The following is a 135,282-nucleotide window of genomic DNA, read 5'->3' as shown; positions in this document are numbered from 1 at the left end:
AGTCTTTCTGTGTAAATGGACCCTAAGCCTTTACCACAGAGGGGTCTGGTTACTGAACTTATAGGGGTTACCTAATGGGCGGTTGTGGTGCTGGGGGCATTAAAACTTGCATGACAATCACTCTAGGTATATTTACATTGCTTGCCCTGTTCTCTATATAGTGCTGGCGGCAGGTTTGGAGAAGACAAAACTGCTGACAGGCTCTTTTAAGCACCTGCACATACTGTATAACAAAATAGACAGGCGTGTCGGGTTTTTTCAGGACTCGAAAAGGGAATTTGTCAGCACCCGACCCCAGTGGGCTTTAGGTGGCGGGGCACTAGTGAATATGTCGCGCTTGGCTAATCTGTCCGTGGAGGCGATGCAGCACAGAATATTCATAGAGTGGTGAGTTGTGCCATTGGAATATTGTGGAAATTACAGCAAGGTACTACAGGGACCAAGCAGACTCCACTTACTGATGCCCATACTAATGGCCCATGGCTCCTATTCCAGTTTTCTCTTGCACAGTGCACGGCTGACTTAGTCAAATTGCTTTACTGCAGCTCGGTTTGCAGTCCTTCCACCTTATGTTGCTCGGAACAGATGTATGACTCTCCTCCCAGGCTCCTCTACCCTTTGTCATTAACATTTTACATATCAAAAAAGGCACTATAATAGCTAAAGCTGTGGTTTTGGGGTTGTGAAGGAAATCTGTCAGCTATGTAATACTGTCTTATTGACAAGAGCTGCTTATAACGTTTTAAAATCATGTTTTCCTTCTAAGGTTGTGTCATAGAGGTGGGTCAAGCTGCAGCATGCATTCCTCTCCCCTTCCTTGCGAGACTGATGTATACAACTTGTATATCAATCATGCGGGTTGGGGGAGGGAGGAGGCATGCATGAAACAGTACAGCACCACAGCCTCTGACTCTTGAGCTTGAAAGCAGAACACTATTTTATACTAGCCATATAGCCATCTGCTAATAGGTAGGTAGCTAGGGAAATAAAACAGATGAACCTTTCTATTAGCAGATGGCTATACGGCTAGTATAAAATCATGTTTTCCTTCCAAGCTCAGAGTCTGTACTGTATCGTGCATGCCTCTTTCCTCTCTCAACCCTCATGATTGATATACAACTTGTATACATCAGTCATGCAGGGAAGAAGAGAGGAGGCACGCTGCACCTCTATGACACGACCTTAGAAGGAAAACATGATTTTATACTAGTCATATAGCCATCTGCTAATAGAAAGGTTCATCTGTTTTATCTCCCTAGCTATCTGCTCATGTCTGCAGCACTGACCATGATAGAGGGCTGACGGATTCACAGGGATTATATAGGGGCAAAAAATTTTAAATAAATAAAATTTATATATATTATATATATATATATATATATATCCCTCTTTTATTATTTTGGTAATTGTATCCCAAACCACAAGTGGGTCTATAGAACTCTTATAAATGTTAAGGGAGTTGAGTTTATTTACAGCCTGATTTAGGCCAAGCCTGGAGAGGGGGAGATTTATCAAGCATGGTATAAAGTGAAACTGGCTCAGTTGCCCCTTTCGAATAGCACCTATCTCTACATCTTTTGTGCACCCGCTTGAATTACACTCCATGAGTGGGTCTATACATATTGTGGGACATTTACGAAGGTCCTGCCAGAGGCGTACGTCAGATTCGCCACTTCTTTCTTGGTGTATGCCTGCTGTATCCCCTGCTCGCATGATGGGTGGGAAGGGGGGCAAGGCAGGGCAGGGAGAAAGTGTGGCCCTCTCCCGTGCCTTATTTATCATGATCCAAATATACACCTGCTGGAAGCGTGCGCCTCTTAGGGTCCATTTAAACAAAAAGGTTATTTGACAGATGATCTGTCAAAGATTTGAAGCCAAAGTCAGGAACAGCCAGGTCATAACGGAAAGCCTGAGATTTCTCCTCTATTCAAATCCATTCCTGGCTTTGGCTTCAAATCTTTGGCAGATAATCTTTCTGTGTAAATGGACCCTTAGTGAATCTGGACGGGGAAAAAGAGGTCGGCCTAATTTAAGACCGGTGTATAAGTATGCTTGATAAATCCCCCCCATTGTGTTTTAGGGCTTTCTCTTGCATCACTTTTCTCCTTTTCCAATAGACTATACCCAGCTATCTACTCATCCTCCTTCCTCTCATTTTGTACCTAACTTCTAATTTTAGCATGACCTTCTTCATCTTGGAGAGAAACTTGAGATCCCTTGGCCTAGTTTACTGCTTCTTGGATAACCCTTTTAAGTGGGCAGTGGTTAATACCATGTTTACTGCAAATAGGAGGGGGGGGGGGGGGGAAGACCTGCTCACGATATCTTGTTGATCTACTGTCCAACATGTCTAGTTTCAATTATAATAAAAGAATACCAAATTATAAAATATGATTTTTTTAATCGAAATGATAAAAGGCAATGTTGGAAGGAAGCCCACCTTCCTGAAAGTAGAGAGAGGCAAACTTTCTGAAAGTTTAAGTACCCATGAGCCCACACAATCACCATTTGAATATCGGTGCCTGAAGAAGGTATATGCAGCCCGAGGACTGCCTGAAAAACATATAGGCCTAAGGGTACGTTCATACTTACCAGATTTCATTTAAATAACTGAACACAGCATCAAATCTGCTGCGGATCCTGTAGGTGTGAACGCACCCTTAAAGTACCCTATTCAGACCCTTCTGGGGGGCCCATGGCTACCCAAACAGACTTATAGTTTCAATGGGGTATTACTCCTGGCTATAGTTCTACCATGATTTGCAATCACTTATTTTTTACCTCGATTTTGTACAATTCAGGGCATCACAATATTATCTATCCTGTACAATGAACACCAGGCTAGTGCTGCCATACTAAAGGCCCTATTCCACCAACAGATCTGACGACAGATTATCTGCCAAAGATTTGAAGCCAAACCCAGGAACAGACTATAATCAGAGAACAGGTCATAAAGGAAAGCCTGAGAGCTCTACTCTTTTCAAATCCACTCCTGGGTTTGGCTTCAAATCTTTGGCAGATAATCTGTTGTCAGATCTGTTGGTGGAATAGGGCCTTTACAGTGGGGTGGGGGGCCCAGGCTTGGTGAACAGCCCAGTGCCTACGGTAAAGTAAATCCACCCCTGAGTGTGTACGTTCTATTACAGCTCCGACGTTTCTCTCCTCCCTCATTCTGGGTCGGGTGTTTGAAAACTCAGATCCTGACCAATCAAAACTTTTTGACATGTCCTTCAGCAATGATTTTATAGTAAATTGACACTGTTGAAAGCAGCAAGGTGCCAGCATCTACCTCCCAAGTCATACATTTATGGCAACTCAGTTCATTACTTCAGCTTAAGGCTTTGTTCACACACAGTACTGTGATCAGTATCGTATTTTAATCAGTATTTTTTTTAACCAAAACCAGGAGTAGGTTGAAAACACAGAAATGGTGCAAATCTTTCCATTATAATTTTTATATGTCAGCCCCACTCCTGATTTTGGCGACAAATACCCAAGAGCTGTTGCCTCCAAAATACTGACAGAAATACTGACCAAAATACTGTGTGTGAACGTAGCCTAATACAGCACAAAGAAGAGAAAACTAAATCTCAATAGAAAAAAACAAAAACAAAACAATCTTGTATGTGCTTAACATTAGTTAGGTATCATGTACAATTATGTCATTGAGAGTTTTGTTAGCTACTTTGATTGATCTACAGTATAGCTATTATGTTATTACCACAACCTCGGTGCAGCCAGCATGACATGTTCCTTAACCTGAGAAACATGAGGCACTATAATTACACAAGTATAGTACTGACAGTATTATTACACTAGAATAGTACTGACAGTATTATTACACAAGTATAGTACTGACAGTATTATTACACAAGTATAGTACTGACAGTATTATTACACTAGAATAGTACTGACAGTATTATTACACAAGTATAGTACTGACAGTATTATTACACAAGTATAGTACTGACAGTATTATTACTCCAGAATAGTACAGTATTACACTAGTATAGTACTCACAGTATAATAGTACATAGAAGTATTACACTACAATAGTAGGTGTTCACAAATAGGATTATTATTAAAAAGCTCACACACATACAATGGGGGACATTTATTAACCCCTTAAGTTCAAAGCCAATTTTTCGTTTTTGCGCTTTTGCTTTTTCGACTTTATGTTTAAAAGGCCATAGCCCTTATTTTTTTGTACTTTACCAATTGTACTTTGCAGTGACAGACTTTATTTTCCCATAAAATATGCTGTGAAACAGGAAAAAAGTCATTTGCACTGTCAAATTGAAAAAAAAGGAATTTGTTTTCATTTCAGGGAGTTTCGTGTTTACGCCATTCGCCCTGGGGTAAAACTGACTTGTTATATATGTTCCTCAAGTCGTTATGATTACAACGATATATAACATGTATAACTTTTATATTATCTGATGGCCTGTAAAAAATTCAAACCATTGTTAACAAATATATGTTCCTTAAAATCGCTCCATTCCCAGGCTTATAGCGCTTTTATCCTTTGGTCTATGGGGCTGTGTGAACTCCCCCAGATACGTCATGGGACGCTAAGGGATTAAGGAGTTTAATGTCTGTGACTATTCTAATGGGGATTGGTGTGTATTTTGTTCCAATAGCTTGTGACTGATTCATTAGAATGTAGCACTGCCATAGTGAATGCATCTAAGTGAAAAGTCACAAAAATTGCGCAATTATATTCACTTGGTACTGACCATACATAAGCCTGCACCTGTTTGTGCGATTTTTTAAAAAGTCGCATATGATAAATTGGACGCTAAAATTTATTTGAATTTTTGGGTGAATACTCAAAACAGGCAGATTAAAAAAAGTTGCATCTAAAAAATATTTGCCTGTCAAATACTGGTACAGAAATAGAATTTAGACCAAACATAGGCAAAAATCCAATTATTCACCTAAAATAGGCGCAAAACCCAATGTTATGTGGACATTTTCTACACTGGCTTATGGTGCTTGTTGGGCAAATGAGGGGATAGATTCTATTGGGTCTACCTTTCATCCGTAGACACAGAACATGTCCATTTTTTACATTTAAAACTCAGTTGTATTGTGCTCATATAAATGATAACATCAGATTGGGTATTTTCAAATCAACTTATGTTGTGGGGGGGGGGGGAATATTGTGTTATTGTGGGCCTACTGGAGAACAATGCCCCCATTCAAAACAATTTCACCCACATTAACTTGTACAGCATAATCAGATGTCTAAGAACCCTTTTAAATTCAGGAAGTGGTGTATTTTTTTCAGTCTGACACAGCGCTCTCTGCTGCCACCTCTGTCCATGTCAGGAACTGTCCAGAGCAGGAGAGGTTTCTATGGGAATTTGCTACTGCTCTGGGCAGTTCCTGTCATGGTAGAACTTTGGAGAACTGCACTGGTATGTTCTATTGTAAATGACAATAGTTGTACTGAAAGGGGTTATCCAGCGCTACAAAAACATGGCCACTTTTCCCCCTACTGTTGTCTCCAGTTCAGGTGCGGTTTGCAATTAAGCTCCATTTACTTCAATGGAACTGAGTTTCAAAACTCCACCCAAACTGGAGACAACAGTAGGGGGAAAGTGGCCATGTTTTTGTAGCGCTGGATAACCCCTTGAAGTAAACGTGAACTAGAGGTGCAGCCGTCCTCTCGTGCAGTGAATAGCAGGGCAAATTTGGATGTAGCAGAACCTGGACAACTTCACGACAAGTAAGGAGTCAATGAAATCAGAGATGTTGTAGAAATGTTGGCTGTTGTGCCCATCTTTAAAGAGTAAAAGAATAATAACCCCGGAACAAAACAAAATGACTACCCTTAGAGGATAGCCACAAATCAGAGACAATAGCTGAACATTCTTGTTTCATGAAACATCCCATCAAACGAATGAAAGGAAATTACTTTAATTAATGGTGTATGTATTTCCAGAATAAGTGGAGGAGACAATTATAGAACCACCTTACAATTTGCATAAATACAAGTCTAAAAATGTAAATTAGGGCGCTCCTGCAAGGTGTGGCTGAGCCGCAGTAGCCACATACAGTCTACTACTTCTCAATGTGCTTCACCTATACTTGTTATTAAATCAGGGCCACTAAAGATAAACTGTGTGCAGGTAAGGGTCCATTTACACGGAAAGATTATCTGCCAAAGATTTGAAGCCAAAGCCAGAAACCGACTATAAACAGAGATCAGGTCATAAAGGAAAGCCTGAGACTTCTCCTTTTTTTCCCCAATCCATTCCTGGCTTTGGCTTCAATTCTTTGGCAGATAATCTGTCAGATAATCTTCCCTTAGTCAGCACCTTTGGTCTGTACTGAAAGGGGTACTCTAGCAACAACAAAAAACATATTTCAAATCAACTTGCGTCAGTAAGTTTATATAGATTTTTAGTTTTCTTCTATTTGAAAATCTCAAGTCTTCCAGTACCTATCAGCTGCTGTATGTCCTGCAGGGAGTGGTGTATTCTTTCCAGCATAACACAGTGCTCTCTGCTGCCACCTCCATGTCAAGAACTGGCCAGAGCAGGAGCAAATGCCCATAGAAAACCTCTCCTGCTGTGGACAGTTCCTGACATAGACAGAGGTGGCAGTAGAGAGCACTGTGTCAGACTGGAAAGAATACACCACTTGCTGCAGGACATACAGCGGCTGATAAGTACTTGAAGACTGGAGATTTCTGAATAGAAGTAATTTACAAATCTATTAGCGGGCACGGTCTGATCGGCGTGCCCGCTAAATCAGTAATCGGATGCAGCTGTCAAAGTTGACAGCTGCATCTGATCACTGTATGCAGCACTTCCCTGGTGTCTAGTGGGGTGGATCGTGGACATTGTCCCGGAGGAGCGATCCATACTTCCTGCTCCAGCCGGGGTCTCCACCAAAATAGCACTGTTCCCTGCTCGGCACTTGGATGCTTTCGGCTGCAGCAGCCAAAAGCATCCGAGTCCCGATCTCATTGATCTTTGCTGTATATATATAGTATACAGCAAAGATCTCAATGAGAGATCAGTAAACTTATACTAGAAGTCCCCCAGGGGAATAACCCTAACCCCAGGGGGGCTTCTAGTATAAATGTAAAAAAAAAAGAAAAAAGTTTTCAATAAAAAGCCCCCTCCCCTAATAAAAGTCTGAATAACCCCCCTTTTCCCAGGTTTTAAATAAAAGTAAATAAATAAATAAACAAACATGTTTGGTATTGCCGCATGCGTAATCGCCCGAACTATTAATTAATCACATTCCTGATCTCGCACGGTAAATGGCGTAAGCGCAAAAAAATCCCAAAAATGACACCTGACACAGCCCCATAGACCAAAGGATAAAAGCGCTATAAGCCTGGGAATGGAGCGATTTTAAGGAACATATATTTGTTAACAATGGTTTGAATTTTTTACCGGCCATCAGATAAAAGAAAAGTTATACATGTTACATATCGTTGTAATCGTAACGACTTGAGGAACATTTTTACCCCAGGATGAATGGCGTAATAACAAATAGCCCCCAAATAAAAGAAATGCATTTTTTTTGTTCAATTTTACCACACTTTGAATTTTTTTCTGGTTTCGCAGTGTACTTTATGCAAAAAGTCAGCCTGTCATTGCAAAGTACAATTAGTGACGCAAAAAATAAGGGCTCATGTGGGTTTCTAGGTGGAAAAATGCAAGTGCTATGGCCTTATATACACAAGGAGTTGAGAACGAAAATGCAAAAACAAATAGTGGCTCTGTCCTTAAGAGGTTAAAGGGGTTATCCAGCCTTAGAAATACATGTCTGTTTTTTTTTCCAGAAACAGCACCACTTCTGTACTCAGGTTGGATGTGGGTTTTGCAGCTCAGTTCCTTTGAAGGGAATAGAGATAAATTGTAATGCCACACACACACCCCCAAGGACAGAGGTGGTGCCGTTTTTGCTAGAAAGTAGCTGTGATTACTCTAATCCTGGATAACCCATTTGAAAAAAAAGTGCCTACTGAGCTATTAGAAATGGCTACTAGAAAGAACACTTATGCTGCGTTTACGCGGATCGATTATCGTTCGAATTTGCACGTTAACGAATGAATTTGAACGATAATCGTATGTGTAAACGCAGCAAACGATCAAACGACGAGCGAGAAATCGTTCATTTTGATCTTACAACATGTTCTTAAATCGTCGCTCGTCGTTCGCAAAAAATTCGCAGATCGTTCCGTGTAAACAGTCGTTCACCGATTTAACCTATATGCGAGATAGGCTTAAGCGATTGCAAAATGATCGCAAAACGATATTTCCGTACAATAAATCGTTCCATCTAAACGCTGATCATTATAAAAAGAAATCGTTACTTCGAAATCGTTAATCGTACAATCGGGCCAATTATCGCTCTGTGTAAACGCAGCATTAGCCCCAATATTGATATTGTCAATTGAAACCATAGAAAGATTATTGGAAATCTAACATGGAATGTGGCAAAAGATGTTGGTTGTTCCCAGGCAGCTGTGTGTACAAATAAAATATGAAGGTTGTGAAAGCAAGAAAACCGTACAAGTAGACCAAGGAGGGCATCAAAGCAACAGGATAGAAAAATCAAAGCAATGTGCCTGTAAATAAAAAGAAAAGTACAAGGAAAAAAATAGAGATGAGCGAATCTTGAGCACACTAATCAGTTCGGTCTGAACCCCAGTGTGCGGCATTTGATTACTGAGGCTGCAGAGGTTGGAATTAGCCCTAAGGCTACCTGGAAAACATGCCTATGGGTGGTCCAAAAATAGGTGGACAGTATGTGTAATAGGGTTATGAAGGGGGAGATTTTATTAAACATGGTGTAAAGTGAAACTGGCTCAGTTGCCCCTAGCAACCAATCAGATTCCACCTTTCATTTTCCAAAGAGTCTGTGAGGAATGAAAGGTGGAATCTGATTGGTTGCTAGGGGCAACTGAGCAAGTTTCACAGATCCACCTATTTTCTGTCCACCCTGTATGTCTATCTGGCAACCTTAGGGACAGTTCACATGGAGTAAAACCGGCGGAATCCGGCCAGCCTCCATGTCATACTGGCAGTCTCTGGGAGGGCTTGACCGCCTCCTCTCTCCGCGTCTCTCCACTCAGAATAATTGTCGTGTCAATTCTTCCACGTGGAGACAGGAGGCACGAGCCCTCCCATAGACAGCAAGTATGACACGGAGGCTGGCGGGATTCCGTGTCGGAGAGTTCCGCCGCGGAATTTCACCAGTTTTACTCCGTGTGAACTGGCCCTTAGGGCTACATCCATAATTAATCAAATACCAAGTGTTTGGGTTTGGATAAACCTGCGCCTGCTCGATATTTGCTCATTCCTATCCAGCACCATTGTTAGGAAACGTATAAAGACGTAGACAATCCCAATCCCATTGTTCATGGTATAAGGTTATATGTAGACAGGTAGACAGAGAGTTTCTGGACGTGTCTCATTCCTTCAATAAAAAAAATAGATTAGGTAATCATGAAGTCATGATAATGGAATGGTAATGCATCTAGCCACAAAGCAAATAGATAAAAGCCTTTCTTCAGGGAAGCTATATCATCTACGTCACTTGGTTAGCATCTGTATTTTAATCCTACCGTTATGGCTGGAGAAGTTGGATGCAGCCCTAGGCCGGGTCACAGAATGGCCGGTACTGCAGTACCAGACGGATAATCTTCATTTGTGCTGAATTTAGATGTGAGCGCATCCGTGTGCGCCCGCATCCCAATTCACCATAGCCGACAATGGAGAGTGTGGCTGAAGCTGCACTCTCCATTGTGTGACCTGTAAGGCTTGTGCGGCTGCTATTTAATGAATAGCAGCCACACAAAACTGACCTGTCAGTTTTCCGTGCAGCAGCTAGGGATCCCGACAAGAGTGTATATTATGTGATTCCCACTGACTGCAGTACAGCATAAGTTTTAATACAAAACTTGCGTTGTGTGAACATGGCCTATGACTGTATCCATATTTCCAGGACTTCCTAGTGCTGCATCCAACTTCTGCAGCCACCAATAATCAAACGCTGAACAATCAGATTTGAGCATGCTCATGTCTAGTAATAATCCAATAGCTGCCCTTGCATTTACCTAACTCCACATCCGTAGGGCGCTCCATCATCCTGACTGTGTTGATGAGATACATGTTATGCATTAAATTGTGGATTATGAGGGTTGAATCTACTTGTCCTTAATTCACTTGCATCCTCTGAGCCACTGACCCTTTAATACTGGAGGCATTCGGAGAATTAAACTGAGGTAATACTAGTCTGTGGCCACCTGTCACTGCCCATCACCTGCTGGCTGTTAGAACAATCCATTTATGTGCTGTCCTCCTAGGGAAGTATGTACAAATGTCCCTTTGGCGTCATCGGGAGTGTGTCCCCCTCACGCTTGATTATGTAAGACCTGTTAAATATAGATCAGCACTGAGCGAAAGCAGATGGTGGAGGGGGTTGGGTAACCCCTTTCAGGAGATAGAAATGTTAAGGAAGAGTGAAAGGTTTAATCCTTTGCTCCAGCTGTCCCTCTCATCCCCTCCTCTCCATTATCCTTCAGCTTCCAGGCCTCGGAGACACAACAGCAGGGAAAAGTTAATAGGAAGGATGATGCTAAAAATACCCTGGATATATACCGTGAGTTACAGCGGCAAAAGGTATAAAGAAAGAAGGGGTATGAGTGGGACTAGGACTCCGCTATCTCTTCTATATAAGGGGACGAGCTAAACAGCTGACTTTGTTGTGACGGCACAATGTGACATGATCGCTCAATAATTTTTTTTATAGACATGGGCTAGACAGGTGCAATGTGTCTAACAGATGGGGTACAGATGCAGCCACACGTCCCCTAATAATTATATTAGACTGAATTCGGAGATGTCACATGCCACTTTATTCCCTAGACAAGGGAAAACGATCGCATTGGCCGCAATGAAATCGCATAAAGTTGTACATTTAGCAGCGTGACCCTATGTGGGAAATATAATCTCATATAGTCTGCTGTTTGGGTTTGCACTAACGGAGAGGAGACTTTCCTGATGCAAGATGCCTGATAGTGTAAGGATGAAGGTTGGTAGATGTGTTAGGCCCCATGCACATCTTAGGGTCTGAGCGCACAATGGGATCATATTGTGGACCATCCCGCTGGGGTAAGGTGACCTCATAGAGATGGACCATATTACTATAAAATAATAATAATAATAATAATAATAAATAAGTACTATGCAAGGACGACACAACAACTTCTTCCAACTGCAACTCAACTCTACAGAGTATGACGTCCTTACTGATATTGTCCCAACTGTGCCCTCCCCCCATTCACTAATAATACCTCCTGTGCTCCTACACAGTTATGTGTGCCCCCAAAGAATAATGTCCTCTGTTTCTTCATGAATTAATAATGTCCCCCTGTGCCCCCATATAGGAATAATATCCTAAATGCTCACATATAATAATAATCGCCCCTGTGGCACGTTTTCTAATAAAGCCCCCTGTGCCCCCATATAGTAATAATGTCCCCTGCTGTGCCCTCCATATAGTAGTAATGTCCTGCTGTGTCCTCCATATAGTTATAATGTCCCCTGTGCCCCCATATAGTAATAATGTCCCCTGTGCCTCCATATAGTAATAATGTCCCCTGTACCCCCAAATAGTAATAATGTCCCCTGTGCCTCCATATAGCAATAATGTCCCCTGTGTCTCCATATAGTAATAATGTCATCTGTGCCCCCATATAGTAATAATGTCCCCTGTGCCTCCATATAGCAATAATGTCCCCTGTGTCTTCATATAGTAATAATGTCATCTGTGCCCCCATATAGTAATAATGTCCACTGTGCCCCCATATAGTAATAATGTCCCCTGTGCCCTTCATATAGTAATAATGTCCCTTGCTGTGTCCCCATATAGTAATAATGTCCCCTGCTGTTCCCCCATATAGTACTAATGTCCCCTCCTGTGCCTCCATATAGTAATAAAATCCCCTGTGCCTCCAAATAGTAATAATGCCCCTCTGTGTCTCCATATAGTAGTAATGTCCCCTGTGCCTCCAAATAGTAATAATGTCCCCTGTGCCCTATATAGTAATAAGGCCCCCAGTGCCTTCATATAGTAATAAGCCCCCCCTGTGCCTCCATATAGTAATAAAGCCCCCTGTGCCTCCATATAGTAATAAAGCCCCCTGTGCCTCCATATAGTAATAAAGCCCCCTGTGCCTCCAAATAGTAATAATACCCTTTGTGTCTCCATATAGTAATAATGTCCCCTGTGCCACTATATAGTAATAATGTGCCTTGTGCCTACATAATACTGCCTCTATATAGTAAGGCAAGATTTTTTTTTTAATTTTTTTTTTTTACAATGATACTTACCCAGCCTGACTAGAGCTGCTGGTCGCTCAGAGGTGCAGGAGGCAACTAGTTGTCTGGAGATCCAGGGCTAAAAATCCCAGTGCTAGTGATGCCCCTGATGTGTTTGCGTTCCCTGGCAGCGTGCACCTGCGTGTTTGTGACGGTTGTTCTCAATGTGCTTATCAATTTTTTTTTCTTGCATCATATCTTTGTGTATGACCCAAATCCGTCATCTACTCGCATCACAAACAGCGTTCTGCTATCCAATCCATGTGGGAGAATAGAGTCAGATTCAAGAGGTACAAATGTGGCAGAGGTAAGGTAGTACTACTGCAAAAAAACACATGATATATTATAATAGACCAATAAAAAAAATAAAAATAAGTAATATATATCTTCACATAAAAAAATAACAAGTAATGTAATGAACTCATTTATTTTTCCCTTGCAGCCAACGTGCTGTTATTTTTGTACTATTGGCTGAATGTTTCACTGAAATATCACCTACAGCATATGTGAAATAATATCTTGTAAAAAAAAAAAAAAAAAGAAATCCTGTTCACATGACACTGAATTGCACCTTCCATATTTTCAGCCCATAGCATAAATAAGGATGGCATATAGGCAGCAGATTTACACATTGTGCTGCCCTAAGTGTCTACAAATAGACCTGTTCTATATTAGTAACCACAAGTCTTGCTGCTCTCATTTGTATCTAAAGCATATGTATCACACCTCCTCATATGGATTCATTAAAAATGTGGGGGGAAAATACATGTCTAGGTGGTGATACAGTTGTGCTGCGGTTTATGGCTATGTTTTTTTTTCCCCCAAATATTTTTATTAGATTTTTCAAATTTTATCTATAACAATACAGTTACATATCAAAGGAAGACATAAATATATGGCTATGTTTTTATTGGACGGCCGTCACTGTACAAATGACGGATGCTATTATAAAATAACAGACATTATTTGCTGTTGAATGATGGCTGGCCGATAAAAACTGTGTGAACATAGCCTATAACTTCAAAGCAATAGACAGAAACAAGAAAAGAGGCACTCACCAACTTGCAAGAAGTCTTTTCCTTTATTCCATATATCAATTCAGAATATAAAACGCTGTCAGGAGAGGTTTTCTATGGGGATTTGCTACTCCTCTGGACAGTTCCTGACATGGACAGAGGTGGCAGCAGAGAGCACTGTGTCACACTGGAAAGAATACACCACTTCCTGCAGGACATACAGCAGCTGATAAGTACTGGAAGACTGGAGATTTTTAAATAGAAGTAATTTACAAAACTAGATAATTTCCTGAACCCATTCGATTTGAAAGAAAAAAAGATTTGTGCAGGGGTACCCCTTTAAGTCTATAGTCAGGGGGGCGGAACTGTAAATAAATCCATTATAACTGTGTGACAGGAGCTGTATAATCATCAACAGTAATGGGAGCTTCCTACACCCTGGGGACATCTTGTGTTGATCATATAGGAACTTCTGGCAGAGATGTTGAACCTCATTGAGAGCACAGATACACATGACATATCCAGGGGGTCACCATGAGATCACATGACCCAACTGAAGGTAAGGATTCCAGGAAATTTCACATAGAAAGGAAGAATTAAATAAGGTCATACTAGCTGAAAAAGATATATATTAGCTTATTAGCTACATAATACGTAATAGAAAAAAAGAATTCAGCAGTGCTTCTTTAAGGCGGTAACAATAATTCTTCCTTCTTGACTGTCAGACAGGCAGCTCACTTCACATCCTCTTCCACACAGTGACATCCTCGATAATGCACCTCTGCCCCCGACTCCTAATTTAGACACATTTCTTTGTACGTCATCGATATATGAGGCACTAGGTCATGTTCTCCAGATACAGCTGCTGTAACTCAGCACCAGCTATGAAATGGAGCTTAGTCGCAAGGGAGAACCTTTCTAAAGTTACTGTGCTGCTTAACTCCTGACCTACCAGAAGAAATATGAACTGCACAAAAACAAGTCACTTGTTCCCGAGCTCCTGCACATTGATATCATGCGGTGACATATTTATGTATGGAGATTAATCGGCTGCATATTATGGAAAGTTATTGGAACCATTGCTATGTATGAAATGTACATGATACAACAAAAAAGTAGTCCCATAATAATAGTGGGCTACTGGATTGTTCCTCCCTCAATAGCATTGACAATTTATGAGTTGGATAAGTGGCCCTTAAAGGGATACTCCAGTGGGGAAAAAAAAGTTAAAAAAATAAAAATAAACTGGTGTCAGAAAGAAATTTGTAAATTACTTCTATTAAAAAGACTTTCAGTACTTATCAGCTGCTGTATGCCCTGCAAGAAATAGTGTTTTTTTTTCCAGTCTTTTTTTTCACAATGCTCTCTGCTGCCACCTCTGTCAATATCAGAAACTGTCCAGAGCAGTAGCAAATCCCCACAGAAAACCTCTCCTTCTCTGGACAGAGGTGGCAGCAGAGAGCAGCGTCAGACTGGAAAGAATACACCACTTCCTGCAGGGCGTCCAGCAGCGGATAAGTACTGGAAGGCTTGATTTTTCTAAATAGAAGTAAATTTTATAATATATATATATATATATATATATATATATATATATATATATATATATATATCTTAGTTATATAACTAAACCAGTTAATTTAAAATATTTTTTGCTTGATGCACAACTAATACTGCTCAGTACTGATGTATATTGTCCTCTATGCTGCTGTTACTTATGAGGGTGTTCTATAGAGATACAGTGAAGTGTTTGCTTGCTCATAAAGGAGAAGTCCTGCAAAAACCATCTCTCTAACAGCTGCCGGGCTCTAGTTACTCCCAGGTTCTGGTGTCATCACAACCCGGCAGCAAGTGCCTGCTCAGCTAGTGAGTGACTGCAGTGGTGTCCTGTCATTAGCTGAGGGGACATTTGTGAGCCAGGTCGCAGGAGTGGGAGCTAGAGGAGGCTGGCAGTAATCTGTAAAAGGGGAAGCGTCACTGCGGGGCTAAGGGGATGGTTGTGTTCCCACATTTCCTGCTTGTTTGCTTTTGCTGGAGTTCTCCTTTAAGAGTTAACAAGGAGAGTTTTTGTAGCATAAATGGTGTGAAGAAAAAGGTTCACAAAGTACAAAGCACATGAGGATCTAAGATCACTGAGGAGTTTTATTTTTTACTGTAAACAAGCTCCCCTATATCTCTATAGAACACCCTCAGAAGTAGCAGCAACATGGAGGACAATATACATCAGAGCTTCAAGTAACTTCTCATTCTATAGTTGACATCACCACCTTCTCCTCCTCATTCATAGACTTCTATGTGCAGCAAAGAACCTGATACTTCAGTAAGATGATCCATTTCCAGAGTGATTGATTAGTTTGCTTGGGAGCGGGAGGAGGAACTAACACTTTTAGTTAGTTATATTTATTACTAAATATATGCAATGAGGATTTCTATTAAAAATAGGATTTCAGTAAGATTTCACACCACAAATATTTTTTTATTTTTTCAATTTTGCAACTTCATGTATTCTAAGTAGATACGAGTGAAACTACAGTAAGTACAGGTTCGTGAAATCCCAAACACTCATCATTTGACTCCTGGTGGCTGCAGAAGATGGATGCAGCCCTAGGGAGTCCTGGAAAAACATGGATACAGCCATAGTCTATATGTATTAACTTATATATAATAGGCATTATAGTTTATGCAAGCATTTTATTATTCCTCATTGACTGTATACCCCCAACATAGTACATCACCATCTCCATGGATTCATAGGGTCAATGACCCAACTCACCATAGGAGTCAGGTGGATACTGGCAAGTGGCTGTATACCAAGTGACCTCCTATAGTGGTATACAGTGTAAAGACATCAGATCTTGTTAGTCACTGCGACATATCTAGCAGCTTTGACTAAAAGAGTGCCAGCTATAATAGTGATTTTATTTCAGTCAAGGCCATGAGTTGTCATGAAAACTAGCAGGATCTTGTATGTGAGTTCTATGTATTTATTTGTGACTGCCTAACACAGGGTAGGGAACCTTGGCTCTCCAGCTGTTGCAAAACTACAACTCCCATCATGCATGGACAGCCAAAGCTTTAGCTGATTAGAGTTGTAGCATGATGGGGGTTGTAGTTTTGCAACAGCTGGAGGGCCAAGCTTCCCTACCCCTGGCCTTAAACGCCTAATATGCATCTGTATTACAGCCATAAATCTAGGCCTGAAAGCAAACACCAACATAGGGATTTGCACTTGTACTATGCTGGTCTTAAATCTGTTGTATATTGCCTACAGGATTAGAGGACTCACAGAATTTATTAGGAGACCCTATGGTGCCATTTCACATAGTAACTGCAGTAATGCATCCAAAAACTGCCTGGATTTGCTGTCCAGAACAGTTTTCTAATAGGTTGTTAATGGCTATGTGGCTTTCCCAAGAAAAACTGCTGCATACCTGTAAAACGGCGCGGCATGACTTTGCAGGTATACAGCAGTTTTACTTGCAGAAGCACATTGCTGTTAGCAATAAATTAGAAAACTGCTCCAAACAGCATATCCGGACATTTTTAACCTTATCGCAGCCACTATAATAGACTGTATTCCAACTATGGAGCAGTAGGTGCATGAACATGGTGCACAAAGCATATGCAATGCACTAGGCGCAGTGAAAGCCATAGGAAAATTCTTGCACACAGTCCGTGTCCCGTTAGCTGCGTCCTCAAGGGGTTAAACTATTTTTTTCTTTTTTTTTTTTTGCCTGGCTCACCAGTATTCACTGTAGGCTTCTGAATGTTTCCTAAAGGTGAAGCAAAGTTTACAATTCAATATTGAAAACTCTTGAGAATTTCAGGCGATGCTTGACTGTCACCTAGTGGCCTTTTGAAGTTACTGCATGCTAAAGTCACTTTAATGGTGCGTTCACACCTAAAGGATCTGCAGCTGATTTTCTGCAGCAGATTTCAGTTAAATAACTGAACACAGCATCAGATTTGATGCTGTGTTCAGTTATTTAACTGAAATCTGCTGCAGAAAATCAGCTGCAGATCCTGTAGGTGTGAACGCACCCTAAAGGGGTATTCCAGTAAAAAAAATCTTTTTCTTTCAGATCAACTATTTTCAGAGCGTTATATAGATTTGTAATTTACTTCTATTTAAAAATCTTAAGTCTTCCCATACTTATCAGCTGCTGTATGTCTTGCAGGAAATGTTGTTTCCTTTCCAGTCTGACACAGCGCTCTCTGCTGACATCTCTGTCCGAGACAGGAACTGTCCAGAACAGGAGAGGTTTTCTATGTGGATTTGCTACTGCTCTGGACAGTTCCTGTTTCAGACAGAGATGTCAGCAGAGAGCACTGTGTCAGACTGAAAATGACATTTCCTGCAGGACATACAGCAGCTGATAAGTCTGGGAGGACTTGAGATTTATAAATCAAAGAAAATTACAAATCTATATAACTTTCTGAAACCCGTTGAATCTATATTACTTTCTGAAACCCCCTTCACCTGCACTGAGGCAGGGGCCTGATTGTTGTATGAGCTGTCAGTGTAACACTGACAGCTCATACACTATAATGCACTACAGCACAGATCATGTGCACATACCTGAAAAAGTTAAAGTTAAATAGACAAATTCATAAATAAATAAGGTAAATAAATAAATGAAAAATAAATAAATATAAATGTATGAACTGGGCCGTGGGGAGTTAAAGGAGACAGCCCCACTCTTGTCTCCAGCTTGGGCGGGGTTTTGCTGCTCAGTCCCATTGAAGTGAATGGAGCTTAATTGCAAACCGCACCTGAACTGGAGACAAGAGTCGTGTTGTCTCTGAAAGAAAGTGGCCATGTTTTTCTGACACTGGATAACCCCTTTAAGGGAGCTGCCGCTTACATACTCACAATGGGATGACAATTCTGCTATGAGTATGTAATCCTATTGAAACTGACAGGAGGGGAATCGCAGTGGATTTTGCCGCAGTTTCGTTATATGTAAACCCACCCTTAAAGTGTTCAGGAGCTCTCAGCATCGTAATGATACATGATGCCGGGAACTCCGAACTCCGGAACGTGTAAATAAGGCCTAAGGTGTCCATCACAGACCTCACCACTCTCTTCAGGACACTGCTTTGTGGCTGAACTATTGATTTTTCCTTCCTCTTCACAAACAAAGCATTTACAGATAACCGAGCCAGATCAGAAGTCAGAATCACAGACTTGTGCAGCGGTGGCATCCCATGATGGTGCCGCATTTAGCATCAATGAGGTCTTCGATACAACCCATCCAGGTACTTATATTTGTCTATGGCGTTTACACGACTGTGTGCTTGATTTTATGCAACTGTCTGCAATAGCTGTGGAGGTAACTCCGGACCTCATTACTAGGAGGACGTCCACATCGGCCACTGCTAGAGAGCAGTAAAGGCCGTATTCCACGGCCTGACTCTGAGGAGCAAACGAGCAATGTCAGCGCTCGTTTGCTCCTTGTTTCCCGCTCGTTGCCGCCGGTATTGCACGTGGCAGCAGTGAGCGGGTGAGTCAGGGCAGGGCTGGGGGAGCTGCGGGGGGCTGCCTGGGGATCGCTGATGGTCCGGGCAGCCCATGGGATATAGCTGCGGTCAAGGCTGTATTAACAGCTGCTGCTGCCCTAGGCACTAGACCTGAAGACGCCCCATCTACACGTACCTTTTGGCGATACCAGACCTGACCAATACCACCATACCCCCCACCCCCCTGGAAAAGTCTGAACTGGAGGAGGGAAACTAAAAAAATAAAAACAAAAAAATTAATTTTTTTCTGTCCCCCTGCTCCCTGGTGCTGCCCCCCTGCAAGGTGCTGCCCTAGGCACCGGACCACGGGTGCCTAGTGGTAAATACGGCCCTGGCTGCGGTGTGCTGCCGCCGCTCCTATTCCACAGAACGACGGCAGCAGATCGCTGCTATATAAGTCGTTTGTCATTCAACACGTTGAAAGACAAACGACTTCAACAATCAGCCGACATGATTGATGGCGACTGATCGTTGCCTCCTATTCCACGAGACGATTATTGGCCGTAACGGCTGATAATAGCTCCGTGGAATAGGGCCTTTAGTTTGCTGCAGGATGAACACTCCATGTTCCTTTCTTTCTTATGGTGGTTTTACACGGAGCGATAATTCACACGATTAACGATTTTGAATGAACAATGTTTTTTTTATAACGATCAGCGTTTAGACGGAACGATACATCGTACGGAAAAATCGTTTTGCGATCGCTTAAGCCTATCTCACACATAGGTGAAATTGTTGAAAGAATGTTTACACGGAACGATCTGCGAATTTTTTGCAAACGATCAACAACGATTTGAGAACATGTTGAAAGATCAAAATGAACAATTTCTCTCTCGTCGCTTGATCGTTCGCTGCGTTTACACGTACGATTATCGTTCGAATTCGATCGTTATCGTGCAAATTCGAACGATAAATCGTTCCGTGTAAAACCACCATTAGCTTTGTGTTTTTGGCATCAGTCGGAGAAGTTATTACGCGGTAACACTAAGAAGGACTTTTCTTACCGACAGCGCAGGTTACTGTGGCAACGGCTTAAACAAGAGCAGCAGCAACGTCCGGTCGCCATGTTTGAGTGCTGTCAAGAAAAACAAAAAGTTACATTGTTGGGGTAAGTTCCAGTTTGCAGGGCCCTAGAAACAACCAACAACCCAATGGTTGTCAGATAATGTCAGGGCCATGGCTCTGTTTGTCAGCTAAGTCTGAAAGCAAGAGCTGGAAAAGAATCCTTTAAAGGTGTTATCCAGGATTAGATAAAACACAGCTGCTTCATTGCAAAAACAGTGCCACCCCTGTCGCCAGGTTGTGTGTAGTACTGCAGTTCAACTCCATTAACTTTAATAGAACTGAGCTGCAAAACCCAATTCAAACGAGGATGAGTGGTGCTGTTTCTTGAATAAAGCGGACATGTTTATTTAAAGGGGTTATCCGGCACTAGCACATTTCTAACGTGTTGCTGCCATATAAGAAAACATAACAAACATGTTATGCTTACCTCTCCACACTCTCCCAGTGTCCCCACTATCTGTAGCCGCCGTTACTTACCAGATGAGTTTGTCTCAGGAGTGATAGCCCACTCAGCCATCTACTGACTGACACAGTACAGTACCGCAGCCAGTGATTGGCTGAGTATACTGTCACTCCCAGGGCAAGTTCATCTCATAAATAACAATAGTTACAGACAGCGGGGACACCAGTATATTTAGGTATATTTTTCCTCTCAATAATACACTGCTAATTTCATTATAGAAACTCTGAGGGCAGACTTGGATTTCTGCTGTGTATTGTGACACTTTTGATGACTTTGTTTAAGCGCTGCGGAACCTATTGGCGCTATACAAATAATTATTATTGTTCTCCTGGACACCGATTAACCTCATTTAATGGGTCTAATCTGGTTCTACTTCTCTGATATACACTCAGAATAAATGACACAGATACGGGAGTAATATTTACGGTATGTCAGACATGTCTGTAAAGTGTTGGTAAGGCCCCATTCACATTATGCTTATAGTCTCTGTTTTCAGTACATATCAAAATGTGTATAAAAGTCATCATAAAAGCTTGAGGAAAGTTACTGATTGCTCCAGGCTTTACTCCTATACAATCTGCTCCATAGACTATAATGAAGCGAAGGAGTCGGATTTGATTGACAATCCAGGAGGGACATGCACAGTTCCCCCTTGCTGCCAATCAAATCAGACTCCTTTGGTTCAGTATAGTCAAATGTCCTGCTGGCTTGTGAGTGGAGCACACCCTGGTTGTATCTCAGGATTGCAGCAGGTCTCAGCAGTGAGACCCATTGCTATTGTCAAAAGCTACTGCAAATAAAAGAAAGGTCTTTTTACATGGCCGTACAAGAACAGGTAGATTGCCTATAAATGTTACAATTGATCATGCGGCCAATTAAACATCTTGCTATCAGCCACACAAGGGGGAGATTTATCAAACTGGTATAAGGTAGAATTGTCTCAGTTGCCACTAGCAACCAATCAGATTCCACCTTTCATTTTTCAAAGAATCTGTGAGAAATAAAAGGTGGAATCTGATTGGTTGCTAGGGGCAACTGAGCCAGTAATACTTAGCACCAATTTGATAAATCTCCCCCTAAGGGTATGTTTCAACTACGGAATATGCACGGAAATTTTGCACGGCCTCAGCTTGAAATTTCTACGCCTAGCCCGTAGTGGGAACATAGCCAAAGTGTATAATGCTCTGCGCGCCCAAGTGACCATTATCGTTGAAAGGTATAAGTTTTGTTTGTGGGATAGAAAACTGCATAATGTATAGTGATGACAATTGTTTATGTAGAGTAACCTGGTGTCTCATTCGAGTCCAAGTGTTACGTACAATAAGTAGAAGTTTTAGTGGGAGCCAAACATCCCCCCCCCCCCGTAGTTGGCGAACCTTGCGAATCTTACTAGGAGGCGATGTCCCTCTGACAATTTATCCTGCACCCATATACAGTGCTGCTGCAGATAGATAGAGGACCTGCTCTTCGTATGGAGAGGGGACATCGCTGTTGTGATGCCGCTTGTGGAGCATTTTAGTAGGAAAGATTTCAATTTCACTTATGTGTCGAAAATTATTTACTTGAATTCATCATTGCAGTAATAAAAGAAACTGCAGTAAAGTCAGCTAGCTGTCTCTGCACTGTAATGCCGGGAGGATTTATCACAGTGAGGTCACCAGCAACTTGACCTTAGATTAGCCCTCATTACAGAATGCGGAAACAGCGGCCAGGGACACTGTTTATATGAGCTGTCTCGGAAGTGATGGAAGAGGAGGGTGGATCAGAGTGAAAATGGTGTTAACAGCTCACACACAGTTTTCTGTGTCTTCAGCTGAAAGTAGCAACTCACAACTGGGGGAAAGAGACTGAAAAGATAAATAACAAGTATGGAAGTAATTGTCTCCAGGAGGGGGAATGAGCACACACACTTGCCTATTTTGTATTATGGCAGTGAACTGGAAAGGATTCTAGCAGAAGGCAAAGGAATTTAATGATGGTCATAATAAAAGGGTTCATGCCATAATGCATGGGTCTCCAAACTGCGGACCTCCAGCTGTTGCAATATTTCATTTCCCATCATGCCTGGACAGCCAAATCCAAAGTTTTAGCTGTCAAGGCATGATGGGAATTGTGGTTTTGCAACAGCTGGAGGTCCGCAGTTTGGAGACCCATAATACATAGTACCTGTAATTCCAGTAATGTGGTTTATATCATGGAATGTGTAATTTGTCAACTAAAAGTACAAGGGCAGGGCCTGTTCCCAGCTCAAAATCACAGTCAGTAGACTACATCTGGTCCATTAAAGGGGTACTCCAGCAGGGGGGCTATTTTGGGATCTGGCCGGGGAGAAAAGACGTCCACTCACCTCCCCGGATCCAGCGGCGGGTCCCGTATCGCGGCGCTCCAGTCCCCGGCTGCTTCCTGGTGTCAAACGCGGGCTCGAGACGTGATGTCTCAAGTCCGCTCAGCCAGTCAGTGACAGAGGCGGGATCTGAGCGGACTTGAAACGGATCCCGCCTCTGTTACGGACAGGCTGAGCGGACTTGAGACGTTACGTCTCGAGCCCACGTCAAACACCAGAAAGCGGCCAGGAACCAGAGCGCTGCAATACGGGACCCGCCGCTGGATCCGGGGAGGTGAGTGGACGTCTTTTCTCTCAGCCATCTCCTCCCCGGCCAGATCCCAAAACAGCCCCCCCGCTGGAGTACCCCTTTAAAGCCTATGGCTATGCCTGCATACTCACCACTGCGTCTCTATAAGAGTAATCCAATGTATACCTACAGCAGAGCTCATAAACGTGATGTGAATAGGGCCTAAGACCCGCACGTGTCCCCGGAACGGGAGAATGAATACAGATTAATTTCTATGTCATAGTTGCCTAGCGACGTCTCTCACTAGACCCATCTACTAGCCAAGCAATAGCTATTGTAAATGTCATTATGAGCTGCATTTACATTTGCAGATCATGCTCCCAGTAAATCAATAGTGATAGATCTGCAGCCTGCCCTATTGGTTTCGGATATATCTCTCATGCAGCAATGTAGTAGGTGCAACACATGCAGATTTTCAGGTTGATTCGACTGCATAAAATTTAATTGTTGCCAAGAATAATGTTGTGAATTGTAGTGTCATCGTAGTGTACACTTATACGTACAACAACTATAAACAGCGGGAAGCCTTCAATTTTTTTTTAAAGGCATACCTGTCTCTTAAAGTGACTTACAATATGCCCCTCCCACCCAAACCACCTAATCCAAGATCTGCCCTGGGGTCTTCTCCAAAAAAAAACAATAACTTTTAAACTTGCAGCCCTGTGTCAAATTGATGTAGCCTTGAGTTGCACCTCCTCTCCATTCCTCCTCCCTGCCCTCTATAACATTAGGAATGTCCCAGGCAGGATTTCTCCTATTCATCACTTGACTGAACACTTCACATGTGCAGTGTTCAGACAAGTGATGATGAGGAGAAATTCTTCTAGGGGCATTCCTAATGATGAAGAGGGCGGGGAGGAGGGACAGAGGGCTGGTGCAAGCTTTGGGCACAGACACTCTAGGCCATGCCAATTCGGCAAAGGGCTGAAAATTTTAAAGTTGTTTTTTTTTGGACAATAACATCACCTACTGAACGGACCCCAGGACAGATGTTAAATTGAAAGCTTAAAAGCAGCTATCCGAGGGTACAAGCGATTTGGGGGGGGGGGGGGGAGGGGAGATTATGGGTACAGAGTCCCTTTAAACTCTTGACAAGTCATAGAGAAATGTCAAAAGTTTTGATTGGTCAGGGTCTGGGTGTTCAGATCCCAGATGATAGACAGGAGGAAGAAGAGTGTGTGGCTGACCGCTTCTCTCCCTCTTTTTCAGAAAGTCCCATAGCCTTACCCTGGAAGTCAGTCATAACAAAGCTGGGAAACAATCTCCTTAGAATGCCCTTTTTTTGGCTTGATCTGGGCATGAGCACCCAAGCATCCAACAATCAAAACTTTTGACATGTCCAAGACATGCCAAAGTGTTTTTTTTTTTTGTGTGTTCCTTTTTTTCTTGGTCTTTTTCTGCCGACAAAATAATCTTCTATGATTTTAGGTACACTATTTAAACATGCCAATAATTCTTCCAGCAAGACAACACAACATCTCACAGCTAGAAATGCTCAATGTTGGTTTGGAGTGCATGGTCAAGAATTCCAAAATCTACCCCCTCAACCGAAATCTAGAGATGAAAGAACAATGAGCGCATCCGAACCAAAGCGTATGACATTTGAATACCAGTGGCTGAAGTAGCTGGATGCAGGCCTGGGAAAAGATAGATGGTTCGCTCTACCAAATACGCAACTGAGCATCAGTGGGACCTCCTCGACCATTGTGATTGCTCAATATACCCTCCCGCAGCTGTGGGATGCATTGCAATCAGCATGGCTCCCACTACCTGTGACAACCTACCAGAACCTTATCGAGTCACTCCCAGATAGTCTAGCTTTAAAAGGTTTTAAATTTCCAGGGTATCCCTTTAAATATTGGAAGGTGGTCATATAATTGTGACAACCTATAAAGCACAGGAAATCAGTTTAAAGATCATTTCCTGTTGGTACAGAGTCCCAGAAATTCTCCATAAATAGTACCCTGCTATGTGGGGGAGAAGGAGAGACCTTGACTCACATTTGGTGGGACGTGCCCTCTGGAAGGCTGTTTTAGGTGTTTTAAAAGAAATCACAGGAACGACAATACCAGAAACTCCTGAGGTAGGACTTCTGCTCGTATGGCCCCCACCTTGTTTGCCATTCTTTATATTCTAGTGGTGGACACCAGCCCTTTAGTTCCCATACCCTATTTTACAGGAACCCGAGAACATTCTATTCATAGACATCTATTCTTTTTCTATTTTCATTACAATTGAGCCCTCTACATTACCTCACTATGAAGTAGGTAATTATTCTTTGCTTATTTAATGCACACTGTCATCATCTGAGTGTGCTTGTCAAGACAAGAAAGTATTTCGAGATGATTTCTGTTTAGTTAACCTTCTCTGGGCTTCAAGATACAGGTCGGACAATCCCCTTTTATCCGGTCCTGGTCTCCAAGAAGAGTATTGAAGCTGTAGGTAATTACAATATACCACGTATTTGTCTATGGATCACCTGTGCAAAGGTTGCATTGATTTTGTATTCTATTGAAAACCGATAACATTAATGTGAAAAAATGTGGGAAGCCTTGATTTACCTACGATAACATTAATGTGAAAAAATGTGGGAAGCCTTGATTTACCTACGATAACATTAATGTGAAAAATGTGGGAAGCCTTGATTTACCTACAGTATAAGGGATTGTAAGGATATTCTGTAGGCAAACAGGTTTATAGATTGCAGTAACACAGCCTAGACTTGCCCATACACTCTAAACCAGTGTTTCTCAATTCCAGTCCTCACCAACAGATCATGTTTTGAGGATATCCCATAGAAAGACACCTGTGATAACACCTGATGCACTAAGTATAATTATATCACTTGTGAAATACTAAGGAAATCCTCAAAACATGACCTGTTGGTGAGGCCTGAGGACTGGAATTGAGAAGCACTGCTCTAAACTATAGCAATGGAAAGTGTAGTTTTGTAATAGCTGGAAACCTGCAGATTTTCCTTCCCCAATTTAAAGGGATATTCCAACAAAATAATGTTTTCTTTCAAATCAACTTTTGTCAGAAAGTTATAGAAATTTATTTACTTCTATTTAAAAATCTCTAGTCTTCCAGTACTTATCAGCCTCTGTATGTCCTACAGGTAGTGGTGTATTCTTTCCAGTCTGTTATGTCCACGACAAGAACCGTCCAGGCACTGGAGCACGCCCTTTAAGGAAAGGATTGATACACATAGCTGCCTAATACCATGTAGCTGTGAAACTATGATAAGATGAATGGGGTGAAGCAGAACTAGCAACTTTGTCAGCTACATGTCAAATCTCAGAAGCCTGTAGATGTTCAAGATAAATACATGTGTATCCCGGCTGATATGATATAATTGCCTTTCATTTTATAAGCAGTCAGCATATAATAGACAAGCAAGTGGACGACAAAAAACAAACTTTGTTTTTTATTTCTCAATATTCCATGCTGTTAAAACAGTCTGCTAGAAATGTGAGGACATCCCCAGCCTTCTGCCTACCATAATCATAAGAAGGTGCAGCACGTTTAGATGATGGTCCACAGGCACTGTATCAGTGCTGCACATCTACATGACATATTATGGCACATAAAACCACAGAATTACAGATGGAAACACAATGGGAGATAATGGTGGTATTGTCCGATATCAGATAATGGTCAAATGGAAGAGAACAATGCAGGAGAACCTGGGTTTAAAACCCAATATGAAAAACACAAATGTAAAAAAGGGTTGTAAAGTTTCATCAACATTAGAGATGAGTGAACCTCCAGCATACTCTGGTTCATCCAAACCCGGACCCTCTGCATTTGATTACTGGCGGCCAAAGAAGTAGTTGCCCTGTGGTTTCCATCCATCACTACAATGCGGAATACATCAGCCACCAACCACACCTGCCAACCTCACTGACCAATAACAGGTCCTGTGAAGTTCTGCTGATGGGTAGAGTATGTTGATGGGGAGCAGAATGCACTATAAGAATAGCCGACAGAATCTGCAATGGTTCAAACAGGCATGCCTGAAGTATATAAAGAAAAATTTTTTACATGGAGGACCTGGTCAGTCATGAGTCTTCAGAAACAGATTTAATGATTACAAGAGTTTAAAGCATTTTTTGATAAATTATTCTTTTCAGTATAGAACACGTTCAATGAAAGATGGACTATAAAAATGGCTGCCAAAAATAATTTTTGTAATTGAATAGAACTAACATTAGTTTGGTAAAACAGGAGAAAACTTTACCTCATTACTAGAGATGTCTGAATCCGAGCATGCAGCATTTGATTACTAATGGCTGAAGTAGTTGGATGCAATCCTAAGGCTGCCAGGAAAACATTGATAGAGACGTAGGCCATAGGCTGTATCAGTGCTTTCTAATGCAGCCTACGGCTGCATCAAAGTTCAGCCACCAGTAACCCAATGCCGCACGCTTGGGTTTACTCATCTCTACTCCTTACCACAGAATGAAATAGCTTACATGGTTACAACAACAATTTTTATGTTAAAGGGGTTGTCCAGGCTCCGGCTCCCCCTTCAGTCATCAGTATACCTTCCGAGACTAGAAGGGGTAGATGCCAGTTGCAGTCATGGTGTATGGATAAAACCATGTCCACACATTATGTCCAATAGTGGCTACATTGTGCAGCTATTGGTCATTGTATGCATGGTTTCACCAAAATATGAGGATTGGGGCTGGTAGCCTTGGAAGGTATGGTTTCTAGACACGTCAAAGACAGAAGAGACAGTGACAGACACATTCCTGTGGACACATGTTCGAAAGGGAGGGAGATGGGGGGGGGGGGGGGGGTGAAGGATCACGTACTTTAATTCTGGAAAACCCTTTAAGGAACCCATACCAGCCACAGATAGTGAAAGTCCAGTTGAAAACACCTTGCATGAATTGTGAGTTTTCCGTCAAGGTCAAACATTGAAAAGAGGGAAAACTCATTACTATAAAATGGCTATAGGAAAGAGTTCAAGGATACGGTCTCGGGTAGCGCCCACCATGAGGTTTACAATCAAGCAAACATGTTGTTCGGCACAGTTTACACATTGATTATTAGTGGCTGTGCAATTTGGAGAGTAGTCTACCTGCAAAGTCAGGGCCCATAGAGGGAGATTTATCAAACATGGTGTAAAGTGAAACTGGCTCAGTTGCCCCTAGCAACCAATCAGCTTCCATCTTTCATTTTCCAAAGAGTCTGTGAGGAATGAACGGTGGAATCTGATTGGTTGCTAGGGGCAACAGCCAGTTCTACTTTACACCATGTTTGATAAACCCCCCCATAATGTCTATCCAATAACTGCGTATGATTCAGCAGGTAAATGGTTTATACTCACAAGATTGCACAGCAATATCAATATGGAAACTGTGCCGAACAGAACCAGTGTGGTTGTCGGCTGCTACACGAGATGGCACCTTAATGCTGGACACCAGATTATAAATGTTACCAGCTACTCCCTAAAGACTATAAGATCCTAGGTCTTACACAGCACATCGTAAGTCTTGGGATCAAGCTACAGAGACCCACAGGGACAGAACTCTAGTGCAAACAGAGCTATATACAAATTTATTAGACGGTTCCCCCCGCTTAACAATGAGCTGCTTCAAACACAAAAGGCCCTTACAATTAGCTTAACATGTGGACCATGGACAACAGATGGATTGTATTAAAATCTAGAAGCATATTTGGCTGATTATTTCAAGGGTTGACTCTAGGTCATCAGTGCCATGTTATATATGGCCAGGAGAGGGTTTAAAGGGGTTATCCAGCGCTACAAAAATCATGGCTACTTTCTCGTAGAGACAGCCCCACTCTTGTCTCCAGTGGAACTGAGTTACAAAACCTGCAGCCAAACTGAAGTGAATGGAGCCTAACTTTAAACCACACCAAACTGGAAGCAAGAGTCAGACTATCTTTGGGAGAAAGTGGCCATTTGCTGGATAACCCTTTCAAATGGGTTGTTTAAGATGAGAAAAACCATGGCTGCTTTTTTCCAAAAATAGCGCTACACCTGCCCACAGGTACTATGTGCTATTGCAGCTAAGCACCATTCACTTTAGTGAAGTTGAGCTACAATACCAGAGAACCCATGGACAGGTGTGACACTTTTTTTTTTTTAATAATCCTTTACAACCTCTTTAATAAGAAAGAATTAAACAAGAAGCGGTATTTGTACTTACAGCAATGTGGACGCAGTTTCATGTACAGAAAACTAAAAATCGGTAAAAGTTTTACATCAAATTCGGTTGTTGTCAAAGATGTTCCATATTCCAGCTGACCACATTGACAGACTAATACAACGCAAGTGGCTTTACTGAAAATTGAGACTTTTTCCAAAATCTCCACTACCCAGTAAATAATGCCTCACTGCAAATAGGAATTGTGAAAAAAATTTATACTAAGGCTTGTGTGCTTTGGACATTCTCCATTTGTTAGAAGGGTTCTCCTTATGATTCCGGAGTGAGAACTGTTTAGGTCACACTAGGCTCTAGCGAATGTGTAAATTACTCTTAAAAGGGAACACAATCATGTTCTCGCTGCCTTAACCACTAGGCATTAGGGCGGTCTTTGGCATCTTCTCCCAGCCCTACCAATCTTGATTGGCAAATCTCTTCCTGTTTGGGTATAAGGAGAGATCTATCAATCAAGGCAGTCGGGACAGACAGAAACGATTGCTGACCCAATGACTTGGGTGAGGCAGCATGAAAGTGATGACAGTAGATAGGTCCACTCAACACTACTTACGAGAAGTGCTGTCAAACTGTTTGGGCTCGACAACGATCTCCCAATCAAAACACTCGGCCACAGGTGGTATCCGTATTTTGCAGAACTCCCTAAAGCAGCATCCAACTTCTGCAGCCATGGGGAACCAAATGGTGAGCATTCAAGTTCGGAGAATGTTGCTGACCCCGAAGAGTTCGCTCAGCACTACTCATAAGGAAATTCTGGGTTAGTAGGGGTCGGTTTCTCTATTCAGGATGCTTGTCTTTTGGCCAGGGTAGAAAATAACTACAAAGATCACCTCTCTAGTGGACGTGTCTTGCACTACACACATCCCATTGCTTTCAAGAGTTTTGTGCAAGGTGCTGCAGCAAAATCTAACACTTACTGTAAGGATAAGGGGTCCCAGCCAGCGAACACTTTACAATCCGCTTCTTGTCAATGGCTTCCTCTAACAAACAGACTGTCCAATGCACACCAAACCTTTTAACTAGTGTTGTGCTCCCTTCAAGCTATGGATCAGAAAGGATCTTGCAGTCTACTATATCACACACGTGGTTGTGGTTTCTGCCAACACAACACTTAAAAATACTGCAGGGTTACAACACTCGCCTCCCATCTAGAACAATGCAACAGATTAAAAACAAAAAACATAGTTTAACTGACTGAGCCTTCAGATCTATTGGTTTTTTACAGTTTAGTCATTTGTGTACCAGGATCCTGCCATTTTTCCAGGCTAGGAGTTACATAAGCTGCCAAGGTACGACATGCCACGAACGGACGCTAAAAACTTAAACTCTGCTCTTCTGTATGTTACGGCTACCGAAACAAAAACAACAGAGTAATGCACAGTTCAGGAACAGACCGAACTAAGCACGGAGGTGAAGTAAAAAGAGGCGTAAAATTAAATTAAGATCCAAACATTCATCTTAAATTATCTACTGAAAGTCTTTTGCTTGGAAATGTAAGGAAAGTGAAATTATTAACCAGGTGGTTGGTAGAAGTGGTGAGGTTTTGCCATGCTGCCACCTTAGGCTTCTCCCTCCCATGGCAATTTATCTGTTTCTCAAGGATTAAAAAAAAAAAAAAAAAAAAATACATTAAGACCATTCTTTAAAATCCCATTAAACTTATAGGAGTTACAGCTACAATCCGGCTGTGCATGAGATTCATGTGCTCTTTGTCATCCTGAAGCCAGTCAACAGCGAGTCAGGACACAAAGCCGATTAAAACTATTGTCAATGGCTACAGGAATAGCCGGCGATCAATAGTAATTCAGTGGGGCTTCACTGGGCTGATGTATATGGAACTGCAGGATAGCTGGGAGTGTCGGCTTCTTTCCAGTAACCTGTGATCGGGGCATGGTCAAGCTGTTGGGAGGACACAGGAGCTGAGCAGTCACGTTTAACAACCCCCTGCTGGGGCACAAGTCCCCTGAGACTTCACTTTATGCCTCTGTCCACCACGTCGTCTTCCTCCTCCACCTGTCTTCGGCTGTTAAAAAAAAAAAAAAAAAAAAAAAAAAAAAAGCCCAATGTAACAAGTTTATATAATCAATGAGAAATAAGTCTGGTAAACTAAATGTATAGTACAATGCCTATGGACGTAAAAATCTGTGTGGAATTACAGGCAAAGGCCATAGTCAGTTTTACATACTGCAACACATGGGATAAGATCCAGTACAAAACCTACATGTAATTCATATAGACTTCTGATCCCTTGAAGGGTACACATTTGGTGGTGCCATACAATGGAGTACAGACTATGTGCACTCCATTCATTGCAGGAATGATTGCATCCCCGTTCTCAGGATCGGTGGGATCCCTGTGATCAGCATGTTATCTCCAATCCCATGGATAAAGGATAAGTAGCCAAGATGGAATACCCCTTTAAGGCTCTTTATTTCATGTAACATTTCTACATCACGATACCCATAGTGCTCCACTCAGACAGTTGTCAAATGGAGCATCCTTAGGCCTCCTCTGTTCTGGTATACAGTTTGTCTTTTGCTTTACAGAATAGCATAGCAGAGTACGGCTGGGTTCACACACTGTATACTTCAGGCAGTATTTGGTCCTCAAGTCAGGTCCTCATAGCAACCAAAACCAGGAGTGGATTGAAAACACAGAAAGGCTCTGTTCACACAATGTTGAAATTGAGTGGATGGCCGTCATATAACGGTAAATAACTGCCATTATTTCAATATAACAGCCGTTGTTTTAAAATAACAGCAAAAATTTGCCATTAAATGACGGCCATCCACTCAATTACAACATTATGTGAACATAGCCTTTCTGTGTTTTCAATCCACTCCTGGTTTTGGTTGCTATACAGCCTCACAAATACAGCCTCAAATATACATAGTGTGAAACCAGCCTACTATTGTATACCAAGGATCCTTTATAGTGGTAAACCTCAGTCAAACATCTGTAATATGCTGTGAACAGACTTTTTCCCCATACCTGTGCTTGCGGTGGGGGTGTCCCTGAGGTCGCTGCAGCATTAGCTGTAGGGGGGACCTCATCCGTTACTGCTGCTCCCGCACTTAGCTCATCCTTCTTTCCAAGTGGGTTCTTTTTGGTGGACTGCATCTTTACTTGTTGTGGCTTTGAGTTCATCGGCAAGTTGTTTGTGCTCTGTAACAACTGAAAGTTACAAAACTATATTAGACAATTTTGGGACTACGTGATCAATCCTGGCCTTGCCAATCTGCATGGATTGTGCTGCTTTGGGAATAAGATAGCTCAATAGGGTTGGGGATTCAAATCCACGAAAGTGGCTGCGACCCAAACGTTGCAAGAAATCCATCTCAAATGGAATTGTTACAAGTCTGCGACTGCTGGGTGGCTACTTGTGAGACACAAAATTACCCCATGGAGTAACATAGGGTGGTATTACACAGTCCTATGATGGTTGTAAGCAGGTTCTGATCTGCTGGATCGGCGCTCGTTTATATAGCCTTTTACATGGCTTGAGAATCATGCAGGCCTTGCTTTATATAGAAATAATTATATGTAATAAAATTATACTTACCTGTCCAGGCTCTCCCGGTGTACTGCTGCCTTTTCCCCGCTCAACGTAGCTGTCTCTAAAATGACAGTCTACTTAGCCAGTCACTGGCCAGGACGAAACAGCCAAGGACAGTGATTGGCTGAGCAGCCAGTCACTTTAGAGACAGCTTTAAAAGCATGTAGCAAAGCACAGTTGACGATGATTTTTAAAATTGTTAAAAGACAACGATCAGCTGGCGATCTGCTCCTTCTCTGATCGTGTAATAGGACCCTTAGTAGCACAATGCACACAGAGCAACATGCCGATTTTTGGTTCCCTGATCCTCATTGCTCTCAAAGTCACCATGTGACCCAAGCCTTAGGCATATCTAGGCTTGTGTTTCAGGTATATCTTTTTTTAGACAAGAATGGATACACATATTCAATCTCAGTCAGTCATTCTCCCAGGATATAGTACCTTAGTTATGGTGCCCACAGCTTTGGTTCGGCCTTCTCTGAACACCAGCCTTTGGTCTATATGCAAGTACTCAGGAGTCTTGATGAATCTGAAGTGAACTGTAGCTTTATCGCCTGTACGTAGGCAGTCACGGCTCATGCTCAAGATGGTGGCGGTCTGGCGAATACTTCCACAATGTACTAAAAACAGAGCATTAAATGTGTTTTATAATGTATCTTGCCACTGACTAAATCTTCTAGGGTATAAAATATAATGCTTATCCAGTGCTACAAAAACATGGCCACTTTCTTTCAGAGACAGCACGACTCATGTCTCCTGTTCAGGTATGGTTTGCAAATAAGCTCCATTCACTTCAATGGAACTAAGCAGTAAAACCCCGCTCAAGCTTTAGACAAGAGTAGTGGCTGTCTGAAATAAAGTGGCCATGTTTTTGTAGTGCTGGATAATCCCTTTAACATGAGTAAAGACCCTCCTTAGATCTCCCTGCTGGTCACCCAAGACACCTCTTTACTAAGGCAAGGCAGGTGAGGGTTTAGCCAATCATCCAGCAATGTTTTATTGGACCTCTAAGGGACGAAAATATCTCCATCAAATTTTTCCTGATTCCTCCAATTTCACCTACTTCCAGACGTTAGTCATTCCTTCAGCTTAAGCAAATGGTTTAGGCTGAGTTCAGGTCATGGGTTCAACTTCTAGTCTAGAGACATTGATATGTACTGAAGACTTGGACAAGCCTTTAACAAACATATGTGCTTTCCATCTTTAAGTCCCAAGCCCTTTCATAGGCCATATACTAAATGAGTGATATCCCTTTCATAGGCCATATACTAAATGGCTGAGTGATATCCCTAAGCTCTTGGCATGTGATTTAAAGGATTTCACCGAACTACTTCCTGTCTTCTGTTGTAAGTACACAGGACTAGTGATGTCACGATACCAGAATTTTCAGTTCGATACCGATACTAACATTTTTATTTCGATACTCAATACCAGTTCGATACTTACTAAAATATTTTAAAAAAACACAACAATAGAAATATAATACTCCCTAGACAGCAAATATAATAAACCTGAAATGTTTTCTATACTCTTCAGGCCTGCACTATTACAGAGATACCAATTTATGGAGCTTTTTTTAATTTTATTACGTTAAAAGTAAAGGTTTGCATTTTTTACATAACTGTGTACAGAGTACAGCGATCACTCAGACAACTCCGCTATACACTGCTCACTCGGCTCCGCTATACACTGCTCACTCGGCTCCGCTATACACTGCTCACTCGGCTCCGTTATACACTGCTCACTCGGCTCCGCTATACACTGCTCACTCGGCTCCGCTATACACTGCTCACTCGGCTCCGCTATACACTGCTCACTCGGCTCCGCTATACACTGCTCACTCGGCTCCGCTATACACTGCTCACTCGGCTCCGCTATACACTGCTCACTCGGCTCCGCTATACACTGCTCACTCGGCTCCGCTATACACTGCTCACTCGGCTCCGCTATACACTGCTCACTCGGCTCCGCTATACACTGCTCACTCGGCTCCGCTATACACTGCTCACTCGGCTCCGCTATACACTGCTCACTCGGCTCCGCTATACACTGCTCACTCGGCACACTGCACCTCCCCCACCTGCCAGCCGGCTGGATCCTCACATGTGTCCTCTCTCTCGGACCTCCCGCTCTCCCTCTCCAGCCTTCTCCTCCTTCCTCCTCTCTCCCTCTCCAGCCGCGGAGACCTCCGTGCAGCTCCGGCTCCTCTGCATAAATCATTTCAGCGGGGGTCTGCTACACACAGTAGCCGACCCCTGCTGCATATGGAGCGGGCTTAGGAGGGGTCAGGTGCCGCTGTCAGTGTGACAGCGGCATCTACACAGTTACATAGCCGGCACTAGCAATCGCAAAGTGCCGGCTATTTAAAATTGGCGCCGCCGGGAGCGGAAGGAATGAGAACAGAGGAGGAGACTGCAGGGGCAGTGAGAGGCACATAGAGAACACGGCCGGCGCTCAGCTAGCCGCCGGCCGTGGTCTCTGCGTTATACTTTATGTTAAGTTGCCTAATAGTGCAGCTTTAACATAAAGTATCGATACCAGGAAATCCTGGTACCGAACAGTTTTTTAGCCCGAAATATCGATAGTAGTATCGATATTTTAGTGCATCCCTACACAGGACCTTCTTATTTAGTTTCGCTTTCTCCATAGAGTCTATTTTACCCCATCCCTTCTTAAGATACTGGTACTTTTCTGCATTTAGTCTTCTCATGCCCTAGGGTACTACCTTTCTGGTCATCTTTGCTACCTGTGATCCCCAAGTTTTTTTACTCATGTCATGGATACTGCTGGGTTCGGCACCTATAAACTTTTTTTTTTCCCTTTCATATTACTATTGTTCTGCACCAGAAAGGTGGTAGTAACGACATGGAAGTCCCCTGACGCAATGGAAATCCCTAGTGAATTTATATATCCCTCAGTATGAAGTGCTCTACCAGAAAAGAAACTGGCCCCAGGACGAATCAGTGTAGTTTGTAGTAATATCCTTAGGCTAATACAGTTGTTTGGAGCACTGGGGGTGGGACTACCGCCCCCAGTGCACAGATGCTGGTCCGCCCCATTTTTATTCATTATGGGGGGGGGGTCCACGTCCAGGTGCTCCAAACCTCCCTATTAGCATAAAGATTTAACAAACTACGCAGAAATGGCACAAAGGATTAAGGTAAGAGAACTCATCTAACCTGCTAATAACCCCTTTAAAGGAAAGACTTCCCCAACTTGCACGGTAAAACCTTATCCTGTGGATCACTATCTGATCGCAGAGACTCTGACCCCATGTGCCCACCTGGGATCTTGAAATCAGGAACCCAAGTCTCTATTTATGGAGATAAAGTATAGCATTTGGCTGTCTCCGCAGTCCCAAGGAGGGTGAACTGAGAATGTGGACTATTTGTTTCCTGCGGCTTCTATGCCTTACAATACAATACAAGCTGCTGGGTGAGTTCCAGTGTTTGTGCCATTGGGTGAAATTCTCTGTCTATTGTTGCTCTCTCCTCTCCCGATATCTTTACAATCCAATAAACTTTGATTATAAAATTAGAAAGGGGCAGCAACATGTCTGACGGCATTTGCTCTGGCATCCAGCAGCATGCACTGTATTATAAAGAAAGACAAAAAAAAGACAAATTGGTCCAATATATTTCATATTCTACATATTTTAAAGAGGACCGGTCACCCCCCGTGCCGTCACCCACTTCCTGAGCCGGTCGAGTGACTGAGATCTCAGCGCCCGAAGCCCGGCGCTCGCAGGAGAGTCTGATGCCCATAGAGAATGACGGAGCATCGGACTCCCCATTCATTCTCTATGAGCATCGGACTCTCCTGTGAGCGCGCGCACGCGCCGGGCTTCGGGCGCTGAAATCTCAGTCACCCGACCGGCTCAGGAAGCGGGACCCGGCGCGATGAGGTAAGTATAGGGGGATCTAACAGGGGGTCGGGAGCCTGTCACCCCGACACGGGGGGGTGGGGGGGTGACAGGTTTCCATTAATATATAACATGCAATAACATGATATCCATAGCCTTTAAATGTATTCAGTATGGTCTAACTGATCTTATACTTTAGAAGAAGAAACTTAGTACCCATTGCCTGGTATCGTGGGCTGATTGTGGTCGGGTGATGCAGCACCAAGATCTCGGCTTCAAACTCCCAGGATGCCTGAGGATTGAGGCGAGGGGAAACCATCACCATTCCCTTCCTGATAGAAGAACGTTTAATCTGAAGATAAAAAAAAACATCAAAAGGTTGTGGTAAGGGTGTGGTACGGTCCATGAACATTTTATTTTATTTTATTATAGAACATTTACCTTCTTTAAAGCAAAAGATGCCGTCTGTCCACCTCGTACTTCCTTAACAGGCATACGCTTGCGATGTATTGACTTCACTGCTATGGATGTGAAGCAGCCCAGAGGGTCTGGTCCCAGAAGCAGCAGATCATTGAGCTTGATAAGACCCCTTAGCGTAGTTCCAGAAACCACGGTGCCTACACCCTAAAGAAACATACTGTGAGAACAACTGCAGAATACATACTGTCCTCTGCTTGCGTTTTTGTTTTATAAAGCTGAAAATGCAGTGACAGCATGCACTAGGTGGGTACTGTACGTGTGCCACACTCCTTGAGGAAGTGTGACTTGGTCCCAATACCTTACAGCTGCCGGGCACGGCTTTCCTGTGAGGTGTCCGGCAGTTCTCTAAAAATAATGATCTTTATTCTTCCGTCTTGGCTCTGTCTCTAGGCATTGAGCAGAGCCGCAGCTGCATGTAGTCACGCTGCCTCCGCCCTCTTCCCAGATACTCACGCTTGATTGGCAGCTTGAGTGACAGCTGAGAACTTAATGCAAAGTCCAGCGCTCAGGCTGCCAATCAAGTGTGATATGCTCGGAAGACCACATGCTGCTGTGTCTCTAATCAAATGCCCAATTACCGGAAACAGGGAACAATTTAAAAAACAAAAATTGATAATATGAAATTGCCACCTAGCCAGAGTTTGACAGGCACAGGGCCGGAAAAGGGTTGGGGGTACTGGGAGTAAAGCCACATTTCCCCAGGGAGGCAATTGGTTCCCTTTAAGTATGTGTGAACCTAACAAAATCTGTAGCCATGAACAGCAGACAATTATTACTACTGTACAGGCATCTTTTTGACCTTACCGGTACGGAGTAAGTATCATCAATCTGAAACTCTGCAGGTTCTTCCTCCCTGGAGCTGGTGCGTGGGGAGAGAAGATTAAGAAACATCTTAAGGAGTTCCAGATTCTCCCCTGTGACGTTTGAGATCTGAAAGATGGGACACATCCTATGAAGAAAGAAAATGAAAAGGTTAATAAGACCGCATCAATATTTCCACGCTGCTACTTTTTGGAAACATTTTATTTTCTTATCAGAAAAATTCTGTATCCATAGAATAGTGGATACTAAAGTGGCGAGGATCTGACAGCTGGACCCCTACTGATCACGAGATCCCCTCTGTGTGAACGAAGTGGCAGGCAGGATGCATAATTCAAACTATACGGAGTAGACTGAGATAGCATAGACAGCCTCTCCACCACTCATGCCTATGAGATAGCATATACAGCCTCTCCATCACTCCATGTATACAGGCTGGTACCTTTCTGAGCTGAAGTTGGAAGCCGTGACAATGACATCATCTCTGTTTTGAACCAAGACTGGGATCTTCCTGCACCCCGGAGACTTGAGCAGCCTCTGCAGCAGCTTCAGAGTTTCTACAAAGTCAAATCCAAAACTTTTTTTAAATGAGTTTCATATAGAAGTGAAGTTTTTGCGCTCACGAAAACATTTAAAAGTCAAAAGTACAACTGGATCAGTGACATTTTGGGAAGTCTGGTCGATAACCAGAGATCTAAAGGCAATCTGTTAGCTCTCGACTATGAATAGAGCTGCTGACTGTTATATAGCTTGTTGTCTCAAAAAGACAAATGGTACCTGTGGTGTTACTGTACATGCTTGGTAATTTTTTAGACTATGAATTGTCAAAAAGAGACCTTGGCCAGTCGTTCAAATGCAGCAAGCTGACATGTCTCCTTGGCGTTTTCCCCTTCCTCCCTTTGACATGCAGGACATCTGCCGCCTGCGAGGGTTGTGCCCGCAGCATGGAAATTCAGCGTGCGTTCACCTCTGCAGGTGTGAGATGTGATCATCAACATCAAAGTCACACAAAATCCCCTTTAACACTGAAAAATTTTAAGTTTTGTAAACCGCAAATTCATGTAGAATGCAGAAAACTTTACTACTTATCACCTTGCAATATGTTTGCTGGACACATGTCAATCTTTGTTACCACCACAAAGACTGGGACGTTCAAAGCCAGCGCCAAACCCAGGTGCTCCTTTGTCATACCCACTATACCAGCATTACTGCCCACCTAAGGAAGAAAAGACATATTGCTATATTACAGGTCAATTACTTACATTGCAGCACACGTTAAAATGATATGGATAACATGTCTTACTAGAGGAGATCCCCTCTTTAAAGAGAGTCACCACTTTATACATCAAAGTGAATCAGTCACCCCCAATGGCAGTGGTAGACTGCCGTCACTTTTCCATAAATTACAGCAAACCAATAGTTTTATAAGCTGTACAAGTGTCCTACGCCTCCTTGACACTTGTACATCCCATAAAATGGTGATTTATTTATTTATTTTTTTTTGTTAAAGGAGAAGTCCGGCCAAAATAAATTTTTGATATGTTGTTACTTATGAAAAGTTATACAAATTTCTACTGTACATTAGTTATGGGAAATGCACATATAGGGCTATTTCCCTTAATTTAGTAGATCAGGAAGTGTTAGAATTCTCTCAGATACAGTGACGTCACAACGAAAGGTGTCATTCCTAAGGAGTGTCCAGCAGGGGGCGCTCTATATGTAGAAGTCTATGGGACTTTATTGTTTCTATGGATGTCTATGTAATGTAATGTAGTGTAGTGTACAGTGCTTTATTGAATGTATACGTCTATGGAATACTTTGGGGAGCAAGTGTCCTTGCTCCCCAAAGTATTGCATTAATGTATTCATTCAGTACATCACAGTAAGTCCGCCGATCCCCGCCTGGGATCCGCTCTCCCCCCACACATACCGCCTCCCGATGCATCAGTGCGGACACCAGGATGCATCGGGAGCCGGTATGTGTGGGGGGAGAGCGGCAGCCAGGCGGGGAGTCAGCCCTGGGATAGGGGGGAGGTTCCCAGGATCCCGGAAGGAGGAGGAGGGGGGGAGCGCTCCTGTGTACTGAGCGGCTCCCCCCCGGCGGCATAAGCAGTGGCATCAGCGGCGGCAAGCAAGTCATAGCCATAACCCAGCTACAGCTCCCATCACCTGCTCATCCTATGAGCACATGATGGGAGCAGTAGTTCAGTGTATATAGTCCGGATCGGTGGGCGGCGGATCGGCGGGCTTACTGTGATATCCTAATGTACTGAATGAATACATTTATGCAATACTTTGGGGAGCAAGGACACTTGCTCCCCAAAGTATTCCATAGATGTATTCATTCAATAAAGCATACTGTACACTACATTACTTTACATAGACATCTATAGAAACAATAAAGCCCCATAGACTTCTACATATAGAGCGCCCCCTGCTGGACACTCCATAGGAATTACACCTTTCGTTGTGACGTCACTGTATCTAAGAGAATTCTAACACTTCCTGATCTACTAAATTAAGGGAAATAGCCCTATATGTGCATTTCCCATAATTAATGTACAGTAGAAATTTGTAAAACCTTTCATAAGTAACAACATATCAAAAATTAATTTTGACCTGACTTCTCCTTTAACACAACCACATATATAATAAGGAATTGTGGGTATCAGTTTGTTGTAATTCAAGCAATAGAACTGGCAGTGCATCATAGCCATCCCCGGATGACTATGGGAGCCCATAGAAGATAGCCAAAGGCTCCTATTACACGGAACGACCGCAGCTGATTGTTGCCATCGTTGTCTTTTACTTAAAAGCAGGCACTATATTCTCACCATGAGCATACAGAAGTCTGGCAGATGACCGGTCATTCCAAACACTGTTGTCTTCAAGTATTTTTCATGTCCGGCTAGATCGATGAACGTAATGATCTTTGAAGACTTTTCGCATATCTTGGTCCACTCCAGACTTCCACCATGGCTGTCTGGCTTATTGACAACATGCCCATGGCTATCAAATCCTAAGATGTCGTTGCCCACGCTGCTTGTGCGACCCGACTCGATCTCATGTTTGTGCCGGAAAAGCTTCTGCCTGGCAAAGCCGCGTCCATTGTCCAGTTCTCCGTGTGTCAGAACTCCCAAGAGTGTGCTCTTCCCAGCATCCACATTACCTACTACAGCAACCCTATTAGAGGAGAACAGAAGAGTAGAGCCTCACCACTAAGTACAGTTAAACACCATTTGCAATGAAAACAGTAAAGTTATAGTGGATTAGACTCCAGAGATGACATGCACGTCCTGAAATTGAAGGGACCCCTTTTGCACTGGTGTAAACTAGAAACCTGCTATGGCCCAGAGCCATATCAGCTTTAGGGTATGTGCGCACTGAGGAAAAAGGTGAGGAATCCACTATTATTTCTGCTTGAAATTCCTCCCGTAAAATATAAACAGAACAATGTCCCATTGTGTTCAATTGGATTTCCACTTTGTTGTTCACACTGCAGAATTTCAGAGCAGAATTGTCTGCCGCAGATCTGCTTACCGCCCTAAGGCCCCGTTCACACTAAGCAAACATGGCGGAATTCTCTTTCACTCACAGCAGGATTTCGCGACGGAGGGCTCCTCCGTGAAATTCCGCCGTGTTTGCTCAGTGTGAACAGGGCTAAAGAATTGACATATCAATTCTTTGCACGGATTCTGCTAGAAGAATCCTATAGAAGTCAATGGGGACTTAAATTCCGCTTGCTTCTGCTGGAGCTGAATAGGCGAGGAATTTCAAGCAGAAAACTTTCCTCTACAATTCCTCGAGAATTCCTCAGTGTGAACCCGGCCTAAGGCTCCGTTCACACGGAGAAAAACAGGCGGAATTTCACGGCGGAGAATCCCGCCAGCCTCCTGTCATAGTGACAGTATATGGGAGGCTAGTGCGCCTCCTCTCTCTGTGTCTCTCCGCACTGAAGAATGGACTGTCATTGTGACAGGAGGCTGGCGGGATTCTGCGGCAGAGAATTCCGCCTGTTTTGCTCCGTGTAAACAGAGCCTTAGCGACTAAGCCAGGCTGCTTGGGATCGGATGAGTCAGGTTTGGATGTGGAGCCCTCGTGGTGAGGTGGTGTGATGATCCGGGAACACATTTCACACAACAACTGTGATAAAAGGTTTTACTGGCTCGCTCGCAGCTATCGTTGGCTCTCTGTGACCTTGTGCCAAGTATACTTTGTGTCAATAGAAAAAGGCCCCAGAACCGTGGTCCCATAAAACACGTTTTTACTGCAGAGTCTTTGAAAGCAGCGCATCATATCTTGACAGGTCATAATTCACATGTGTTATATGCAAAACGCATTTCAAGCTCTTGTTCACAGCATGTGTAGCCACAATATATTCATGTCTAAACACAATATAGCCTAAGTATCACATAAAGCCAAAATGAGCAGAACTCCTCAGATATATCATATGATGGGTTTTTTTTTGCTTCATGGGTCCAAACAGAACTCCATATTGCTGTCTATGAAGCGAATATAGTGCTTGTAAAGCCTTCCTATCAGCTTCTCTACAACATACTGAAGACTGTGGATAGACTATTTTTTCCTAGTAGGCCTGGAGAAACCGCTATGAGATCTATAAAGCACTTTAGAAGCCGTGTCCTACTATACTTTACTGCTCATGAGCATTTCTTATAACTCTCCATGACATACATCAGATGTCCAGTGTAACTGGAGGAAATCATACTCCACCTCCATTACAGAATTTTCCCTACTTGAATGGGACACAGTGAGAGGTTAGTTGGGGGAAAGATCAGAAGCAATGTGAGAAAATATTATTTTACTGAAAGAGTAGTAGATACCTGGAACAAACTTCCAGCAGAGGTGGTTGGTAAATCTACAATAACAGAATTTAAACACGCCTGGGATAAACATATATCTATCCTAAGATAATAAGAAAGAAAATACTAAAAGGGCAGACTAGATGGACCCAGTGGTCTTTTTCTGCCGACAATCTTCTATGTTTCTATGACTCTCATTCATTCCTGTTTGTCATACCTTCATGGTGTATTGGCCATGACACCTTATAAAAAGGAACACATTTATAAAAAATAGTGAGAGGAAAAAAAAAAAAAACTGGTGTTAACTACACCTGTACCTTCATGGGCATGAAGGAGGAGCCTATCCTCCGAAACGTCCGCAGAACACCAGGTGAACGCTTGGGTAAATGTAACAGCCTGCAAGCTAATTTGTACCAGTACCTTGGAATAAAATGTTCTTGCATGGACTTTGGCCAGAGTTTGTGGATTTTTTTCGGTGGGGATCCAGCCACACAGAGGACTACGGTCCAGAGGTACACAGGTACAGGTGTAGTTAGCCCCAGTTTTTCTCTCACTATTTTTTACAAATACGTTGGAAAGAGAGAGACATGGTGGAAGTCCTCTAGTGAGAAGTTGTATTGTGGACATATATGGTGCAGTATTGCTGTTTCATGCACTGACCTGACATAAAATTAGCAAAGCAGAGAGGCTAACCCCATATAGATGTCTTACCGTACTTCTAAGAAGTCATTATCGCCCACACATTTGCGCACCAGATAGTCGCGGACCTTGCCTCCAGCTTCCTGGTGCTCCCGCAGGAGGATCATGTCGGCACCGATTTGCTCTGCCATGCTGGTGACTGTGGCAACAGATGCTTCCATGTCTTCTTCATTGAGTCCATACTCTGTCCCATCTAAACAAAGGGCAAGATGGGCATTTACTAGCAATGGTTTACTCCCCAAGTCACTAGTGATTGTGCAAAGTGATCAGATGTATAATTCTTCACCCAAGATTCTTTACAATGTGAAACAAACTCAAAAGTCAATCAGTTAGTTAATAGTCTGTAAGCTCATGCATGCAAGCAGGGTTCTTACTCCTCATGTATGGATAATTATATGTAGATCTCTGTAATGTCTGATTTATGTCTATGTATGTACCCCCAGAATTGTAAAGTGCTGTGGTATCTGTTGGCGCTATATAAATAAAAAAAGAATTATTATCCGTCAGCTGTAATTCAGGTTCCCAACTGCTGACACTGTTACATGGCTGTTAGGTCATGGGGACACAATGACCCTTTCATATATCTGTCTGTGCTTCTATTCTCCTGTGACAACAAATGTCAAAGAGCTGTTTTCAAGCAAGTGCCAAAGTACATTCTAGAAGCACAAACAGATATATGAAAGGTACCATGTGTCTTCTTGCCTTAACAGCATGAGCAGTCTTGAAGTATCCTTTAAGGATTTTCCTCTAACTCCGACCTTATAAAATCTGTCCTCAGTGAAGATTGTTGCCAATTGCCAATTATTTTTTTTCTTTTATACTTTTTTCTCCCACATGCAGCACTTCTATCCTAATGCAGTTTCCTGGCCTAATAGACAGCATTACCCAGCCTGCATAGTGCTCAGACTGCTGGAGGAAACAGATCTGCATGATATTCCTCTTCTACCCCCAGACCACTACTGACCGAGCTGGAGTCATGTGGTGAAGAAATTATACAAATTGGTTCTCAGGCTGTACGACTATTAAAATGTAATACTAACCATGTGTTAAGAGCAACAAGTGTTAAAAGAGGAACTCCAGCATTTGTTTTCTTTCAAATCAACTGGTGACAGAAAGTTATATAGATTTGCAATTTACTTTCATTATATAAAAAAAAAAAAAAAAAAAGTCTTCCAGTACTTAGCTGCTGTATGCCCTGCTGGAAGTGATGTATTCCTTTCAGTCTGACACAGTGCTCTCTGCTGCCACCTCTAGTCTGTGTTAGGAACAGATCAGTAGCAAAAAACCCCATAGAAAACCTCTCCTGCTCTGAACAGTTCCTGACATAGACAGAGGTGGCAGCAGAGAGCGCTGTGTCAGACAGAAAAGAATACATCACTTCCTGCAGGACAAACAGCAGCTGATAAGTACTGGAAGACTTGAGATTTTTAAATAGAAGTAATTTACAATTTATATAACTTTCTGAAACTAGTTGGTAAGGCCATTTTAGGTGGGCTGGGGAGAATCAGATGCTGAAGCTGTCAGCTGGTTATGGTCAGATAACATGTAAGTATGTAGAAAATGAGGAAGATAAATAACGTTTATAGAAGAATAGGCAATGCTCAGCTCTGAAATGTTCTGATCTTCAATATCAATGGTATGAGATGTACTGTAATATGTGTTATAACAGATCAGTGAAGCCCACATGGACGGCACAGATCAGAAGGACACCTTGGGGCCCTATTCCACCGGACGATTATCGTTTGCATAATCGGTAACGATTATCGATCTCAAACGACCGCTATTGCGAAAGACCTGAAAATGTTCACTCATTTTCATGGAACGATAATCGTTACTTACGATCGTAATTGCGATCGTTTTTCGTCGCTATTTATTCGCTAATGAGTTCGCATCTATTGCGAACAACCAAACGATTTCTTATTCAATGCGAACGATTTGCGAACGTTTTGCGAACGAGCAACGATATAAATAGGTCCAGGTCTTATATAGCGATCAACGATTTCTCGTTCGGTCGTTAATCGTTAACTGCATTTCAACCGAACGATTATCGTTTAGATTCGAACGATTTAACGATAATCTGAACGATAATCGTCCGGTGGAATAGGGCCCTTGGTCTCTCAAATAATAGATAATCAGGAGTGTAAGGGTACTATTACACGGAACGATAATGGTCCGAATTGGCCCGATTCGGCCGATTATCGCTCCATGTAATAAATGCAACGATCAGCTGATGACAACGATCATCGGCTGATCGTTAATATAGCTTACACCATATTTTTGTCGGGCGCCGACCACGCACCGCTACGTGTAATAGCAGTGCGTGGCCGGCGACTAACGATATACATTACCCATCCACGTTCCAGGGCTGCTCCTGCCGTCCGCTTCTCCCGGTGTCCCGCGCGCGCTCTAGCTTCACAGTGGCCTGTCAGCAGATAAGCCGCTCAGCCAATCACAGGCCGCAGCGGTCCCGGCCTGTGATTGGCTGAGCGGCCTATCAGCTGACAGGCCACTGTGAAGCTAGAGCGCACACGGGACCCCGGGAGAAGCGGACGGCAGGAGCAGCCCTGGAACGTGGATGGGTAATGTATGCCAGTTTAGCAAGGGCTGCAAGGACATCGGTAACGATGTCCTTGCAGCTCTTGTCAAACGATTATCGGGCGGTGTAATAAAGCCAGTAAACGAGCAGCGATCTAGCAGATCGGCGCTCGTTTACAGGTATTATCGGGCCTTGCTCGGCCCGTGTAATACCATCCTAAGTGTCTGGTAATGGGATGCCGTAGAGAGAAAGGACTCCAGGCTTTATCACCTCCCAACACAAGCGGTGAACAAGACACGGTCAGCAGGAGCAGCCCCATATGGCGGCAGAGATTAGGAGTCATGGCCTCAGGATTAGGTGAAACAAACCATGAGGGTCACATGTAAAACCACATCGGCATTGTGTTACACAAAGGGAAAAGGTGCCAATACAGGTCTGTATAAGCTTCTAGGAAGCTATAAAAGGGAAAGATCAAGGGGAAGAGTGTATGTGCATGACTCTATCCCATACAGATTTTCTACTACTATGCTGAAAACCTATAGAAACCTACCAGAACCTTGTCCGATGACATATATTGTCTCCCCCCTTCCCTCATCCATTCGGTCTCGTAGCTGATGTAGTAGACTGTCATACTGCTCCGCACTGGGACTCACCAATACATGCTGAAAAAATAAGGGACAGTGAGTTATGAAGAGTGAACTATCACACACACGTAATAGGGCCCTATTACACAAAAGCAATTACACAAAAGAGGGGGATCCTGCTGACATATCTCTACAGCACATCCTTAGGAGCGGCAGCAGCATAGAGGACATTATACAGCTGTGTAAGCTGTGAATCCAGCCCTGGGGCAAGATCTGATTTTACACACTTCAGTCATGTCTACTGTCTGCTTCTGTCACTCCGCAGCCACTTCCCCTCCCCTCTCCACACACTTCTATGGGCAGCTGTAAACTGAACCCTTATAATCTTATCATCTGGTCTTGAGGGAGGAATGATCAGTGTAGAAGAGAGGTGAGAGGGCTGAGAAGGCAAGAGGTATTTTTCTCTGATTAGATATATTAAAGTCAATTACGGCTTCTTGCTAAATTTATTTTAAAGGGTGCCAATCATAATGCAGCTAGCTCCCTATGGGCGAGCAATAAATTGGGTTACCTAGGATATATCCCACTATTTTAATAAATAGGGCTTGGGCAAAGAACTTGGTGGGTGTAGGACATAGCCATAGTAATCCGAGATTCAGCGGCACTGCCACAGGTACCCTTTTAAGTTACTGTGCGCGCTCATAAAAGCCTGAAGAAAGCTTTGAACACAAAATCCAACCAGGAAAGAGTTAAAACCGAAAATCCAGATAATCTGAATTGTCTTTTAAGGTTACAAACAAGTCATTAAAGTTAGCAGACACTTGGGATGGGCAGGGTGACAACCTCTTTATCACACACACACACGGCACTAAGTCACCACCATCACAGCAGAAACTACAAAGCAATTCTGTGGTGGAAACAGCAAAGTTAGAAGCACAGAAGGAACCTGAAAGGTCATTTACCTCAGCCCTGAAGGGGAGAAGTTTTGGCTCTACAGCGGCCATCTTTAAACAGGCACTTCACAAATTTTTTTTTTTTTACAATCTTAGAGACTTGTATCTGACCATTAGTAGCGTATCTCAGCCTCTAGACCAGGAAAGGGGAAACCCTCGGCCCTCCAACTGTTGCAAAACTGCAACTCCCAACATGCCCCGGAAGCCAAAGATGGGCGGGGGTCGAAAGTACCGGCTTTAGACAGTCACTTTTTTCCATAATCAGCACCACTCTTGTTTTCAGGTTGGATGTGGGGTTTGGAGCTTAGTTCAACTAACGTGAATGGAGCTGGATTGTAATACCACACACAACCTGAGGACAGGGGTGGCGCTGTTTTATCAAACCCTGGATAACCCCTTTAAGAACCCACAGCACAAGTCAATTTCGATGCAGAATTATGGATAAGATTTGCAGAGACGACACATGCGCTGTACTGTATTTTACCTCCATATATTAAAGGGGTTATCCAGCGCTACAAAAACATGGCCATTTTTCCCCCCCTCTCCTCTCCAGTTCAGGTGTGGTTTGCAATTAAACTCCATTTACTTCAATGGAACGAGTTTGAAACCCCACCCAATCTGGAGACAAGAGGGGATAACCCCTTTAATCATCCTTCTTGCAGGGTCTGAAGCTTAGAACTCTCTATAAGAAGCAACCAGCCAGAGCGGCACTCCCCTCTCCCCACCTCCTGCTCGCTGTGCTTTAGGATAAACTTACAGATGGAGAATAAACACTGGGTATTTGCCGAGGCCTCTGACAGACGTGGCACCTGCTTCTGGCCGAATACAGCTTCCCACGGTGTCATTGCTATGAGATTTCACTCGCTGTAGTGGAAACAGTCATCCAGTTGCCCACAACACACCGGCAGTCTCCTTCCCAACCACTTTAACAGCACTTGGCAGATTTGTCGCAGAAATTTCTTTGTCCAAAAATCCATCCCGTACATTGTAATGTGATCGAGCCTTCAGCGCATGTGCCGAAACTGCGACAAACCCATCCGCTGCATTATTCACAATCCTGTATCAGTATTTGTAAGCCAGGAACAGATCCAACACACAGACAATGCAAATCTATGCACTGTGTCAGGGATGGAGAACTTTAGGCCCTCCAGCTGTTGCTAAACTACAATTCCCATCATGCCTGGACAGCTAAAGCTTCCGCTGTCCAGGCATGATGGAAACTGTAGTCGGCAATTGGCTCCTTCGAGAATGAATGGAGCTGCGGGTCACGCACCGACCCACAGCTCCATTCATACCAAAGGAGCTGGGAGGGGGTGTAATGGAGGCTGTACCACCCCCCAAATCTTATACTTGTCATACTAGGGGGAGACATAAAAACCCGTTAAGCCTCACCCCCACATCCTGTCTTCTGTCTTGGTCTGTCAGATGCTAGAGACAGAACTCCCTGACAACAGGGAGTGGACATCTGATTGCAGAGAAGTGAGAAAGCTAGACTAGTTTTTTCTGGGGTAAATTGTTATTTTTGGTAAATAAAGTGACTTACAAATACAGTACGTTAGGAATCATGTAAAAAAGTTGTTTTAAATAACTATTTAAGAGTCCTGTTGTCACGTCACTCTGCTATGCCGAAAATCCCCAAGCTCTCCAGCACAACACGTTCTGCTACTACTGATTGTCTATGGAGATGGCAGTGACGTATTCCTGGTTGTGAATACACCTGCTGGCCGAGTGTGCAGTTACAATAGTGAGATCCATTCATTAGAAGGAGGAAGTAAACGCTCCCGTATTTTTTTGTGTTCTGGACATCTGCTCCACATTGAGGTCAATAACCTTTTCCAGAGTTTCTAAGTCAACACAGTTGTCCTCTCCAATGTCCCAAAAATAGGAAGAAGCAGAAGAGGAAATTCTCACTACAATAATGTGCAAATAGCGTCAGCCATACTCCACAATAAAAGGGTTCCCTAAAAAAAAAAAAAAAAAAAAAAAAAAAAATCCTCGCTGGGGGTGGGGGACAACTGACCTCCCCTGCATACTAGGAAAGCATCGATACGGCTCTGTTCACACACAGTCATAGTTGCCATCTTGGCAGTGCCAGACTGGTGAAACGAATGACCCCGAAGACATATGTTCAGGTGGGTGCCAGTGCCGTGTTCGCAGTTTTAAAATTTCTATTCTCGGCTCCGAAACAAGACTCGGGACCCCATTGTTGAAACCTATGGTGGTCTTTGTGGTGAGACCTCCTCCCTGTCATCTGACACTGAAATACCCCTCTTGGTCTCTTGCCCAAAGTCGAGAACGATCACTAAGTGGGTCTCTCTATGGAGGACACGTCCCATCAATCATGTAATGCTTCATTTCCCCTGTGGCGGTGCCGTAAGGAAACCCCCATAGATCACAGCTGATCACTAGGGACTCTGCTTGTTGTCCAGGGTCCCTTCTAATAGATATGAATTGTCTAAAGCAAACATGGGTGTCAGCTACAATCTCGAACAGTCCATGGATATGGTTACAAACCATGGCTGCACGCTGACTATACAATCACATTGTTTCGAAAACTAATAACACAAGTATATAGAAGCAACCTTCTATAGAGCGAGCACATAATAGCACAATATCTGATACATAATAATACAAGTAATCAGCAGACGACTATTTATAGTCCATGCAGAGAAGTTTCATCCTCTTGGGTTATTTGTGACGTCGGGGTTTGTTTGGACACGGAGGCGTGGGTGGAGACGTGATCACATTCCTGCCTGTAGCTATCATCCTGTTGCCTCCACATTTCATCAGCTGAGCTCTCTATAATGACAGCCGATCGCCCATCACGTCCAGAGGTCAGGCTGCAGCACGTAAAGCCTCGTGCATCATTTATAATAGAGGACGGCAGAGCCGTATAATGGGAATGTGCAGCGCTCAGGAGAGTCCTGTGTCTGCCGCAGCCCATTCATAGGAGGACATGAAAGGCGACATGACACAGCGGAGAGCCGCCTCATTGTGACTGATCGCTCACATTATGTGGCCTATAGAGCAAAGTGTTACAGCTCCCAACAACAGGACCTGCGGACAATAGAAAACTATACTGACAAGTAACCGAGGGGCCCATAATAATACCATAAAAATACACGATCAGAGTCAGGACTATGGTCACATGTTCAGGACCAGTATATGATGTCCGCAATCATCCGCAATTTTGTGCGCATAAGAAAAGAAGGGGAAGGTAATAGTTAAATAAGTGGGAATGGGTCCATTTTTTATACAGATTTGCAGACAATCCTATAGACTTCTATGGGACAATCCGTGCAGTAAATACAGGCACCACTAGTCAGTAAGTTGGCCGTAGATGTATTTTGCGGATTGCGGATGAGAGAGCAAATAGCCCTATTGAAAACAATGGGACCTTACATTGGAATGTAATTGTGGATCTGTAATCTGCAATAAAGTGTGAATGTAGCCTTAGGGCCCTATTCCACGGGACGATCATCGTTCGCATAATCGTTAACGATAAACGACCTCAAACAACTATTGCGAACGATCTGAAATCGTTCACCCATTTACACGGAACGATGATAGTTACTTATGATCGTTCTTGCGGTCGTCTTGTAGTCGCTATTGCGTTTGTCGCTACTGCAAACAAAGTCTTATTCCATGCAAACAATTTGCTAACAGGCAACGATAAAAATAGGTCCAGGTCTTATTGAGCTATCAACGATTTCTCGTTCACCGTTTAATCATTAACTGCTATTCAACTGAACGATTATCGTTTCATTCCAAACAATTTAACGGTTATCCAAAAGATAATCGTCCCGTGGAATAGGGCTCTTAGGCCAGAAAAGATGGCGCTCATTTTGGCCTTCATAACAGTGTTATAAGGCACAGTGAGGTCACATTACAAGACGACAACACACAGTGACATCACTGCTCTGAAATAACATGGTGATATTATAATAGTGGGATAGCGCACATAGTGATGTCACTGGTCACTCACAATACAGGAACATAGGACTATCGTAATACTGAATTAGTGCCATCACCGTGCATCCCTATATACCTGTACTGCTACATCACTATTCTAATATTGTAATTTCCATCTATTGTGAGGTCCCTGGGTGCCTTATACTGGGATATCACTATGTACTGGGCATCACCCCACTAATATCCTTGTGAATGTCCTTGGTAATATCCTTGTGCATGTTATCCCTATACAGCGAGGTCACTACTTTATTCTTGTACTGTACTGACCTCACTATCATAAAGTCACTGGGTGCCGTATTATACTGTGACATCACTATGTACTATCATTCCACTCCTGAAATATCCCTATACAGTGAGGTCACTCATTTACTGTGACATCACTATGTATTGTCACTCCTGTAATATCCCTATAAAGTGACGTCTCTTATTCTTGTACTGTGACATCTCTACTGCAACAACTATGTACTCCGATGTCACTGGGTGACTTACTTTACTGTGATATCACTATGTACACTACATCACCCCCCCCCCCCCCCCCCCCCCCCATCATCAATACACACAAGGCGGCAATACACTGTGACATCGTTTTGTATCATATTCCCTGCACTGTGATGTCACAACAGTGCGATAATGTCATAGCACATAAAGTATATAAAAGGGGATGTCACAGTAGGGATTACACCTAAGTCACTATGCACCTCACAGTATAGGAGACATAGTATAATGAGGTCATATAAAGGTGAAATGCACATGTGATGTCACCGCATAAGAGTAATAAAAGGCAGTGATGTCACAACATAGGAATAATATAAAAAATGAATGTCACAGAGGAGGGAGGTAACAAGGGCCCCATTGTCATCACTATTTGTGGGGCTCCATACCAGCTTCTCACTCTCTCTCTCTCTATATATATTATATATATATATATATATACACATATATTATATATTATGTATGTATGTGTGTGAGACAGGCTATGTATGAGTATATGTATGAGTGCTAAAAAAAAAAATATATATATATATATATATATATATATATATATATATATATATATATATATATATATATATATATATATATATATATATATATATATCCCCACAAATAGTGATGAATATGTGATGATACTCATACATAGCCATTATATATATATATATATATATAGTGACAGGCTATGTATGAGTAATATATATATATATATATATATATATATGAGTATTATCGCATATTCATCACTATTTGTGGGGCTCCATACCAGCTGCTATATATGTAGCATATATATATATTAGCGCCATAAGTAGCGTGTTTTATATATCACGCTACATATGAATATTATCCTATATTTATCACCATCGCCGTATTTTATTCGCCTTCCCAGCTTTTAACGAACGAGGTGACCGATATACTTGCCCTTTTCAGTACCTTTTTTTAAAGTAACTTTTTGCCGCCTTAAAGTAACTTTTTGTAAAAGTTTTAGAAGAAGACTGCCGCCCATCTGTCAAGTCACAGACGCCGTTGCTCAACACCCGTGTGACACTTCCATAGAAATTCATAAAGAAAAGTCGTGCAACGCACAAGTACCGGTGAAGAGGAGAAGTGACAAGTGTGTGAATTGTTTCCTAGCAACAGAGAAAGTGAAAATACAGAGAAAAAAGTGGAAAGTGCTAAGTAAAACAGTAGATGGATGAGACTTTAGACTGGGGGCTCTCCAGCTGTTGCAAAACTACAACTCCCAGCATGCCCTGACAGCCGAAGGCTGTCAGGGCATGCTGGGAGTTGTAGTTTTGCAACAGCTGGAGCTGCCTGTCTAGAGATGTATATAGTTTATATAGCCACAGCTGCTAAGCAGGCCCCCCCATCCCCGCCCCCTCCTCACTGACACGTCCACTTGCCCCTACACTTCCCCGGGGGCCCTGCTGTCATCCCCGTCCCCCCCAGCGCTTACTTTACTAGTCAGATCTACGTCAGACTCTCCATTCCTCATAGGCTCCCCGTCCAGGCTGGAATCCGAATCCTCGGCGTCGGGCTCCGGCGAGAACATTGACGCTGGCACCGGGGACTCGCATAGACTTGGCTCCGGCTGCGATGCTGATGGAGACGCCATCTTGGAAATACTGCTTACCTTCCTGCGGCTCATTACCATAGACTTACGAGCGGCCCGCCCCTTTTTCGACTTGTGCCCGCTTCCTATTGGCCGTTGCTGTGAGAGACGGAGAAAAGTGACATTTCAGTAAGACACGCCCCCTCCGTCGGCAAGTTTATTAAACAGACCACGCCCCCTTTGTGGGCGGTGTAAATAACGCTCACGCGGCTCATGAATATTTATAGTTCTCCTCTATGACTCGTTCCTCATAACCGTAAAGTATAACGGCGGTAATGGGCACCTGTACCCGCATAACTGGCTCTAATGACTCTAATGAGAACCTACAGCACCAGGCTGCTCTTATTTCCCTACTTGCCCTACATTTCTTATAATTACCAATGTAATCCCCCAACCTGAGGCTCCTTAGCTGCTGCAACATGTCAGGGCATGCTGGGAGTTGTAGTTTTGCAGCTGGAGAGCCACAGATTGGTTAACAACATGCTGGTCACAGTTGTGCATACACTAGGAGTGATTTTATGCAGCCACGTGGCCACTGGTTTCAATTTTTGCATTCTCCTAACTTTTTTTTGGGGGGGGGGGGGGGGGGGGGGGGGACAGGATGTACTTGTTCTTACAGCTTCTTGATTAACTTTTAATAATTTTTTGTTTGTTTGAGGGGTGATTGCAATTTATTTATAATTTTTTTTTATGTTTTCAAAATTTATGCTGTTTTCCATATGGTATAATATAATTTTATTCTTTGGGTCTGTACAGTTACATTAATACCAAATTAGTATATTTAAAGGGGTACTCTAGGCGGGGGTTATTTTTGGGGTATGACTGGGGAAGAGGTGGAAATAGAGGCCGCCGGTCACTTACCTCACCGATTCCAGAGCTTGGTCCCGAATCGCGTCACCCCCGTTCTTCCGTCCCACGGCCACTTCCTGGTCTGACCTGCGGCTTGAGACCTGACGTCTCAAGGCAGCTCAACTATTCAGCGTCCGAGGCGGGACTCCGCTACAACCGCTGAATGGCTGAACTGCCTAAAGACGTCAGGTCTCAAGCCTCAGCTCAGACCAGGAAGCGGCCGCGGGACGAAGAACGGGGTAGCACGATCCGGGAAGGTAAGTGACCGGCGGCCTCTATTTCCACCACTTTCCCGGCTATACCCCAAAAATAACCCCAGCCCAAAATACCCCTTTAAGTTTTTCTTTTTACTTAAAGGGAATGTACCATCCAAGTTTTGCACATGGATAGGACGCTGGGGCAGGGAAGCTGGTGCTGCGGTCTGTTTTTTTTACCGCGGCCCGTTTCCTGTGTTTGGCGCCGTTCTATTCCCAGGCAACGGCCGGGGATGAAGCACTGGAGGCCTCCCCAGAAACCCCCGCCCCTCTATGACATGGCTCCATCAGAATCAATGGAGCATCATCATAGAGAAACGGGGGTCTCCTCCCCCTGGGGGCCGTGGCCCGCCTACAGTGCTTCACTCCTGGCCGGTGCCAGGGAATAGAACGACACCATACACGAGAACCAGACTGCAGTTAAAAAAAAAAAAAAACTCCTCCTGTGTGCCAGCGCCGTACTTTCCATGTGCAAAACTTAAAACGAATGTACTGAAGGCTACAAAGGATAGGGAAGCCCTGTAATGGCACCGGAGCAGGGACCCGGTACAGTATGTTCTCGGGCCGCGGGGGTTAATGGCGCTGAGTTTGACATACTTGCAGGGGGATTCCTGCTGTGAGTATGTCAGCCCATTGAAGTGAATGGGCAAGTATCCGCAGCGGATTTCACTGCGAGAAATCAAGCCACCATTAGGGTGCCTTCACACATACCGGATCCGCAGCGGATTTCACTGCGAGAAATCAAGCCACCATTAGGGTTCCTTGACACATACCGGATCCGCAGCGGATTTAACGCTGCAAATTCATTGCCCGTTCTTTTCTATGAGATTACATACTGGCAGCAGAATTTGCAGCGTGAAATCCACTGTGGATCCGATACGTGTGAAGGCACCCTTAGGGTAGCTTCACACGTGCTGGATCCGCAGAAACTTTGCAGCGAAATCTGCTGCCGATCCTGGTAGTGTGACGGTCTATGGTGTTACATATCCACAGCGGAATTTTCATTCCACTTCGGATATGTAAACCGGCCCCTTTAACCGCCTGCAGCCCCGGCCCGGAGCATACATTACATGCACGGCGCCACAGCTGTGTGTGAGGCTCCTGTCGCTCCCCATCAGCCAATCAGTGCTGCCGTGCACTGATTGGCTGACGGGGTGCCAGGAGCCTCACACAGCCGCGGCGCCAAGCAGGTAATGTATGCTCCGGGCCGGGTCACATACTGGCAGTGGAACGAAAATTCCACTACGGGTATGCGACCCTGTGGCATGTTACACCATTGGGTAGCATACTACATAATGAATGTACGGAGCAGGGAATTCCCACTCCTGTACATTAGAACACACATGTCTTCTACTGCATGGCACAATTTTTTTTTAAACAAGATTGTCTATCTACAGGGCTGTGTAGCAGTGCGGCTGTGACAGTTTACAAGCGCAAACTTTCAAATAGTATCGTAGCTCCCGACTTTATAATTAATCATGATGGGGGAGATAGAGTCCGCAGGACACCACCCCTACTACGAACGTGTGAACGCACCCCCCTTAAGGCCCTATTACACAAAGCGATTATCAGCTGTATTTGTCTGATGCCGACCGTTACTGCTGATAATTGCTTTGTGTAATAGAAGACTTTCAATACGTTGAAAAATCAACGATCACGATAGAGATCTGCTGCCGTGCTCCGGAGTATAGGAGCGGCGGCAGCAGGCCACAGCTATCTTCTATGGGCTGGCCGGATGATCTAGCGATCACCCGAGCAGCCAGGGTGATAGCTGCATGATTTTGCCAGGAAAAACTGCCACAAAAACATTACAAGGCTATGTTCCCACCCAAAACCAGGAGTAGATTGAAAACACAGAAAGGCTATGTTCACACACAGCTGAAATTTAGCGGATGGCTGTCATTTAACAGCAAACACTGGCCATTATTTTAAAACAACGTCCGTTGTTTCGAATTATTATCCATTATTTGCCATTAGATGGTGGCTATCTGCTAAATTTCAATAGTGTGAACATAGCCTTTCTGTGTTTTCAATCTACTCCTGGTTTTGGATGCAAAATACTGATGGCACAACATTAAATTTTTTTTTAAATTATAATCAATACCACCATACTGCCCCATACATCTACTACATAGAATCACACACTATAAAACATTGCCATCCTAAGCTTCCCTGGACCTTACCTTTTGCTTGAGCTAAAGATTGCAGATAACTTTGCTAGAAGCCTAGCGGCTATAATTACTCTAATTGCCAACACCTCCAGCAATGGGAGGAGGGAGGCCCTAGCTGCAAGCCACAATGATCTTCACTAGGGATGAATGCAGCTAGAGTATGCTGGAGTCCGATTGTTCAGTATTTGGTTACCAGTGGCTGAAGAAGTTGGATGCAGCCCTAGGGATATAGCCTATGGCAGTGCTTTTCAATTCCAGTCCACATGGGTCACCCACAGATTATCTTTTGAGGGTATCCCATACAAAGAACACCTGTGATAATACCAGAGTATAATTATATAAGCTGTTAAATACTAATGATGCGTTTACACAGGCAGATTTATCTGACAGATTTTTGAAGCCAAAGCCAGGAACAGACCATAAACAGGGAACGGGTCATAAAGGAAAGGCTGAGATTTCTCCTCTTTTTAAATCCATTCCTGGTTTTGGCTTCCAAAATCTGTCAGATAAATCTGCCTTGACAAACCATGACCTGTTGGTGGCCATGAGGACTAGAGCTGAGAAGCACTGGCCTATGGCCAGTGTCGAGACTGGCCCACCAGAGATCCTCCGGTGGGCCCCCAGCTTTAGAACCTGCACTAACACTGACTGACATGTCATTTCTCACTGGTTCTTTATTGTTGGGCCCCCAGGATCTTTTCCTCTGGTCGGCCCCAGGTACCCCAGTCCGACACTATGGCATGCTCGAGTTGGGATCATCCCTAAGGATATGTGCACACTACGGAATCCTGCCGGAACACCCAACACGGATTCCGCAGCTCGCGGACTCTGGTGGCCGCACGCATTTCCTCTACTACCATAGGCTTCATTCTAAGGTTTTCCAGATTCTGCTGTCTGCCCGCCCCGGCTTGCTTCAGGGCTCCCGGCGTCTCCACGTCCCGCTCAGCCAATCAGAGCTGAGCCCCAAAGCAAGCCGGAGCGGGGAGCAGATGAAGTATACGCTCCGGCAGCGGGGGGTTAACAGGGCGGGCTGCGGACATACTCAGCGGGGTATACATCCCGCTGCGAGTTTGTCTGCCCATAAAGTGTACAGGGCAGGGATCCGCTGCGGATCCGTTACGTGTGAAGGCACCCTTACACGGCACAATTATTGTGCACAGAATTATCCAGCTGGACATTTGTTTTTTTTTCCGAGAAACATAATCGCTAGTGCTAAATATAAAGGGGAGAGATTTAGGGAATGTGCAAACTGAGGCATACACGCAGTGGATTTACGGTGAACTCCGCTGCTGATCCCTGTGCGCTCCCGCTTCACTCTCCGCCTGTGCCATAGACTCCATTCTATGCACAGGCAGATTCCGCCATCTGCCCGAAGAATGAACACGCGGAGAGTGAAGCGGGAGCACGCAGGGATGAGTGGCGGAATCCAACGCAAATCCTCCATGTGTTTTCCCTCAGTGTGAACATACCCTTATCAAGCAGTCCTATGGTGTGTTTAGACAGAGAGTTATCTGACAGATTTTTGAAGCCAAAGCCAGGAACAGACTATAAACAGGTCATAAAGAAAGTCTGAGATTTGTCCTCTCCTCAAAACCGTTCCTGGCTTTCGGTACGTGCACACTATGGAATGGCGATGGAAAACCTGTCGCACATTCCGCAGCTCGCAACTGCTCGCAGACTGGGGCAGGCACGTTCATTATTTGGACAGACAACAGAATCTGCATAGAATGGAGTCTATGATACGGGCCGTGTCATAAACTTTATGGGGGAGATTTAGCAAACTGGTGTAAAGTAGAATTGTCTTAGTTGCCCCTAGCAACCAGATTCCACCTTTCAATGAATCTGTGAGAAATGAAAGGTGGAATCTGATTGGTTGCTAGGGGCAACTAAGACAATTCTACTTTACACCATGTTTGATAAATCTCCCCTTATAAATCACATTGTAATAAATGTAGCTCTTGTTGCTGATGCAAAAAGGTTAAAAAAAATCGCAACCTAAAAATTAGGCAGCAATAAAGTGTGAACTCTGCCTAAATGCAGCTAGCTATAGTATGACCACAGGAACAAAGATTATAGAGACAAGTCGCTGTCAATAACGCAAATGCCAAATCACAAAAATTGAGGGGGGGGGGGGAATTAATGCACGAAGGCGGAAGCTGAAAGTTCCCTGTAGTTTGCAGTTTCCAAGGCCCCGCCCACCGCAGGGAATGAGTCAGCCAATCAGGATGCCTATCGAAAGCGAGGCGTGGAACACGTGTGATGTCATCACACCTCCAATCAGCGCAAGGGACCAAAGCCATGGGGCTGGTTCTGGTGAAATGCTAGGACCAGTGACGTCACACGGCTGGCGAGCTGCACGGGAACGGCTGGAGTGACGGCCCAGAGCGGGGAAAGGATGTGAGCCTGTGCGGCCAGTGGTGATCGAGGACCCGGGAGAGAAGAGCTGCGCCTGGGCTTCACCTGAAGGAGGTCAGCGGATATTGTGAGTGTCTCCATTACATGGCTATGTGTCTGGGGTGAGACTTAGGCCATACAGCCGGCCAGCACTGTGTGGGGATGCCTGGTGCAGGGCTCCATAGCTGGTGGCCCTGCTGAGCCCTGCACCCTGCATAACATAACTCTTCCTTCATATACTATAAGCCACAATCTTCTTCCTACTGATAACTTAGGTGACTGACCCCCTTTCCCTACTAGTGTTGGGGGGACCTGTCAGACTGTTGGGGTTCTGTAATGTTCTCCAGACTAGATGCTTAGCATTTGATCCCTGTAGGTGCAGAAGTTGGATGGAGCCCTGGACAATATGGATATAGGCCATAGACCAGGGGTGGGGAACCTTTTGCCCTCCAGCTGTTGCAAAACTACAATTCCCATCATGCCTAGGCAGCCGAAGCTAAAGCTTCGGCTGCCTAGGCATGATGGGAATTGTAGTTTTGCAACAGCTGGAGGGCGGAAGGTTTCCCACCCCTGCCATAGACTGTATCCATGTTTACCAGGACTCCCTAGGGCTGCATCCAACCTCTGCAGCTACGGGAACAAATGCCGAATGTTCGTGTTGGAGAACGCGAACAATTTGACAGGTCTGCTCAACACTACTCCGTACTGACAACTTTGGGTTACAAAATGGCTTGCCCCCCTTCTACTCCTGACAACTTTGTTGGGTCCCGGGCACTACCTCCTCGCTGACAACTTTGTTGGGTTGCGGGCACTACCTCCTCGCTGACAACTTTGTTGGGTTGCGGGCACTACCTCCTCGCTGACAACTTTGTTGGGTCATGGGCACTACCTCCGCGCTGACAACTTTGTTGGGTTGCGGGCACTACCTCCTCGCCGACAACTTTGTTGGGTTGCGGGCACTACCTCCTCGCTGACAACTTTGTCGGGTCATGGGCACTACCTCCGCGCTGACAACTTTGTCGGGTCATGGGCACTACCTCCGCGCTGACAACTTTGTCGGGTCATGGGCACTACCTCCGCGCTGACAACTTTGTCGGGTCATGGGCACTACCTCCGCGCTGACAACTTTGTCGGGTCATGGGCACTACCTCCGCGCTGACAACTTTGTCGGGTCATGGGCACTACCTCCGCGCTGACAACTTTGTCGGGTCATGGGCACTACCTCCGCGCTGACAACTTTGTCGGGTCATGGGCACTACCTCCGCGCTGACAACTTTGTCGGGTTGCGCTCGCTGTCTCCCGCAGTGCACATATTGCTTCATCCATAACAATTTTCCTAAGTATAAAACCTATGTATATGGGTTATTCGTTCGGCACCAGCACATACCACAGCACTGTATAGAAATATGGGGCCCTGTTCTCCTTATTTGTATTCTTTCTATAACATAGGAGTCCTTGGCGCTGTGTACAGATATGCCTGCCCTAGTGTACGGTTCACGTTAGGACTCAGTCGGGATACTCTTCCCCTGGTACAGGCATGATTTGAGGCCAGTTAGGCCTTAAAGGGGTTATCCAGCGCTATAAAAACATTGACACTTTTCCCCCTACTGTTGTCTCCAGATTGGGTGGGTTTCAAACTCAGTTCCATTGAAGTAAATGGAGCTTAATTACAAACTGCACCTGAACTGGAGACAAGAGTAGGGGGAAAAGTGGCCATGTTTTTGTAGCGCTGGATAACCCCTTTAAAGTTTGTGAAGGAGTCACAATACCCTGAGGGAAATGTCACTATACCCTAAGGTCAATGTCAGTGAAGCTTTAGCATTGCTCAGATTTGACCTCATGGCTCCAGTGCTGCAACACCAAGGTATCAAGTGGTTATTGTTACCTGAGGGGTTTCTGGGGCTATCCCCCATAGACAGGATAGCACAGTGCTCTCCAGCTGGTCCAGAACTACAATTCCAGATATGCCAGACAGCTCCTGATAGTAATAGTTCTGACCGAGCTGGTGCAAGAACATAAGGGGTCATGAGATTGCAGTTTGGAATCAGGGAGTGTATGGAGCGGAGGTCTGAGCATGCACACTACACTCAACCCATGAACTACTTGCAGATAGGGGATAACTTTTACATGCCATAAAATAACGGCAAAATATGGCCGTACTTTCAATATAATAAAGCCTCCAATCAGTCAGTAGGAAATTGGCCAACAGTGCACACATCATACATAATAACGGCCGTAATTAAAGGGGAACTATCAGCAGCTTAGATGAATCTGTTCCTGCTGCACAGGAGATGCCGAGGAGGACGGTAAGACACATATCTTCATCCTCAGCGTCTCTGGTTCAGTAGGAACATATCAGCAGATTAGATTCGTCTATCCTGCTGATCGTTCCCTTTTAAATGCAACCATCCAAATACTGAACATTATTTATCGCCTGCTTTTGCAATATGACCTTTTTTTTTTTTTGGTCACACATTGTTTTATTTTTACTGAAAATTAGAGTGATATTTAGCTTTTATTTTACAGTGTGTGAACAAAGCCTTAATCTTGGGATAACCCCTTTGATGTTGATATCAGCCGTGGTCTCCTAGCACCTTCACCAGTCATCAAAGGAGGGGACGCGGTGAATGGTGATTGGTGTAGCTGTGACTGGTAGTGCAGCCATCTGCAGCTTAGCCCCATTAAAGTGGATGGGACTGAGCAATGTGTAATACCAGATATATCAGCTACAAAATGTACACAACTGTGTCTGGTAAGGCTAGGTTCACACTGCGTTTTCAGCATCCGTTTAACGGATCCGTTTTTTGCAAAAAACGGATTGCAAAAAACGGATGCATTTGTGTGCATCCGTTTTTCCATTGACTTCCATTATAAAAAAAAACAAAACGGATCAAAACGGATGCGTTTTTTTTTTTACGCACAATAAAGTACTGTTGACACTACTTTTTTGACCGCTAAAAAAAACGGATCCATTAAACAGATGCTGAAAACGCAGTGTGAACCTAGCCTAAGTAATAAAGAGTCGGCAAACCTATCACAGAGGCCCCTCGAATCAGCTGTGTGGATTTCTAACAATCTGGTATTGATACTGTATCTTAAGCTGCGTTTACACGGAGCAATTATGGGTCATTTTGATCTTTCAACAAGTTCTCAAATCGTCGTTGGTCGTTCGCTAAAAATTCTCAGATCACTTCGTGTAAACAGTCTTTCACCGATTTACCCTATGTGTGAGATGGGCTTAAACGATCGCAATAACTTTTTCTATCGAATTTTCTAACAATTTATTCGTCTACATGCTGATCGTTATAAAATCCAAATCGTTGCTTCAAAATCGTTTAACTATAGATTGGTTGAATTATCGCTCCGTGTAAACGCAGCATTATTAAGGCTTAGAAAAACATATCCGCCTTCTTCCACAATCAGCACCACTCCTGTCCTTAGTTTGGCTGATGGTTTTGCAGCAGTTCCATTGACGTAAAAAGAGCTGAACTGTAATTCCACACCCAACCTGAAGACAGGGGTGGTGCTGTTTTTGCAAGAAAGTAGCTGTGCCTTTTCAAACCCTGCATAACCCCTTTAAAGTCCAAGAAAATTGCATTGTATACTGTTCATTCGGCTGAATTTAAAGCATGAATTTCTACAAGCCCTATTCAGATAAATGGGGATGGTGCAGAAAATATATATCCTTGTTGTGTGATCTTAACCACTTTTTTTTTCCTCAGCAGATTAGAGACCCCATGTAAACAGCGAGAAGTCCTTGTGATTGTGCCAGCCCTAAGAGCCCGGTGGCATGGAGGAAAAGGAGAGATGCGGAGAGAGATTCCTGTCTTGAAGGTCTAAAGCTCTGCGTAGTTCCTCTTGTTGCACATCACAAGGATTACTGCTCCGGGCATACATCATAAGGGAACCCTGCACTGTTTTCTTTATCTTTTTTTTGTTACCCATATGAAGGAGTATGGGATATAAATCACATGTGACATACTAGGACCCCCCGTCCGCCATCACTGTAAAGGGCTTTTATTTTCTCGGACATCCTCAGCATTACTGTGGTTTGGCCCCAACGTTTCTTTACAGCCATGAGCTGTGTACCATGGAAAGGGGATAAGGAAAAGTCTGGAAGTGAGTCTCAGGAGCCCCTGCCTGCACACATCTACCACGAGAAGCAGCGCCGGGAGCTCTGTGCCCTCCACGCCTTGAACAATGTCTTTCAGGATGCTGGAGCGTTCACTCGGGAAGCCCTTCAGGAAATATTCCAGAGGTGAGATGCTTGGGAAGACTGTGACGTCCATATGGTTAATCCTAGTTGTCCTGTGATTAGACTGTATATGGTGTGCAGGACCTGAGAGGATGAGATTGTAGCTATCGTTTTAGTGACCTCAGCAAATCAAGGGATGATGGAGTGGTGGTCAGTGGTTGTCCTTGTAGAGAGGCTCAACCTTCTGCCCCTCCAGCTGTGGCAAAACTACAATTCCCATCATTGCTGGATAGCAGAAGCTTTGACTGTCCAGGCATGATGGGTATTGTAGTTTTCCAACAGCCAAGGGCAGCAGGTTTCCATCCCCTGCCATAGGGCAACATTTGGCAGTTACTGATCACACTGGGTCTCACTCCTAAGACCCACTGTGTTCTCGTGATATACTTGTAGAAAGTTCACGGCAGCACATGCCCATCTCTAGCTGTCAATCAAATTAAAAACTTGTTTGCTTCATTATAGTCTAGAAGTAAACAAGGCGGATATGCTGCTGGCTGGGTAGTGAAGCGCACTGTCGCACTCTCCCCCAGGCTGTATCTGGGGATTGCAGTGTCTAATGCCAATGACAGTAACTGCAAATGACAGTAATAATATAAAGGGGTTTCCTGTATATACACACGGAGTAATTGAAAATCCACCTCTTGTCCCCACCCGCTCCTGTTTCTGTCTCCACCGACTCCATAGGCTTCATTATAGGCTTGGGCGGATTCCGCTGTCCACCTAAAGAATTGTTGTTTCAGTTCTTTGGGCGGACGATGGAATCCGCCCAAGCATATAATGAAGCCTGTGGAGCTGGCGGGAAGGGTAGCTGGAGCGGGCGGAGGCGAGTGAGCGAGATTTTTAGCGACAATTACTGTATGCATATACCCTTATGGGGTATTCCAGCAAAAAAAAATAAAAAATCTTTCAAATCAACTGGTGCTAGAGATTTGTAATTTATTTCAATTAAAAAATCTCAAGTCTTCCAGTACTTATCAACTGCTGTATGTCTTGTATTCTCCCCAGTCTGGAAAACAGTGGGTTTTCTATGAGGATTTGCTACTGCTCTGGGCAGTTCCTGACATGGACAGAGGAGGCAGCAGAGAGCACTTTGTCAGACTGGAAAGAATACACCACTTCCTGCAGGATGTATAGCAGCTGATAAGTAGTTGAAGACTGGATTAAAAAAAAAAATAGAAGTAAATTACATATCTCTTGCAGTTTCTGACAAGAAAAAAAAAAACAACCCTTAAAAAAAAAAAAAAAAACCCTGAAAAACCTCTTCGCTGCCCAGTTCACCATGGCTTTGGTGCCCCCCACAGTATGTGCTGTGATGATGTCCTGTACAATTACTGATATTGGTCCAAATAGATCTAAAATGAAAAACAAAGAAACTTAATAAATCACCAAAATATTGTACTTCAGCTGTTGTGCAAAACTATGCATCTCCATGGTAATAGAAGAAAAAATAAAGTGTAGTCTGATACTGCAGTTGTGTTTCTTCCCCATAGTGCCGTTCATTATATTATGACCCTAAAGACAGAAGTTAGTGTAACTGCAGGATCAGACTACACAGGGTTTTGGTGTTGTCTGTTACCACGGATACACATTTGTGTGCATTGAAACAATAGCTGTTACTTTGTTTTGCTGCATATATGTAGACTTTTGATCACATTTTTTTCTCCTGTGGTTTGTTTTTTTTTATGGATGCTTTTGCACTATACATCTATCATTTGCATTAACCCTCTTTTCCCTTGTTATGTTTGTGATTGTTTGCAGGTTGTCCCCCAATACATTGGTGACGCCACACAAGAAAAACATGTTGGGAAATGGAAACTATGATGTAAATGTTATAATGGCTGCTCTGCAGACAAAGGGTTATGAGGCTGTCTGGTGGGATAAGAGGAGGTAATGATCTAACTACATCTTTACACTGATGGAAAGTGTTGTACGGTGTGATCTGGAGATCATCAGCACAACTGGAGCATGCTTGAGTCTGGTTGTTCGGCATTTGATTACCGGTGGCTGAAGAAGTTGGCTGGAGTCCTGGAAAATGTGGATATGGCCTATGGCTGTACCTATGTTTTTCAAGACTCTCCAGGGCTGCATCTAACTTCTTCAGCCACCGGTATTCAAACGGAAAAACAAACTGTTTTTGAAACCTTCTGGGTTCACATGAAGTAAAATTGGCACAATTACGCCAGCCTCCATGTCATACTGGCAGACTATGGGAGGCTCCTGCGCCTCTCCGCTCTGAAGAATTGACATGTCCATTCTTTCGTGTGGAGAGAGGAAGCACGTGAACCTCCCATAGACGGCCAGTATGACACGAAGGCTGGTGGGAAACCAGCTGGCTGGTCAGTTTTACTCCGTGTGAACTGGCCCTTAAGGGTTTTTGTTTTATTTATGGTATTGGATTTTTTTTTTTTTTTGCATGTATATAGTTTTGTTGTTTTTACTATTTTAAAAAATTGCTTTGCATCGTCATATTCTTCTGACCCCTGAAACTTTTCAACATGCAAAGCTTGTTTTTGTTTTTTTTTATCAGTAGTATCAGTACCAGTTTGGGGTAGATGGTACATATGATGACACTGCCACAGTAATGGTACAAAACCTCAATACTGGTCAACCAAAATGTACAATAGAGAAAAACTAACAATTACTTATTACCTATACTATGTGATTACTTATACCACAGGTGTCAAACTGCGGCCTTCCAGCTGTTGCAAAATTACGATTCCCATCATGGCTGGAAAGCCAAAGCTTTGTCTGTCCAGGCATGATGGGAATTGTAGTTTTAGCTGGAGGGCCGAGAGTTTGACACCCAATATAGTTTTATTAGTGAACTGTCAGATCAGCTTAGTATCACAGCCTGGTCCTAGCAGCCAGCAATATGTATCTTGGTATCCTTAAGAAGCTGCCTTGACAACAAATTGGCTTCCTACGATTATGACGCAGGAGGCCAATAGGACCCTAGATAGTTCCCTGTCAGCCTCTAACCACCCAGATGTGGCTGTCAGCACTGACAATGGCATGTAGAGGGTTAAATAACTAATATTCACGTTCACTAGAGATTAGCGAACCTTGCGCACGCTCTGTTTGCCCAAGGCACCGTTCACTCAGAGTAAAAACTGGCGGAATCCCACCAGCTCCCATGACATACTGGTAGTCTACTGACATGTCCGTTCTTCAGCGCGGAGAGACTACTAGTATGTCACGGAGGCTGGTGGGATTCCGCGGAATTCGGCCCAGTTTTACTCCGTGTGAACGGAGCCCAAACCTGAGTGTGCAGCAATTAATTACCGGTAGCTGAAGAAGTTGGATGCAGCCCTAGAGAGTCCAAGAAAACATGGATACAGTCTATGACCATCCGACCTCTGCAGCCGCAGGAAGTCAAGTGGCGAGTGTCAGGATCAAAGAACGTTGCTGAACCTGCGCAGTTCGGCCACAACACTAATCCTGGGTGACCCCTTAAATGCAAATCACTCGTTTTCCATCTGTCCTGTAGATGTGGAAATGGATTTTCCTCATTTCTCTGGATCCTGTGTCCTTGTTGTTGTGTGACATGACTCATTGTGAAAGTGTTTTTATGATTGGATTGAAGACGTCAGTGGGAGTACGACACGCCTGACACGCTCAATGCATTGAGGATTGGGAAATCCTTTGTGAAAATGAACCAGGATATTTTTGTTCATTTTTTTTGCTGGTGTCTGTTTCTGGATTCTGTATCGATTAATGTTCAGGAAAAGAAATACTGCACAAATGGGTTCTCTAGAAAAAAGATGTCTCTCTAGTGCCACCTATTGTTAGTGGACAGTGATAGCAGGTGGCAGTAGAAAGACTGCTCCATCTCTTGTGGAGGGGAGCTCATTTACATACATATTTTTTCCTTTGAGCATCGCCTGGCTGGTAAGACTTTCTGTGCCAGCTGCCAGCCATGACAGATTGACCCTGATCATCATTATATAATTATTTTATTTGTAGACTGGCCTAACCTTGTGCAGAGGAGCACTTGCCCATTGCGACCAATCAGATTCCAACTTTCATTTTTTTTTTTAAATTAAAGCTGGACACTGGTCCTCTGCACAAGGTAGTTGCCCTCTGTTCTTGTAAGTTCACATAATTTTAGCTGTGTTATCATGCTTAGAAGGAACAATGGGGGAAATTCATCAAGTTCTCATAGTAAGAGTCGTTCTGTTGCCCACAGCACCCCCCCCCCCCCCATACTTCTCTATGGAGAGGGGAGCTTTTGGCTGTGGCTCCTCTACCAGAACAAAGGGGTCAGGCAGTGTTTTTCCCATCACACCCAACCCCTATCTCCATCCACATCATTTGTCGGTGGACTGTAGGGTGAGCCCCATACACCTTTATACCAGTGTTTTACAATTCCACTCCTCATGGTCCACCAACAGGTCATGTTTTGAGGATATGGTGTATAAAGAACACATGTGATAATACCATAATACCCGAGTATAATTATATCACCTGTGAACTACTAAGGAAATCCTTAAAATATGACCTGTTGGTGCCCAAACTGGAATTGAGAAGCACTGCTTTTTACTATGGCCAACAAAAGTATACAGTGTATATAGGGACCTTTAAACCTATAGGACCTGTTCCCATGGCAGATTCCACATAAAACAATGGGAGGCTATTGTTAGATTCCTGATGTACATTTCCAGTTTGCGTGACCAGGTCTCCTTACACCAAGGCTGCCCACATCACAGGAGGCGGTGAGTATAGGAATAGCTGTCATCTATCTGGTATTCTACTCCTGTGGATTAATCTTCCTATAACTAGTCTGACTGGCTTGTAACTTCTATAATGACGTCTGTAATCTATCCATTCCTGCTTACACTGTAATACACTAGGAATATAACCTGATCTTTAGCATGTCTGGGGGCAAAAGGTGACAAGTCCAGGCTCACACATCTGGGCGCCATCAATGTGCAATATCTGCTCCTCAATCGGGTTTTTTTTCTTTCATATCAACTGGTGTCAGAAAGTTATATAGATTTGTAAATTTACTTCTGTTCAAAATTCTCAAGTCTTTGAGTACTTATCAGCTGCTGTATGTCCTGCAGGAAGTGGTGTCTTCTTTCCAGTCTGACAAAGTGCTCTCTGCTGCCATCCCTGTCTGAGACAGGAACTGTGTAGAGCAGAAACAAATCCCTATAGAAAACCTCTCCTGCTCTGGACAGTTCCTGTCACTGACAGAGCACTGTGTCAGACTGGAAAAAATACACCACTTCCTGCAGGACATACAGCAGCTGATAAGTATGGGAAGACTTGAGATTTTTAAATAAAAGTAAATTACAACTCTATATAACTTTCTGAAACCAGTTGATTTGAAAGAAAAAGATTTTTGCTGCAGTACCAGTTTAAGGCTTCTGGTCCACACAACCAGGTTGAAGAACGATTGTTGCATATTAAGAATGGATGTGTTGGGTCATCTTTTGCCCCCAGATATGCTAGAGGTCAGGTTATATATCGGGCAGCATTAATGATATATATTACTTTGTACGGCAGGAATGGAGGTATCAGTGAGGTTAGGAGCCAGTTAGACTAGTTATAAGAAGAGTAATACACATGAGTAGAATGCCCGATAGATGCCAGCTACATATTACTATACTCCACAGGCTCCTGTGATGTAAGGGCACATGCGGCATCATTGACTATTCTTTCAGCTGTATTATGTTGTCATTTTTTTCTTCTTCTTCTTTCTCCTAACTTTTTTTTTTTGTCCTCTCTATAGGGACGTTGGATTAATCTCACTGTCTAATGTTACTGGATTCATCATGAATCTTCCCTCCAGTCTCTCTTGGGGACCCCTTAAGCTGCCACTTAAGAGGCAGCATTGGATATGTGTCCGCGAGGTCGGGGGCACTTATTTTAACCTGGACTCCAAACTAAAGAGGCCTGTGCGCATCGGCAATGATGATGACCTAAGGTAAGCCGTTGTAATGGCATGGATTCTCAGCTGAATTGCAGCTGGATGGATATGATGCCTTTTGGAGGTAGGTGTTCTTAAAGGGGTACTCCAGCGGGGGAATACTTTTTTGCTGGGACTGGGGAGGAGATGGCCGAGGGAAAAGACGTCCACTCACCTCCCCGGTTCCAGCAGCAGGTCCCGCATCACGGCGCTCCGGTGCCTGGTTCCCGGCCACTTCCGGGTGTCTGGCGCGGGCCCGAGACGTGACGTCTCAGGGCCGCTCAGCCACTCAGTGAAGGAGGCGGGATCCGTTTCAAGTCCGCTCAGATCCCGCCTCCCGGTGGAAAGGCAGTAAACGACGCCGCTGAAACAAGATGGCGCTGAGAAGGTGCGTGAGGTGGCGGCAAAGCTGGAACAGTATGTACATGTCCCCTCAGTAACACCAGCACCGGAGCGGGCAGAGGCTGTAGGGGTGGAGGAGGAGGAGGAGAGGGGTCCCCCCGAGGAGGACATGGGACACTTTGCCTGCCGCAGCAGTCTCCTCTGTGGATGATGGGAGTGCTGGCTCACAGGGACAGCAGTCTGTTACAGCTATAGCAGACCCCACACTAAAGGATGTGTATGCTGCTGACCTCTCACTGCATAATAACATGGGCTCTCTAAAGGAGGAACTGTTGCTTATCAGACAAGATCTTAAAGTGACAAATGAGCGGGTTAAAGCAGCTGAAACCAGAATAAGTGATATAGAGGACCAACTGCCTCCTGTTGCTAGAGATCTCAAGAGGGTCATTAACCATGTCTCACTACTCTGACAAGACTGATGACTTGGAAAATAGGCTCCGCAGGAGCAATGTACGCCTTATTGGAGGGGCTTATCGGATAGCTTTTGTTTATATAGGGGAACTAGGCAGGGTTGCCCGTTGTCGCCCCTGCTGTTTGCCATAGCGGTGGAGCCCCTGGCCTCACTGATTCGTTCATCTGCTGATATAAAGGGGTTTCCCTGGGGGGGGGGGGGGGGGGGGGGGGGGGGGGGGGGGGAGGGGGGGGGTGAAGAGGAAAAAGTCTCCCTATATGCAGACGATATGTTGCTCTACACAGATGACTATGATAACTCTATTGGCCCTATTATGAATGTCATCACTCAGTTTGGATCTAAATCGGGTTTTACCATTAACTGGGAAAAGTCTGTGGTTATGCCCTTGACAACTTCGCTATTGTCCTTAGGATCTCCCCATATCCCTCTGCAGAGAGTAGAACGGTTTGAATATCTAGGGGTGGTGGTGTCGGCACAGGCGGGAGACTATATTAAGGATAATTTAGTGCCCATTATTAGGAAAAGTGTAACCAAGGTGGATACATGGTGCCGATTGCCCTTATCGGCAGTGGGCAGGGGTAATCTCATTAAAATGGTGCTTATGCCACAATTACTATACATATTGCATAATTCTCCCATTTGGATTCCGAATAAATATTTTAAACAGATAAATACCCTGTTCAGAGAGCTCATATGGCAGAAGAAATCAGCTAGAATTAAACTTGATACTCTTCAGCGACCCAAGACTGAGGGAGGCCTGGCAATCCCACATCCTTTACTCTTATTTTATTGCAGCCCAACTGCAGCATATGAAAGGTGGGGGCAGACGGAAGAGACGGGTGTAGTGGGTCGGATAGTTTCCTGGCTGACCGGACACACGCCTCCTTTGGCGGCAGTGGATACGGCCTGTGTGGTGGGTAAGGGCAGGTTTATGCCTACTCTGAGTGTGGACTCATACAAAAGCTGTGCTGGGTGTGTCTGGCTTTACTAACCTCACTTCGCTATGGAGGAACCCTCAGCTGCCTGAATTGTTTCGGCTGGAGGGTTTCTCTCCGTGGAAACGTGCTGGAGTCTTCTATGTAGCGCAGGTATGGAGGGACGGCTCTATTGTTTCCTTTGAGACACTTAAAGAATCCTTCCTTTTCACGAATGTAATGCTCCATAAGTATTTGCAAATTCGCCACGCATTGCAGACCCAAAATAATCTAACGCCACTGACTATGTCATCTCATCACCTTCTAGACGCTGTGGGAGATAAGGGGGTACGACGGGGGGGCTATATCCTTGGCCTACTCCTCATTGATACAAGCAAAGTTCTCTGCAGTCCCTCTAACAATCAGGGATAAGTGGGTTCAGGATGTTGGACCTATTGATGAGAGTCAATGGTGGGAGGTGTTGGAATCGGTCCCCCTATTGTCCCTATGTGAAGCCCAACGGATGCCACAACTATTTTTGCTACACAGAGTATATAAAACTCCACATCTTATGCACAAGATAGGGTACAGGTCGACGTCCCAATGTCCAAGATGTGATGAGGAGAATGCACATATACTTCACATGTTTTGGGACTGTCGGGAGTTAACTGCCTATTGGGAGGGGGTGAGGGATATAGTTCGGCAGGTTTTTGGTGTCTCTATACTACTTACACCACAACACTACATTTTAGGGTTGCTTGGTGCCCTGCATCTTGATGACTATACGGTACTAGGGGTGCAAAGGATATTGTGCCAGGCACGCAAATGCATCGCCTCTAAATGGATCAATAGGAAACCACCGACCATACCTGACTTCTTGAACAGAATGAACAATATTATTAGGCTAGAAAGGGGTGTGTACGTTAAAAGGAAATGTCTTCGCAAGTTTGAGCAAATCTGGGGGAGATGGTTGGACACACCGGGCATACCGACCCAAATACTACTACAAACGTGCAGGAACCCTCTTCAGCAGTTTCTTAATGCAATGGCCAGATAGCTCATATAATAATGGTACAATCCTACAGTCTTATTCTATGTTCCCTCCTTAACCGGATAACTACTGGTGGGCATAAGGAGGTTTTTTACAGGTATGCAAAGAGGCTTGGAAACCCCTTGTAGTGAGTATAGATGGCTATACATGACGTACAGTGTGACCCATAGCAATTTTATGTTTGGGAATTTGCTTTATGTGTTTTTCCACTATACAAATTCTTTTCATATCTGACATCTCGCAATACCGACACGGGGTGTCGAGCGATCTGTGGGATATGTTATATTCAATAATATCACCACATACATGTGGAGGGGGGGGGGGAGTTACTCATTTTCTTTGTTAAGTTTTGTTTGGTTTGATTAGTAGGAAAATGTAGAAAATGGTGGTTACATTGCAGATGTCGTTTATTGCCTGCCCCACATATATTATGTGGTATATTTCAAATTGTTATGTACTTGAACTGATATGATGTCCAAAAAGTTGTATAGCTGATGTGTAATGACTATGTGACTGCACTGCAGTGAACGTGTTAATAAAAATTATCTGATTTAAAAAAAGACACCCGGAAGTGGCCGGGAACCAGGCACCGGAGCGCCGTGATGCGGGACCCACCTCTGGTCCCAGCAAAAAAGTGCCCCCCCCCCCCGCTGGAGTAACCCTTTAATGGAGCCCATCAACCTGGAGGAGATTTGGCAGTGCGGGCTCTGTTAGAAAACCCATTTTTGTTTATTCTGTTGGGGAATAGATACAGTATATGTATCAATCAACCATGAACAACAGCTGTCGTGAATAACATTAAAGGGGTACTCAAGCAAAAAAAATAAAGTTTTTTGGTGCCAGAGATTTGTAATTTACATCTATTAAAAAATCTCCAGTTTTCCAGTACTTATTAGCTGCTGTCCTGCAGAAAGTGGTGTTTCTTTCCCCACAGCTTCTCTCTGCTGCTACCTCTCTCTGTGACAGGAACTGTCTAGAACAGTAGCAAATTCCCCATAGGGACTGGAAAGAATACACCACTTCTGGTAAGACATACAGCAGCTGATAAGTACTGGGAGACTTATAGAAGTAAATTGCACATCTCTGGTAATTTCTGGCACCAGTTGACTTAGATATTTTTATTTTCTGGAGTACCCCTTTAATAATCTAGTTTCAGTGGCCCCTCCTTCTTCTATACATGGCGTCCTATAGAGGAGTATGTGATGGTACCTGCACTATTTGCTTGAGCACAGTGTAATGGAAAGTGTTTGTATTAAACTCCTTGCATGGATGGAGAAGCTACGTGGCTGAGACAACAGGACATGGGGAGGGACAGTGGCATGTGTATAAAGAACGGGCCTGCATTGAAAGCTGGCCACAGTCCGTTCCCAGGATGCAGTTGTTCATTGGTGCCCATGGGGAGCGAAGGTGAGCCTGTCAGCTCCAGTCCTACAGAACAGCTAGAGTAGCGGAAACTGCTGACAGAGTTAAAGGGGTTCTCCAGCGCTACAAAAACATGGCCACTTTTCCCCCTTTAATGCTAGCGATGATAGAAAGGCCTTAGATCACACAGGTTATTGTAGCCACAGGCTAGTCAGAGTCTGTAATGGCTTCCACCCACTGTAAACACCTGCTCTTGAGCTATTGTAAATTGTAGCTGAAATCTACATTCTGTCAGAACTAGCAAAGATTTTAAAGGCCGGCACACCTGCAGCCAAGAGAGTGTATCTACAGTTACCTTTTCTCCCCATTTCCACCCCATCTTGAGCATCAATAAATAAAAATGAGGAAGTAGATAAGTCGTGATACATCCTGGAACCATAGAGGGAAATCCTTTATTACTCTATGCCCCATTGTATTTCTTTAGTTTTGTAAAAAAAAAATCTCAGATCAACTAACGTCAAGAGGTTTCCAATTTAGTTCTATTAAAAAAATTTCAAGTCTTCCACTACTTATCAGCTGCTGTATGTCCTGCAGGAAGTGGTATATTCTTTCCAGTCTGAAGAGCAGAAGAGGTTTTCTATGGGGATTTGCTACTGCTCTGGACAGTTCCTGACATTGACAGAGGTGGCAGCAGAGAGCACTGGAAAGAATACACTACTTCCTGCAGGCCTTACAGCAGCTGATAAGTACTGGAAGACTGGAGATTTTTTTTTTTTATTTAAGTAAATTACAAATCTCTGGCAACAGCAGTTGATTTGAAATAAAAAAAAATTCGCTGGAGTACCCCTTTAACTATGTATCCTTGGTTGTCAGCCTCTGCATTATACACTTTGAGCAAGTGTGAAATCATCTTCATCAACCCCCTATAGCAGGTGTGCACAGCCTTTAGCTGTCCAGGCATGATGGGAAATGTAGTTCTACAACAGCTGAAGGGCAGCAGGTTATGCACCAATGTTCTATAGGGTTAGAGGTCGACGATCTGGCGTACCTGTATCTCTTAGAGCATGCAATAATGAAAGTATTGTTGTATATTCTTTTAGGGTACGTTCACACTTACCGGATCCGCAGCTGATTTTCTGCTGCAGATCCGCAGCAGATTTCATTTAAGTAACTGAACACGGCATCAAATCTGCTGCGGATCCTGTAGGTGTGAACGCACCCTTAGACAGCTTGCCTCGTTACTGAAATGTCTTCTCCTTATTCTCTTTCTTGTTAGAAAATTTTTACATCAGCAACTAAGAGGCAAAAACTGCGAGCTGCTGCTGGTGGTCCCGGAAGAGGTTGAAGTTCATCAGCGTTGGCGGACTGATCTGTAACCACCTTGGACTTTATAATTTTTTATTATCATTATTATTATTATTATTATTATTTTGTTCTCTCATTCACTACAGTTTTATTACCTGTTGTTGACAATCTCTGTTCAGGGTGGAGCGTCGGTCTCCTCTGAGTAAAAAAATCGGATGAAGTCCAACCTGTGGGCATTTTCCTTTTTGTATCTGACCGCAATATCCCGGAGGAACCAACCTGTACGGATGCAAGAGGAGGCCGTTCCATCTCAGTATTTTTCTAAGGACAAAACATGCAATGAAAACAAGGTGCCCATAGGTAATAGAGGTGAACCTGGCATATCAGTCACTACGTGTGATAGAATAAGCCCATGATGGAAGCTATACAGTGCAATCTTCGTAATTTTTTTTTTTTTTTTTTTTTTACACTCTGGATTTATGCTGTACATTATATACGGGCGGCTACGTGCTGTCCATTATTGGCCCCGACAGAAAACAAGATCTATTTTTCTTCATCTTTTACGACGACGTAAAGAAACTGAGCCATCCTATTGTATGCACGTAAATGCCTACGCTGTTGTTCTCGACTATTAAGTGCTCTTTTTGTAAGAAAAATGACAATGCGGACATGACTTGGTGTGTGTGTGTATATAGCACAGCCGTATATGTGCAGACATTACCCACACGTCAGGACAGAGTTCATGGTGCAGGCAGAGGAGTTTACATGTGCAGACAATATAACACCCACCCCACCCCTCGTCCCTGATACTTGAACACATTCGTAACAATATGCTTGTGCCGATCAACCATGATAGCATAGCCCCTTAGAGGGATACTCTGGTAAAAAAATATGTATATATATATATAATTTTTTTTTTTAACCGACTGATACCAGAAAGTTATACAGATCTGTAAATTGATTCTATTAAATAATCTTCAGTCTTCCAGTACTTATCAGCTGCTTTATGTCCTACAGGAAGTGGTGTATTCTTTCCAGTCTGACACAGTGCTCTCTGCTGCCACCTCTGTCCATATCAGAAACTGTCCAGAGCAGCAGCAAATTCCTATAGAAAACCTCTCCTGCTCTGGACAGTTCCTGACATGGACAGAGGTAGCAGCAGAGAGCACTGTGTGATACTGGAGAGAATACATCACTTTCTGCAGGACATACAGCAGCTGATAAGTACTGGAAGACTGGAGATTTTTAAATAGAAGTAAATACAAATCTATATAACTTTCTGACACCAGTTGATTTTAAAAGGATTTTTTTCCCCCACTGGAGTACCCCTTTAAAGAGGTTGTCCAGAATTAGAAAATCATGGCTGCTTTCTTCCAGAAACAGCATCAACCCGTGTTCAGGTTGAGCGTGGTATTACAACTCAGTTCCATTCACTATTGTAAATACCACTCACAAACTAAGGACAAGCGTGTCGCTTTTTCTGGAAGAAAGTTATGTTTTTTTAATCCTAGATATCCCCTTTAAAGCCACCATGTCAATGTTCTATATAAGAGAAGGATAGATGCAACATTGTGACCCCCATCCTGTCTGTGTTCAGCTGTTGCACCAAGAAACACTTAGTGCTTTTACTTGCACCATGACTCGCCAGTCCTCACCACTTGTGATGTGGTTATGCTGCCCCCCCCCTTTTTTTAATAAGACCTACTTATTTGACATATCTGTGTATTATATCATATGTAGGAAATCATACAGAAGTGTTACATATCCCAGCCTTGGCGCACAGAACGGCTGGAATTTATCCATAAAATGAGATTTCGACCAAAGTGAGTTCTGTTACAGGAAAGCAGCTTTTATCTTTGAAGCCAGTATTTTTTCAGTAAGGGTCAGCAGATTAAGAGATACTTAAAGGGTATGTACAATTTTGCAGCATTTTTTTTATTTATTTAATACAGGGATAGGGAACCTTTGGCCTTCCAGCTGTTGCAAAACTACAATTCCCATCATGCCTAGACAACCAAAGCTTTAGCTTTGGCTGTCCAGGCATGATAGGAATTGTAGTTTTGCAACAGCTGGAAGGCCAAAGGTTCCCTACGCCTGATTTAATGCATCTAGGAAAAAATGCAGTTAACCCATTCTTAGGCTGGGTTCACACTGCGTTTTTGCAATGAAAAAAACGGATGCATTTGTGTGCATCCGTTTTGATCCTTTTTTCCGTTGACTTCTATTATAAAAAAGACTGATCCGTTTTTGATCTGTTTTTTTTTTACAAATGCATCCGTTTTTTTCTGCAAAAAAACGGATAGAAAAAACGGATTGCAGAAAACGCAGTGTGAACCCAGCCTTAGGATAGGTAATGAGTGTATGATCATTGGATCCCCTGGATCATGAGAATAAGGATCTTGTGTCTCCCATTGTGAATAGAGTGGTGGTCCTGCATGTTCACTTTTTATAGGACTGATGTGATGACAATGCTCGGCTGTGTTTAGAAGTCTGGTAGCTACTGGAGCAGCAGGGCACGTTCTAGAGAACTCAAACAATGGCACTACTATTGTTGGATGGGGGTCCCAGCAGTAGGACCCTCCCACCATTTTCCTATTTGGTGTAATAACCTTTTTAAAGAAGTTGTCCCACCATTAATCTACTGCAGGGAATCTGACCTCTGTGACACCCCCCTCCCCCCAACCTCCATAATCTTAAGAATGGGGGTCCTGGGTCCCCATTAGAGTGAGGCAGTAGTTGCTGCCAGACATAGATGAGTGCTGCACTAGGTTTTGCAGTGAGATAAAGCGGGTTCCCAGCCATTGAACCCTTACCATCATACCCTTATCTTCTATCTTATGCACAGTTAATGGGAGGACCCCTTTTAATATCCAAAAATAGAAAACAAATTCTTCCAGAAACAGTGCCACATGTGTCCTCAGGTTGTTTGCGGTATTACAATTTGGGTCCATTCACTTCAGCTGCAATGCTACATTTTCCTATTCCAAGATATTTCCTCTAAGTAATACAGAACACATGAAAGCAGCGTTGGTGCTGTTGGTCTGTATTCTGTAACCATAGAGAAACCTGGATCGGCCTAGGAGCTTAATCATAACTATTTGTAAAGTCTTCGGGGGAGATTTATCAAACATGGTGTATAGTGAAACTGGCTCAGTTGCCCCTAGCAACCAATCAGATTCCACCTTTCATTTTCCAAAGAGTCTGTGAGGAATGAAAGGTGGAATCTGATTGGTTGCTAGGGGCAACTGAGCCAGTTTCACTTTACACCATGTTTGATAAATCTCCCCTTATGTTCCGATACATATGGGCAATAATAATAAAAAGTGCTTGCAAAAGCCTACTTGGCCTTTAAGGAAAAGAGGCGAGGGGGTCTTTATCTGCATTGATGACACATTTTGGAGGGAGTGGGGTGGGGGGTTGGGGTCTGCTGTCAACACTAAACTTTCTGCCTGTTAAAATGTTAAACACGTCTTAAATAGTTTCCTTAAGTTCCAGTTTTCCTTACGTTACCATGGTCTTACGAGAGACCAGTTCCTGCAAAGCTTTCAGTAAGGTGTTGCGTTATGGTTGAGTTAACTGGGTGAAATATTGTTGGCGCACGTGACTTAGGAAGACGTCCTTCAGTGCTGCTATTTAGGCGTAGATGGTTTGATGGAGCGATTTCAGCAGAAACCTTTGTAGATGGATTCTGACTATTTGATTTGATCTTGACCCGCAGGCCACGGTTACAGAGCAGCGCCGAGCTGCAAGGTCTCTGTCGCCAATGCTGTTAAATTGGCGATGGCATTAGTATAGAATCACTAGAGCAGGGGTAGGGAACCTTGGCTCTCCTGCTGTTGCAAAACTACAACTCCCATCATGCCCGGACAGCCAAAGCTTTAGCTTTGGCTGTCCGGGCATGATGGGAGTTGTAGTTTTGCAACAGTTGGAGAGCCAAGGTTCCCTACTTGTCCACTAGAGTAAGTTTTAAACTTTTTTTTTTTGTATGTTTTTGTGTGCTGAATTTCTGTACCAGCACAGGTTGCAATAAACTATGGTTGCAGCGATATACTACAAGCTGATTGGTCTTATGCCATGTTATATCCTTGCAGGAACTGGTGTATTATAAGACCTCCTGATTAATCCGGACTCTATATAGATCTAATAAACTAGCCTGTGCTCCATTATTGTTAGTTTTATTTTTTATTTTTTGCTTTTGCGGCACGGTTATTGCATCTCGCAGTATTGCGGTACTGACGCCAATAACGGGGTGTATGGAAATGGTGATATGTATACAAAGAAAATAATAATCCAACAATGTACACATACAATTTCACAACCCCCTTGGTTCACGGTATTGGCGTCAATATCGTACGATATGTATCATGGCTGCAGAGCACGTAATGTTTCCATGGAGGCCAGACCCTTATTGGTAAATGTTCTTACAGCATGTATGATCTAGACTGTAAAAGCTATACTTCTCTGAAGTTCATTTTCTATGGATATAGAGCGCAGAAGCAGAAAATCTAAAGCGGTTGAACTTTTATATGCTATTTTCTGTGCTATTTGTTTACAGAGAAAATGTATTTTGTTATCCAAATATAAAATAAAGAAAGAATATAAGACTGGTGTGTGATCTCGTCCCTTACAGTGATTCCTGGTGCCTGGGTGGATATCTACATGGTTTTTTATTAAAGTTAAACAAATCCCCAATATACACTTATTATGGGAAATGCACATAAATTGCTTTTTTCCCTGCACTTACTACTGCATCAAGGCTTCACTTCCTGGATAACATGGTGATGTCACTTCCTGGATGAAATGGTGATGTCACGACCCGACTCCCAGAGCTGTGCGGGCTGTGGCTGCTGGAGAGGATGATGGCAGAGGAATGCTCATTGTCCCTCCGGTGCCCTGTGTCCCTCAGTGTTGGCTGGTCGTTGTCTTTTAACATGATGAAAGCCAAACTACTACGGTAGCCGCTATCTACTATGGTCTCCAGTGCACCCCCCCCCCCCCCCCCCCACATTTACCTGCTTGCTGTTGGTGTGTGTGTTATAATGCCGGAAGAGAGCAGGGAATGGAGAGCAAGCGAGCGCTGACCTAATAGGTCAGCACTTGCTTGCTCCCGGAGATCGCCCCATGTAATAGGGGCTTAAAGGCAGATCGCTGATAGGGAGATTTAACAAGTGATACTTGTCTCTAAGGGTGCCTTTACACTTGGAATGCCTGTAATGGACTCTCCCCTGGGGGAACTGTACAGATATGCGCTGTGCTGTAATGAATCAGCTGTGCGGCGCTGTCATTACAGCGTGGCGCATAACTGTACAGTTCCCCCGCTCCCAGCATCTAATTACAGATGCTGCCCGGGCAGGGGAGAGTCCATTACAGCCATTTCATGTTCCGTGAGGCTACTGAATGTGTGAATGTAGCCTAAGGGCCCTATTACACACATTTATCTGACAGATCATTAAAGTCAAAGCCAGGAACAGAGAACAGGTCATAAAGGAAACAGATTTCTCCGCTTTTTAAATCCATTCCTGTCTTTTGCATCAAAAATCTGTCCAATAAATTTCTGTGTAAATGCACCCTAAGGATGTCAGTGCAGCCCTTGCTGCACAATTATAGAACTGTGTAATAGGTCCAGTGAGCACCAATCTAGCAGATCGGCGCTCGCTTATCTGGAATGTCACCTAGTGACTGGTCATCTTTTTCTTAAAGTGAAACTCCAGGAATATATCTTATTGCAGAAAGGGCATTGGCATTAGGGTGAGACTAAGCAACCACCCTACTCTTCCCCAGCTCCAGTCCTAGCGCTTTGCATAGTGACAATATGACACATGCATTTGTGTGTGAGTGGGAGTCACTTTCTCTAATGTATTGATGGCACTATAAGCTATCAATATTACATCATGTTTGACTACCAGGACCTCCACCAATCAGCTGTTTCTCAAGGCTGCGGCACTAGCACCACAGCTCTTCAGTGTTCTACCAGCAATTACATTACATCACCAGGCTCTTTGTAGCACCACCACTACTAGAAGTGTGCTGATGCCAGTAAACACTGAAGAGACTGTACTTCTCATACATGGGGTGCAGTCCTTTGAAACAGCTGATCAATGGAGGGTTCTGAAAGTCTGATCCTTAAAGGGGACATTCACACGTTCTATAAATACAGTCACGGAAGATGTGTTATGGAATAAAATCCCGGAACTCCTGTCATCATGATTCATTAGGATGCCAAGAACTCCATAACAGTTTAAGTTTCCGCTCTACAGTACTGAGACAGCTGTGTCCGTACAGTAGCGCAAAGATTTAAACTGATTTGAAGCTTTTTGCATCATGATGCCAGGAGCTCCGCATTCTGTTCCGCAGCAAATCTGTATATCAGGACTGTGCATGGAACATGTGAATGCTACCTAAGGCATAAGTCACTGGACTGAAGGCAATGGAGGGGCAGTATGGAATGATTCAAAAGCTAAACCCCTCTTATCCTGCTGCAAAACAGGTTGTTCAGGTCTTCCAGTCGCTGACCAAGTGGAGCTACACTATGTAATACACGTTATAATCTATCATACTGGTAATTAGAGATGAGCACGATTCAAGCATGGGCTGAATCTATGTTTTCCCAGACTCCCTAGGGCGGCATCCAACTTCTTTAGCCGCTGGTAATGAAATCCTGAATGACTGGACTCTGAGTTGCGCTTATGTCTATCCACTACATAATACACATGATGTAGTCTATCATATAGGTAATATTACATATTATGACCACCAATAAAACAAGTGAGAATAATTTTTTTTTAGATTTAATATTTTCAAAAATAAAATAGAAAACACAAAAGCATGGAACTGTTCCAACACAATCGTCTCTTCAGGTAAAGGTCCTGGAGGCTGAAGATGTTAGTGCGGTATTACACTAGTGCCTATACAGCCTTCTCTCCTGTGCGGGCCTACCAAGGTGGATTCATACATGGCACAGTTTTACACCACAGATAAATACGCATGTCTTATGTTTCTAATTATCTATGGTGTAAAACAGTTCTTTTTCATCTAAAAAGTAATCACTGACTTGGCTTATCAGCTAGTAGTTTGCTCACCTCTGAAAATTATGCCATGAGTAAATCCACCCTTGGGGTATATTCACACTGAGTAATGGGCGAGCAAGTTCAAGCTGAATCTGCGCTTATTTTTACATGTATTTCGCTTGAAATTCTGTCCGTAAAATATATACTGAGAAATGTCCCATTGTGTTCAATGGGATTTCCTCTCTGTTGTTCCGCCTGAAGAATTGATATGAAATTCATATAGAAGTCATTGGGGCATCTCCACTCCAATTCCTGCAGAAGAGGGAATTTCAAGCAGAAAACTTTCCTCTTTAATTCCTCAGTGTGAACATACCCTTACAGTGAAATATTAGCGTTACTTAGCAAGTCTACATACACAACAGATGACGCTGGTACAGACCACAGGAGGTTCCTCTGTGAACAGGCACTGAATACAAGTAATTGTACAGTCACTGGTCGGGTACTGCCACGCGCCATTTTACAAGTAACTCTTCCCATGTTTTTTTTTTTTACTGTTCAGATACAGCAAACATTCCAATTTCTGGCAACAGCTGATTTTTTTTTTTTTTTTTCTGGCAACATTTTGACCACCTTGAAGAAGTGAAAGGCACCTGCATAAAATCTATATACAACCTTTCGGAACATTAAATGTTGCATAAAGGAATGACTACATTGGAGTGCAGAGGAAAAAAAAAAATCTCCAAGTGTGGCATGTCATGCTATGAAAAGTTCCCATTATGTTTCCCAATGACCAAGAACGACAGATTTCCATTTTCCATTTTCTCAGATGACTACTCTCGAGGCTGGTGGAGAGAGGACATGCAGAGCACCATGACAGACGGGCGGCTGAGGAGAGATCAGACGGCTTCTTCTACTTTCTTCTTCCCAGTCATCAAAAGAAAGGAAAAGAAAAACTCCACATGACTAAAGGGGCGGAAACTATACTTTTCCAGGCATTGGAGGGAGAGCACCAGACATCCCTGTTGATGGTCCTAGGAGAATCTAAGGGGACAAAAAGCACATTTAAAATTATTGTAGAGTAGTAGACTGGCCACCAAGCCTCACAATAAGCCGACATGTCCTGTTGAGATTACTGCTCAGCAGGCATCTCATTGAACAGAGGATCCATTACTGACAACAGATGCCTCCCCCTGTAACACCAGGTTCTTAGGACAGTATATTGCCTTCTTTCAGATGCAGTGTTCATTATTAAAGAAATCAACAGGGGTTGGGATTACAAGCAGTGTTGCAATATACTCTCTTTTCTATGTTTAAATCAACATTAAATATATGGCCACTAGGTGTCTCCAGTCCTGTCGAAATGTGCTCCATGCTGATCTTATGCAACAATTCAGTCAGTACAATGTCATTGTGTGGTTACAGAGGTTGTGGTGCTGTGTAATAGGAGAGCTGAACATACAATGCTAGAGTCCCCAGGATTCTCTGCTACTGTGGAAGCGCAGCAGCCGTATTGCATGCGCAATGAAGGGAGACACCTAGTGGCCACATCTATAATGTTGCTTTAAAAGGGGTTGTCCAGCGAAAATCTTTTTCTTTCAAATCAACTGGTGTCAGAAAGTTATATAGATTTGTAATTTACTTCTTAATAATAAAAAATCTCAAGTCTTCCCATACTTATTAGCTGCTGTATGTCCAGCAGGAAATGCTGTTTTATTTTCAGTCTGGCACAGTGCTCTTTGCTGACATCTCTGGCCGAGACAGGAACTCCGTCTCGGTTTGCTATGAATCCCCATAGAAAACTTCTGCTCTGGACAGTTCCTGTCTCAGCCAGAGATGTCAGCAGAGAGCACTGGGTCAGACTGAAAATAATAAAGACGCACGAGAAAAAACATTTTCTGCAGGACATTCAGCAGCTAATAAGTATGGAAGACCTGAGATTTTCTAATAGAAGTACATTATAAATCTATATTTGACAAAAAGTTGATTTGAAAGAAAGATTTTCACTGGACAACCCCTTTAAGCACAGAAAACCTGAAGTACATTGCAAAACTGCTTGTGAACACAACCTCTGTTGATTTCAGTAAAAAAAAAATTAAAAAAAATTATACAATAGAGCACACTCCCAGTTTCAGTGCTGGAGTGCCTAGCAACGGAGATTGGATTAAATCTCCAACTAAATAAATCCAAAAAGAAAGGTCTCGAGATGAGACTGAAACATTGCACTTGCTTTTTGATGTACCAATAAATACCACAACTTTTTTCACTATACGGATGTGCCGCAAAATTCTTGGAGATAGATAGATATATATATATATATATATATATATATATATATATATATATATATATCTATCAGTGCCTATTTGGGTAACTGTCACAATGATTCTTTCTCCAGATTGGTGCACAGCCATAGTAGACAGAAGATAGGGTTCATTTATTTATGGATGTTGTATGATATCCTATAGATCAGGGGTAGGGGACCTTGGCTCTCCAGCTGTTACAAAACTACAACTCCCATCATGCCTGGACAGCTTTAGTTTAGACAGCATGAGTTGTAGTTCTGCAACAGCTGGAGTGGCAAGGTTTCCTACCCCTGTGCTAGATGGCTCTTCTTCTTCCAGCAGAAGTGTTACCATACCACAGCTGCTGCTGTTCTCTATAACCTTACCTGTCTCTGTTGTAGCTGCTGCTGCTGTTCTCTATAACCTTACCTGTCTCTGTTGTAGCTGCTGCTGCTGTTCCATCTGCAGTTTTTCTGTCTCAAACACTACCGGTAGTACTAGAATCATGAATGACGTGGTGCCTATCCACAACGCAGAGCGAGAAAAGCTGCGGAGAACAGAGAGGTTACTTGCACAACTAATAGATTGGATGTCGCATGATCTCCAACCGAGGTAAAAACTGTATAGGGGGAGATTTATCAAACATGATGTAAAGGGAAACTGGCTCAGTTGCCCCTAGCAGCCAATCAGATTCCACCTTTCATTTTCTCAAGAGTCTGAGAAATGAAAGGTGGAATCTGATTGGTTGCTAGGGACAACTGAGCCAGTTTCCCTTTACATCATGTTTGATAAATCTCCCCCTATGTATCTTATCAACTAAAAAGGATGAGGTGCACCTGGTTCTAAAGTAAAAATGAGGGAATCTCAAGCACTTTTTCCAAAGAAAAACTGTAGCACTCAAGTCCCATAAATTCTTGTCCTTTATTGTAGAATCACAAGGAAAAATAGGTCCACACAAACACAGCGTGCAACCAACATGTTTCACACGACATGAGCGAACCGGGTTCGAGTCCATCCAAAACCGAACAATCGGCATTTGATTAGCTGGGGCTGCTGAACTTGGATAAAGCTCTAAGGTTGTCTGGAAAACATGGATACAGCCAATGACTATATCCATGTTTTCCACATAGCCTTAGGGCTTTATTCAACTTCAGCAGCCACCGCTAATCAAATGCCGAAAGTTCGGGTTCGGATGGACTCCAGCATGCTCCAGGTTCGCTCATCTCTAGTCTTTATCAAGCACTCTCAGGTTCAGGTTCGTCTGAACCCTCTGCAACTTCTGTATTTCCTGCAGGAAGTGATTTTTTGTTTCCAGTCTGACACAGTGCTCTCTGCTGCCGCCTCTGTCCATGTCAGGAACTGTCCAGAGCAGTAGCAAATCCCCATAGAGAACTTCCTCTGCTCTGGACAGTTCCTGACACGGACAGAGGTGGCAGCAGAGAGCTCTGTGTCAGACTGAAAAGAAAACACCACTTCCTGCAAGGCATGCAACAGCTGATAAGTACTGGAAGACTGGAGATTTTTTTAAATAAAAGTAATGAACAAAATTTTTAATAAACTGTTGGAAAAAAAATTCTTCATAGTGTCCCTTTAATGCATTCCCATTTCATCAAAACTTTTGATATGTCTGCATGTCAAATTGTTTTCTAAAAATGACAAGGCTTTAATGGGCAATGTTCACACAACCACAAATATTTCTCCCCCGGGCACTGGGGGTCATTGGGATCTGATCTTTTAAGACATAGCCATGTGATCCAACAACGTACAGATGTATTTTTACCATATTAGAAGAGAACCTAGCTGAGTCGCCTACCTATAAAATTTTTTGGCAGCACAAACGGAGAAGTCAAAAGTCACTCCTGCAGCGCTCCGGAGATTCTCAGGAAACATCTCTGTCAGGCCCCACAGCCTTTCTGATAGAGTCTCGTCCAGCTGCAAGGAAAGGGAAAGACATTACTGCAACGGGCTATTTTCATATAAATCACAGTATCATTTTTATCAGAAAACACACAATGTGAAGGGCTGCTGAACGCTGCAGTTTTAGTGGACCTCAGAATGAATCCAGACCAGGGACCCCACAAACATGATGTCATACAAGCATTGGTGGAGGGTAGCGCCTTCTCCAGTGCATCTAGCAGAACAACTCTTGGGGCCCGAAACACAAGGTCCTGATAGTAGCCTGCATCAAGACACTGAGGGAGATTTATCAAACATGGTGTAAAGTGAAACTGGCTCAGTTGCCCCTAGCAACCAATCAGATTCCACCTTTCATTTTCCAAAGAGTCTGTGAGGAATGAAAGGTGGAATCTGATTGGTTGCTAGGGGCAACTGAGTCAGTTTCACTTTACACCAGGTTGATAAATCTCCCCCACTGTATGCGGTCCCATGCATTTTAAAGAGGAACTATCAGCAGGTTACACAAATCTAACCTGCTTATATGTCCCTATGGTGCAGCAGGCGCTGAGGATGATGGTATGTCTCTTACCTTCATCCTCAGAGCCATTCCAGTGCACTTAGTTGTTTACTCCACTGGCGCACCGTTAGGAGCACTACCCGCTCTGGCCAGCCCACCCTTTCTAAAGATAATCAATGGAGCGGAGAGGATCTGCAATATGAGAGAGGGGCAGTGCTCCTTTCAGGTGCAGGTAAGAGACATGCCATCACCCTCGGCATATTCTGCACAATATGGGGCTATCAGCAGGTTAGATTTGCCTAACCTGCTGATAGTTCCCTTTCAATCTAGACCCAAATTAAAGGCTATTCTGGAATTAGGAATTATAATTACAGATTGCTGGGACTGTGCGCCCCCCCCCCAAAAAAAAAAAAAAAAAAATAAATAAATAAATTATAGTCACTCACAGCAGCTCCCATTGGGCTCCATCTGGTCCTGATACTCATCTCTGCTTACATCTAAGATGAGGGTTTAGAGGAGAACTTGCCCATTCATCCAATCACTGACAGGACACCCATGCGGCCAGTGACTGGCTGAGTGGGTAGGTCCTGCTCCAACCGCCTGTCTAGGAAACAGGAAAACGACAGGAAGGAGCCAAACAGCAGCTGCAGTGGGATCTGTGGAGGACTGTTGCAGATAAGTACAGCTTTATTTTTTTTTTATATAGTTTCAGCAATCTTTTTTTTTTCTTTCAGAACCCTGGAATAACCCTTTATGGTGCGTTCACACCTACAGGATCTGCAGCTGATTTTCTGCAGCAGATTTCATTTAAATAACTGAACACAGCATCAAATCTGCTGCAGATCCTGTAGGTGTGAACGCACCCTTAAAGGGGTTTTCTGGACTCCTGTTACTCCTGCTCCAGTGCAGCTCCTCCAGAGTCCATGTTACATTCCCATTCCCACACAACCTGCTACAACACTACAATTCCCATCATACCTGGACAGCCAAAGCTTTAGTTTGGTCTCTCCAAGCATGATGGGAGTTGTAGTTTTGCAGGTTAAGGGTGTGTGAGTGTCAATATCATTTTTGTGGCCATTTTGTGTAAAGCTAGGAGCCCTCCTTTAGGGTGCGTTCACACCTACAGGATCAGCAGCAGATCCGCAGCAGATTTGATGTTACAGATTTGATGCTGTGTTCAGTTATTTAAATGAAATCTGCTGCGGATCCGGTGAGTGTGAACGTACCCTTAAAGTGACTGCACCACCAGGCCCAGGCTGAAGCACTGGAGGCGGGCCGACCCACCCCCAGTGGGAGGAAACCCCCGCCCCTCTATGACACGGCTCCATTAGAATCAATTAAGCTGTATCATAGAGGGTCGGGGTTTCCGCCCACCCGCCTCCAGCCCTGGCCTGATGGTAAATTCACTGTATAGGGACTGGGGTTGTTCACCAAAAATGTGTTTCTTTTAAATCAACTGGTGCCAGAGATTTGTAATTTACTTCTATTGAAAAAAATCTCCAGTCTTCCAGTACTTATCAGCCGCTGTATGTCCTGCAGGAAGTGCTGTCTCCTTTCCAGTCTGGAGAGCAGGGGTTCCTGTCATTATGTGCCGCCACCTCATGCAGCGGATAAGGAACCCCGCCATGTTCTGTGTAACACCCTTATTATATAGGGCTCAGGCATGGGGCGGTTGCCTTGACAACCAAACAAAGGGGGCTTCTTCTCCGATATTCAAAGAATATCACCTGTGACCACTGGGGCCTGACCCCCGCACACATAATCCCCTCCCCCACCCCCGGAGTAGGGATGGAGCAGGCGACATGCAGCAGACAAGGAGCTGTCACGTGACGAGGGCGGCCGGGACCTACAGCCGGGACGCCTCACCTCCTCGTCATCTTCGTCCTCCTCTTCGGTCTCTGGGTTCCTGATTCCGCTCAGCGGGGATTCCAGGGTGAGCTCGGATGGGGAGGACATGTCTTCTCAACGTGCAGGAACACTCAGGGGTCACACCACCGGAACTACGTCACCGGAAACAACCGGCATAAAAAAAACTATAGAGTATGAGCGCTAAAAAGGCGAGTGACATCTAGTGGCGTATTGCAGAACTGCATGGATTTATAATACTGTTATAGTGAGGGTCCATTCGTTGCCTATAGCAACCAATCAATCAAAGCTCAGGTATCAGTTTGAATTATGCTATTGAAAAATGAAAGTTGTCCGGTGATTGGTTGCTATGGGTAACAGACATGTGCATATTGCTTATTCCTGTGTGACCCAGAAACATGGTCCCACTGTTTGTTGCCTATGGCTGTATCTATGTTTTCCAAGACTCTCTATGGCTGCATCCAACTTCTCCAGCCGCTGGGAGTCAAATGGAGAGCGTTCAGGTTCAGCAAGTTCACTCATCACTAGTAGATACGCGTAAAATGTTTTAAATGTTTTGGGGTCTTAAAGGAGAAGTCCGGCAAAATTGCCCCCCAAAGTTATACAAATCCCCAATATACACTTATTATGGGAAATGCTTATAAAGTGCTTTTTCCCTGCACTTACTACTGCATCAAGCAGGGGCGTAGCTAATGTCTCCTGGGCCCTGGTGCGAGAGGCCAACTTGGGCCCCCCCCCCTCCTTTCACGACCAAGTGATGCTATTGGTGTGTGTATGTATATATATATATATATATATATATATATATATATATATATACACACCAAGACAGATATTACCAATAACACCAGCATATTGGAAGAGAAAGTATTATCACCGTACATATTACCGCCATACTGTTACCGACCAAATCCTGTATACTGGGACCAATATTACCAGTAATACCAGTATATAGGAAGGAAACATTACTGCCACACCACAACCACTACCATCACCACCATATTGTTACTGACCAAATCCAGTATACTAAATCACCTCATCCAGTCATATAGAGGTGGCCCCAGCTCTACACAGGTTCTATACACCATATACATTACAGTGCAGTTATATCAGGTAACTCACAGGGGACGTCTTTTCTGATCGGAGTTCTTTCCTTTCCATCTTCTCCATCCGTCCCGGGTCATTATAAGAACTTCTCTGAGCTACAAATCCACAGAATCTGCCAGACAGACATATTAGTCTCCTCACACTGACACCATCCTCATCTCTATACTAACTGCACATCTGTATTGGCCCCTTTACACCCTCATTTAGTGGGTAGCCCTGACTCTATTTGACCCCCTAATAATATGTGCCCTCCTCTGTGTATTCCCTCTCCCCCTATGTTGCCCCCCCAAATAGATGGCTCCTCTCCCCCCATGTTGCCCTCCCTTATAGATGGCCCCCTCTCCCCCCCCCTCCCTTATAGATGGTCCCTCTTCCCCCCCACCCTCATAGATGCCCCCCTCTTTCCCCCCACCCTCATACATGCCCCCTCTTTCCCCCCACCCTCATACATGCCCCCCTCTTTCCCCCCACCCTCATAGATGGCCCCCTCTTTCCCCCCACCCTCATAGATGGCCCCCTCTTTCCCCCCACCCTCATAGATGGCCCCCTCTTTCCCCCCACCCTCATAGATGGCCCCCTCTTTCCCCCCACCCTGCAGGCTGATAAAAAAAAAAAAAACAAAACTTAACTCACCTGACAACGCGCTCCCACGTTGATCCTCACTCCTCCTAGTCTGTCCGCTGCTGCCGGGGGTGTCGCGTCTTATCCCCGGCAGCGTGTGCATCCCAGAGCTCCCTGTGCGCCGGAACCGGAAGTCAGGGCCCAAGGCGCGCAGGGAGCTCTGGGATGCGCGCGCTGCCGGGGATAAGACACGACATCCCCGGCAGCCGCGCAGCAGTCGGGGGAAGACGGAGCAGGACTCTTGTGACCGCAAGCAAAACAATGCTTGTGGTCACAAGAGTGATTGATCGGGAGGGCCCCGCAGGCCCCCCTTCGTGGCGGGCCCGGTCGCGGCGGTAGCTACGCCACTGGCCTCAAGGCTTCACTTCCTGGATAACATGGTGATGTCACTTCCTGGATAACATGGTGATGTCACTTCCTGGATAACATGGTGATGTCAGGCCCCGACTCCCAGAGCTGTGCGGGCTGTGGCTGCTGGAGAGGATGATGGCAGAGGGATGCTCAGTGTCCCTCCAGTGCCCTGTGTCCCTCAGTGTCCCCCTGCCTGCCATCATCTTCTCCAGCAGCCACAGCCCGCACAGCTCTGGGAGTCGGGTCGTGACATCACCATGTTATCCAGGAAGTGACATCACCATGTTATTCAGGAAGTGACATCACCATGTTATCCAGGAAGTGACATCGCCATGTTATCCAGGAAGTGAAGCCTTGATACAGTAGTAAGTGCAGTGAAACACTTTATGGGTGCCTTCACACCTACCGTATCGCAGTAGAAAATCCGCTGCGGATCCGCAGCAGATACGCAGCGGATTTAACTAAATGAATGAACACAGCACTAAATCCGCACTTACAAATCTGCTGCAGATCCGCAGAGGATTTGACAGTGCGTGTTTAATGCTGTGTTCATTCATTTAGTTAAATCTGCTGCGGATCTGCTGCGGATCCGCAGCGGATTTTCTACTGCGATACGGTAGGTGTGAAGGCACCCTATAAGTATTTCCTGTAATAAGTGTATATTGGTAATCTGTATAACCTTTGGGGGGGCAAAACAATACGTTAATAAAAAACTTTTGCCGGACTTAATGCTGGGACCCCCACTGATCACTAGTTATAGCCAGGAGGTTATGCAGTAAGCTTGTTCTCTCTCCGTTCTCTCTGTGTGACCAAGGTGGACTTCAATAGAAAGTCTGTGGGATCTCCTGTCACGCAGAGCGTGGAGAAGCAGCACTCAGCCATGGACTTCTCCATCTTTTTCTAATGATAAGTGGAGGTCTGATCAAAACTGACACCGTAAATAATATAAAATGTTTAAGCAGGATGGAAGGAAAAAACAAGGCACAATTACATCAGATTTTTTGTTTTATGAGCTGTCCTGTGTGATCAGTCACCTTTCTATCAAGGCTAGCAGGAAATTTTTAACAGTCCGGGTTGCTCATGACTAGTTTACTGGTTTGTTCTTCTTGGATTCCTTCTGATAGATATGAGACAACGCATAATGAGAAAGCTCTACAAGATGTTTATTAGAGACGCGCTTACCAAACATAGGAAGTCCCAGTCCTTTGTGCGTTCACACAAGGAAAGACACCTGTGCATCATGCAGGTGGTATATCACCCATTTTTAGGAACTGACTGTTCACTTGCTGATTTATATATACAGTGGTGCCTTGGATTACGAGCATAATTCGTTCCAAGACAGCGCTTGTAATCCAAATCCACTCTTACAGCAAAGCAAATTTCCCTATAAGAAATCATTAAAATGTAGACAATTGGCTCCACACCCCAAAACATAATTATTTTGTATTCTGAATTACATGTAAAACTCATGAAACAAACATTTAGAAACAGCCGAATATGTGATATTATGATAAATTACAGCACAGTATAGCAATCAGCATGTGGAGTATAAAGTATAGTAAGTGCATAAACCTGAAAAACAGCAGCAGTTTGTAGATACAGGATGGAGCCGCAGATCCCCATAATGCAGTAGCGTAGTACAATAGGCTAGAATAGAGAAGCAGGGCCGCTGTCAGAGGTCTGTGTGGTCACATGACAGCAATGGGGAAGGGGTGTGTGCTCAGCATGGACCAATCAGGACTCACAGAGACTGCAGGGAGCATGAAGGAATGAGCAGGGCAGATGTGGGCACATACATGCAGCACTCTCTGTTCGGGGAGAGAGGGGTTACAGCTGTGAAGACATTACCTCCACAGTCCTGTCCTCTGATGTAAGCCCCAGCCAGAAGTGGATCTGCTATGATTTGGAAGGTGAGGGAGACCTCCTGGGTCAGACAGAATACAGTGCTGTAGACCCCACTATGCAGACCATGCCCCTCCCCACTCCCCCTCCCACCCAGTACAGGGAGCTCTTAAACCAAAGCAATGCTCTTAAACCAAGTCACAAGTTTGAAAAACAGTGAGCTCTTCTTGCAAAACACTCTCAATCCAAGTTACTCTTAAACCAAGGTACCGCTGTGTGTGTGTATATATAATATATATATAATTATTTTTTTTTTTTAAGGTAAATCACCGCGGCACGAAACGCCGCATTTGTGGGATCAATAAATTAAGATTTTGATTGAATCCGGAGTACCGCGGTGATTTACCTTCAGTATACAGCCATACACAGGTGGTTCTCCTGTGTGTGCTCCTGGCACCCACCTACCAACATTGGACATTCCGAGTGCCGTCCTGATTATACCTGACTTATATATATATATATATATGTATATATCTCACAGGACTGATATTATTGTCACAAAATAATAATTGTTATTTACTTTACCTACCAAAAAAATTATTATTATGGCTGATCAGATCATGTATGGATCTGGCTATTTACTTCACCCATTGCATGGGAATGGGTGAAATGCATGGAGATAGTCCAAAGTAATGATCCAGCAGTCCGGTAAAGATTCCATGCTTTTTTTTTTATCTTCCATTAAAATACAGACAGCTTACACCATAGTGCTGCACACCACAGGGGTACTGATCACAGACATCTCATCAAGCGTGCGCATGCATTCGAAACGCTTTATCAGTATCCCTGTGGTGTGCCGCACAATGGTGTAAGCTGCCTGTATTTTAATGGAAGATAAAATAAAGCATTTAAGTTTTCTTGGACTGCTGGATCTTTGTTTCTTACATTGGACATTGCACATTGGCTGAATGTGGATCCGAGCAACAGAGGAAACACAAGGGTGAGCTGGCTTTCACTTGTTACTACTAAATACTCCAAACTCCATTCAGTTGAATTGTACTGTGCTTTGTTGTGTACGTTCAGGTCAAACTTTTTCAGCAATTACATGTGAAACTAGAAATCCACTAACATAGGTGTCAAACGCAACTCCAGACTACAATTCCCATCATGCTAAAGCTCTGGCTGTCCAGGCATGATGGGAAACGTAGTTTTGCAACAGCTGGAGGCGCTGAGTTTGACACCCCTGCACTAGAATGTGTTTTGCTTTGCACTTTGTTACAAAAGGAACATAAAGCAATATACAAGAAAACAAGGAATACTTACAACAAACGTTTTATTCCAATTCATATATATTATATATATATATATATATATATATATATATATATATATATATATATATATATATATAAATACAAAATGTAATATTCTCAGCACTCGTTATAAATGTCAAATAGCACAAAACCTATAGGAGGTCTGACTTCTCATTAGGATCTGCAACCTCCTAATACAGAGGTAGGGAACCTTGGCTCTCCAGCTGTTGCAAAACTACAACTCCCATCATGCCTGGACAGCCAAAGCTTGGCTAATATCTTTACTTACTGAAACCAACAAACGTCCTAATAAAGTTTTCTGTCCCTTCCAGCTGAATCTACTAAATACAGGTATAACAATGCAGTATAATATTATTTACAAATAAATAAAACATTTGTAGTTGGGCTTCTTATTCTAACACACAATTTTATTTTTTTCTGCTGTTGCAGTTTCTGTTGTTTTTTTTTTAGGCCAAAATCAGTAGTAGATCCAGCAGAGAAAAAAAATATATATAAAAAGACTGGGGGAAAAAAAAACCTTTATCTGTGTTGTTTGTTTTGATTCTCTATGTAAAGCCAAATGTATGGAATGACACTGAGAGTGACCACCACAGCCCTGCTGCCGGTAACCGCTAAAGTGATTTGGAAAAATGTTGACAAAAAGGCCCCATTCACATCCAGTTTTCATCACATCCTGATATATATATATATATATATATATATATATATATATAGACATTTCGACACATACCACAGTACACCAACAGCAGGCCCATTCATGTTAATGGAGCAAACATCTATTAGTGACTACAACTGTTCTAGTTTCCAATTGTATACTTCTTTTGTGGGAGACTCCAACATGGCAGACTCCGGAATAGACTAAATGTAGTCATGTGTATATGTTAGTTTACCATTTTGCCAGTATCCCATCATATACCGGTGACATATGTGATGTGACTGGGGCCTGACATAAAAGCCTCCATGGGTACAGTTCTGATTATGAGGGAAGCGTTGCCAATCTTCTGTATGGTCCATGAGCTGCTCCGGGATTTTTTGGTTTTCCTCTATATTACAATCATTTTCTTCGCCCACTTGAACTCTTCATTTCCTCGAGCTCCTTATCCTTTAGGTGAGATTCTGCTGTTGCCTCAGAGAGCTATGGTTATAAAGAAAGGAAAAAAGATTGAAGCCATTGCATCATACAGCGATTAGCGATTGGTCTGTTATTATTCCCTAATCATGGCTTTGTGCCCCAGAAGTTTGCAAATCTAAAATTTCTGGCTCGCCTATAAAGGTATCGCCCCTACAGAAGTATATACCATCATATATACCCTAAGTGATTCTACACTGGACCACCAGAAACTCAGCTTCTTGGACCCTTGTTGACCCAGGGGGGATTCAAATGCCAGGTTTAGGTGCAGTCACACCTACATTTTCTCAGGTTTTGAGCAATGCCTTCATGAAAGAGTCACCCACTTTCCTACTGTACCAACAATAAGTGATTACCATGTCCAGAAGGATTTCTACTTTCAGGCGGAGCAGGTTATTCTCCTCTTCCAACTGCAGATTTCTTTTTCGAAGACGTTGGAGTTCCTTCTGTGATCCAGTGCCACCGGATTCTATGAGAAGTATGTATAGTTATTCGCTACAGACCAGTACACAATGTGATACATAGAGATGATGCAGGCTTAGTTACACTACTCACAACCAGCATTCAACTTACTTAAAGGGGTTATCCAGCGCTACAAAAACATGGCCTCTTTCTTCCAGAGACAGGCCCACTCTTGTCTCCAGCTTGGGCGGGGTTTTGCTGCTCAGTTCCATTGAAGTGAATGGAACTTAATTGCAAACCGCACCTGAACTGGAGACAAAAGTTGTGCTGTCTCTGAAAGAAAGCGGCCATGTTTTTGTAGGACTGGAAAACCGCTTTGAGGCTATGTTCACACTGCGTATGAATCCGTCTGTAGATCGTACGCCGCCGTACATGTGTGGCTGAAACTACGGGCGTGGGAAAAATAGACATGCGGCCGGATGCGTACGCACAGCGAACATACGCCCGTAGTACAGTTATGCTTCCTAGCTTGTTTCGAAGCGATCTGAAGCAGGTCATTTACTTGGAAATCTTCGCCCAGCCCCGTAAACCACACAGAACCTTTTGGATCGAAAAATCAAGTTCAATTTGGCTGAAATAAGTACTTCGTACGGGACTGCATGGAAATCCACGGCCATGAGTTGGAACATTTCCGTCCTCAAACAATAGTCTTGTTCATTTTTAACGGCGCCGTATACGATCCGGCCGTAAGCTCATACGTAGTGTGCACTGTGCAGGCGTATATTGTATACTTTCAAGCGAACGCATCAACCTCAAAACTACGTGCGTATATTCGCGGTTCGCACTACGGACGGATTCATACGCAGTGTGAACATAGCCTAAAGGGGTATTTCATAGGAAGGGGGATAACAAGGTAATCAGTGGGGGTTCAACCACTGGGACCAATCACCAGTATTAGGAAGAAATGTTCCTGGCAATGGAACAAGCAGATTGCACATTTGCAACCAGTGCTCCATTCACTGTCTATGGAGTTGGACTTTGCAATGTTCGGTAGGCAATTTAGTGGGATATCTGCACTACTACCATACAGTTTCCATACCAGCTGTATGGATATACCTAAAACTCATCAGGCCTGCCTTTGATTATCATGATTTATACCATGGATGGGAAACCTTCCGCTCACCAGCTGTTGCAAAACTACAGTTCCCATTATGCCTGAACAGCAAAAGCTTTAGCTTTGGCTGTCCATGCATGATGGGAATTGTAGTATTGCAACAGTTGGGAGGGCCGAAGGTTCCCCATCCCTGATTTATACCAATAAGAGCCACAACACTTTCCGCAGTCTAACAACTTACCAGCGATCCACTGTCCATTTTCAAACTTGAGACTTTGTCCTGCGATAGTCATACTAGGAGAGCCAAAATCCAAACCCAGCTCCACCTCCTTTGTGGTCCGGTCCAGCTAAAGGAGAAAAGGGAATCAGAAAAAAAATTGAATAGACTAAATACTATAGTGTGTACTGTGCATCATGATCAGGTAAGGCAGGTTTTGACAAAAACAGAAATCTGAGAATTTGGCTTGATTTGAAGACCATCAATCTATAGGACTGACTATTCATGCACAGTATAAATGTGGTCAAAAAGAGATAATTAGAAAAACATGGCCACTTTCTTCCAGAGACAGCACCACTGTTGTCTCCAGTTCCGGTGTGATTTGCAGTTAAGCTCCATTCACGAGTTGCAAAACCTGCACCCAAACTGGGGACCACAGTGGTGCTGTCTCTGGAAAAAAGTGGCCATGTTTTTCTAATTCTGGATAACCCCTTTAAGAGCAATAAATCCCATACCGCATGCAAGTTGGAAAGTGATGCAGATCTTCTTGGCGGTGTTTTCTTTGGACTGAAGCTGTTCCCGAACAGGGGCATCTTGCGCATTTTCCACGTAGACTCCAGAGCGGACTGGCTAAGTTAACAGCGTACACTTTCCTACATTAGAACCAAAAAATGGACACAGTATTAATAAAGGAACTTACTATTAATAAATGATTATGGATTTTGTTCACAATGGCTTTTCAACTGTATTGCAAGCTTTCCCTGGGGAATCTAATCCAAAGTGAGTGAGAGATTTGGAATGAGAAAAGATCCATTCACTTACTGTACATGCAAAGTGACTGTACATCCGGGGCCACTTACAGGCCCTTTGATATGGTCCGACTGATGCCAGTATAAACACTGATCTTGTTGACTAGTGTTCTTTTGAAGACCCTTTACAGTCCACTGGTGTCAAACTCAGGCCCTCCATCTGTTACAAGACTACATTTCCCATCATGCCTTGACAGCTAAAGCAAAACCTCTGAAGAGGTTTGGCGTCTGCTGAATAATGACATGTGTCAACGAAGGTTTTAACATATGTTGAAATAAAGAAGTATCGCTTTGATCCGGTGAGTGCCCTCAACGTTTTACTGAACTTGTTGCCTTACACATAATTGTTATTGTCATTTATAATAAATTGTGACATTATCAGACTAGTCAAAAGTTACTGATGGCAGCAGGTCTCACTCCTGAGGCCCATTGTGATCTTGAGATACGGCCAGGGGAAGTGCGCAGCAGTGTTCTCCATTCCACAGACAGAAAAACATCCAACTCATTTACTTTATAAACCGTAATGAATCAGATTTGACTGGTGGCCAAGAAGAGAAGCGCACTGCTGCACACTCCTCCCCCCGGCTATATCTCAGGATTGCAGTGGGTCTCAGGAGCAAGAGCTGGTGTGATCAGTAAGTTTAGTATAAGGCATATACCAATCTATACCACTAATCAATTATATGTATTATGTATTACTGTATATGATTTACTTGTGCAAAAGTGATAAAAAGAAGACTTTCTAACTAAAAAAACAACAACAAACAGTAACTCTATTAAGACATGAGCATACACAGGCACACATGTACAATATAGTAATAGAGCCGGTTCTGTGGAAAGACAGACAAATCTACATGCAAAACAATACGTGATCACCTGATTCCCGGTTCTCAGGACCGAGCGATCCCTCCGTTGCTGTACCGTACTGTACAATGAGATTTACTTACCTACACACTGCGCATGCGCGCACACTACTGGACGCAACGACTGAAGAACTGAGGGGGGCGGAGGTAACATTGTCTCACCCACTGCGGCTACGTATTTCTGAGTTCTGTGAATTAGCATCCAGTCATTCATTTAATACACCTGCAGAATCATTATTTTTGTACGCTAAATTGTAAAGAGCTTAAGTGCCGGTAGTAAGACCCCCCCCTTGAACAAATGGTTTAATCCCAAGCGTTCGTTGCCATAACAACGCTTTGAGGTTCAACTGCCTACTTTTCTCTGTGGGCTAAACCATTTTACAAATAATAGGGGGGCGGGCATTTTAACTACACTATAGTTATGAACAAAAGAAGAAAACATTTTATTTAGTACACGTATATGATGGGAGAGCTAATATTAAACTGCTAACGTGCGGTTTCAAAACGGTAATATACAAAGTGTTTATTATGGTACAGTCCTAGTGGTTACCTTGGTAACAGGGACGCCAGATGGGAAGGAGGAACTCCCGGCTTGGATAAGACATATGGAACTAGGTAACTGTATAGGGAATATCTTATTCAGGGGGCAATGCCTTATATCTGGCAGTTTAGAACTTTTCCTATTTTTCCCTTTTTTATTCAAATTTATTTTTCATAAACAAAAAAGAATTATATTTTTTTGTGAATAATAAAAAAAAGGCTTACATTTTTAGTTATTTATGTTATAAGTTTATCATCTATGACATTAACCACACATTATATATGTACAATATGTTAACTTTAACTTTATGGGGCGGTACGATTTTTTAAAAATATTTTACATGTGCACAAAAAAAAAATAAAAAAAAAATATAGATTTCCATTTTTGTCCTCTGGCGCTATGATGAGGTTGTTGTTTTTTCCCTGTATGGCAGAGTATACAGCAGCATGCAGTAAAAGTGGATGCTACTGTATAATTCCTAATATACACTTATTATGGGAAATCCACATATACTGCTTTTTTTCCATGCACATATACTGCTTTTTTTTTCCATGCACATATACTGTGGGGGGTCCTTTGGGGGGCTAGGGGAGCCAGTTCAGGTTGGACTGCTGCCGGGGAGCCTCTTTCTGCCACTTGGTGAGTGCACAAGCGGCTATGGATAACTGCAACCCAATTACAATGTAAATTCTCCATATACTGCGCCCCCTGCTGGTAGCTTCATAGGAATTACACTCAGCCCTGCTCTGATTCGATTCGTGACGTCACATTTTTTTTAGAGAAATTGAAGTCTGCATGATCTACTAAATTGAGGAAAATAGCAGTATATGTGCATTTTCCATAATAAGTGTATATTAGGAATTTGTCTAACTTTCCTTATGTAATAACATATTAAAAAATACTTTTGGCCGGACTTGTCCTTTAACAATCCAGCACATGTGCAGTGTTCACACAGGTGAGGAATAGGAGAAAATCTCCCTGGAGCATTTTTAATGATGAAGAGGGCAGGGAGGAGGGACGGAGATGTTGTGCCAGCCTAATGCACACACACTCTAGGCCACGACTGTTTGGCACATGGCTGCTAGTTTAAAAGTTGTTTTTAGGACAATAATTGCATCACCTGCCGAACGGACCCCAGGACAGATCTTGGATTAAAAGCAGCTATCCGAAGGTTCAAGTGGTTTGGGGGGGGGGGGGGGGGGGGGGGGGCAGATTGTGGGTACAGAGTCGCTTCAAGTAAATACACCACAAAAAAGACCCCCTCCCCTAATATAGACCCCCAAACCAGAACAACTAAACAGATACAGACCTCAGATGCTTAGTTCTCACCCTCCTCCTTTGGGGTCTCCTTGCTCCTCCTCATCTGGTTTCAGTAGCAACACCCATATAGTCATGTGACCATATCAGTGCAGGTCCTTTAAATGTAATTATATTTGCCAAATGGGTATTTTTAACATTTTTGCAAGGATTTGTCATAAAATTGCTCACGGTCCCCCCAATCCTTGTTGCACAGTTGTGCCCTAGGCCTAGCCTTTATCTTGTCCCTGAGCCCAGGTTCATCACCCCCTATGTAATGAGGACCTATGTGTTCATCCACTGACGAAAATTGAAAATTTTATATCTTTTTATCAAGCAATTTAAAAACTTTAAATACACCTTTAACTGTTTGTTCTTTTTTCCTAAGTAAATGATGGAGTCGATCAATCGTCTGAATTCCCCTATGGCTCTGTATGTGGAGGACCTGAAAGAACATCCTTTGGAGCTGGAGAAAAGGAGGAAAACAGCACAAAACGCAGTGCAAGAATCCTCAGCTTGTATCCTTAAATAAGAAATTTATATATATATATATATATATATATATATATATATATATATATATATGTGTATATATATATACTGTATATATATATATATATATATATATATATATATATATATATACACAGTGGTACCTTGGTTTAAGAGTAACTTGGTTTAAGAGCGTTTTGGTTTAAGAGCTCACAGTTTTTCAAAATGATGACTTGGTTTAAGAGCATTGTTTTGGTTTAAGAGCTCCCTGTACTGGGTGGGAGCGCGAGTGGAGGAGGGGCATGGCCTGCATAGCGGGGTCTACAGCACTGTACTCTGACCCAGAAAGACTCCCTCACCTTCCAAATCATAGCAGATCCACTTCAGGCTAGGGCTTACATCAGGGGACAGGACTGTGGGGGTAATCTCTCCATAGCGTTAACCCCTCTCTCCCCGGACAGAGAGTGCTGCTATACTGTGCCCACATCTGTCCTGCTCATTCCTTCCTGCTCCCTTCAGTCTCTGTCAGCCCTTGTGTTTTCCATCCTCTCCATTACTGTACAGTAACCTATAATATCACATATTATGATGTTTCTGAATGTTTGTTTCATCTATTTTACATGTTGTTCAGAATAATAAATCATTATTTTTGGGGTGTGCAACCAATTGTTTGAATATCAATGATTTCTTATGCGAAAATTTGCTTTGGTTTAAGAGTGGATTTGGATTACAAGCGTGGTCCCAGAACGAATTATGCTCGTAATCCAAGGCACCACTGTATATATAAAACAGCTCGAGATCCTTCTCTTTTGACAATAATAATAAATATTTTATACAACTATCTTTTTTATCAACTGAGAATTATATTAGAAATTCAGTTTCATATAGCTTAATATAATAAATTGGCTGAAATAGCAAATATGTAGTGAATTGATAGATACAGGTCAGTGAGAGGTAGAATAGGAATACTGTGTATTAATGTAAAATGTTATTCGGCAGGATTCCTGAAAACCAAAGTAGAAAAGAAGTAAAAGTGCAATTATTTGGAGATTAGTGGGAATTAAATCATAGCACCTCATATGCACTCTTGATCACCACTGGGCATGTTCCCAATGGGACATCCAATGGTCCACAAGTTTCGATAGAGAATGTTGGCCCCTCATGACACCCTCATAGAATCTGTTTGTAGGGCTCTGATAGTGCCCTTCTTGTTCTCCCCCACAAATAAGCAAGCACAGATCCTGCTGTATTCCCCACACCTGAATCCACTTAAGAACCACTGAGATTATCTGCATCTGATGCTGTCAGTTGATACCACAGACTTTCCAGTAGCTGAGCCCCAGCATGCCCTTGTACTTCCTCTCCAGCCGTTCCCTGTCCTGCATGATTGATGTACAAAGCTTGACATCAGCCCTACTTGCAATATTTCTATACTAAGATAATAAGAAGTGAAATACTAAAAGGGCAGACTAGATGGACCCAGTGGTCTTTTACTGCAGACAATCGTCTATGTTTCTAGGTTATTTCCACCAATTGGTCACATCTGGGATCCACACCATCTTGTAAGAAACAAAGTTGAAAACCAAGGTATCCCTTATACCCTGCACTCTTTCACTCTGGAGGACCCCACATGACAATGCATTACAATAATAAGAACAGCAAAATACCCAATCTAATGCTGCCTTTACTCGGAGCGATAATTCGCCTGATCGTACGATTAACGATTTTGAAGTATCAATTTTTTTTTATAATGATCAGCGTTTAGACAGAACGATATATCGTACCGAAAAAATCGTTTTGCGATCGCTTAAGCCTATCTCGCACATAGGTTAAATTGGTGAACGACTGTTTACACGGAACGATCTGCGAATTTTTTGCGAACGACCAATGACGATTTGAGAACATGTTCAAAGATCAAACGATTTCTCGCTCGTCGTTCGATCGTTCGCTGCGTTTACACGTACGATTATCGTTCGAATTCAATCGTTATCTTGCAAATTCGCACGATAATCGTTCCGTGTAAATGCAGCATTACACAAGTAAGTTTATCAGCTTCTGTTGTTTTTTATTCACAGGTTATAGCCGGTCATTGTGGCTCTTAGCAGAATTACACCATATGGTCAACTTATTATCAAGGGACCATGCTTATTAAAAAAAAAAAAAAACATAAACAGCTACAGTTAATTACTCCAGCACTATAGAACACCGAGAGCAGTCGGCACTACTGCAGTCACGATATGGTCAGCACACCAGTAAATGGATTCGGAGGAGTAGGAGTAATATTGGCAAATAAAGTGGTGCTCGATCGGCAAATAGCAGAGAATACAACATAAAGTCCAATTGCAACGAGAAGGAATAGAATACCGCGGCACTCACCAGATGCTCATCTTCATGCTTTTATTGTAGCCAAAAACATAGGGAGTTCAATCCAACATAAATAACAGGTGAGGGAGGACGAACATAAGGTGCATATCAGGCGACGGACCGTTTCGTGCGCAGGCGCACTTCGTCACGGCTAACACACACGTCATCACGTCTGCCAAGCATATAAATAGATACGAGTGCAGACAAACACAGGTGCAACATAATTAAAATCATGACACACAAATAGTAAAAACATTAAAGGAAGGCATGAAACTCGTTCCTGTCGTTCAGTCCAAGTGGCCCTGTAGCATTAAATAGTGAAATGAGGAACGCTTCTTTTTTAAGTAATAATTTATGCACATCCGTGCCTCGGTTACCTAGAACCACCCTTTCGAGGCCGATGAATTTTAAATCACTGACGTCGCTATTGTGGGCCGACCTCATATGCTCAATGAATCTAGTTGCCCCTTTTCCTGTACGTACTGATGTGCAGTGTTCGCGAAATCTCAGTTGCAGTTGCCGTATGGTTTTACCAATATAAAAAAAGTGACAGCTGCAAAAGATCATATATACCACCCATGTGGATCTGCACGTAATGAGTTGTCTTATACTCCAGTTTACGCCACCCATACTGACTGAGCTCAGAGCTGCATTGTGTCTACAGTGTACACAATTGTAACATTTTCTGTTACCCATTATGTTAGTACTTAACCAGTTGTTTTTTTCATTATGACACTTATTATTTTTTAGTTGGTCTCCTATTGTTGTATTTCTTCTAAACGTTATTAGAGGTTTTTTTTAAGCTATTTTTTTGAGAACCGGATCCCCTTCAAGTACATACCAATATTTTAAGATGGCTTTTTTCAGAAATGTATTCATGGGCGAGTTAGAAAATGAGAAACAAAAGCTTTTATTGTCAATTTCATGACCTTTAGAGGCTCGCTTCTTTTTTCGGGTAAGTATTTCCCTGGAGACCTTAGCAGCTTTATTTTCTGCTCTTGTTAAGATGCTCTCGGGGTACCCTCGTCTGAGGAGTCTGTCTTTTAATTCGATAGCTTGTTTCTGGTAGGTTACTGGATTACTGTTAATGCGCTTAAGTCTAACTAGTTGGCCATAAGGAATTGCTTCTTTCACTGCCTGAGGGTGTGAACTATTAAAATGTAGATAGGCGTTACTAGCAGTTGTTTTGCGGAACCCTTCTGTACAGATATTATCATTGCCAATATAAATATTGACATCCAGGAAGCTGAGTGTAGACCCTCCAAAAACTCCTGTGAATAGCATATTCATGTTATTAATGCCATTGAGATGTTCTATAAAGGCGTGGAACTCCTGTGTCGTGCCATCCCAAATTATAATGACGTCATCCATGTATCTATAAAAAGATTTTATATGGATATTGAATGGATTATTAAGAGAAAAAATAAAACGTCTTTCAAAAATTGCTAGAAACATATTAGCATATGTGCACGACACAGGAGTCCCCATCGCCGTACCAACCATTTGTCTATACCAGGTCTTATCATAATAGAAGGTATTATTAGATAGAATGAGGTTAAGTGCCTCGCAAACAAAATTGCAGAAGTTAGCAGATTTTTCTGTATCTGATAAAAATTCCTGGACTGCTTCAATACCCTGATCGTGTGGTATCCGGGTATACAAACTCTCAATGTCGAGAGATACCAGATTGTACCCCGGCTGCCACTCACAGGAATTTAATACGGAAAGGAGATGTTTAGTATCCCTGAGGTATGTGGGTATGGAGGTAAGTAGTGGTCTAAGGAGCCAGTCTACATACTTAGAGAACAGTTCAGTCGCTGACCCGATCCCCGCCACAATGGGGCGACCGGGGGGTCGGGTCAGCGACTTGTGTATTTTTGGCAAATAGTACCATTTGGGGCATTTGGGGAAGTCGGGAATTAATTTGTTAGCTGTACTCTCTGAAATAATATTTTTCTCCACACTTATTCTAAGTAATGATCGGAGTTTATCCATTATTTTCATAGTTGGATCCCCGGGGAGTTTGCAGTAAGTTGTGGTGTCGCTCAATTGACGCTCAGCTTCACGAGCAAAGTCAAGAGCAGACAGCACAACCGTACAGCCCCCTTTATCAGCTCTTCTGACCAAAAGGTCAGGTCTATTACGGAGCCATTTATTTTTATTATGTTGCACCTGTGTTTGTCTGCACTCGTATCTATTTATATGCTTGGCAGACGTGATGACGTGTGTGTTAGCCGTGACGAAGTGCGCCTGCGCACGAAACGGTCCGTCGCCTGATATGCACCTTATGTTCGTCCTCCCTCACCTGTTATTTATGTTGGATTGAACTCCCTATGTTTTTGGCTACAATAAAAGCATGAAGATGAGCATCTGGTGAGTGCCGCGGTATTCTATTCCTTCTCGTTGCAATTGGACTTTATGTTGTATTCTCTGCTATTTGCCGATCGAGCACCACTTTTTTTGCCAATATTACTCCTACTCCTCCGAATCCATTTACTGGTGTGCTGACCATATCGTGACTGCAGTAGTGCCGACTGCTCTCGGTGTTCTATAGTGCTGGACTTTGCTCATAGCTTTCTCTTCTGTTTAGGGTCTGAGCACACTGTGTTTGGTCACCGATTTGTAATTGCACTGGTATGCAAATAGAAATGGATGAAGCAATGGCTTCATTGAATATGGAGGAAGTTTTGGAGACAGGGAGGGAGGGCGCGAGTGCATATTTCACGTCATGTAATTTAAAGGAAGAGCTGCAAGTTCTTAGCCTAAAGGTCTTGGAGCAAAGGGTTAACACCCTGGCGGAAAAAGAGGTGCGCCTCTTTTGGACTCTGCAATCATTACAGTCCTATGTGGACAGTCAAAGAGTTCCGAGAGGTCTGAGAACTTACAAAACACCATCTCAGTTCCAAGAGGACCCAGATTTTGTAGCAATGTGGGACAAAGCTCATTTAACCCATGCAATGAATCTGCTTATATTAGTCCTGAATAAGAATAAAAGTGAATATGATCGGATTAAAACAGACCTGATAAAAGCAAAAAGTGAATTATGTTCAAGAATATCTGCTGCACAATATACAGATGTAATGTCTAAACTTGAGAAACGCCTGATAAATATCCAAAAAGAAATTAAAGAAAAGAAAAGGGATAAGTTTCTCCGCGATAAAAATGATTATGACGCAGGAAGATTCTTTCAATGGAATGCCAAAAAACAAATAAGGAAAAGGAGACTAGCTAAAAAATCCAATACAGTGGATTTTTGGACAACAGATTCGGATACAAGCCAATCAGATGACCATTCAGCTGTGGAGCCCCATATCCCCCCTTTAGGAGGAAGATCAGGAGGGGAGGAAGGAAGAGGCGGCTTCAAAAAGAGAGGAGGTTACGGCAAGCGCAAGCAGGTGTCATGGCGCTAGAGCCAAAGGACAATAATGTCATTAATATTTCAGGAGTGACTCTGGACGATGATTGTATTTCTCTCCTATTTAAAGGTTTAAATTTTGGTTTAATGGAAGATTTTTCTTTACCAGATTTTGAAGTAGATATGTATAAAGCAATTAGAAAAATGAATTTGCATAAGTTTTTTTCCACCTGCAGTGCCAAGGAAAGAGAGCGTAAAGAAGGAGAGATCCCTAGTGTAATAGGCCCCCTAGGTTTTAAAGTGTCTTCAGATTTTGATGAACAGGACCTACAAGGTATTGACTGTCTCCTAAGTCTCACTGAGACTATACATAACGAGGAGACATCTGAGATAGAGATCCAGGATTTTAAAGGGGGAAAAAAATCCACTTTCACCCCACCACTTGAACAAGGGGGGTCATTGGAGGTTTTTTCAACCCTGGTACAACAAGAAGTTAAGGCACTGGTGTACCCTAAGGCTGAGAGTAACTTATCTTTTGGGGAACAGAGAGCCTTGAAATGGCTCCGTAATAGACCTGACCTTTTGGTCAGAAGAGCTGATAAAGGGGGCTGTACGGTTGTGCTGTCTGCTCTTGACTTTGCTCGTGAAGCTGAGCGTCAATTGAGCGACACCACAACTTACTGCAAACTCCCCGGGGATCCAACTATGAAAATAATGGATAAACTCCGATCATTACTTAGAATAAGTGTGGAGAAAAATATTATTTCAGAGAGTACAGCTAACAAATTAATTCCCGACTTCCCCAAATGCCCCAAATGGTACTATTTGCCAAAAATACACAAGTCGCTGACCCGACCCCCCGGTCGCCCCATTGTGGCGGGGATCGGGTCAGCGACTGAACTGTTGTCTAAGTATGTAGACTGGCTCCTTAGACCACTACTTACCTCCATACCCACATACCTCAGGGATACTAAACATCTCCTTTCCGTATTAAATTCCTGTGAGTGGCAGCCGGGGTACAATCTGGTATCTCTCGACATTGAGAGTTTGTATACCCGGATACCACACGATCAGGGTATTGAAGCAGTCCAGGAATTTTTATCAGATACAGAAAAATCTGCTAACTTTTGCAATTTTGTTTGCGAGGCACTTAACCTCATTCTATCTAATAATACCTTCTATTATGATAAGACCTGGTATAGACAAATGGTTGGTACGGCGATGGGGACTCCTGTGTCGTGCACATATGCTAATATGTTTCTAGCAATTTTTGAAAGACGTTTTATTTTTTCTCTTAATAATCCATTCAATATCCATATAAAATCTTTTTATAGATACATGGATGACGTCATTATAATTTGGGATGGCACGACACAGGAGTTCCACGCCTTTATAGAACATCTCAATGGCATTAATAACATGAATATGCTATTCACAGGAGTTTTTGGAGGGTCTACACTCAGCTTCCTGGATGTCAATATTTATATTGGCAATGATAATATCTGTACAGAAGGGTTCCGCAAAACAACTGCTAGTAACGCCTATCTACATTTTAATAGTTCACACCCTCAGGCAGTGAAAGAAGCAATTCCTTATGGCCAACTAGTTAGACTTAAGCGCATTAACAGTAATCCAGTAACCTACCAGAAACAAGCTATCGAATTAAAAGACAGACTCCTCAGACGAGGGTACCCCGAGAGCATCTTAACAAGAGCAGAAAATAAAGCTGCTAAGGTCTCCAGGGAAATACTTACCCGAAAAAAGAAGCGAGCCTCTAAAGGTCATGAAATTGACAATAAAAGCTTTTGTTTCTCATTTTCTAACTCGCCCATGAATACATTTCTGAAAAAAGCCATCTTAAAATATTGGTATGTACTTGAAGGGGATCCGGTTCTCAAAAAAATAGCTCCAAAAAAACCACTAATAACGTTTAGAAGAAATACAACAATAGGAGACCAACTAAAAAATAATAAGTGTCATAATGAAAAAAACAACTGGTTAAGTACTAACATAATGGGTAACAGAAAATGTTACAATTGTGTACACTGTAGACACAATGCAGCTCTGAGCTCAGTCAGTATGGGTGGCGTAAACTGGAGTATAAGACAACTCATTACGTGCAGATCCACATGGGTGGTATATATGATCTTTTGCAGCTGTCACTTTTTTTATATTGGTAAAACCATACGGCAACTGCAACTGAGATTTCGCGAACACTGCACATCAGTACGTACAGGAAAAGGGGCAACTAGATTCATTGAGCATATGAGGTCGGCCCACAATAGCGACGTCAGTGATTTAAAATTCATCGGCCTCGAAAGGGTGGTTCTAGGTAACCGAGGCACGGATGTGCATAAATTATTACTTAAAAAAGAAGCGTTCCTCATTTCACTATTTAATGCTACAGGGCCACTTGGACTGAACGACAGGAACGAGTTTCATGCCTTCCTTTAATGTTTTTACTATTTGTGTGTCATGATTTTAATTATGTTGCACCTGTGTTTGTCTGCACTCGTATCTATTTATATGCTTGGCAGACGTGATGACGTGTGTGTTAGCCGTGACGAAGTGCGCCTGCGCACGAAACGGTCCGTCGCCTGATATGCACCTTATGTTCGTCCTCCCTCACCTGTTATTTATGTTGGATTGAACTCCCTATGTTTTTGGCTACAATAAAAGCATGAAGATGAGCATCTGGTGAGTGCCGCGGTATTCTATTCCTTCTCGTTGCAATTGTACAGTTAATTACTAGTACTTAACAGAAAACTTCTGATCCATAGAGGCCCCACCTGGTAAGTTACAGGTCTCGACTCTAAAGGATTTGCTTCTTGGTTCCAGATAATACAAGACACCTTCAGATGTCCAGGCCTCAATGGGTGTACAAGGGCACCTACACAGTATTAGGCAAGTTGTTTTAATGTTATGGCTGATTAGTATAAGTATGGCACGTGGTGGCAAAAACCATATGTTATCTTTAACATACTTGTCAGCGTTCCTTGTTGGCTCTATAGAATCAGTAAGCCAAAAGATTGCACACCTGGAGGAGCAGCTAAAGACTTTTTGCAGTGATGATCTGGTAAGGATCCCCCCTTTTCTTTCATAATAACTTTGTGTGAATTGCCAGGAAGACTCACATGAATCGCTTTATCATAACTTACCTTAGAACAGAATTGTCATTTAATTCAAATATAACGTATAGCTGGTACAGTGCATGCATTTACCCTTGTTGTGTTCACCAGTACACAGGCTGGAAGCTTTTTTCATAGTGTTTTCACTTCTTAAAGGGGTACTCCGAAGTAAAAGTAAAAAAAGAAAAGAAAGTAAAAAAAGAAAAGAAAAGAGTACATTACTTCTAATTAAAAATCTTAAAGGGGTTATCCAGCACTACAAAAACATGGCAACTCTTGTTTCCAGGTCAGGTGTGGTTTGCAATTAAGCTCCATTTACTTCAATGGAACTGAGTTTCAAACCCCACCCAATCTGAAGACAAGAGAGGGGAAAAAGTGGCCATGTTTTTGTAGGGCTGGATAACCCCTTTAAGTCTTCCAGTACTTATCAGCTGCTGTATGTCCTACAATAAGTGGTGTTTTCTTTCCAGTCTGACAAAGTGTTCTCTGCTGCCACCTGTGTCCATGTCAAGAACTGTCCAAAGCAAGAGAGGTTTTCTATAGGGATTTGCTATAGCTCTGGATAGTTCCTGATATGGACAGCGGTGGCAGCAGAGAGCACTGTGTCAGACTGGAAAGACTACATCACTTCCTGCAGGCTATGCAGCAGCTGGTAAGTCCTGGGAGACTTGAGATTTTTAAATAGTAGTAATTTACAAATCTATATAACTTTCTGGGACCAGTTGATTTGAAGAAAATTATTTTCCCACAGAGTTCCCCTTTAAGGCTGGGTTTACATATGTTTGATGAGGAAACAAGTACCGTACAGCAACTGCGATATAGGCCCATTCAGCCAATGGGACAACATATGGCATAATACATGCAAAAGATCCGGATTACTGTATCTGACATGGTCTGGTCACCAGACATATACTGTATGTTCAGGCCTATCATTAGTATTTCTTCTATGATTATTACAGCGCTTCCTTTTTAGTTAATGTCTTTTATTGTGATTATTATGATTATTTTGTTAATTCAGGAGACTGAATCTCCAGAGATATATAGGAAAATATTCCTTGATGGACAATCCCCCTCTTACTTTGATCCAATGAAAGAAAAGACACAGTGTGAGAAAAAGAGTAAAGGTATTGTATGTGCATCATGGCCGATATAACCATATAGCTTAGTGACATTTATAAACTTTAGTTTTTAGACAGTTTCATCCTTACGAATCCACATTACTTCTACAAGATGTTCACTATTGGCTATAGGTGATCATACACTTTTGGCCGACAGATATATCTCCTAACCATCCATATGAATGTTTGGCCATGGCTGATCTCATCAGTGTCTGCAACAAGCCCGCCACATGTCTCCATACCCAATTAGTGTTTGCTATGAAAATTCCCAGATTAATGAAAGAATCCTATTATGAATTCCCCTCTTGAAAGAGTTTTAATCACAGTGAAAGCTTGTGATTAAGTAGATTAGGTATTCATGAGTGATGTATGCTTTACAGCCATGGTAACATCTGCTGTATACTTACAGCATTGCTGCAAAGGGTATATATGCAATCTACGCGATATGCACTATATGGGTTAGTGATGGTGTGGGTGCTGCGTGGGTACTGCTCCTGGGTGTGAGCAGTAACATGATGTGCAGCACAGTGACTCACTGGTTAGCACTGGTGCAGCCCTGAAGTCCCTGATCAGGGAAACTTCTGCATGGAGTTTTAATGTTTTCCCCATGGTTTGCATGTGTTAAGTTTGCATTTAGATTGTAATCTCCACTAACAATATGTGACAAGTGAGAACAGAACTGTACAGTGCTGCGGAACATGTTGGCGCTTTATAAGAAAGATATTATAATAGCATATAGCCACGGTGGCATCTAAGTGCTTACACAGCAACGGATTTTTGATTTTTCCATGGCGTTCACCGGACGTGCCCGCCTGATGGGTGAGGGGGTCAAGGCAGAGAGGAAGCATGGCTCCGGTGCAATTGTAAAATTGCGCAGGTCCCATCAGATTTAGTGAGGCATACGCCTATTAGTAATTCCAGCAGGGTGAATGGGAACGGGGCTTAAAGGGGAACTAGACAAATCTAACCCACTCATAGCTCCCTATTGTACATAAGGGTGCTAAGGATGAAGGTATGTCTCTTACCTTCATCCTCATCACTGTTCCTGTGCAGTTTTTATGTAATCCTGTGTATGGTAAGGCCGTTTAGATTACAGCCCTTCCCCCAGAGCGCAGATCCACCCCCATCACCCTGCCCCATCAGATTATTAGTAGAGCAGGCCAGCCTGGGGTGGGCCAGATCGGTGCTCTGGGAGTGGAGCAGTGCTCCAAACATCTTACTGGACACAGGATTACATTAAAAACTGCATGGGAACAGTGCCAAGGATAAAGGTAACAGACATACCTTCATCCTCAGTGCTTCATGCACAATAGGGAGCTATCAGTGTTGTCTAACCTACTGATAGTTCCCCTTTAATAAATGTCTCCCAATATGTGAAGTGACAGTGTGCATGAATAACTGCTGCTGTATTTACAGATTGCTGGGGGTTGTACATGTATTCACTATTCTATGGATATTTATTATGAGTTTTGTTGCCAAACCATCTAAGCCTAACACTGACTGTGGCAGTCTTTATAAAGGTGCCGCTATGACTTTACAGCTAGTACACCATAATAACATAGTACTCATTCCATATTAGTTTTGTGGTAACATTTTGTTCTACTGAAAATATATTTGCTTGTATTTCATCAACAGAATACGATACGAGAGATCTGCAACAATTCACACACAGATACCAGATGTCTATGACCAAAAAAGACTTTGTAAAATATCCAAAAGCACAAGAAATAACCAAAAAGGTAACAAAAATGTGTTTGCCACAAAACAACCCAATGTAGATGAACGGAACTGATTTTTAGTTGCAGAAATGTCTACAAAAAGCAGTGAAGAGCGGAGGACTAGAAATTTCTGGAACAGGATCTGCCGTAGACCAAGATAGGGTTATATAATTTATTTTTTTAATTTTTACTATACCCCCAGTAACAAACAAAAAATTAGGGTACTGGAATACCCCTTAAAAGAGGTATTACCACATTAAGAATTTATGTTCATGTTATATATATGTTGCAGTGAAATTATAGAATCCAGGGATTTGATCAAATCCCGGTAAATGATGGAATGAACGCGCTGTTCCATCATTTCCCTAAGGATTTGATCGAATCACTGACCCCCTTCAGGGAAATGATGGAATGAACGATCTAGGAGTTGTGCTGCTCAATGTTTGGCGGTGGAGGCGGACGGGGGAGCAGAGCGGCACACCTCCCTGGCAGGCATATGCCGGCGGGGTGGAGACAGGAACTCCCAGCAGGCACAGCGGCGATGGCGGACTGGGCGGGAGAGCTGCTACCCCCCCGGCATATGGCGGTTGGGTGGACGGTGGAGTAGAGCGGCACGCTTCCCGGCAGGCATATGGCGGCGGGGTGGATGGGACTGGAGGTGGACAGGGAGCAGAGCGGCACACCTCCCGGCAGGCTTATGGCGTTGAGGTGAATGAGGAACAGAGTGGACAGGCCAGCGGAGCAGGAGGCATGTCACAGGGCAGGCGGACGGGACCGGAGGCGGATGGGGAGCAGAGTGGCACACCTCCCAGCAGGCATTTGGCGGCGAGGGCGGAAGGGGAGCGGAGCGGACAGGCTGGGGGAACAGGAGGCATGCAACGGGGAGCAGAGAGGCGGCAGAGGTGAACGGGGAGCAGAGAGGACAGGCTGGGGGAGCAGGAGGTGTGTAGCAGGGGAAATGAGTGGAACGGGAAGCAGAGAGCGGACAGGCTGTGGGCAGCAGAAAGGTGATACGGTAAGCAAATTCTATGTCACAGGGAGGAATTTTAGAGTTCCTTTCATCATTTCCCTGAAAGGAGTCAGTGATTTGATCAATTCCTTAGGGGAAATGATGGAACGGCGCGGTCATTTCATCATTTCCCAGGATTTGATCAAATCCCTGATTCTATCATTTCACTGCAACATATACATACATGAATTAAAATATAAATTTATGGTAGATGTAGGTCCAGCCTTTGGGTCCCTTACCTATTGGGGGAATGGGGGTCTTGTGGCCCTTTTTAAACAATTTTTGGCTGCTACTCTTTTATCTGTTTGTGTGGCCCTCTCCATTGCATGCTCAGCTCTTTCCACAATTCCCAGTATTTTTCATCAAACTTCAAATTAATCAATTATAAAAGTAAATATCAGAAGGTTTGTGATATATCTTATCAGACAAAAATATCTTTATCACTGTATCAGGCTCCTTCACTCAACTCCTTTTCTCCAAACTCATCATTGCCTTTGGGAAACAAATAAGTCTGTCTTGTGAGATAGGATGGACTGTCAGGGAACAGGTTGGATGCTGCCAACAATGTTCAAACCATTGACACGGGTAGTATATAGAGTCATAAAGGCCCTGTTTGTTTTTCTTTTGCGCTATAGATGCAAATGTAGTAAAAAATGGGATCTGCTAATGTATCCACTTAACTTTTTTGTTCCAGGACATAAAACCCAAACTAGCTGAATTATGCCAGTTCCCAGGATTTTCATATCATGGCCCTGTGCCGCTCCCACATGAGATATCAGTGAATACCATTATTGAAAAAGTAGTGTCAGCTCATAAGAAAACGGGGGCAAAGGTAAGTCCGTATTTCATTCTACATTCCTTGTTTTCTGGATAGTGCCATACTATGTCCAAAACACTCCTACATATGTTGAGTACATAAAACTTGTACTAATTCCTGGCACTATGGAGGATATTTATTAAGTCTGCCGTTTTTCATGCCGGGCTTAAAAATGTCCCAGCAGTGCCGAGGCTGTGAGGATTTATGTAATGGCACCATATACCATAAAGCCTGTGTGCATCGGAGACCCTTTGTGCACACAAAGTGAAACCTATGCCAGCTCAGAGCGGAAAAATATTAAATATGGCGCAGGCAGAGGTCATGCCCCCTCTGCGTGCAGCCGCACAACCCGTTCTGCCCCATTCCTGCCCCTCTGGTGTAAGCGGCGGAGATGGGCCTGATACAAATAAAATACTTACAAAAACAGTGCTTGCGATTAATTTTATGTGCATCAGGCCCATCTGCGTCATAAAAAGGCTTTTTAGCCTTATAATAAATGTCCCCTTATGACTTTTAGTAAATAGATGTTGTAAAGGTGATATTATTTATGCCCTTCATCTAGAGTTATTATACACATATACATATCTATATGCAATACAGCTGATGTAATATATGCACTGATATTGATACTTTGTGTATACACTAGACAATGTTACTATCACCCTTTACAATGTATTTCTACTGTTCCATATGTAGGTACAGACTATAGGAGAGGGAGCTGGCACTCCAAGACATGCATTTTTTTTTAAACATAATTTTTATTTGTCCATATTATAATTCATGGTGTATTGAGACTAGACCTACGTATTTCACACAGATGCCCTTCAAATTTGCCCCTAAAAAGTTATGCAAATCACCAATATACACTTATTACAGGAAATGCTTATAAAGTGCTTTTTTCCCTGCACTTACTACTGCATCAAGGCTTCACTTCCTGGATAACATGGTGATGTCACTTCCTGGATAAACTGGTGATGTCACTTCCTGGATAACATGGTGATGTCACTTCCTGGATAAACTGGTGATGTCACTTCCTGGATAATATGGTGATGTCACTTCCTGGATAAAATGGTGATGTCACTTCCTGGATAATATGGTGATGTCACTTCCTGGATAACATGGTGATGTCACTTCCTGGATAAACTGGTGATGTCACTTCCTGGATAATATGGTGATGTCACTTCCTGGATAAAATTGTGATGTCACTTCCTGGATAATATGGTGATGTCACTTCCTGGATAAAATGGTGATGTTACGACCCGACTCCCAGAGCTGTGCGGGCTGTGGCTGCTGGAGAGTATGATGGTTGAGGGATGCTCAGTGTCCCTCCAGTGCCCTGTGTCCCTCAGTGTCCCCCTGCCATTATCCTCTCCAGCAGCCACAGCCCGCACAGCTCTGGGAGTCGGGTTGTGACATCACCATTTTATCCAGGAAGTGACATCACCATATTATCCAGGAAGTGACATCACAATTTTATCCAGGAAGTGACATCACCATGTTATCCAGGAGGTGAAGCCTTGATGCAGTGGTAAGTGCAAGGAAAAAAAGCACTTTATAAGCATTTCCTGTAATAAGCGTATATTGGTGATTTGTATAACTTTTGGGGGGCAATACAATACTTTGCCGGACGTCTCCTTTAATTATAGTCCATGATTAAGTGCATCTATGTGAAGTGCATAGGTCTTGTCTCACTACACTATAAATTTTAATGTGGACAAATAAAAGTTCTGTTTTAGAAAAAATACATGGCTTGGAGTGTCGGATTCCCCACCTATAATCTGTAGCTACTTTGCGTTTTGAGTGTTTGGCCAACACTGGATATCCATGCATCATCCTATGAACTATTGTTGCTGCCACAACTTATCAAAATGTGAGCTGAATCACTCTACACATGATTTGCCCTCTTATCCACAGATTTGCTCCACTAGGCAGCTGCACAGAATTCTAAGTGCCCCTGTTACCCAGACTATCCTCCTAGACTGTTATTGGTGGATCTTCCTACAAAGATACAAGGTAAGTCTTGGAAGTTAGTTCACATATAAATGCTAAATATTTAAGGGCTATAGTAAACCATGTATAGTAAACCATGAATAAAGCAGCAGCCTTGATAAAACATTAGTCTTTTGCAGGCATGAAGTGTGTGATAAGACTTTTTCTTGTAGCCAGACGCAGAATCCCAGAGTAAGCTGTTTGACCGAGTTGCAGAGAACTACATCCAGCTTCTTACTTTGTGTCAGGGCTCGTATCACGGCGATGCTTTCCTTAACGTAAGTGTGTGTTCCTGGTAGTTACAAAACATTGATATTCGAGTGGGTTAAACTTCATGCTGACTCTGCCCTTTTTTTACTGGGGCACATTGACCGATTTCTTCTTCCCCTCCATGATGTGTCTTCCCTTTGCTTTTCTGTGTCCTTTTCTTGACTGTTTTTAAAGGCTTGTTCACACCATGATTTGTGCCTCTAAGGCATGGATATGGAGGAGAACTGTCAAAATGACATGCCAAATCATTTCTCAGCCTTTAGGCTAAGATCAAGTGTAGTATCTGTTCTTATCAGTTCAATACCTGATACGTCCCCTATCTGGGGACCATATATTAAATGGATTTTTAGAACAGGGAGAGAGAAAAACAGCTTTCTCTGTCCTCTCTAGGCATTGACCTGATTTTGAAGTTCTTCCGGGTTCAGTGCAATAAAAAAAAAATTACATGCCAATGTATCCCTGCTCTGACATGCACAGGCTCCATTTATAAGTATATAGTAGAATAGTAACCAAACACATATGAATCATTAGTCTTGCTTTATACTCACTGTGTAACGGGGGAGAGGCACCACCAATCTGAATTATCAGCAGGTGGGACAAACTCTTTAATGTCAAACAGTTCGGTACAATGTGCAGGGGAGCCTAGTATTCAACTATGTACATGTGCAACCACAATGAATCACAATCACAATCAATCACAATATAATCCAGTCACAATAATAATAGAAGTATATTATAGTAGTAGAAGAATAGTCATTGGACTTGCAGGCATATTCTTTGCTATCACATAACACAAATACATTTCATTGAAACATCAAATTGTGACCATTTATTTTCCTGTTGATTTTGTTATAAGTGTCCCAAATGAGTACAGTGGTACCTTGGTTTAAGAGTAACTTGGTTTAAGAACGTTTTGGTTTAAGAGCTCACAGTTTTTCAAAATTGTGACTTGGTTTAAGAGCATTGCTTTGGTTTAAGAGCTCCCTGTACTGGGTGGGAGCGTGAGTGGGGGAGGGACATGGTCTGCATAGTGGGGTCTACATCACTGTACTCTGACCCAGGAAGTCTCCCTCACCTTCCAAATCATAGCTGATCCACTTCAAGCTGGGGCTTACATCAGGGGACAGGACTGTGGAGGTAATCTCTTCATAGCTGTAACCCTTCTCTCCCCGGACAGAGAGTGCTGCATGTATGTGCCCACATCTGCCCTGCTCATTCCTTCATACTCCCTGCAGTCTCTGTCCGCCCTTGTGTTTCCCATCCTCTCCATTACTGTACAGTAACTTATAATATCACATATTCTGCTGTTTCTGAATGTTTGTTTAATCTGTTTTACATGTTATTCAGAATAATAAACCATTATTTTTTGGGTGTGGAACCAATTGTCTGCATTTCTGTGATTTCTTATGGGAAAATTTGTTTTGGTTTAAGAGTGGATTTGGATTACAAGCGCGGTCCCGGAACAAATCATGCTCGTAATCCAAGGCACCACTTTATTACCCTTTAAATTAAAGCAATCTTGAGGGTATGCCCTTGCAGATTTCTCTTGTTTATGTAAATCATGTTTTTTTTAATCTTTAATTTATAAAAATCTGTTAAAAAAATCAAGCAATCTGTGTATAAGCTCCTGAAATATGAATCTGGCTTTAGATCTTGTGGATGGTAAAGTCTTTACTGTGCAAGTTGTTATGGCAAGAGGCTAGGGTTACATCTGCATAGGAGACTCACAGTTGGTGAATCCAGTAATTTTTGGCAGAAACTGCAAGTATGTTGTATTATTTTTTAGAAACAGAACCCAATGGACCCCATTATAAGTCAGCGGGGTCTGTTGGTTGTGGTCTTGGTTTCCCATGAACAGATCCGGCATAGCTGTCATTTTTACTTTTTTGGTTTCTGTGAAATGGATTTGAGGGAACTTCAAGCATGTGACATTTTCTTAGTGGTGGCTGCTGCAGCTGGATGCAGCCCTAAGGGGCCTATTCCACGGAGCGATAATCGGTCGAATCGGCCCCATTCGGCAGATTATCGCTCGGTGGAATGGAGAAAACGATTAGCTGATGATCGTGTCATCGGCTGATCATTTATTTAGGCCCAAACCTAAAATCATCGGTCACCCACCGCGCATCGATTCGTGGAACAGCGGTGCGCGGTGGGCGACCGGCGATTTGAGAAGCACCATACATTACCTAGCAGGGCTTCTCTTCCGCTCCGTCTTCCTCTCTTCCTCCCCGGGTCCCGCTGTGCAGCATCAGCTTCTGTGCGGCTTGACTGAGCTGTCAGACCGCTCAGCCAATCACTGGCTGGGATCGTCGCGGCCAGTGATTGGCTGAGCGGTTTGACAGCTCAATCAGGCCGCTCCGGAGTTGATGCTGCGCTGCGGGACTTGGGGAGAAAGACGGAGCGGAGAAGAAGCCCTGCTAGGTAATGTATGCTGCAAGGACATCGGTAACGATGTCCCTGCAGCCCTCGCTAACGATTGTCTGGCTGTAGAATAGGCCCAGTAAACGAGCGCCGATCTAGCAAATCGGCGCTCATTTACATCGTTGATCGGGCCCTGCTCGGCTCGTGGAATAGGACCCTAAGGCTGCCTGGCCATAGGCTGTATCCATGTTATTCAGACAGCCTTACGGCTTTATGCAACTGCAGCAGCCACCGCTAATCAAATACCGCACACTTGGGTTCGGACCAACTCGAGCATGCTTGAAGTTTGCTCAACTCTACTGTGAACCATAAATGTGAACATAACCTAAATTTTTTTCTTTTTTTTTCTTTCCAAACAGGTGTTCCCTTCTGTTCTGAGTCAGGCCATATACAGTAGTTTTTGTTTTTCTTTTCCTCAATCCTTGCACCAGTTTCAATCAGATGATTTCAAAGCTGAGCTCTGTGGTCTGTTGTGGCAATGGTTTGGAGGTGAGGATTGTCTGGTGTTGCCGTTTACTTTATGTGTCTGACAAGTGAAAGAAAAAAAATCAAATGTGCAGTAAAAACAATTTTATGACATTACATGTGAACTCAAAGAAATGATCACAATTTATTTGGCAAGTGTGTTAGCAAGGATTATGGACCAAAATTTGTGGTGCAAAATGTGCACCATTGTGGCTGAAAATGTTAATTTTGGCTCATATTTTTTCAGCATTCCTTTTATATAGGACAAGGTGACAGGGGGACTTACATACTCGCAGCGGGATGACATTGGAAGTGACAGTAGAGGTATCCGCAGCGGATTTCGCTGCAAACTCGCAGCGTGAAATCCGCTGCGGATACATCAAGTGTGAATCTAGCCAGGACCTGCCAGGACCTTGACTCGTAGCGGATCTTGCTGCAAAACTCGCAGCGAGATTTCCACTGCGAGCCAGTACGTGTGAACGCACCCGGGGGCTAGGTTCACACTATGTAACTGTGCGGCTGTATTTTTTATGCGGCTGTAAATGTGCGGATGAATCTACGGCCGTGGGAAAAAATAGACATGCGGCTCAAAACATACGGTCATTTACTTGGAAATCTGGTTCAACTAAAAATAACAAATAAAATCTTAAGAAAGTGATGCAAACACCTCTGGATGCATCTGGGAAAGCAGGGAAACAGTTTACATGAATTGCTATTACCGGGGTTTGCGATCCTCTGCAGTAATGCCGATGTCTCTCATGGTTAATATATTAAATTAATAAAACACATTTTCGTTGTAATAACGTGCCTTTCGTTGTTCAATAATTAAATTTAAACTAATCCATCATTTTGCAATTAAATATACTGTAAAAATAAATATATATATAAATAAATAAATGTATATTTATATATATAATTATTTTTTGACAGTATATTTAATTGCACAATGATGGATTCGTTAGAATTAAATTATTGAATAACGAAACTGAATTTATTTCAACGAAAATGTGTTTTATTAATTAAATATTAATTAGCACAGGAAGCTCCATAAGCCGTTAATTCATATTGCCAGCAAAAGAGCATTCTGTACTAATCATCAATTTACTTTAATGAAAACATCAAATGTTTCTTCTAATTATGTTATCACAATAGCATTATTAGAAGAAACATTTAGAATTATATGTGCGCTCAGCTGATTGGCTGATCGGCTCAGCGCACATATAATTAGCGGGTCCGCAGCACAGTGACTTCATTGTGCTGCGGACCAGCGAAGAGGACACATCGGGGTGAGTATAGAGCTCTCCCCACCCCCTCCCCAGCACTGCACCCCTCCCAGCAAGGAAGGGGGGTCACTTAACCCCTTCCTTGCTGGGATGGGTGCAGTCTGACATCAGTCTGGCCCCCAAGGGGTTAAGGGGGATGCAATACATCCTCCCTTAACCCCTTTGGGGCCAGACTGTAAGCAGCGATCTGTAAAGATGCTGCATACTGTAAGGAGCACAACACCGCTCACAATGATGGGTGTTGTGCTCCTGTTTGTGTGTTTTTTGTGTGTTTCTCCCTTTTTGTTTTTCAGATATCGGTATCCTGGGGATTACGTCGGATTCCGTGGACTACGTCGATGACCAGCGTTTTTTTTTTTTTTTTTTTTTAATAAAATGGTCCATGAGGGGTGTGGGGGTGTTTTTATTTGAATAAAAAAATTTTTTAACTTGTGTCTTCTCTTTATTTCTTTACTTTATAGACTTAGTAGTGGAAGCCGTCTAATAAACGGAATCCATTACTAAGTTGGGGCCTAGTGTTAGCCATTTTATACCGGCTAACACTAGGCCCCAACTTAGTAATGGATTCCGTTTATTAGACGGCTTCCACTACTTCCCCCCATTATTACCCCAGTACCCAATGCCACCAGGGGTACTGGGAAGAGCCGGGTGCCAGTGGTCCCGGAGCGTCAAAATTGGCGCTCCTGGACCGGGCAGCAGCAGGCTGGTAAGATTTAGGCTGGGGAGGGCCTAAACCAATGGCTCTTCCCACCCTGGTGTTACCAGGCTGCTGTCGTTTGGTTTTTAACCCGGCTGGTTATAAAAATAGGGGGGACCCTATGCGTTTTTTTTAAATTATTTATTTATTTAAAAAAAAAAAAACGCATAGGGTCCCCCCTATTTTTATAACCAGCCGGGTTAAAAACCAAACGACAGCAGCCTGGTAACACCAGGGTGGGAAGAGCCATTGGTTTAGGCCCTCCCCAGCCTAAATCTTACCAGCCTGCTGCCGCCCGGTCCAGGAGCGCCAATTTTGACGCTGCGGGACCACTGGCACCCGGCTCTTCCCAGTACCCCTGGTGGCATTGGGTACTGGGGTAATAATGGGGGGTTAGTGTTAGCCATTTTATACCGGCTAACACTAGGCCCCAACTTAGTAATAGATTCCGTCTATTAGACGGCTTCCACTACTAAGTCTATAAAGTAAAGAAATAAAGAGAAGACACAAGTTAAAAATTTTTTTTATTCAAATAAAAACACCCCCACACCGCTCATTGACCATTTTATTAAAAAAAAACAACAAAAAAACGCTGGTCATCGACGTAGTCCACGGAATCCGACGTAATCCCCAGGATACCGATATCTGAAAAACAAAAAGGGAGAAACACACAAAAAAACACACAAACAGGAGCACAACACCCATCATTGTAAGCGGTGTGGTGCTCCTTACAGTATGCAGCATCTTTACAGATCGCTGCTTACAGTCTGGCCCCCAAGGGGTTAAGGGAGGATGTATTGCATCCCCCTTAACCCCTTGGGGGCCAGACTGATGTCAGACTGCACCCATCCCAGCAAGTAAGGGGTTAAGTGACCCCCCTTTCTTGCTGGGAGGGGTGCAGTGCTGGGGAGGGGGTGGGGAGAGCTCTATACTCACCCCGATGTGTCCTCTTCGCTGGTCCGCAGCACAATGAAGTCACTGTGCTGCGGACCCGCTAATTATATGTGCGCTCAGCCGATCAGCCAATCAGCTGAGCGCACATATAATTCTAAATGTTTCTTCTAATTATGTTATCACAATAGCATTATTAGAAGAAACATTTGATGTTTTCATTAAAGTTAAGTGATGATTAGTACAGAATGCTCTTTTGCCGGCAATATGAATTAACGGCTTATGGAGCTTCCTGTACTAATTAATATTTAATTAATAAAACACATTTTCGTTGAAATAAATTCAGTTTCGTTATTCAATAATTTAATTCTAACGAATCCATCATTGTGCAATTAAATATACTGTCAAAAAATAAATATATATATAAATATACATTTATTTATATATATATTTATTTTAACAGTATATTTAATTGCAAAATGATGGATTCGTTAGAATTAAATTATTGAACAACGAAAGGGACTTTATTACAAAGAAAATGTGTTTTATTAATTTAATATATTAACTATTAGAGGCATCGGCATTCAGCATCATTGCCGGCTATTTTTGAAGTACTCGGTACGGACCGCCTGTCAATCCACGGCCGCGTTTCCAGCCGCAAACAATGGTCTTGTTCATTTTTTACGGGTCCGTTTACGATCGGGCCGTAGATTCATACATAGTGTGCACTGTGCAGCCGTATATCCTATACTTTCCAGCGTACGCATGAACCACCAAAAATACCGCCGCACAATTACAGCCGCAAATACAGCCGCACACTTACATAGTCTGAACCTGGCCATAAAAGGAATTCACAATCCATCTGCAGAAACTGCTCGAGGGCATGGTCACACTAGGGAATCCGTGCTGATAAGCTCCGTGAGATTACTTGCACGCTCTTGCTTGGAGATCTGGCTGTCTCATAGGCACCATTCTATGGTCAGGTGAATTCTGCTGTCTGCCCAAAGAATTGACATGTCCATTCTTATTTGGTCGGAAGGCGGAATCTGCCTAAATACAGTAGAATGGAGCCTTTGGGACGGCCAGATCTTGAAGCAGGAGTGCGGCGGCGGGGGGGGGGGGGGGGTGTTTGGTTTTTGCACGCGGAATCCACCGGAGCCTATCCATGTGGATTCCATAGTCTGACCAGGCCCAAATAGATGTTAAGACAAGGAGACACATGGGAGTCCCAAGCAGAGATAGAGAGGGAAGGGGGAGTAAGGAGGTGTTGCTTGTTGCACTTCAGGAGGTCAGGAAAGCCTCTTTCATTCTGTATATTATAGAATAAAAACATTTTATGCTTATGGAAGCATATTTCCTTTAAAAATGTATATTCAATATGTTATATGGAATCTCAATTGAAATTCTTTTTATAAGTTATTTGTTTGATTAAAGGAATTTGTCCTGTATCTGGCGTGTATAACAGTTGGGACTATGTAACCTTGGAACCAAAAGATGACACATCAAATGGCAAAGTGCAGCAAAAGATTGGTGAGTCTTTATCAGTGTGAACAGAGCATAATGCTAATTCCTGTAAAATAGCTGCAGATATTTTACAAAGTCTAGTGTGGTTCTTATTAACCCAGGTATACAGTGTTATTGTTTAACATATATTCATGTTGATCATTTGTATATCCTTGGCCTAAGTGTTCTTACTATTATTATTACTAATTAATATTACTATTTAAAATAATGATACTACTACTACTACTAAAGTTATTTATTAAAAAACAAACATATTGTCAGAACACTCTGTGGCAGATTTATTAACTGCGTATGCCATGGAAAAGATGCAGATTTTTTCACAAACTGAGTGCTTTGCAGAAAAATCTGCACCTTTTCTGTGAAGTAGGCTTTGCTTTCCTCAAGGGGCGCAGCAAGGCTGTCATTTAGGAGGCATGGTCTTCTCCTGCACCTAATTTATCACAATTTATGCCTGCAAACAGGGGTAGATCTTGGCAGAAATCTAGATTTCTTCATACGCCTTGCAGCAGGCACAGGTCCCTCTGGATTTACAAAGAGGCGTGCACCTCTCAGGAAATTTGGTGGGGTGTATGGGGGGGGGCTTTATTAAAAAATCTGTAGATTATCTAGTTACAGTATGCACCGTTAAAGGGGTATTGCAAGATTAAACTAACTTATCAGAGCAAAGAGACAGCAGACCGGCAGCCAACTACTCCGTTCAATCGGCAAAAAACCTTTTATCGGACACTACAGAGAACCCTCAGCACATGCAGACAGGGGTGCACCTCTCAAGATATACATAACACAAGTAGAACTCTCATTTAGTAGTACTCTCGTTTTTTGGATAAAACTAACTTATCTACAGGATAGGGGACAAGTAAGAAAGCATGGGGGGATGATCTTCATACCCCCAGACGATCTCCATATTGGCCCGCATTCCTTTGTTTTGAATAAAGCCGCGGGTACTGCATGTGACCCGCAGCTTTATTTATTCTCTATGGAGCCACTAGAAAGAGTGGTGTACTCGGCTTTCTCCGGGGGTGCCATAGAGAATGATTGAAGCCCCCGGAAAGAGTATGAATACAGCCACAGGTCACAACCTGTACCTATGGCTCTATTCAAAACAAAAAACCACGGACCAATATGGAGATCGCTGGGGGTTATGGAGGTCAGATTCCTCACAATCTCTTACTTGTCCCCTGTTTTTTGGATAGGGGACAAGTTAGTTTTATCTTGGAATAACCCATTAAGTTTTAGATGACACTAAGGCTACACTGACTCTTAGATACATGACCAGAAACCACTATGTCCTACTCCCTAAGTGGATAGGGCAGTGTTGTGTATTGTTATATGCACTGCATATCCACTGTGATATAGTGTTTTTATATAAACAATTAAAATGTCTTTGTTAAAATATTATTTTTTTCTTCTTTACAGATTTAGACACCTTTTGGTTTGGTACAGAAGAGAAAAATACATTTTCTACCTCTTCAGGTTTCAGAGCAAGAAAGTATTCTGTATTTAAACCATCTCGAAAGGTTTGCTGGAAAAAAAAAATAATAATAATTATATAGCAAGTCACATTTATTACTGCATAAAATGCTATCCATCCATCCATACATAATTGTTTAAAAAACCTAACTACAGCATGCTACAGACAGAAAAGACAGATGTGGTCAGCGCCCAGTCCCATAAATTTATGCTTTCTCATATCATTATGTGGTCATTTTGAGCACGAAGGTAAAGCCCCTGGATTCCGGGGTAGCCATAACATAGAAACAACAGGATTGCTTCAGCTCAGATAAAACATTCAAGGTTTATTGGAAATTCTTAAAAGGAACAGCCGACGCGTTTCGAGCCAACTTGACTCTTAATCATGGCATCTGAAATTATGGTAAATCAAAAGGGAAAATATGCATCCTATTAGCTGCCAACAGAACTGTCTCTCACAAAGCCATATTAGCAGAGGAACAACGTGCGCATGGCGCCGCTGGAACAGCATGCTACATGCGACAGGGGGTAAACTAGAGAACAGAGACCCAGTCCAGTTCCTGCATTCTGTCCCCTTTTGGTCCCTAATGGGGTACGGAGGTCAGATTCTGTTTAACTACCCCAATTATATTCTCACCCAGCTGATGTCCCAAGCACATTGCAGCCACTGAGACAGCAGTGGGTACGGCAAGCTATCTGGAGAAAAGGGAGAGCCAGGGCCGTTTCTAGCACCGCGCGGGTCCACAGCCGGGCCCCCACTCTTAATGGCGGGCAGCCCGCCATTAACACCTTAAACACCACAGCGTTTAAGTGTAAGTGACAGGAGTTTAAGTGACCGATTGCATTGTCTGACTGCTGGAGGTCTCTTACCTTCCTCCGTGCAGTCAGATCTTCACTCTTTTGATAGAGTCTGCCACAGGCAGGCTCTATCAGAAGATCGCAGATAACACTGATCCCTGCTATGGTATGGCATAGCAGTGATCAGTGTTACTGATCTAATGTATGTATGTTATAGTTCCCTGGGGGGACTTAAAATGTGTAAACAAATGAATAAATAAATGTGTTTAAAAACATGCCATAGCCCCCCCCCCCCCCCCCAAAAAAAAACGCCAGGATTGTTGATTTCTATTACATTTTATGTATAGAAAATTAATAAAAAGTGATCAATATGTCCGATGTACACAGATGTGATACTAATAAAAACTAGAGATCATGGCGCAAAAAATAATGCCCCATACAGCCCCGTAGGTGATAAAATAAAAGCGCTACAATAGTGCCATTTTAAACATGCCTATTTGCAAAAAAAAAAAAAGGTTTACTGTTAATAAAAATAGTAAAACATTAGAAAAGCTATGTAAACATGCATATCGCTGTATTCAGACTGATTTATAGAATAAAGATAAAATGTCAGTTTTGCTATGTTCACACGTCAAAAATTAAGAAAAGGCGCCCGATTTTGCAATTTAAAATAATGTCCGTTTTTGACAGAATTTAACTGACTGCAATGGTAATACATTAAAGTCATTGGAAAGAAGGACGTCCAATGCACACAATGTATTGAGTAACGGACGTTTTTACCACGGACGTCAAAATAATGAACATGATCATTATTTTTGGGCATCTTGTGCAAACAGCGGATATTTTTTTATTAGTTGTTCACACACAGTTTTTCTTTTTTCACCCTTCTTTCTCCACTTTTTCTATTATATTTAGTGAAGTTTTCAATTAAGCCACACCCAAAGTCCAATGAGTAACCCCAAACTAGAATAATGTACCAACAGCCGTCATTGCAAGGGGAGGCCAGACCGCTAGATGATGTCTGTTATTTTAAACGGAGCTCAAAAAACATTGTTTGAACTTAGCCTTTTACTGTAAAGTTCATTACGTAAACACAGAAGCCCCCCAAAATATGCGGAATTGCATTTTTTATCCAAATTTCACCCCATAAATAATTTTTGGGGGTACCGTCATACATGTTATGGTAGATTGAAAGGCGCAATTAAAAAGTACCTGAAGTTCCTGAAAAAAACAAGCCCTCTTATGGCCCTGTAGATGGAAAAATAAAAGAGTTATGGATCTTAGAAGGCAAGGAGGAAAAAATGAAAAAACAGGCGCTGGATAACCCCGTGTTACTGAGAAAGGGTAGGTTCACACTACGGAATCTGCCCGGATAAGCCCGTGCCATAGATACCATTATATGGCAGGGCCGATTCTGCGTTCCGCCGAAAGTACTGACCGAACAAGGAATCGGAATGACCATAGAATGGTGTCTATGGAGCCGGTGGATATGCGTGCCACTGTGAACGGGTACGAGCCACGGAATCCGCCGGAACTAACCACGCAGATTCCGTAGTGTGAACCTACCCTAAGAAAAAGCCAAAACAATAGATGCCATTTAGATATAACATATACTGAGATCTAATCCATAAACATTTAGTTTATACCACCTGATGTATTGTTTTAGTTAAATTATATTTCATGGTGCTATTTTGTTCTTTAGAATTCTTCAGCCTCCAGTCATTCTTCTTTACATAAGAAAGAGGCAGCGCTCCCTCCTTCCATTGAACATTTACAGGGTTTAAAAGGTACTTATGAAAAAAAAATAATCTCCTTTAGCAGCATCAATGAGCCCAGATAGTTGTCAGATTATAAAATATTTTAAATTACAGTCATCACAAGATATATATATATGAACTATAAAGCTATGTTCACAAAACGTAACTTGCTAATCAGCAGCAACGGCTGTGATTAATACAAAAGTTACGTTGCACTGCAGTCAGAGGGAATCCCAGACGGAGTGTATACACATAGGGGGGGATTTACCAAAGGGTGTAAAATTTAGACTGGTGCAAACTGGCCACAGCAACCAATCACAGCTCAGCTTCCAGCTCTGATGAGAGGAAAGAGGTGCTGTAATTGGTTGCTGTGGTCAGTTTGCACCAGTCTAAATTTTACACCCTTTAATAAATCTCCCCCATAGTATACACTCCGGCCGGGATGCCTAGCAACCGCAAGAAAAACTGACATGTCAGTTTTGTGAGGTCGTTTTTCAGTTCACACAGTGGAGAGTGCGGCTCCGGACACACTCTCCATTGTCGGCTATGGTACATCCCAATTCAGCATAAATGAAGTTCATCTTCACTGACACCCGCTGGTCTGTGACTCGGCTGTTCTTACGGCCGGTGTGTTACGATGCGTAAACCCGGCCTAGGGGTACTTGCTGTCAGATTATTAGACTTTCTGGATTACTGGATGTTGGCTCAAAAGAACCTGATTGTAGTTGTTAGTTAGAATACAAGACTTTTCATTTATTGTGCCTTTTAGAACTATAAGGCTATGTTCGCACACAGTATTTTGGTCTGTATTTTGCAACCAAAACCAGGAGTGGATTGAAAACACAGAAAGGCTATGTTCACACGATGTTGAAATTGAGTGGATGGCCGTCATATAATGGCAAATAACAGCCGTTGTTTTAAAATAACAATGATTCGGCATTAAATGACGACCATCCTCTCAATTCCAAGTGTGTGAACATAGCCTTACTGTGTTTTAAATCCACTCCTGGTTTTGTTTGCAAAATACTGACCAAAAATATTGTGTGGCAACATAGTCTAATATTGTATAAGGCTGTGTTCACACAATGTCTTTTTTTGGCACTGCTGAATTTTGGCAGGAAAATTGCCACAAAAAAAGACATTGTGGGGACATTGCCAAATACAATATTGTAGTTGTAGGATAGAGTGATCCTACACAATGAAAGCAGTGCACACTAACTGCACATGGATTGCCCCTAACAAAACTCTACCTACTAGGGGGTACTTTACCTACTGGGAGGCAGCTCTACTTATGGGGTGGACAACACACTAATTACTGGGAGATAGCTCTATCTACTGATGGAAACTCTGTATTTACTGTGGAGCAATTCTATTTACTAGGAGCACCTATCTACCTACTGGGCATCCTTCCATCATGGTGCAGACACAATTTTGTCCCTTATTTTGACACAATTTGCAATGGAATACAGATTGTATAAATTATAACAATAGAATTTAAAGTGAATTTACCAGTTTAATCCACTAACTATCCAATTAAGACGCTCGGTGTACAGAAGGAAGGCCCCCAGTAAACCAATATCTCCTTCTGACTGAAGCCTGGCCTGGCTCTGCCTCAGCACATAACATAGGGGAGGAGACATTGGTGCACTGTGGGTGCTGGACGCTCCCCCAGTGCACTGAGCAACCACATTTGTATATTTAGAAAACTGTGCGGATCACAGAAACTGGGCGGCGGATTGAAAAGGAACACACCAGAGGAATTAATTAGGCTGGGCCCATAAGGGCATATAAAAAGCTTAATATGTGGATTGAACTGGTGCATTTACTTTAAACCCATTTTGATCTCCATTATTTCTAACCAATGTAGGTTCTGAAGCAAGAGATGTAGGCAAACTGAAGACAGGGATGAAATCCTCTAAAGTTACCCCAGCTAAAGAGGTAAAGGACAGCAATGCAATGTTCATCAGCATTACATGTCTATTGTTTGTCAAACCTTTCACAATCAACCACCAGCTATTTCTGCCAACCCTAAGTATGCATGTTTACTTCAGGGGTGCAGTCCCCACCAGAACCCTGTATGATGAAAAGGATTGTCCACAGAAAACTTTCTACATTTAGACTTGGCTAGGGTGGTAGCTAATAATAATAAAAATACATATATATCCGTCTGTCACCAGTCCCCGCTGCTGTAATTCCAATGCTTCGGCTCCCACTGCTCACAGCTTCCAGTTCTCCATCCAGACACATAGGAAATGCCAGGAGTCTGACCGATGGGGACGTCTGTCATATCAAGAACAGGAACCACAGCCATTTATTTATTTTATTTTTTAGTAAATCTGAGTTTTTATTAATAAAGAAGATTTTATACATAAGAGAAAAGAGGACAATCGCAAACAATTTTCCAGTATATAGAAAATAAAGAGGTGTCAAAATGAAATGTCCATCGGGTCATGTTGACCTTAATGTAAAACAAACAGTTGTCGGGAGTCCTTCCATTTACGCCATACTTCTCGCTAGCAGTTCGTCTGAGAACTCTCCCCTTCATGTGCGGTTTGTGAAAGATATAGGACATTCACAACCAAAGCATAAAAACAGCAATATACTATCAAACAATCCAATTGCTCAAAAAGAGTCATCAAAAACAGTAGAGAGGAGAGAAAGCATTTATCTATTTTCAATCATAAAAAGTATATTTTATCCTCATAACGTTTCTTGATTACTTTCAGTCCCGTCCAGCTTGTCAAAAAGCTAATTTCATACACATGGCTTTCAATCTGTCGGGCCACAGTCCTTTGGTCCAGTACTACCTGGAGAAGAGACAAGCTGATCCACAAGCTGGAGTGAGTGTTCTAGTGCAGAGGACTGAGATACAGAAGCAGATACCATATCCTTTGCTAAAGGGCTAACAGTAAGGATGGTCCGAACCTGCCGAGGTTCGGGTTCGTATGAAGCAGGTGTAGATTAAGTACGCTGGGCGCAGGTTCGGGCGCCCGGCCGTCCACATTCGTTAAGAGGCATGCGCTTCTTAGTGAATCCTGCTGGGAAAAAGGGGGCCGGGCCTAATAAACGCCTGTCTTCATAAATCCCCCCCTTAGTGTCAGTCAATGCCTGTTAGCTAGGGACGGTCCGAACCGGCCGAGGTTCGTGTTCGTACGAACCCGAACTCTCGGCACAGATTCCCGCTGTCTGCCCGCTCCGTGCAGCGGGTGGATACAGCGGGAGGAACACCTGGAAAACTGGGATACAGCCTATGGCTATGGCTGTATCCCAGTTTTCCAGGCGGTCCTCCCGCTGTATCCACCCTCTCCACAGAGCGGGCAGACAGCGGGAATCATTGCAGAGAGTTCCGGTTCGTACGAACCCGAACCTCGGCCGGTTCGGACCGTCCCTAGCTAACCGGCATTGACTGACACTAAGGGGGGGGATTTATGAAGACAGGCGTTTATTAGGCACGGCCCCCTTTTCCCCAGCAGGATTCACTAAGAAGCGCATGCCTCTTAGCAAATGTGGACGGCCGGGCGCCCGAACCTGCGCCCAGAGTACTTAATCTACACCTGCTTCCAGCAGATGTAGATTTGGATCATGATTTACGCCTGATAAAGGATGATAAATCATGATAAATGAGGTGCGGGAGGAAGCCACGCCTCTTCCCTGCCTTATCACGCCCCCCCCCCCCAAGCTGCCCCAGCCCGCCCATCGGGCGAGCGGGGCATACGGCAGGCGTACGTGTTCTTTTATACACACAGACTTATCTGACAGATTATGGAGGCCAAAGCTAGGAATGGATTTGAAAAGAGGAGAAATCTCAGTCTTTCCTTTATGACCTGTTCCCTGTATACAGTCTGTTCCTGGGTTTCGCTTCAATGATCAGTCTGATAAATCTGTGTGTGTAAAAGGACCCTAAGAAACATAAAAGAGGGAAACTCCTACCTCTAGTGAGCACTAGAGATGATCGAACAGGGCCGAGGTTCAGGTTTGTACAAACCTGAACCATCGGCATTTGACTCCCGCTGCTTTCCTGTTCCGTGGGGAAGGTAATAGGCTGTATCCCTGTTTTTCAGGAGGAACTCGGGCTGTCTCCACCTTCCCCACAGAACGGGAAGGTAGCGGGAATGAAATGCAGATGGTTCAGGTTCGTACAAACCTGAACCTCGGCCCTGTTCGATTATCTCTAGTGAGCACCAGTAAGTACCTCTAAACACCAACCCTTTTCTTAAGGGCGTTATCCAGCCTTATACATGCCCGCTTTCTTCCAGAAACAGCACCACTCTTTTCCTCAGTTTGGGTGTGGATTTTGCAGCAAATGGACCACACTTGACGTCAGGACAGGGGTGGCACTGTTTTTGCAAGAAAAAGTATTTTTCTTCTAAGCCTGGATAACACCTTTAAGCCATGCTTTTTAACAGCTTACTGATGTATACTGGCAATATGTGAAGGAATCATGATGTGGAAGGGGCCCAAGTCTCATGCATGTATTGTTAAAATGATAAATAATACGTCTATAATTCTATTTTGGCTATTTTTTCTTAACTCATACCTCCTCTGCACGACATCCACTGTAACGTCATATAAAGGCGTAACACAAGGACATCAACCGCAGCGCATAAAATAATACCAACCCCCCTGACTCCTATAGAAAGAACAGACAAAGATGGAATTTAAACTTTGGTTCAAGGCCTTGAATAACAACCGTTCATTATAAAAAAAAACGACAGTTTTTTTTTATTGATTTGTTTTTCTATGTTCTGTATATGATGACATGGGCAGTCATCTTGCCTGACCTGTTATTAGCATACTGAGATTTTTTTTTACAGCAAACACATGGACCACAGGAAACAATATCTTGGAGCTGACTTCTATTGTAGAGTTTTCTAGGCATGCTCTGTGGCCTGTGCAGGAAGGGGGAAGCTGTGATCATTACCTATTGTGGATGGCGTATCCTGTGTTATCTATATAAAGGTGTCATATTTCATCTTAATCATACCTGTAATGAGCAATATAGAGACAAAAAAGTTTCCGGTGCTCAAAGGGTCAACCATATAGGAGTTAATGCATAAGGTTAGCAAGGAGTATATAACTTACTTCGGTTGGGGGATAAGTTTCAGTTTAGAAAACATACCCCCCTCCAGGTTCGCCAAATCAAGATCGATGCTTGTCAGTATAACAGTTCCACGATTTATTCCATGTATTAAAACAACAGTTCTAGGATTCAGGGCGACACATTTCGGTGCACATATAACACCTTTCTCAAGTGGCTTGAGAAAGGTGTTATATGTGCACCGAAACGCGTCGCCCTGAATCCTAGAACTGTTATGTTTTAATACATGGAATAAATCGTGGAACTGTTATACTGACAAGCATCGATCTTGATTTGGCGAACCTGGAGGGGGGTATGTTTTCTAAACTGAAACTTAACCCCCAACCGAAGTAAGTTATATACTCCTTGCTAACCTTATGCATTAACTCCTATATGGTTGACCCTTTGAGCGCCGGAAACTTTTTTGTCTCTATATTGCATGGTTATACATCGGTCACCGCTGGTGGATCCGAGTAAATTCTGGCGACCTCTCCTAAACTTGAGATATCCATTTGGATGAAGGATCAACATCAACTCTATTCTACAATGATATGTGAACGTGGCTCTAGGGTGTTGTGGGTGTAAATATTCATCCACATACACCGGGTGAGTTATATATTATTATTGTTTCTTCTTTTGAATGAGCGCTGCCTCTTTGTGTGTTTTTTCTTCTGATACCTGTAATGAGGAGATGGATGAAGAATTATCTTAGAACAGAAGATGTCGGCCTAAGACTGGGTTCACACTGCATTATATAACGGATATGTTTTATACACTTAAAAATGGAAAAACGCATATACATTAACAAATGCATATATGGCTGCTGCTATACAGTAGAAAGTATTTTCCATTTTTTGCCATATACAGGAATGTAGTTGACTACATTTTTGTATATAGCAAAACGTAAAAAAAAACATGGATTTGTGCATTAGGTCATAGAAATTGATGGGTCGTAAGTGTGCATGGGGCCTTACTGAATAGCGTGCAAGGGTACTGTATACTGAAACATGCCTGATTCCACAAACCAAATACTGGGAAAATTGACTATGCTTCTGTATTCCCATCGCCCTTTGCTGCCTTTCCTGGTACATTTTGAATGACTTTTAGGCTAAGTTGACATCTATGTTGGACTCTCAGTTCTGGATCTCTATCGTAGGTTCCATTTGGCAGCAGTGAACATTAATCTGAATGGGGCCTCCAACGTAGATATCAATTAAGCCTTACTTATGGTGTCACCCATACCTCCTACTAGATGTTATTGAGGGAAATATCACCAAACCGGCCAGGAGCACCAAAGTTAACGGACCATCCAAGTACCTTGCCCGAAACCACATTTGTGGAAAAGGCATCCTGTAGCCTCAGACATCAGGGAGTAACAGAGAGGGGACCTGTGCAGAGGTAGGATCCAGGAGACCAGATGCCTGAAGACTTCACCTGCAGCAGTGGCGTAGCTGTCGTAGAGGCAAGGTAGGCAGCTGCTATGGAGCCCGTGGGGGAGGGGGGCCCAGGGATGCACAGGAAAAATAAGAGCTGTCCTGTGTCTTTCTGCTTAACCCCTTATGTACTGCAGTGTATAGGTGACCCAGTGTTCACTTACATGCTGCAACACAAAAAAAGGCTTAATAGGCAGAGGACAAGGAGATCTCTGCTTCACTGCTCTGATAACCCCCGACCTCTGTTCTCCGGCTGCTGCAATCAAGGAGGAAAATGTGCAGAGCTCCATCCAAAGGTCAGGGGTTATCAGTGCAGGAGCAGCGAAACAGAGATCTCCTTGTCTTCCTTTTTAACTTTTTTTTTGTGTTGCAGCACATAAGAGAACATTGGGTCACTCACAAATTGCAGTACATGAGGGGTTAAGCAGAAGGTAGTCTGCTCCTGCTCCTACAGTATGCATTTAACAATAAGAGATCCTAATGGGCCCTTATAGTTTAAATACAATGGACTGACAGAACAAGCAGCCATTGGCTCTCTGCTCTGCAAGTAACTTTTGTAGCTGCAGGCAGGATTCTTCAAAATTGTGACTTGGTTTAAGAGCTCCCTGTACTGGGTGGGAGAGCGAATTTTGAAGGGGCATGGTCTGCATAGCGGGGTCAACAGCCTTGTACTCTCACCCAGGAATTCTTCCTCACCTTCCAAATCATAGCAGATCCACTTCAGACTGGGGCTTACATCAGGGGACAGGACTGGACAGGGAGCACTGCAAGTATGTGCCCACATCTGCCCTGCTCATTCCTTCATGCTCCCTGCAGTCTCTGTCAGTCCTGATTGGTCCATGCTGAACACACGCCCCTTGCCCATTGCTGTCATGTGACCACACAGACCTCTGACAGCAGCCCTGCTTCTCTATTCTGGCCTGTTGTACTACACTACTGCATTATGGGGATCTGCAGTTCCATCCTGTATCTACAAACTGCTGCTGTTTTTCAGGTTTATGCACTTACAATATATTATACTCCACATGCTGATTGCTATACTGTACAGTAACTTAAAATATCACATATTCAGCTGTTTTTAAATGTTTGTTTCATTTGTTTTACATGTT

At 43.2% G+C, this 135,282-nt stretch overlaps 5 protein-coding genes and 1 non-coding gene across 10 annotated transcripts; 3 read left to right on the top strand and 3 right to left on the bottom strand.

Moving 5' to 3' along the window:
* Nucleotides 1-28,989: 28,989 nt before the first annotated feature.
* On the bottom strand, nt 28,990-53,868 carry GTPBP1 (GTP binding protein 1). The gene is made up of 12 exons (XM_069967279.1): nt 53,471-53,868; nt 46,564-46,675; nt 43,490-43,670; nt 40,793-41,141; nt 39,051-39,174; nt 38,401-38,515; nt 37,944-38,088; nt 37,101-37,283; nt 36,876-37,011; nt 33,239-33,417; nt 32,233-32,415; nt 28,990-31,264 (listed from the first exon to the last, which is right to left on the bottom strand). Exons 1-12 carry the CDS (start codon nt 53,666-53,668, stop codon nt 31,175-31,177), a joined length of 1,995 nt encoding a protein of 664 aa, XP_069823380.1. The 5' UTR covers nt 53,669-53,868; the 3' UTR covers nt 28,990-31,174.
* Nucleotides 53,869-59,191: 5,323 nt separating this feature from the next.
* JOSD1 (Josephin domain containing 1) lies at nt 59,192-75,885 on the top strand. Of its 3 annotated transcripts, none has more exons than XM_069968923.1 (5): nt 59,192-59,369; nt 63,020-63,552; nt 65,305-65,433; nt 69,281-69,475; nt 74,875-75,885. In XM_069968923.1, exons 2-5 carry the CDS (start codon nt 63,371-63,373, stop codon nt 74,972-74,974), a joined length of 606 nt encoding a protein of 201 aa, XP_069825024.1. In that variant the 5' UTR covers nt 59,192-59,369; nt 63,020-63,370; the 3' UTR covers nt 74,975-75,885. The 3 variants fall into 3 exon arrangements, with proteins under 3 accessions (XP_069825024.1, XP_069825022.1, XP_069825023.1); XM_069968921.1 differs by having other exon boundaries at nt 59,192-59,382; XM_069968922.1 differs by having other exon boundaries at nt 59,192-59,382; nt 63,017-63,552.
* A 5,790-nt stretch (nt 75,886-81,675) lies between these two features.
* Nucleotides 81,676-88,630, bottom strand: TOMM22 (translocase of outer mitochondrial membrane 22). Its single transcript, XM_069968920.1, has 4 exons — nt 88,472-88,630; nt 86,006-86,124; nt 84,622-84,739; nt 81,676-82,951 (listed from the first exon to the last, which is right to left on the bottom strand). The coding sequence occupies exons 1-4, from the start codon at nt 88,559-88,561 to the stop codon at nt 82,889-82,891; spliced, it is 390 nt and encodes a 129-aa protein (XP_069825021.1). The 5' UTR covers nt 88,562-88,630; the 3' UTR covers nt 81,676-82,888.
* A 5,178-nt stretch (nt 88,631-93,808) lies between these two features.
* CBY1 (chibby 1, beta catenin antagonist) lies at nt 93,809-98,380 on the bottom strand. 2 transcript variants are annotated; one of them, XM_069968918.1, is made up of 6 exons: nt 98,274-98,337; nt 97,411-97,625; nt 97,104-97,241; nt 96,613-96,718; nt 95,212-95,324; nt 93,809-94,861 (listed from the first exon to the last, which is right to left on the bottom strand). In XM_069968918.1, exons 3-6 carry the CDS (start codon nt 97,188-97,190, stop codon nt 94,781-94,783), a joined length of 387 nt encoding a protein of 128 aa, XP_069825019.1. In that variant the 5' UTR covers nt 97,191-97,241; nt 97,411-97,625; nt 98,274-98,337; the 3' UTR covers nt 93,809-94,780. The 2 variants fall into 2 exon arrangements, with proteins under 2 accessions (XP_069825019.1, XP_069825018.1); XM_069968917.1 differs by lacking the exon at nt 97,411-97,625 and having other exon boundaries at nt 98,274-98,380.
* Nucleotides 98,381-98,683: 303 nt separating this feature from the next.
* On the top strand, nt 98,684-132,663 carry FAM227A (family with sequence similarity 227 member A). Of its 2 annotated transcripts, none has more exons than XM_069968916.1 (15): nt 98,684-98,875; nt 100,486-100,615; nt 109,299-109,384; nt 110,455-110,560; nt 112,190-112,293; nt 113,976-114,113; nt 116,013-116,111; nt 116,261-116,365; nt 119,210-119,267; nt 123,549-123,644; nt 125,055-125,155; nt 127,609-127,693; nt 129,531-129,601; nt 130,390-130,547; nt 132,212-132,663. In XM_069968916.1, the coding sequence occupies exons 2-15, from the start codon at nt 100,489-100,491 to the stop codon at nt 132,273-132,275; spliced, it is 1,398 nt and encodes a 465-aa protein (XP_069825017.1). In that variant the 5' UTR covers nt 98,684-98,875; nt 100,486-100,488; the 3' UTR covers nt 132,276-132,663. The 2 variants fall into 2 exon arrangements, with proteins under 2 accessions (XP_069825017.1, XP_069825016.1); XM_069968915.1 differs by having other exon boundaries at nt 119,138-119,267.
* Nucleotides 116,602-116,792, top strand: LOC138790141 (U2 spliceosomal RNA). The gene has a single exon (XR_011362853.1). It is a non-coding gene; the product is annotated as a U2 spliceosomal RNA (small nuclear RNA).
* Nucleotides 132,664-135,282: the final 2,619 nt, after the last annotated feature.

Source organism: Dendropsophus ebraccatus, chromosome 4 (assembly GCF_027789765.1).
Source record: "Dendropsophus ebraccatus isolate aDenEbr1 chromosome 4, aDenEbr1.pat, whole genome shotgun sequence".
NCBI lineage: Eukaryota > Metazoa > Chordata > Amphibia > Anura > Hylidae > Dendropsophus > Dendropsophus ebraccatus.
Note: the sequence above shows the minus strand (reverse complement) of the source record. Positions and strands in the feature narration are given on the sequence as shown.

Bases quoted from the DNA above. Each gene is read 5' to 3' on its own strand.
- TOMM22 (XM_069968920.1), bottom strand. From the start codon at position 88,561: ATGTCCTCCCCATCCGAGCTCACCCTGGAATCCCCGCTGAGCGGAATC. The intron at 86,125-88,471 runs GTGAGGCGTCCC...CTTTCCTTGCAG, and splicing joins AGGACGAAGATGACGAGGAG to CTGGACGAGACTCTATCAGA. The intron at 84,740-86,005 runs GTAGGCGACTCA...TGTTCTCCGCAG, and splicing joins GCTGCCAAAAAATTTTATAG to CTTTTCTCGCTCTGCGTTGT.
- FAM227A (XM_069968915.1), top strand. From the start codon at position 100,489: ATGATGGAGTCGATCAATCGTCTGAATTCCCCTATGGCTCTGTATGTG. The intron at 109,385-110,454 runs GTAAGGATCCCC...TTGTTAATTCAG, and splicing joins CTTTTTGCAGTGATGATCTG to GAGACTGAATCTCCAGAGAT. The intron at 119,268-123,548 runs GTGAGGATTGTC...GTTTGATTAAAG, and splicing joins GTTGTGGCAATGGTTTGGAG to GAATTTGTCCTGTATCTGGC.
- GTPBP1 (XM_069967279.1), bottom strand. From the start codon at position 53,668: ATGGTAATGAGCCGCAGGAAGGTAAGCAGTATTTCCAAGATGGCGTCT. The intron at 38,089-38,400 runs GTACCAGCCTGT...CTTTCTTCATAG, and splicing joins TCCAACTTCAGCTCAGAAAG to GATGTGTCCCATCTTTCAGA. The intron at 37,284-37,943 runs GTAAGGTCAAAA...ATGTTTCTTTAG, and splicing joins ATGATACTTACTCCGTACCG to GGTGTAGGCACCGTGGTTTC.
- CBY1 (XM_069968917.1), bottom strand. From the start codon at position 97,190: ATGCGCAAGATGCCCCTGTTCGGGAACAGCTTCAGTCCAAAGAAAACA. The intron at 95,325-96,612 runs GTAAGTTGTTAG...TACTTCTCATAG, and splicing joins AAATGGACAGTGGATCGCTG to AATCCGGTGGCACTGGATCA. The intron at 94,862-95,211 runs GTAATCACTTAT...TTATAACCATAG, and splicing joins TAGAAATCCTTCTGGACATG to CTCTCTGAGGCAACAGCAGA.
- JOSD1 (XM_069968923.1), top strand. From the start codon at position 63,371: ATGAGCTGTGTACCATGGAAAGGGGATAAGGAAAAGTCTGGAAGTGAG. The intron at 63,553-65,304 runs GTGAGATGCTTG...GATTGTTTGCAG, and splicing joins CTTCAGGAAATATTCCAGAG to GTTGTCCCCCAATACATTGG. The intron at 65,434-69,280 runs GTAATGATCTAA...TCCTCTCTATAG, and splicing joins GTCTGGTGGGATAAGAGGAG to GGACGTTGGATTAATCTCAC.